Source organism: Cyprinus carpio, chromosome B4 (assembly GCF_018340385.1).
Source record: "Cyprinus carpio isolate SPL01 chromosome B4, ASM1834038v1, whole genome shotgun sequence".
Classification (NCBI taxonomy): Eukaryota; Metazoa; Chordata; class Actinopteri; order Cypriniformes; family Cyprinidae; genus Cyprinus; species Cyprinus carpio.
In genome coordinates this window covers 2872143-3000657 of record NC_056600.1, presented here as the reverse complement: position 1 = coordinate 3000657, position 128515 = coordinate 2872143, and the positions used below count along the sequence as shown (strand labels likewise).

The 128515-nt window shown below is 33.9% G+C and overlaps 4 protein-coding genes across 11 annotated transcripts in view; 3 read left to right on the top strand and 1 right to left on the bottom strand.

Moving 5' to 3' along the window:
* Window positions 1-3994: 3994 nt before the first annotated feature.
* Window positions 3995-10556, top strand: LOC109077148 (cysteine and glycine-rich protein 2-like). Its single transcript, XM_042721621.1, has 7 exons — window positions 3995-4647; window positions 4733-4853; window positions 5139-5150; window positions 6011-6167; window positions 7330-7459; window positions 9018-9111; window positions 10376-10556. The coding sequence occupies exons 2-7, from the start codon at window positions 4742-4744 to the stop codon at window positions 10450-10452; spliced, it is 582 nt and encodes a 193-aa protein (XP_042577555.1). The 5' UTR covers window positions 3995-4647; window positions 4733-4741; the 3' UTR covers window positions 10453-10556.
* Window positions 10557-12904: 2348 nt separating this feature from the next.
* On the bottom strand, window positions 12905-35633 carry zdhhc17 (zinc finger DHHC-type palmitoyltransferase 17). Its single transcript, XM_042721620.1, has 17 exons — window positions 35492-35633; window positions 26720-26823; window positions 25305-25427; window positions 24925-25002; window positions 23328-23472; window positions 22947-23011; window positions 22707-22869; window positions 21514-21639; window positions 21291-21433; window positions 21099-21199; window positions 18459-18583; window positions 17582-17628; window positions 17324-17430; window positions 17017-17100; window positions 16157-16314; window positions 15916-16010; window positions 12905-14389 (listed from the first exon to the last, which is right to left on the bottom strand). The coding sequence occupies exons 1-17, from the start codon at window positions 35552-35554 to the stop codon at window positions 14251-14253; spliced, it is 1866 nt and encodes a 621-aa protein (XP_042577554.1). The 5' UTR covers window positions 35555-35633; the 3' UTR covers window positions 12905-14250.
* An 883-nt stretch (window positions 35634-36516) lies between these two features.
* osbpl8 (oxysterol binding protein-like 8) lies at window positions 36517-109394 on the top strand. 6 transcript variants are annotated; one of them, XM_042721615.1, is made up of 24 exons: window positions 36517-36847; window positions 52785-52875; window positions 69509-69545; window positions 73169-73297; window positions 90573-90643; window positions 92103-92183; window positions 92301-92402; window positions 92783-92986; window positions 93979-94063; window positions 94150-94309; window positions 95452-95677; window positions 95930-96114; window positions 97267-97348; window positions 97433-97531; window positions 97612-97708; window positions 97788-97886; window positions 99498-99595; window positions 99789-99878; window positions 100115-100251; window positions 101300-101485; window positions 104107-104194; window positions 105710-105812; window positions 105879-105984; window positions 107323-109394. In XM_042721615.1, the coding sequence occupies exons 2-24, from the start codon at window positions 52825-52827 to the stop codon at window positions 107453-107455; spliced, it is 2649 nt and encodes an 882-aa protein (XP_042577549.1). In that variant the 5' UTR covers window positions 36517-36847; window positions 52785-52824; the 3' UTR covers window positions 107456-109394. The 6 variants fall into 6 exon arrangements, with proteins under 6 accessions (XP_042577549.1, XP_042577551.1, XP_042577552.1 ...); XM_042721617.1 differs by lacking the exon at window positions 69509-69545; XM_042721618.1 differs by lacking the exons at window positions 36517-36847; window positions 52785-52875 and adding an exon at window positions 61418-61440.
* A 14180-nt stretch (window positions 109395-123574) lies between these two features.
* The window catches only part of nap1l1 (nucleosome assembly protein 1-like 1), a 14029-nt gene continuing 9088 nt past the window's right edge, over window positions 123575-128515 (top strand). For 2 of the 3 annotated variants that reach the window (XM_019089180.2, XM_042721613.1), the window contains exons 1-3: window positions 123575-123717; window positions 126202-126239; window positions 126984-127069. In XM_019089180.2, the coding sequence (XP_018944725.2) occupies window positions 126223-126239; window positions 126984-127069 (103 nt within the window). In that variant the 5' untranslated portion in view covers window positions 123575-123717; window positions 126202-126222. The remainder of the gene's footprint in view (window positions 123718-126201; window positions 126240-126983; window positions 127070-128515) is intronic. The other variant, XM_019089181.2, reaches the window with a different exon arrangement.

The following is a 128515-nucleotide window of genomic DNA, read 5'->3' as shown; positions in this document are numbered from 1 at the left end:
TGTGCCATTTTTTTTTTTTTGTTTTGGGGGTTTTTGGCATTTAAGACCTATGTTTAACCAGAATTATACTGAAATTCCTATGGTTAAAAAGTTTATTCAAATTACTGAGTGTGAGCATTAATAACAGTGAGCAGGCCTCAGCGAAGCCACCTAATTAGAAGTGTGTGTGTGGTCTGTATTATAGTTTTGTATAATTATCTAATCTAGATCAACACAGTATAACGCTTGGCGGCATGTCAATGTTCATTAATGCTGTTTACACACAAATACACCTGGCAACCCATTTTATAATCACAATAAACCCTTCATGAATGGCAATAACCTGCATTTTGCCATTTAACAGACCAGTAAACCTCAGAAAAGACTATTGAGTTCTCAAAAATAATCATGTCTGAAACAAAAATATGACATGAAATCAACAAAACACTGATAGATAAATACTGTAGACTGTGTAAATGTGGCACAAGACAGACTGAATGAGCTGTCAAAACAGCTGATGACATTCCAGAAGCTCTGTCATGGGTGAAAGAGCGCACATCAGAAACAGACACATGCACGGAAACCTAAATAAGCAAATCTTATGTTTTAATTTCTCAACACGCGTGCCATTCCTGACCCTGAGTCCAGTTTTACCATAAAAGGAGGACGGACAGAAGGCTACATCTGTTTTTCATTCCCTCTTTCTTTCCAATCTTGTGCCGTTCACTATAAAATCCTTCTTTTGGTGTTATGTGCATTCCAGATGAAGGCCTGGATACTGGAAGAAATGACAGCGTACTTCTGCGCTGCTGTATTATTCACATAAAACAGCAAAATGTGTTTTTAAAATATGAAATTATGCAATGTGCACAGTACTTTTTTAACCTAACAAAGTTCTTTTTCAGAAATGTTCTGCTTGAAAAGCGTGCAGATTAACATTTGACTTAGTGTTCTACGTGTACACAGTGACATTCAATGTCCAAATACTTTCTGGGGTCAATGTTGGTCAGTTTTATTGATGTCAAAGTGTATCAGCTCCCAAGTGATGCATGCTGGGTAATTACAGGAGCTGATTTCTGAATGGCTTTTAATGAGTCATTCATCATCTCTCCCACACACATTCTTTTACCACCACACCTCACACACCGCAGAATCAACTTGTCCTCGATGCTCAGTTAATTATTATAATTAATGAGGCCTGTGTGTGTGTTATGGCGGAACCGTCAACATTATTCATATCAATTGTGCACTGGGTGCAATATATTCTATGAACGTTTTAATTACATTTCTAGTGAGTTATGAAAACATTATTTCTGAATGTTTTCTGAACTTCCATAACCTCCAGTTTTTAAAATGTGTTAAAAAATGTGTTATTCTTGCGTCGCATATACAAACATTAAGGGAACATTCCATTTTATCAGTTTGCAAACATTGTGGGAATGTTACATTTGAAAGTTCTCCGAACATTCTAAACGTTGTAACATTTGAAAAAAATTGGAACGCCCAGTTAAAATGTTGCAGAAAACGTTCCATGGATGATGTATAAATAACATGTTTGTGTTAACGTTTTAAAAGCATTATTAAGAACCAGATAACTTTGAAAGAACGTTTGACAGACGTGTTCTTGGCCAAAGAACCTCTTGATGAAATGATTCTTAGCACATCTATTTAAAATGGCAAGCGTTTTGGCTAATTAATCTTTTTATGAAATGATTACAGCTCATAATTATTCTTTAGGTGTGTGTGATATCAAGTTTTAATTTATAAAATATTAAAAGAGGGTCGTTTTAAAAGGGTTTAATATAAGAAGTATCTTAGTGTTTTGCACTGCTCAAAGAAATTATATGACTGATCACTTACATACATATCAATAAATCATTTAAGACTTTAAAAGTTCAAGTGAAGCATAAATTTATGAATCAGCCCATGAAGTCGTGTGTGTGTGTGTGTGTGTGTGTGTGTGTGTGTGTGTGTGTGTTTTAAAACACTCCTCCTCTGTAATCTGGTGATGATATTGCAGCCTGCTCTCTGAAGCTCGCACACACCGGAGCACTTTGGGAATCTTCTGGAAAACACGTGAAAACTCAGGTAAGGAGCGTTTTAAACAACATCGTGTGTTAAAGAGAGAAACTGATTTTGATTATTGAGACCAAAATACGTTTTATATTGAATCGAGTTCATTCTGCTTTTGATCTCATTCTCAACAGTTGGATTAAAAGGCAGAAAACTCCGCTAAATATTAATAAGAAGATACGTTTGGAGTGTGTAAAAGTGTTTTCAGATTCGATGCCAATTCTACAAATACTTAAAATTAATAAATTCATTCTTTGTAATAGGCTACTTAAAATGGACAATATGATATAACCTCTGAAAGGAAGCACCTTATTTTAGTCTATATATTTTCTGCTTATTTAATAGTTTAATATGTATCTGTTTAGTACTTATCTATTTGATATTTACGGGTTCGATACATAATATTTACATGTGAGTTAAAATGTGCATGAATAAACATGCAGATGCAACAAATGTTCCTCATCGATAAATATGCAATTTGCATGATTGAAACAATTAATTTTCTCAAACTATTTGATGCACTTATAGAGATTGCTGGTGTTTGTTTATCATGTCGTTTTCTTTGTTGTAAGCATTAATTATATCAAACTATTTGAGCACAAACATAACGCGCCATACTTCTATGCATGGGGGAAGAACGCTATAAACTGGAATAGAAGTGGCGTAAAGCATAAGAACGGAATATCCTTTTATCGTTTTCCAGCGTGGAAAAATAATAGTACAAGCCATGTTTCAGAGGTGACAAATAGTTGACGAAATGGCATGGATAGCAGCAGTAAGGAGCCCAAGATTACCTTCGATAACACTCCACCAAACACACATGGTGTGTTCAAAGCATTTTCACAAAGGTAAGTTACAATTAACTCTCTGTAAATGTTATGTTTGTGGCAAAAACCAGCGTGTTTTGTTTGACTTAACCAGACCATTAGCTTAAGTTACCAACGTACTAAAGCGTAACGTTAATCAGTTTTAAATGTTGTACATCTGCGCTACATAGCAATTTATTTGGTGACTCTGTTTGCAGGCAAACCTGCCTATGAAATGTTGGAGTGTGATCCTGACTGGACCCCTTCTCTGTACCTCGGCCATACTGAGGTCAAAGCTACGAACACAGACCGGTTCAAGCCTTTTTGGAGAATTATATTCCCATGCTCACATCTAATATGTTAATGTTTATTGTTTTCCAAAAGATTTTGTAATGTCTCTTCTCACATGTAATGATTTTTGCACATGTCTGTAAATAAAATACACAAAGACCGCGATGAAATTCTGCCTCCTTTATCTGTATTAAGGAAGAATTGTGCAAAATCAGTGTTCTTTGGTTGCCAACCAATTACATGAACTTAAATAGTAGTAACAAATCCAACTTTAATTTCAGTTTCTTACATATTTAAACATGTTAACACATTTAGATGAATACATTTACATTATTAAAAAGTCCATAGGAAAACTTCGTGTGTGTGTATGCACTAACACTTAGTATCATGTAGTTGTAAATATATGGGTGCTGGAAGTTGGGCAACAGTTTGACGTCCCTTGACCAGGTCGCTCTGCTCGTAAGGATCACAGTCTTTTGATTCCCTTTTTTTCTCGTCATATCTCGTCTTTGCATTAGGATTTAGTTTTAGGCGGTATGGTACGACAATGTTTTCTTTAGTGCTGCATTTTGTACATTATATTCTGTTTTTTTCCGCGCTAAGTTTTTCATTATTTTCATGCCAGAACACTAGCCTGTTACGCCAACCCATGTAAACTGGCCAAACATACCCATAATTCTTTGCGTTCTGATGACGTTGCCGCCCAGTTGGTCACATGTCTTAGCAATCTCTATACACACGTACACAAAAAAGTCAGATTCAGGTTCATATTATTTAGTGTGTTACTGATCTATAGATCGTGATATTTGTTCTCCATTATGTTAGTGTTCAAAATATTAGTATTATCACGCATCTATTGTACTTTTCTCATGTCCTCAGATGTAGCTACTGCTCTTTAACAGTGGAGGTATTATTAATATTAGACGCATATGCATGCATTCACACATGGATTCTGATGCTGGTTTGAAGAAACCCTGAGGCTTTGAGATGCTTGATTGTCCTGCCTCATGTCTGGACGTGTTCAGCCTGTGATCACTCTTTTCATGCTTCATTCATTTATATTCTGAGTTATGATCTCATTTTACAGAGAACAGCTCATGTTTTCCTGGAGAGAAGTTTATGAGCACTTAGCCATTTTATTTGAATATTGTTGAATATTGCTGGAGAGGTCTGATATCATTTTATTTGACTAGAACAACTGAGCAAATTGAAATGACCCTTTGAAAGTCTGACTGCTGTTTTATTCCTATGCTTGTTTTGCCTTTTACTTCCAGGCATTGTCCTTTTAACAAAAGGCTCATTGGCTCTGTTTGACTCTCCATTGTGCTGTAGCTCCTGGTGGTCCCGGTGTGGGTCTCCAGACGTCTACAGGGTGTTTACCGTATGTAGTTAGTCTTTTATTAGTCCAGACAGATGAAGTGGGTTTTTATGGAAATTTCTAGTGAAACCGTTCACAACACGCCTGCAGACGTCCAGCACACCTGGACCATTTCCTGAGGTTGATCTCTGAACTTTGCAGGATGGATTTATTTCATTTTAAAGGTGTGCTAATCTCGAGTTAATTGCATTTTCTCTCTTCACAGTTTCTCATCATGCCAAACTGGGGTGGAGGAAACAAATGTGGCGCCTGCCGCGGGACGGTGTACCACGCTGAAGAGGTCCAGTGTGACGGGGGCAGTTTTCACAAGTGCTGCTTCCTCTGCAGTAAGTCAAAGAGAAAAAACACTTAACTGTTCAGATAAATCTCATGATAATGGGTCCAGGCCACATTTCACCCCAAAATCAAAGGAAAAAATAAAGCAATTGTGTTTTGCATTGCATAAACAGAGCCTTTATTTTTATGACAATTAAGCATGTTTTTCCTCAAAAATGTTTTCCAATATTACTGCAATAAATAAATAAACTAGTTAAATAAATTTTAAGATCAGCAAATGTATAATTAAGGGTTTTAAAAAAAAATACAAAGATTTATATAAATTATTATATAAGGCTGTTGCAAAAGTGCAATGCTTAAAATCCTTAAAATGCGCTTCGTTTTATTAAGACAAAATATTTATTTTGGGGAATTTTTAGTTACATTTGAACTGGACAGATTTTGTGATGGCAATTTTTTTTATTAAAATTAAAATAAACTAAAATTAAAATATAAAAATTTTTTTTTATTCATTATTATTCAGTAATTTTTTTGTGTTTATTTTTTATTGAGTTGAGGTTCAAACACCAGTGCTGTGTTCATGAACGTTGTTTAGTGAGATCTCACTATGGCTGAGTGCACATGCTTCAGATTGGCACTTTGCTACCAAAACGACAAAAACAATGCGGCCCACATGAGTGGTGTTTATTTTCCATGGGCCACAAAAGCCATTGTGTTCAGAACGAGATGATGATGAGTTAATGAGTGCTGAAACCATCTCCTCTATGCCTGAAGTTTGTAATCGACTGGCTGTTTGCAGGAGTTTGCTGGTCAAATATGAACAGGATTTATAATGAGAATGATGGAGTTCAGGGATGTTTCGTTCAGCTGAATGAATAGTAAAGGGTGTCACTAAGCACTAAGCCAAAGTCTGCTGACAAAACAGAGTCTAAGTCACATGAGGTTGCATTATAGCCTCTAATCCTGGGGTTAAAATGATAGATTATTAGTGGTGGCATGACTATTATTATTATTATTATTATTACTCGTACTTTGAGTTAAAGGTTTGTTGAAGTCTCTAACTCCTAGAGATACGTGTAATTTCTTTTTGTAAGCTGCATAACAACATACTAAACTCCATTTGAAACCTGTTGCATTGCAGCAATGAGTTTTTTTTGGTGGGGAAGCAGAAAATGATTGGTTTTTTCTCTTCTAGTGTTGTGTGTAGAAGGGTTAGACAGCACCACACTGGCCATCCATGACCAGGAAATCTACTGCAAGTCCTGCTACGGTAAAAAGTACGGCCCGAAAGGATACGGCTACGGTCAGGGAGCAGGAACGCTCAACATGGACCGCGGTGAGAGACTGGGCATCAAACCAGAAGAGTGAGCGTTTGTGGTTTTCATTGTTTTTCAACAAGAAGTTCATATGGTGAATATACTAGATAGTTATAGTGTACAGTATTTTAATGTAGTCAGTGTTAAATAATGAATGGTATGCACATAACTTATTGCATATGTGTCATAGTGGTTTGGTACATGCATATGCTACTTAGAAAATGTTTGGATTATTATTATTATTATTATTAATTCTCTTATTTTTATCAAAGCAGCATTTATTTGGTCAAAAAAACAGAAATTTTCGAAATATTTTTATTTGAAATAAATTTTCTAATTGAATGTCTGTTAAAATGTCATTTATTTCTGTGATGCGCAGCTGAATTTTCAGCATCATTACTCTTCAGTGTTCAGTGTCACCTGATCTTCAGAAATCTGATTTGCTTATCAAGAAACATTTCTCATTATTATCAATGTTGAAAACAGCTTCATTTTTTTTTGGGTGGAATGATTGATTTTTTTTTTTTTTTTTTTTGTTGAATGTTAAGTTAAAAAGATTTTATTTTCTTTTCTTTTTTTAAAATATAAATCTTTTGTAACCTTAAATATATTTTCTGTCACTTTTGATCAGTATAATGTGTCTTAAAAGTATTATTTTCTTCTTTATTTCCTTAGTCTTACTGACCCCAAACTTTTGAATGGTAGTGTATCACAGGATCAGTATAATGTTTGATGATAATCAGAAATGTTTCAAAAGAATCAGATTAGAATAATTCCTGAAGGATCATGAGACACTTGGAGTAATGATGCTTTTTTCATCACAAATATGAAAGAGACACTGAAGACTGGAGTAATGTTGCTGAAAAGTCAGCTTTTCATCACAGGAATAAATTACATTTTAACAATTTTATGTTGGTTTGCTGTTCTTTTGAATTTTCTTTCAAAAACATTTTTAAAAATCACAATCATTCCTTTTGGCCAGTAGTGTATTATTGTAAGATTTCTAGAGGATTTTGTAAAGTCATTTTGTTCTGGAATCAAATCCGTCCTCTGGTCAGGTGACTGTTATGAAAGAATCTATTATGTAAGCAGAGCTCCTGTACAGACCCAGAAGCCCTCTTCATACTCGCCCGACACAAAGCAGCTCATTCAGGGCCCCTCGTTAGGCTGCGCTCCAGAAAACACCATCTGACCTCTCTGTCTCCTTCAGAACCCAGACTCACCGGCCCAGCACCAACACAAACCCGTCCAAGTTTGCGCAGAAGTTCGGCGGCTCGGAGAAGTGTGCACGCTGTGGAGAGTCTGTGTACGCTGCTGAGAAAGTGATGAGCGCTGGGAAGGCAAGAATCAGACCCAGACATTATACACATTTATATCCACATCAGTGTTTACTTCATGCACACACAAGTAACATCAGTGCATGTTAATGTAGTACAATAAAAACAAACCGTTTCCAATCACACAGACACTCGAAGAAATGATTTCAAAGATTTAGAGAATTAAGAAACATGTTTATTAAGGTTTCTTGATATTTGTTGATCTTGATCAGTGGTTTCAACCACAGGCCCAGGGATTTAATATAATTGATCTAATATAATAATAATAATAATAATAATAATAATAATAATAATAATAAAAACTTAATTAAAATGCTTAAAAGCCTTCTGGAATCACATGAACTGTAGTTAATGTATCTATATCATCACTCCCAGATTTTGTTAATAATATATTAAAGTATATATAATACAATTATCTTATTCTATTAACATTTACCTATATATATAAATACATTATATATTATTAATAAAAATAGAAAGAAAAAAAATCAGCTTGTGGCCAAGGAAATGTTTCCCATTTTTGTTTAGATTAACTATTAAAATAACTAAATAAAACAATATAAAATATAAAAAATAAACTCTCTCTCTCTCTCTCTCTGTGTGTGTGTGTGTATATATGGTAAAATACATAACATTTTGATTTGGGGTAAATTTAAATATAACAAATTATATAATGCAATTATGTATAAGTTAACATCAATGGTTATGTCGTGTTTATATTTTCAAGTTTTATAAACATTTTAATATTGTTAATTTCAATTTGTGTATTTTGTATCAAATAATGGATTTTGTCAAATGTTAATAGTTAATAATAATAATAATAATAATAATAATAATATTGATATTCAACAAATAAATATTATTACGTGTGCATAACTGATCAGATGGGAATCATAAAAAAAAAAAAACTATTTTTTTTTTAAATTTAATTTCAGTTTGTTGCCACGGAAATTATCAATTTTGTTTGGTTTAAGGTATTGATAATTTTTGTTTATAAAAAAAAAAAATAGATATAAACGATCTCTCTATATAAAAAATTCTCTCTCTCTCTCTCTCTATATATATATCTATATATATATATAATATATATATATGATATAGATATATATACTTTATTCCATTTTTATAAATATTTTTAGATTTTTAAATTTCTTTTTCTTTTTTTTTGCATTTTGTTTAAAAAAAATAAAATAAAAATGGTTTTAGTAGATGATGATAACCCTAACACACATTTAACTAATAAATATAATATTAAATGTGTTCTGCATAGCTGATCAGATTGGGATCATGATTTCTCACACAGTGACATCACCTGTGTTCTTCAGTCTGAAGTCATTGGGTCAGAAGTTTAACACATTTATACAGAGGGTTTGCAGATGCTTGTACAGATCTACTGCCATAAAATCTCTTCAGCAGATCCGAGCACGAAGCGTTTCGTCCAGTTTCTGTGTTTCTCAGTTTAATCACCAGGAAGTAACTGATGATGTCAGCGTGGTTTACTCTTCTCTTCTTGATCTGAGCTTCATGACAGCATGGTTTTCTTCTCGTGTCTGTCTTCCAGCCGTGGCATAAGAACTGCTTTCGCTGTGCCAAATGTGGAAAGAGTTTGGAGTCCACCACTCAGACGGAGAAAGATGGAGAAATCTACTGCAAAGGTCAGATTTCTGTACTTTAACTGGGTTTGACAATCCTGATCTAAATGGTCAGTGCTAATATACAACAATGAAGTGATAGTCCACCCAAAAATTAAAATTTGCTGTTAACTTACCCTCAGGCTATCCAAGATGTAGATTACTTTTTTTTTTCTTTAGTAGAACAGTAAAGAAGATTTTTAGGTGAAACCGATTGCTAATTCATACATTGCAAGTTAATGGCTACCGGCACTTTGAGAGTCAAAAAACACATACAGGCAACACAAGATTAAACCCTGTGGCTCCTGATGATATATACTGAAGTCTTATGAAGCGAGATTGCTATTTTTAAGAAATTTAAAGTTTTTTTAAGTGTTATTAAGTGTCTCGGTTTAGGGAGACTGTTTGGGGTGATGTACGGTTCATGAATGAATGATTCTTTTGATCCGGTTCTTTTTGGTGAACTAGTTAAACCAGTTCACCAGATCTGACTGAAGCTGAACTGATTTATTAAGTTTATTCACTTTAGACATGTAAAACATCATTATTGGGTGCTTTAATAACACAACTGCATATACATTACATCATTGCGTAATTACATAAACAAGCCACTGAATTGAAACCAACTGTTCAAAAGAACCAGTTCACAGAGAAGAATCGGATTTCCTTGTTGCCTGATTCTCTGGATTACAGGTAGTAATGTTGTAAAAAATGTTCAGTTTCTTGCAGAGAGCGATTGATTCGCTTCATAAGACCTCAAAATATCATCAAGAGCCACAGGGATTAATTTTATGCTGTATTGTATGTGCTTTTTTGACTCTCAAAGTGCCGGTAGCCATTGACTCGCATTATATAAATCACCAAAGACCACCACAGTTTCAGCTTAAATCTTCTTTATTGTTCTACTGAAGGAAAAAAAAAAAAAAAGTCACCAGCTTCTTGGATGACCTGAGGGTGATAAATTAAAAACAAATGTTAATTTTTGGGAGGAAAAATGTCCCTATAAATTAAAAAATAAACTGGAATATTCCATAAAGCTCTCAAGCTGGTGGTTTTGAGGCTACAGCGTTCGTTTGTTTACAGGTCGCTTCTCTGATAACAGGGAGCAACATCAAAACCACCAGCTGAATAACTAGATTAACCAGAAACTCTGGAATGATTACGATCAAGAGTTAACGTTTAATCTGCGGCGATGACGCAACATCTGAACTTTCTCAACTCTTTGAACAACGATCGTGAAAGCATCATCTCATCTGTGCTTAATGACGTCTTTCTTTCTGGTTTTCAGCATGCTATGCAAAGAACTTCGGACCCAAAGGATTTGGATACGGTCAGGGAGCAGGAGCTCTGGTTCACGCTCAATGATAGACAGGACTTTGTACATTTCTTTACTATTGTAACACTACTTTCAAAAGAAGAAAAAGACAATTGAGTGTTATTTTCATGACAATTAAACAATTAATCTCCAATTCTCATTTCTCAAGTACTGGAGATGTCTCAATCCAATTTTCCAAAAAAAAAAAAAAAAAAGGTAATTGTATACATATATAAACAATGGCTCTGAGAAATAAGGTTAATTATCTTTATGCAAAATATTGTTAATTATTCATAGAGGACCAGTCATATTTTCATTGCAATTAGGAACATACCCTCCCAAATTCTCACTACCATATGTAAATAATAGATTTTTAAATTGTTTATAATAAATAATGTGATATTTAATATAATTTAATTTTATATATTGCTACAGTTTTTATGAAACAACACAGCTACTGCATTACAGTAATGAGAATTTAGGAAAATGTCCCAATCCTTTATTTCCAAAAAAAAAAAAATTGGGTAAATTATTCTTTTTTTTTTTTTAATTTTTTTTTTAAATTTTTAGAGTGTTTTTTTTTTTTATAGAGAACATTTAATTTTTTTTTTTTTTTAATTTTGAGCATTTTTCATTTTTATTTTTAATAATGTAAAAAAACATTTTACAGTAAATTTAGATTAAATAATAAAATTAAGTATTTGATAAATTATATAAATTTCATAAAGTAGTTTTTTTAAATGTAAAATACTGTATTACAGTAATGAGAATTTGGGAAAATGTCACTATCATAATCAAATAATGGTCCTAAAAATCAAGATTAATTTTCTTTATGCAAAATGTTAGTTTTTGAACCCTCTGCTGGCGTTAATAGTTCATAGAGTAGTCTTTGTATGAACATCTACATTTAGGAAACAAAAATGTTCAATATAAAATAAACCTTTGTTTCAGTGCACTTTGCTTCTGCAGTGCGGTGATATTGAAAACTAACGCACAGGCCTTTCACCTTCAAATGTTTTATTAATAAAGCCATTAAAACTGATCCATGCCCAATAAGTTACATCTGAAGCAGAGTAGGGTGACGTCCTGATCTCAGCTGAGGCACTGGAGATGAGCATGTGCTTTTCACATGGTGGGAAAACAGCCGGCAGAGGAACAACAGAGTGAATATATTCTCTAAAAACAGTGTCACATGAATGAATGAATGAATGAATGACCGTCACTGTGCCTGATCAGAATATTACAGCGTCTGCTCACGTCTACTTCTCTGGCATTTACAGTTTGTACATCCAGTGGTACAACGAACCCAGCAATGAAACATACAAAAGAATCCCTTTAGGCTGAATATTAATCAACGAGAATGGGACGTTCAGATATAATACATCTGCAGAGCTCCGATTGGCTGCAGAGCATGAGGGACACGCGAGAACGATACACACATCGGGTTTAAAATGTAAAAAAAAAAAAAAAAAAACTGGTTGTAAATACTGAACATTCATTATTTACAGATGGGGCGTCTTTCGGGTGATAAGGTGAGCACTATGTCCAGGCTTTACACATGCAGTGGAGACTTGCAAGGTCAAAGGTCTATACACAGCAGTGCCAGACGCCACTAAAAGCTACAGTCATACACTTTGAGAAGTCGATTTTTTTGTTTTTTCACTTTTTGGTAAGATAAAAAAAAAAAATAGGAGCAGCTTCAACTAACAGACAAAAATAAAAAACCAACGAAAGTCACTCACAGAATAATGAATCTAGTTTGTTTATGTACAGATGCACATTCTTTACATCAGTTCAGATCAGCTGCTGCCGCTGCCACAACAACGCCACACCAACAGGAAGAGGAAATGGAGGAGAGCAAAAGAAGGGGGAGGAGCTTCCTCTTTTTACGTAAACATGAAGATCCCTCGGCGACGCTGGGGAGAGGAGCTCGCTTCTTCAGTAACGACGAACAAAACGAAAAAATAAAATAAAAAATCAGTGCATTGTTGTCGGCAGACAAATAATGTCGCTGCCACAAAAAAAAAAAAAAAAAAAAAAAAAAAAAAGACCGAAGGAGCCCTTGTGTGTTGTTATGCTTCTTGTTTTTTTTTCTTACAGCTATCAGGTCCACTCAGTGGCTTTTCAACAGCATTTCAACTTCAAATCTATACACTTCCTAAAACTACTCCCAGATAATAAATATAGAGGTTCACATACGAGCGTCTTATTCCTTGTAAATGCAGAGGAACCTGGATTAATCTCATAATCACATCAAGAGCTTGTCCGTCTTATTTTTTATATATGGAGATTTACGTACTTGTATATTTGTCGTGCGAGCGTCTTATTCCTTGTAAATGCAGAGGAACCTGGATTAATCTCATAATCACATCAAGAGCTTGTAAATGGGCTGGTTTTATGTCAGAATGTTTTAAATAAACCTGGCTTATTTGGTAAACTTGTTTTATGAAACAGGTCCCAGGTCACATTTCAACCTAAAATGTAAAAAAAAAAGTGTGTGCATACATGTGTATGTGTGTGTATGTGTATATATATATATATATATATATATTTTTTTTTTTTTGAAAGTGAAGACTGTTCTGCATTATTGTACTGTTATAATGATGTAAATTCAGCACATTTCTCTCTCCCAGTGCTCATTACTATAATGCGTTCAGCCGCTTTTTTTGTAATTCTCATTGCAATACAGTATTTTTTCTGTTTTGCATTAAACAATGGCTATAATACAATGATTTAAAAAATAGCATAATTTAAAGGCAGTATCAAATAAAGTAATGAGGAGGTTTTTGTGCATGATGGTAATGAGAATTATGGAGAAAATGTATTTAATTTTCATGAAAACAATAATAAAATGCAAAAACAGGCTTCATTTTCTCTAAACAAAATATAATCTGATCATTTTTTCTTTTTGATTTTTGGGTGAAATGTGACCCGGCTTCATCTTCTTGACACGTTTTGTCGGATTCACCGCACCTAAACTATTAAACATGCTGCAAATCTCGAAATGGAGACATGTAAAATGACCTCATGATACCATAATTACTCTTCGAAAAATACTACATAAATAGGTTAAAATAAAGGTTAAGTCACATTATTTAAACTGGGCATCTCTCTAGTCATATTGATGGGTGTCAATAGGATGCCTGTTTAGATCTGATTCATAACCAGACGAATCAAGGCAGCTTAGAGGAATCGTTCACCTACCGCTATTTACTAATCATCATGTCGATCCAAACATATGCGTATTACTTTCTACTTATATGGAAAAGAGCAGCCTGAGCATTCTGCTAAATATCTCTTTTTACGTTCCACGTAAGAAAGTCAGTCACATAGGTTTGATGGGACACGAGGATGAATAAATAATAATAAAAGTCTAATTTTGGCCAGAACAGTTACTTAAAACCACAATCGCTATAGCGGCTGATGCTTTTGCTATGCTCATTCTGATTCCTACACAAAGTTCCAGGCTGAACCAGGACGACGAAGATCCGATATCACTTTAAAACCAACAATAAAGGGGTCACAGGAAGAAAACCAAGGTAAAACGAAAACAAGTCGATGTGCGAAACAAAACACAAAGGTCTCAGCTGACCAGCTGAGGAGAGCCGGTTGTACTGCATCCGCCTCTGATGTCATTAAACTCCTCCTCTTCCTGTTCCTCGTGTCCCTGCGTCTCGGGTGGAGTTGGTGACGGTAACCAATGACAGCATGCGTTATCCTGACTGGGTGAGGTTTGCAGTCTCGGTGAAGGAGATGGTCCCGGCTGAGCAGCACTTCAGGAAAACCTCTCCTCTCCTCTCCTCCCTCTCGCTCCGTCTTCTCTCTCGCTCTGTCGCTCCTTCACCGCGCTACACCAGCTGGTATCCTGAGCCGGACGTCTGGTCATACTCTATTGTGTACTGGGAGGTCCAGTCTACCACCACGGGCCGCAGCAGACCGCAGCAGCGCAGCTCGAAGAAATCTATGAGGTTCCTTATACAGCCGTGACTGAAAACAGAGGAGCAACTTAAAAACAACCGATTCCAATTCTCTCATAGTTCTGACTAAACTGAACAATTTAAGTCACATTTTTAGTCATTTTGTTAGATGGTTTTGTCATTTTTATTGTTGTTTTTTTAATTCATTTTATAATTTTTATTACTTATTATTCATATATTTCTAAATAGTTTTATTTTGTTTTAATTTTTAATTTTAGTTAGTAATTTTAGTAGTTCAACTTCTTATCTGAAAGTGTTATTGCCATTTTGAATTAGCTTTTAATTAGTGTTTTAGAATTGTTATTTACAGTATATTTATATTTATGTATAATATATGTGTTTTCTGTGTATGTTTGTTATTGTTTTTTTGTGTTTGTGACATGTGTGTGTGTGTTATGTGTATATTTACATGTATATATATTTATATTCTTATATTTTACATTATATATATGTGTGCACTGTGTATATTTATTATGCATATATAAATATACACTCATATATATATATATAAATATATATATTTTATTTATATATATATATATAATATATATATATATATATATATAATCATAATTAGTGTACACAGTATACACTCATATATTATGTAAACAAATCTTTTATTTTGGATGCAATTAATCGCGATTTATCATTTGACAGCACTATAAATTTTTTGAACAGCATTTATTTATAATATTCTGTTTAAATTAATTTTTTGTGCATTATTCATTTTGAAAATTGTATTAGTCATTGTTCAAATATTTGAGTAATTTTAATTAGTTTTACTCAAGTTTTAGTTTGTTTTATATTAAGTAATCTTAGTATTTACATTTATTATTAATGTAAACTTATTATCTGAAACAATACTTTGAACTAGCTTTTCAATAGATTTGAGCAGCACTTATTTTTATATTTTCAGTTAAATTTTTTTGTTCATTATTAATTTTGTATTTTTTATTATTCATCATTCAAACACTTGAAAATAGTTTGGATTTGTTTTTATTTCAGTTTTAGTTTTAATATAAGTACTTCAACTAAGTTTTTCAGTTAATATTTATATTTCAAGTTTTTTTTTTTATGATAACGTCAACAACATGCCAACATTCTTTTATTTTATTATTATTATTTTTTAAAGTAAATAGCTTATAAGCACTGAAACAACCAAACAACCGAGTGATTTGCCATCACTAAATTATATTATATATCAGTACTACACCAACCATCAGCCGACCTTCTTCTACAGATATTAGTATTATCATAATGGGGGACTTTATGAATTAAAACATTCATTAGAGGTAATTCACTTAATCGAATTGGCTCTTTCTATAAATTGTTGTGTCCAGACAAGCACTAGTAGGTACATTTTCGAACAGTAAGTATATATAGATTATATTCTACAGACTGAACTGATGATTAATATACAAAGCACACCTCTATAAAACTGATTTATGGTCACGGAAACATGACAAACAAACCATCCTCCTCCAGATATAGATAAGCTGTTCCCAGCTCAGCCTGAAACGAGTTTAAAGGACTCACTTGAAAGGGCTTTCGATGGACGTGGCTGTAACTTTAAAGTGCTTATATCTTCTGGCGTTCATGCGTTCGTTTGTAGTGATGCCCAGAACGGCGATCTATGGAGGATACATCAAACCACAAAAACACATCAAATCTGTTCCAAACCCATTTCTACAGGTTAACATGCAGACGGAAACGGATTCTCAAGACCTAAACAAATGTAGCCTAGGTAGGCAGCTTTCTGGACTTGAGTGTGTCTTACCTGATAGAGCTGGCACATGATGAGCACAGCGACCCACATGAAGTGAAACACACTGTTGATGAACATCCAGAACATCCACGGCGAGCAGGTGGCGATCTGGGTGATGTAGATCCAAAAGCCATCTTTAGTGTAGCTGGTGGCACAGTGAATCCTCCAGTCTGCAGAAATACACCACAATCACGTTTTGTTCATCAATATTATACATACGTATGCTACTAATGCAAAAAAACAAAACAAAACAAACAAACAAAAAAAAACTGTAAAAATAAGGTCTCATTTGTTAATACTAATTAAAGGGATAGTTCACCCAAAAATGAAAATTGTCATCATTTACTCACCATCAAGTCATTTCAAACCTATATGAGCTTATTTCTTCTGTTGAACATGAAAGAAGATATTTTGAAGAATGTTAGTAACCAAACAGTTGACGGTACCCATTGACTTCCACAGTATTATTTTTCCATACTATAGAAGTCAATGGCTACCGGTTACACGCATTCTTCAAAATATCTTCTTTTACAGGTTTGGAACATCTTAAGGGTGAGTAAATGATGACAAGACCCTCATATTTGGGTGAACTATCCCTTAAACGCATTCTTTAACAATGAACTATATTTTTACAGCACTTATTAACCCTATTTAATGTTAGTTCCCAGTGCATTAATGTTAACAGATACAACTTTGATTTTAATGATTAGTAAATGCTGAATCTAAATGCTGTCTAAAAAGTATTGTTCATGCTAACGAATGAAACCTGTTTGTAAAGTGTTACAAAAGTTAATACTATTTTCTTCTGAAATTGATCTGTATGTATTTATCTCATTGATCGTATATAACTATGCAAACCCAAGTGTACTTACAGCAAATGCATCCGTATATCATCCAACAGATCATACACAACAGGAAGAACAAGTAGCCCATAAAGTAACGGTGGTTTCCACTTCCTGTCCGCAAACAATGAGGAGAAAAACAGAGACAAATGAGAGGAACTGAGTACTATCTGCCTTTGGCTCAAAGAAGTTAAACTGGGATGCTTAATGGGCTTTCTTCACAATAGTGAATGATATCCTGGCCAATCTTTGTCTTTTCATGTTAATGTCAGGTGGAAAAGATTGTGAGGTGGATGGTTGGTGGGAATTAATGTAGGTATATGACTGGAAAACTCACCTACGCAGTTGCCGACCCACGGGCAGTGGTGATCAAACTTGGCGATGCATCGATTGCAAACAGCGCAGTGTTTCGATCTGATTGGCTTCCGTATCTGTGGAGAACAGGCCGTTAAAGTGAGTGTTTTATGCATGGGCACCTCGATGGAAATTGCAAATGCAAATCAGACTTTTGAGTTATCAGCTTGCCAACACTGAGTTTGCTCAAGCAGCGGTGTGCAGAATAGAAAAGAGCCATCGTAAAGAGAGTCATATGATTAATATGCTGGTGTTCAGAGAGCCTGTTTCTGCCAATTCAACTATAGTCTGAAGAGAGAAGAAGAGAAAACAGCAGAGCATTTTTACAGTTTCTGAAGAAAATAAAAGTAGTGCTTTCCTGTGCATAAAGCATCAGTGTTCTGGATGGTTGCTTACTGGCAAGTTAAAAAGCCCTGAATCATACCACTTGAAGATTTGGAGAAATGTAGCATTCCATCACTTGCTCACCACTGGATGCTCTGCAGTGAATGGGTGCCGTCAGAATGAGAGTCCAAACAGCTGATAAAAACATCACAATAATATACACCACTCCAGAACATCGGTTAACATCTTGTGAAGCCAAAAGCTGAATGTTTGTAAGAAAAACAAATCCATCAAGGCATTTTAAGAAAAAATGGTCACTTCTGGCCAAAATATACATCCATAATAAAGTGAAAAAGTTGATTCTCTTTTGTCCTCTCACATCAAAATCCACCCACATATTTATTTTGGACTGTTTTGGCTTGTAAACAGTGCTTGATCAATGCAAATTTCTCAAATGATTCAGATGAGACAACATTTTTGTTGGAGAAAGAAATATGTATTATGGACTCGTATTTTGGCCAGAAGCAACATCATCATGATTGATTTGTTTCTTACAAACACGCAGCTTTTGGCTTCATAAGAGGTTTACTGATGTTCTGGAGTGGTGTGGATTATTGTGATGTTTTATCAGCTGTTTGGACTCTCATTCTGACGGCACCCATTCACTGCAGAGCATCCACTGGTGAACAAGTGATGGAATGCTACATTTCTCCAAATCTGATGAAGAAACAAACACATCTGCATCTTGGATGACTTGTGGGTGAGTAAATTTTATCTGCAGATTGAGATTTTACCTTTTTCTTATGCTCCTCGGATGCTTTGATGATCCCAGGGTCGGACTTCCATGACTTGCCAAAGTTGTAGAAGAGAGCCAGACTGTTGAGCAGGAAGGGCAGGTGGATGGTGACGAAAGGGAGATGTGTGGAGAGTTAAGGAAGGAAGTTATGTTTAATATGGCACAGCAAAAGAATCAACAGGGTTAATACTTTTTTGGACCAATTAACTGAATGTATCATTTGAGACCCACTGAATTAGTGAAAAGAACCCATTTCAAAGAATGATTTAATCACAAATCTTACGACAAAAAATAATAACTGAACTAGTAGTCAATCAATTTGTGATCCTCTTAAGACATGCAAACTCAAAGTCCTATTAAAAATCTATGAGAATTATTAATTTATTAATCTTTGTACTTAAATTTACTTTATATGTACTTTCTCTCACTCCATTTAAATGGAACATACAGACTGAAAGTTCCGTGGAATTCTGAGCTGAGACATTTTTTAATGAATTATTATTATTTTTTTTTTAAATGTAACATTTCCTGTTTGACTTGTGGCTTTGACGTCTGCATGTAACATGAGCGCCTCCATCAACCAGAGGCAAACTATGTCCAAAAAGACTGATAAATGCAGAAAATCTGTTTCTCCTGTAAGTGGGTCGGTGGTTTTGTTGAGCAGAGCTGCTTACAGGCAACAATTACAGCAGGGAAAAAAACAAGAGCTCAATCCTCAGAGGAGATGCTCTATTGTTGGATGATAAAGGCGAGAGGGAAACAGATCCACCCAGAGCTCTGGATCTGATTTCATTGATTTCAGCTGCAGGGTTTGAGCGCATCGTTTCTATTCCTGAAGCACCTGGACACACAGCGGTTCTGAGCACACTAAACATCACTCCACAACCTCCAATTACAGCCACACGAACCACATTTCAGCAGCTTCATTCGAGATGCAGATCCAGACACGAGTCACGTCTTGACTGTTTTGCTCAGGAGAGAAGAGAATGCTTCAGCTTTGGGAAGAAATCCTATTTTACCACTAATGTTTGACAGCACCTTGACCACAGAAATGCAACATTATTGTCATTACCAGACAAGAACTCACCTTTCTTGTGTTTGTACTTACTTTCTCTCACACCTAATGGTGGGCGTCATGAACAGAATCTTATATCAACGTATGAGTAATTATTTATCACAATCATCATTTATAGCACAATATAGTTAACAAAAAACTGTTTTTATATATTAAATAACTACAGAGGAATGTCAAATGTTGGATAATCCAGAAAAATAAATAGATCACACATGAACAGTGCTCCATCTTATTTGATTATTTGTTCTTGATAAAATTGATGGATCAGATTATTCATAACAAAAGACTGCTTAATAACAAAGACCCCCCACAAGAATAATTCACACGAAAATGTAAATCTACTGACATTTTACTGACCCTCCGGCTATCTGAGTTGTAGATGATATTGTTTGTTTATAGAAACAGATTTGGAAACATTTATTATTCCATCACTTGCTCACTAATGGATCCTCTGGAGCGAATGGGTGCCGTCAGAATGAGAGTCCAAACAGCTGATAAAAACATAAATAATCCAGATGTTAACTGATGTTCTGGAGTGGTGTGGATTATTGTGATGCTTTTATCAGCTGTTTGGACTCTCATTCTGACGGCACCCATTCACTCCAGAGGATCCACTGCTGAGTAAATGATAGAATGCTACATTTCTCCAAATCTGTTCCCAATTGCATTTATTATTTTGCAAAACCTCATTTTGTGTCTATCTCTCCTGTAAATAATGTAAAGCTTCACTCCACACCAATAAGCTTGTGGAAATATCTACCTGTATTTGACACATTTCTACCATTGCACAATACATACTGTCAAGCCGCCCAGCCCTCCTCTCACCCACACGATATCACTTGAGGTGTCAAATTCACTATAAATTCACATTTATTGTGCGGGTCACTCCTGATAAAAATTTCCAGGGAAAATTAGACACATCTATGTCAAGCCTGTCAAAGATGATGCATCTGCCTAGAGTTCTACACTTCAACAACTTGAAACAAATTATCTCCAGAAAAAGCCACTAACTCAAGTTGGCGTCAGTAAACCGTGGGTGAAAGAGGGATATTTTATAAGTTTATATGCTAAACTTCATATTTCTTATATCTTCCCCATAAGAATTTCTTTCCGTCCATCACAACGAGTTAACGTTTAAACAAAAACGCTTCTCTACCAGATCTTCTTCGGATCTTTCAACACTGAAAAATTAGACATTGCCATATAAATTGGGTCACTTCAGCAACCCAGTTTTATGTTTCACATCGAGAAAACAACAAAGACAGAAACAGAAGACATTTTCAAAGGAAGATATTAAATTCTTTAGCTCTTGGATAAAAAAGCTGACCTGGTTTCCTGCTGTCAGCGTTCTTGTGCGCATGTTCATGAGTCACCCAATATATAAATGGAGGCTTATGTGAATCACAAAGGCAAATGCTGGATTTGCTTTTGCTGATAAATGATATCGTGTCATAAGAACTACAGAATATGATATTCTGATTAAGTAGGTTGAATCAGCCTAATTAAGTTGCATCAGTTTCTTATTATGATCATAAAAACGGTTGGAGCAACTAAAAAGGATATCATTCCAGAACCAATAAAACCAAGTGATGTACATCCAGAACTTGGTGGCCAGATAGATGCCCAGAGGAAGAGCACTATGCATGGAGTGATCGAAGAAAGACCTAGAAGCAGAGATCAAATATCAGCGACGATGCTTTGCATTGACATCAGAATGCATTTAAAGGCTGAGTAGCACCGCAGATGACTGCATACTTGGACAGAAACTGCACGACGAGCCACACCGCTGCATACATCCCACCCTTGATGAGCCAGGAGTCAATGTCCAGATCGGCGATAAATCCCACCAGCCAGATCACCAGGAACGGAGTTCCCAGCATCACCTTCTGCCTGAACTCCTGCAGACGGACAGAGAAACGTCTGAGTGCATGCAATACATTTTGATTTCTCCTTAATGGTAACTGATCGGTTGCTCTACCTTGTCCATTTTGAGCCGTTTCAGGTATGAGGGACTGTCGTAACCTTTGGCTTGTCTGGCCTCCTGCAGATGATTTATCATCCACACATTTTTCCTCTGTTTGGCCAAATCCAGTGGCGTCTCCCCCTGTAACCAACAAATATTATTAGATGTCATGTCATCAACTCTTATACATTTATCTGTTCATATGAAATAAAATATAATAAAAAACTAAACAATTTGAAAAAGTTTAAGTTCAACTTTTAAAATTACTAACTGAAATAAAACTAAAGGTAAAACCAAAAAAAATTGAAAAACTGAAAAAAAAATAAAAATAAATGAAAACTATTTAGAATATATTAAAAAAAAATCATAAACACGTCAAAAACATTACAAAACTATTTAAAATGAAAAAAATACAAAAATTAATAAAAACTATAATAGTATATAAATAACACTACAATAACACTAAGCAGAAATTACACAATTTAAAGATATACTTAAATTACTGCAATGGAATTTATTAATTTTAAATAATATTTACTAAAATAATTAGAAATAAATAATTTGAAAATTTATTATTTTCAAAAAAAAAATATTTGAACTTGCTGATAAATAAGTCAAATATACTGATTTATACTTTGGATAGCAACTTCTGATTCTGTAATCTATTATATTATTAGATTACACTATTTACACTATTATACTATTTTTTACAAATCAAGTAGTTTGAAAATACCAAATAAAAGGAAGTAAAAAATATAAGTGAGTGTACGAAATACTATAACTTGGAAGTTCTGCACTGTGATTTGGGAAGCCTTATTGTCTCTAATAAAGACCATATAACACTAATTTTACATACAGCTTACTAATAAATTCCTTATATAAATAATTTTACATACAGCACACATTTCCCTCACTCTGGAATAGTGGAGTTAGCTAGGTTTGTGCCCTTAAATATTTATTAAATATTAAAATACTTATTTAAAATGCGTATTTGCTGAATGAGTTGTTACAGAGTTTGATGAGTAAAGTAAACATTAAAAGGATAGAGATGGAAAATGGGTGTCAAAATAAAAGTTGTGCATTCAACACTTAGTGGCCAAAAATAAATCTTTCTGGTTGATGCGGAAAATAATGATAATTTTAAAATAAATGTACCACCACTCTACACACTTGATTTCAGTATGCTAGTGTAGGCGTCTGGACTTTACCTTGATGTTCTGTGCGTCGACATTAGCATTGGCCTCCAACAGCAGGCTGATGACGGTAGTGTTTCCAGCTAGAACCGCCCAGTGCAGAGCCGTGTTCTTATGATACTTATCACCCAGATTCACTGACACGTTAAACGTCAGCAACAGCCGTGTCGGGTCAACACTGCAGAAATCCCATCTAATTAGCTTTACATCTGGCAATGGCAAATAAATACATGTCCTCTCACAATACACACGCACCTGTGCATACGATAAGCAGCCCACATCAAAGGGGTCATGCCATTCTGATCCATCATATCCACATCCTGGAAAATACCACACAGAGAAGACTTAAAACAAAGATCAGACTGAGATCAAACACAGTCTCATTTTTCCTAGAGGTCAAACTTCCACGGATGGAAACGTCATAAATGCCCCCTGCAGGCTGAAAATGGACTGAGCACAACAAAATGCATGATAAATCCACTCTTTAGCATGTTAATAAAAAGTATTGAGTAACTTGAGTAACACAGTAAAATCTCATTGGCTCAAAATCGCAATCAAAATATTCTGATTGGCTGTGACTTCACCAGCTCTTGTTTTGATTAGATCAGCGCCCCACAGAGTCTTAAACAAATGTACCTGTCCTTTGGCAATGAGATACGCCACAATGGAGGTGTGTCCAAACTGAGTGGCCAGATGCACACAACTGCATCCCTCGCCATCGATGAGAGAAGGATCAGCCCCGTACTTCATTAACTGCACCACCATAGAGAGATGGCCCTGTCTGAATGAGAGAGAGAGCAGACGAGAGGTGTGTGCATTAATAAAACATCATGCGTGCACTAAACCTACATGCAGTGCTGGCATACCTGCACTAATATTGCAGTATGCACGTTTTTGTATGCATTAAATAACTGGATAACTTATCACATCTCACAAACTACACCGGGAACACAATGCATCCCACAATGTAATGCACTACTATTTTACTACAGTCAGGGTTCCTCAAGTCTTGCCCTGAAGAGCCAATGCGCTGCACAGTTTATCTCCAACCCTGATCAAACTGACCTACCTGTAATAATGATTAGCATGCTCAGGTGTGTTTGATCAGGTTTAGAGCCAAACACTGCAGGAAAGTGGATCTCTTGGGCCAGATTTGAGGATTCCTGTTGTAGTATAATATACAGATATGTACTATTATCATATTTATGATTTGTTAAAAGTTCAGTTCTCATTTTAAATTCATCTTATTTTTAGTTGAAATTTTAGTACTTTTTTTTTTTTTAGTAGTTTTTTGTCATTTTTATTTGGTTTTGCTTTCTATGTATATTTCATTAACTTAATACTTTAGTTTTTGCAATTTTAGTAGTATGTCAAATTCAAATTATTTCAGCTAATTTTCTTTTTCCCTCTTCTAATATTTATATTTCATTTCAGCTTTATTTTAATGAACTAAGAATGGATTTAAGTTGCAGTAATATTGTTTTATATTGTCAATTTTATTAGTTTAATTTCTATTTAGCTTTAATTGACTTATTTCAGTTTTAAATTTCAGACCTTTAAACATATTTTATTTCAGATAAGTTTCCCTTTTCACAAATTTCGCCGGTTTTTCCATCTAATATTTACATTTAATTTCAGCTTAACTTCAATTACTCAAAGATGGTTTAATTTTAGTTTGAGCAATTTCTGTTTTGTTTGTTATTTTATCAGTTTTACAGTTATTTAAAATCTACTTAAACTTACTTCAGTTTTAGTTTTTGTAATTCAACTTCTTATTTTAGATAATTTATCTATTATTTATATTTAATTTCAGCTTCATTTCAATTACCCCCCAAAATTTTTAATTATAATTTAAGTTTTACAAATTTTGTGCTCGTTATTTGTTTGTTTGTATTTCTACTTTAACTTGTTTCAGCTTTAAGTATTTTAATTTTAGTTCTTCAACTTAAACTTAAAGCTAATTTTAAGTTTTTCATCATTTATGTTTTTTAGTATTCATTTATTTTCAGCTTTATTTCAATTACCCTTCCATCTCCAGCAAGACGAACAAACCAGAAAATTCAAGTAAGATTTTTCTCTTCTTGACTCAAAAATCAGATCTATTTTTTCACAGATTAACTCTATGAGGTCATGAAACCACATTTCTTCATACTAATTAATTAAATAGCAAGCAGTGTATATACTAGGTGGTCTGCAATAAGCAGTATGCTGGTGTTGCATTTCGAACACACACCTTGTAGCCCAGTGCAGTGGTGTAGAGTTGAGATCTCCTCCCAGCTGGTCGACTACAGAACCTTTAGATATGTAGTACCTAAAAAAAAAAAAAAAGTGAATCGACAGACAGCATTCAGGAAACGAGACGTCTAGGCTTTATCTTACAGTTGCAAAAGAGAGCAGCATAAAATGAATGACTGCACCAGAGCAGGTGCTTATTAAGGAGGAGGATATGCACACACAGCCTCATAATAGGAATTTCAACGCTGACAGAGTAATAACTCTATCCATTCCTCTGTGTGTGTGTGTGTGTGTATGTGTGTGCTGTCTTAATAACGTGAAGAAAAAATCCAGGAGAGAGTGGAGAATGTGTATAAAATGAATACGAGAGAGACGTACTTGACCAGGTCTATGCGGTTGTTGATTGCCGCCCAGTGCAGGAGTGTGACATTTTCTTTATCCGGCTGACGCACGTCATATCCAGCCTCCACCAGCTCACGGCAACGCTCGAATATCCCATACCTGAGCACAAATACACCATAAAACATCCCTGAACAGCAGCTTTTATCCATTTTGCCAACATTGGTGTTTGCGTTGTCAGGTGTTTTTTTAATTGGTCTTAGTCCTGTGTCAAATGTCCTTTTCATTTGTTATCATATTTAGTCAATCTGTCCTGTTTTTGTTTAGTTAGGTTTCAGTTGACTAAAAGTCCTGGAATTTTAGTCTAATTTTAATCAGTAAATAAACAAACACTCTACATTGAATACTGGTCGAACTCAAAAGCATCTCTCAAAAGAAAAAACAGAGACTTTCCTAGAATTAATTCCAATCATTCTGAATTATATTCATGTCTTTCTATCAAAACATAAAAGTCTTTGTATTGTGGCGCATAGGTTGTGTAAGAGCAACCTCAATCATAAACAAGGTTGTGTAGCACTTCGTTTGCCAAAAAAATGAAATAATTTGTTTAATATTCATATGATTAAAAGATTCATTAATTGAATGTTTTATGCCTTTGTTTGATTACCAGTAGAATTAAAATACACAGATTAAAAACATAAAAAAATCATAGGGCCTAATTATTGTAAAATAAATAAATTAATTAATTAACTTTATATAAATACATTTCTATGAATTAACTTGACATGCTCTTTCGATTATTAAAATTTTATTAAACCATTAAAATGGAATCCAGAAAAATTCAAATGCAAAACACACAATTTTGTAAATATAAAACGGAACACATTTCATAGGGTCCTTTTTTTTATATAAATTATTGTTGTTTAATGATTTCCCATTTTTAAACATGACTTCTGTTTACTAACATTAATCCAGTAAAAAAAAAAGTAAAAATTAAAAGAAGAGAAGTCCATAAAAATTAAAATAGCAATTTTTTTTTTATAAATAATTAAATAAAAAAAATATATAGATTTTGGGGAAAAAAATAAGAGATTTCATAGGTCTCTATAATGGGGGATTTATACTCTTGACATCTGGCAACCTCAAACACGAAAACTCTTAGAGATCTAGATTTTATCTACTCTTTTATGTTGAAGGCAATAAAGAGAAATTTTGGATATACTGAGTTTTTATTAGTCATGGAAAAAAAGGAATTTTTTTGTTAAAGTTTCTGTTAAATTTAATACTGGCCAACAAACAAAAAAAAAAAAGCGTAAAAAAAGACTCATGCAGCTCATACAAAGTGGTTTTGATGACATGTTCATGATCATCATCTAGTTGTTTCTGGGTGGGGGATATTTGTGTAGACGGTCGTTCCAGTGCGTGTGTCGGTGTGTGTGTGTGTGTAGACTCACTGGGTGGCTTTGACGATGTCCCAAGTGCTGTAGTCGTCCACGTGGCTCTTGCGGCTGACGCTCTCGCTGTAGTCATGGTTATAGTGACTCTGGGGTTTAATTTCCTGCGGGAGAGAATCACAGTCAGTTCATCTCTATAGAGCCATCAGATAGACAGATGAGTGATGAATGACACTGAGGATCCTGGACACAACGTGCCATACGTACGGTCAGTCTCCATGGTGATGACGAGCTTAAAAACACACACACACACACATACACTGAAAGAGGCGCCATATCATGGAAAAACTGGATTTTCTTGCTCTTTGATGCAACTAAATGTTTATATATATATAAAAAATGCGCGATTAATCATATTTCAACCATGATCACAATTTCTGCTTGTCTCGATTATTTAAGCATAATCATCTGTGATATTTGCGATACTTCCAAACATGAATCTCGACTACATTTTTTTTAGAAGAATTTTTGTAATATATTACGAATTTCACTGTTTTAGCTCCAGAGAGACGCTTCTTAAGGTCTTACCAGTTTTCATTACAGTTTTTTTTTTTAAATATAAATTAGAAATATATTAAATCAGGAAACTAGTCAAATAAATTCTGATTATGAATTGACATTTTCCTTCGCTGTGCTTATATGAAAGTGCAATAATGCTAATTAAATATATAAAAAAAAATATTTCTCAAATCCAAACAATCATGATTAAAATCTGTTATATTTTAGAGGAAAATAATTGTGATTATTAGTGATTACTTTTTCCAGAAAATCAGTATATATTAATTTTATTTAGTTATTTATTTAGGCTATTTTTATTTGATATTTTATAATTTAATTATCATTTGATTTTAGATTTTATTTATAATGTTTCATTTTTATTTTATTTAAATTTATTTTATATATTATATTTTATTTTAACCACCACTCAAAAATCTGCCCCCATCTATGTATATATTTAATATCTTTTGCTATTTTAGAGATTCATTATCATTCAGCCCAAGAAACTTTGTCTGTCATTTTTTATATTATTTTGAGTAATAAAGCTGTTCAAGAAACTTTGTCTAACATTAATTAAACTATTTAGAAAGTGTGTTGACTGCATGTGCTCACTGTGTGTGTGATGACCAGCAGATGTCCAGAAGCTTCAGCTCTATTGATTAGTGGGGAAGGTCTCTGTCCATTGTGTTAAAAAGCCAACCTCCTGAAGCTGTACCTTGTACATCAAACCCTTTCCAGTAACATTTTTATTCCAGAAAACCTGTAATTGTGTTTTTTATTTAATTGTATTTTTATTTTATTTTAGAATTTAATTTAATATAATTTTTATTTTGTTTTATTTGATTTAAATTTGATTATTTTATACAGTTTATTTTATAATAACTACTGAAGGACCACTCAAAACTCCACTGCAAAAATATCTTTATGATTTTTAAATGTATAAAATATTCATTGTAAAAATAAAAAGGGTTAAACTAAATATTATTATATATCTTATATTGTAATATTAGGCTACAAACATTATTACCACCGTAAGTTATTTAAACAACACATATTTAAAATAGATGTTTAAAAAGACTGTAAAATAAGACACCTTCAAGCAAAAGCTTGAAACAGATGCAAAGGGCAAACAGAAAACACCCACAGGACACAAGGGAATCCTGCCAAACACACCGAGCTCCCTTTGTGTGTGTGTGTGTAATGCCAGACCAGCAGAGACGTGAGACACACACACACACACACACACACCAGTCACAGAGATTCACAAATAAAGATGATAAACTGGAAAACACTGTAAACAAGAATGCTGATTTATAATCAGTGGCATTTCAAATAATCCTTAAAAATGTTACGAACTCATTAGTGAAGAGTAAACGGCAGGGACAGAGTAACACGGGTCAGTAATAACCAAGAACCTGCACACTTGCAACCAAAACCACTAAAAACAAAGCCCTGTGACTCTTGTTGTTGTTACCTTCACAAACCCACCGCATACTGATCCGTCTAGACAGATTATACATATTATCAACACAAAGAATGATCCAGCAGCCATACGTCCAGAGAAAAGCCTAGCGAGATCATCCCAATCCACAATTACCCTACAGCAAAGCATCCCTTATGAGAATCTGTGTGAAGAGGATATACAAATGGACAGTGCAGTCAAATCTTTATTTCTTAAAGGCTCTTCTAGAGGTCAGAGGTCAGTCCAACAGCAAGTACATTAATGGGGTCATCCATCAAAAGTTAATGATCCAGCACAATAACACAACATACAGCCAGAACCATGCTGAAAATGATCTAGCTGGCTGAACTATGACCTCTGAAATCAAGACAAAAATCTGTTTGGTCAAAAATATATGAGATGTATAATGGCCTGCGATTTGGATATGGATATGGTAAATATTGTCTTTAACTTTAAACATACTTAACACATGAATGTTCAACAATTTAACAGGAAGCAATATCAATCGTGATTTTTAAAAGTTCTTCAACTCACAATTATAAATAAATCAATAAATCAATATAAAATTTCCATGATGATAACTGGACGATATAAAACATATATACATAATATTACAATTCTTCATTTAAATAAAAGTTGATGCGATGAAATTTAGATTTTTCACGTATTTACTAAATTAAAAAGAAGAAAACAAAAATAACGACTTTATTCAACAATTCCTTTGTCAACAGTCTCCTCTGTGTCTCTCCATATCACCGTATGCTGGTATGCTCTTCTGTGTCATTTGCGCCACAAGGATGCACTGTTTTCTTTCAAATCAAAGCTAAATACACGTAGAAACAGCGCATCCTTGTGGCGCGGATGACACAAAAGAGCATAGAGTGATATGGAGAGACACAGAGGAGACTGTTGACAAAGGAATGGTTGAATAAAGTCAATATTTTTGTTTTCTTCGCTTACAAAAAGTGTTCCCGTCTCTTCATATAACCCAGATTGCACGTCTGATTGCCAGTCTATGGGACAGTCACATGCCTCCCAGTTTTCATCCAAAATATCTTAATACGAACGGAGCTTTTACGGGTTTGGAACGACATGGGGGTAAGTGAATAATGACAAAATTTTCATTTTGGGGTGGAGTATCCCTTTAAGACATAACCGACTGTGTTTACGAGAAGACTTGCCTTCAGAAGCAAGGATACGTGAAAGAGGAATCAATTATATTTATTATACATATTTTATATTTATTATACATATTTAACAAGTAGCCTACAGAATACTAGTATTCCAGAAAACATGAAATACTAGCAAACCGAGAATCATATTTTCTCAAATAAAGACCGGGTAAGGCTAATTTTACATACAGTGCCATGACAAAATACATGAATATGACATTGTCAAACTGGATAAAGCGCATCACTTTCAAAATAAAAGCTGCTTATCAGAAAAACTTGTAAAATATCGGCCGATATACAGTACAGACCAAAAGTTTGGAAACATTACTATTTTTAATGTTTTTGAAAGAAGTTTCTTCTGCTCATCAAGCCTGCATTTATTTGATCAAAAATACAGAAAAAACAGTAATATTGTGAAATATTATTACAACTTAAAATAATAGTTTCTATTTGAATATACTTTAAAAAAATAATTTATTCCTGTGATGCAAAGCTGAATTTTCAGCATCATTACTCCAACCTTCAGTGTCACATGTAACATCCAGTCTATCACATGATCATTTAGAAATCATTCTAATATTCTGATTTATTATGAGTGTTGGAAACAGTTCTGCTGTCTAATATATTTGATGAATAAAAGGTTAAAAAGAACTGCATTTATTCAAAATAAAATAAAAAATTCTAATAATATATATTCTAATAATTATTTTCTTTACTATCACTTTTAATCAATTTAACACATCCTAGCTGAATAAAAGTATTGATTTTATTTAAAAAATAGAAAGAAAAAAATTACTGACCCCAAATTACTGACCAGTAGTGTATATTGTTATTACAAAATATTTATATTTTAAAAACATAGCTTTTTTTTTTTTTTACTTTTTATTCATCAAAGTATACTAAAAAAGTATCACATGTTCTGAAAAAATATTAAGCAGCAGAACTGTTTCCAACTTTGATAATGAATCATCATATTAGAATGATTTCTAAAGGATCATGTGATAATGATCCTAAAAATTCAGCTTTGCATCACAGAAATAAATGATAATTTAAAGTATAATAAATTTAAAAACAATTATTTTAAGTTGTAATAATATTTCACAATATTACATTTTTTCTGTATTTTTGATCAAATAAATGCAGGCTTGATGAGCAGAAGAAACTTCTTTCAAAAACATTAAAAATAGTAATGTTTCCAAACTTTTGGTCTGTACTGTATATCGATCGACAACTGTTCATATTATACATCATAGCTATATTTGGACACTACGCTAGTATTCCATTAGAAAACATGGTAAATGTAGCATAAAAGCAGGGTAGACGAAACCGAGGAGCTCTCTGCTAGAAGATGTGCACTTAATCCAAATGTATAAGTCATACGCATGGCATTAATGCTAATGCAGGTTATTATATACAATTTCAACGATCAGAGAAACATATCAGTCCAGACCGTCAGACAGAACTGATAAAACGAGCAGCAGGGAGATTCAGCATCACCGGCAGGCCTTTATAAATGTTTTTGGGCCTGGTATCAGAGCAGTTGGTCTAATTCAATACGGGCCTAATGTTCCTCCCGCTGTGAGGAAACGAGTGGTTACAGCATCTGTGGGACCATGTGACACACACACTGGCTTCCTATTAAAACAGGAAGGCATTAGCATTCAGAGAGCATGTTAATTATGTCAGCCATTTATATCTTTAGCTCTTGTCAACATCCGTAATGACATGTCTGGACTGACCGTCAACAGCCATCGAGAAATTATATTCACACTGTCAATGCAATGCCACAGATATGCATCACAGTAACTCGAAATTACATTTCTTATCTCAGAACAAACATTATTTTTCCATTACTAAACTCATCATTTGTAGTCAGATTTCTCATTTCTTTGTCTGTTTTTACATATAAAGCCACAAAAGGAGAAGTGCAAAAGTAATCACACCCACAGGCCACTATGTAGAAATACAGCAAAAAAAAGTTCAAAGCCACAAAGCTAAATTTGTTGCACGCAAACAGTGGCTTTTCCTCCAACAGGATGGACATCTCGTCTCATCGACACACTTTTCAAAAGTCACAACCGCAGACAGAGCATCAGCTTTGCAGGAAACCTCAGGTCTGATCTGATGGGTGATGGTAAAGAACAGATGGCTGGCTCTTCACTATATGACTGTGTGACCCCAAAGCCACCCACTCAGGTGACAAATGGCCAAAGCATCTGAAGGGAACGAGTTCCTGTAGACTTTCCTCTAGTTAACAGCATTGGTTAACTAAAGACAAATGCACTTGTGTCTTTCATATTCTGCTCTGGTGGGATTTTTGCAGCAAAATCAATGTTTTTTGGTATTATTGTGTCATATAATAGTTTGTATTTCTATTTTGAATTACTTTTTATTGATCTCTTTTCTATTTTTTTATTTTATTTAAAGTTTTAGTAATTTTGTTATTTTTTAACTAACATATCATTAGTGTTATATTAGTATCATTGCAATACAAATACAATATATTGCATTTTTAATAGTTAAATATTTTTGGGTTTTTCCATTTTTTGTTTTTGTTATTTTTAGTATCAAGTATAATAGTTTTTATTTATTTTTTTCTACTTTTCTATTATCTATTTTTTTTATTTTCACTTTTATTTTAGTTAAAGTTTTAGCAGTTTTGGTGTGTGTCTTTGTCATTTTTATTCCTTTATTTTTACCACCAACAAGACATCAGTGTTATTCTAGTATAATTATGATACTGTATATATGTATACTTAAACTATACTTTAAAATCTATGGCTATATTAAAATTTTTTTTTTTTTTTTCATTTTTATTAGTTACTCTCTTTTTAAATATGTCTTTTTTTAACTAATCTTTATTTAAGTTTATTAACTTTTTACAACATCAAGTTAATTTCTGAATTAAGTTTACAAATGCTGCTTCCAATATGAATGTATCTTCTTTCAGTTTTACTTCGAGACCCACATTTTTTCCACAATCAGCAAAAGAGCAACTGGAACACAAACCAAATGATGAGGACAGCTGAACTATTCATCTCAAACGTCCACATGCAAAACACCATCTCTATCATGATTCAAGGTTTCATAGCCTCTAAACCAACCAGCCCATCCCGCGGAAAACCAGGACACACACAAGTCATTTACAAAACATAACACTGTCTTCAGCAAATTTTAAGCAAATATCGTGCAATATAAGCATTCGCTTCTGTTATTAAATTGTATTAAGCCAGCCTTTGCCACCATGCTCTGCAGATATCAGTATAAGCATTGGTCATTTAAAGAGGTCATATGATGCTGCTAAAAAGAACATTATTTTGTGTATTTGGGGTAATGAAATGTGTTTATGTGGTTTAAGGTAAAAAAAAACATTTTCCACATACTGTACATTATTGTTTTTCCTCTATTCCCCGCCTTCGGAAACTATCGATTTTCACAAGGCTCATCTCTTTGAAAAGCGAGGTGTGCTGTGATTGGCCAGCTATACAGCGCGTTGTGATTGGCCGAATGCCTCAAGCGTGAGACGGAAATGTTACGCCTCTTAACATATTGTGAAGCCTTATCCGGCCGGAGCGATGGTTGGGAGATTAACATAAAACCCATTATAAACGTGATATAAACATGATATCTAGTCGTGTTTTCTTTTGGAAGGCAAAAACAAAGTAGTTTCGCTTTCACAGTGAAACACACAGTGTCTACACGACACGGCAGCGGCGACAACAATACTACAACGAGAATAAAAGGTACGCCTACTTTCTTTGTGTGAACATCTGGGCGTTGTTATGCAAATCTTCCCACATAGTGACGTAGATATGTGGGGGCGTGTTAGAACGAGCCGTTTCAGGGGGTTGTGGACGAGTCTCAACTTTTATAAAGAATTAGGGCTGTGCAAAAAATCGAATGTGACTTTCATGCGCATCTCCTCAGTAAAGGCGCTCCTGTGATTAGTAGTATATCTCCAGCACGTGCGTTCAGATCAGGGTTGCCATGTTTTCAAAACAAAACCTGCCCAATTGCTTCTCAAAACTAGTCCAATCGCGTTTCGTTCCGGGTGATAAAAATACACGGTTTTGGCAGGGTTGCCTTGGTAATATTCACATTTTAGGGGCTAAATATCATGTTATTGGTATTGGGGTCGCTTCAACCCGCGAACGTGAAAACCAGCCACAGACTTGGCAACACTGGTTGGCATTTACTACACAGAGCCGTAATTCACTGACAATCTACACAAAATCGATTTTAAAATCGCAGGCGATTCTTTGTCGATTTTGAAAGCGATTTTGTGTAGCTTGTCGGTGGACTACGGCTCTATGTAGTAAACGCTGCTCCACCTGAACCAGTGTTGCCAAGTCTGCGGTTGTTTTTCATGTCCGCGGGTTGAAGCGACTCCAAAACCAATAACGTGATATTTAGCCCCTAAAATGTGAATTTTACCAAGGCAACCCTGCCAAAAAAACTTATATTTTAACCCCGGGATGCAATTTTTATCGGGGAACCTTGTGGAAACGCGATTGGGCTAGTGTTGGACTAGTTTTGAGAAGCAACTGGGCAGGATTTATTGTGAAAACCTGGCAACCCTGATCTTAACGCACATGCTTGTAACACTCCAAAGAGAAAGGAACATTTGAAATCGCATCATATGACCCCTTTAAAAAAAAATAAACATATTGGTTGAATTGTTTGTAAATATGTTTGATATTTTTTGTAATAGGTGTTCTGAGGTGTTCTTTTTTTTAGTACAGGGTGGGCGTGTGTTAGTCTGACCGCAAGCCAACGCTGACGTTTTCATTCACTCAGACTGCACGTGTGTGAGCATGAATAATTCACAGCAGGAGGTCCCATATGAGCAAGCTGTCTCGGAGCTCGCAATAAAGAAGAGTGAAAATGAATGCAATTAATTTTTAACTGAATGCATTTTTGAGGTGTCATGTTATAAGTTAGTAATAACCTCCGAGGAGATCTCCCGTATATTTATCATCTACTGCACACATTAAACTATAGCTCTGCAAGAAGTAAACGTTTCATGAAAAACGTCCCTACATCAACACATCCTGAAATGAGTCGGGAATATGTAAATCACCCATTGCAGCACTGGTAATAACATTTATCTATTAATATATATTAGTGAAAATATACCAGAAACCGATCTGACATTATATTAATTCCACCTAAATGCAATCAAACGCACTCGGACAGACTTCTATAGTGTACTAAAGCATATTAATAAAACAAAACAGCACAATCACTGTTGAAATCTGAGGGTAAATGAATGCAAATGATGGTGGTGTTTGTGAATGGTGTCTGTCATTAAAACGCAAACGCAGCACAACACACTGGATACTTGCACAAATACGCTAATGTCACGTTTGTCACTGCACAATATGGAATAAAAACACACCTCTGCTTTACAATACGAGATTAGACATGGGATAAAACGACATCTAAACATATAATCTATGAATATGAAAGGCTAGCGTTAGCAGCGATGCTATTACGCAGCAGTGGGGGGGAGGATTTAGCCCCTCTCCTTCATTGTGAGAAGTTCGCGGGAGAAATAACGGTTTTACCGGCCGTTAAGACACTCCGGCTTCGTTTGGGATCGCTGCCGCGATGCAGCTGGATAACGGCGGTAGTTTTTACCTCAGGATGGAGGATCGGGACGCATCCAGTTTCTTTCTTAAATTCATCCAGAGCGTCCGCCATCTTGCTGCTCGAGCACGCGGAGCATCACGGGAAAAAAACATTTATTAGGGGGCGATAAACAGTAGAGAAGCGCGCGTGCACGAGGAAGCAGGGCGCTCGTGCACGCTAGATTTGACCTATACAAATGGACCACAAAACCAGTCATAACGGTCAATTTTTTTTATTTATTTATTTTTTTTGAAATTGAGATTCATAAATAAGCTTTCCATTGATGTATGGTTTATTAGGACAGTATGTAAAAATTTACAAAATATCTTCATGGAACACGATCTTTACTTAAAATCATCGATCTACATTATTACTTTTTTCTTTTCTTTTATTATTATTATTTAGAAATAAATACAGGTGTGAACAAGTGCGCGTTCAACTTTAAGCAGGTCCTTGTCAAATTTTACCTAAACCGTAAAAAGAGTTTACTTTCGTTTTTTCTCCTTCTCTAAATATTTTGCTCATTCGTGGAATGCTATGCGGTTATGTAACGATCATCAAACGCTTTATTTCGCTGTTTTGACGCTCACTAACACGCGGTGGCAGTCTTGGATTGCTTATATTTTTCTTGTCTTTTCCAGTTTATTTAGTATGCTGTTAACCAAAATAAAAGTTACGTGATAGAAAATGTCAAATCAGGTCCAAACAAAGAGTAAACTGGTAATATAAGTGTAAAATATTTTGTGATACTGTACAAACCGTTTTTGTTTTCTTTACTTATTAATATGTTTCAAAAAGAAATAAACACAAACCCCTTCATATACGTGATTATTTTGTGGTTTCACAACCCGTTAGACTTTTAATGTGATTTTTAAAGACCCTCCGCGTATGTGACAGACCCCGCCGTCAACAGCTGTTCTGAGATCTGTCCGAATATTTAAATGAAACCCACGTGATCCGGCATTCCATCTCAGAGAACTGATCCTAGACCCGCTCCTTTCGCGTCACAATCGAACGTCGATCCCTCGAGCGCGGCAGTCAGAACTCAACGATCGCAGATAAACAGTCTCTCAGAGGAAGGAAGATAGACGAGCGAACGATTACGTGCGGCTCTATCGCAATTCAACGCTTGTATATCGCATCAAAACGCGTTTAATGTTATCAGTTAAAACTTTTAAGACCCCCGCTTCCCGATCACCTGTCAATCAGCGCCAAAACACGCCTGAGAAGTTTTAACCCATTTACTGATGCACTGACAGACGGATTCTCCTCAGACGACGCAATCTAAACAAATCACATTTTACCTCGTTCTCTCAAACAAAAGCCTCTGTTTTCCCTCAGGAGGACTTCGAGTGGACAATTAAGGTTAGTGTTTATGTTTTGTAATTCTGTATTTACACACATATGACCTGCTCTCCGTGGGCTGTGTCCCAAAACCTAGTGAGCTCCCTATCTAGACAGCATATTTCAGCATCATAAGCTCTTGAGGGGGTTTTGGGCGGGTGTCATCGATTCACGCAACATATTTGAGCTTTAAAGACTGTTTCAAAACACAGCAAGCTGCTGATCTAGACTGTATTTCAGTCGAATTCACCTTTACTATATAAATAAATCAAGGAAAATCATACTAGTGCAGTGTTTTGGACACGTCCAGTGTTATTGTAGTACAAGGTATTCCTTAAGTACCTAAAATGAAACTGATGTGTGGTCTAGTTAGGCAGCCCACTAGGTTTTAAAACGCAGGCTGCATGTTGCAGATCTTGTTGATACACATATGCTCCTATGGATCATCCTCCTTCATTTAGATCATTTATTAATGAGCATTTTGCACCTAAAAGTCTCGAAATCCTCATGAAGCTGGTTGAGTTCAGAGGTTTAGTGTAGTGAGCATGTGTGTTATGTAAGCTGAGCTGATGTGACACACTCCGGCTGCTTTTGTAGTTAACCTAAACAATGATATTTATGCATGCAGATATCATTCATAAATATTTACAAGGGTTCACAGCAATATACCATTGTTATGAAAGTGCAATCATAATAAATACATGTGGGGTCTTATTCCAGCAGTTCTGTGCCTTTTCAAAAAGTACCATGGTATGACTGCACAGCATCACATTTTTAATAAAATCACATTTTATGAGATCTCTTATAAAAATATGAACATTAAATAATATGGTACTCAGGCTGTGTGTATAGAAGTAGCATGGTGTTATTGTAAACCATACAGTATTTTTTTTTTATTGTACAGGAACAGTTTTATTATACTATTTTAATAGATTTCTTATAGTATCTTTATTATAAACTGTAACAAATAATTTTCTGAAGTTGTAAATAAAACAAAGATTATTAATGTTTTACAAGAAAATAAAATTTTTACATTTCATTCAATGTGTTGCCGTTTCTTTGTAATTTTTTGTGAAATTTACTAGTGATTTATTTTTTGTAACGTTGTATAGTAGAATTTATGATAATTTGGAGGAAATTTCTGTCATTTGTCTTTAATACTCAAATATATCCGGTGCAAAGTGGACCAAAACATGTTAGTTAGTTGTTTTATTTAACCTAGACCTATATTTACCTCGTCCCGTTAATGTTTTCATTGTTGTAAATCTCTAATTACCATGAGAGCATTCTAATAATAATTTGGATAACATGCTGAATTATTATAGTAATAATAACAGTAACTATATATCATTAGTTAATTAGGCTTTAATTACATGAATTTGACCAGAAGACATACTCTGAGTGACACTGTTTAGCCTGTATTGTTGTTTCAGGCTCTGATGTCTCAGATTAGACGAGAACCGATACACACACGCACCAAAATCTTGTGTTTCTGTGTGTGTCTTTGACCTTTGCGTAAAGGTTCATGTTTCCACTTTCCCTTTTAGAGGTGGACTGGTGTTCAGAAACCCGAGAGTGCACTTCCACGCAGCTCTCTGTGTCGCTTTGTTGAAGTGAGGATGTGAAATGTTTTGTGTAGCACCTGTAAGGGTTTTCTTAACAATGCATGTGTGTTATATTTAGCTGTAGCAACTGCTATCTAAACGTGTAATCCTAAACCCGTTGTAAATATTGTTAGTGTGTTGTACAACCCTGATGTCAAACACTGACGTTTGAGTCTGATGTAGAACTGTGTTCAAGGTCGAAGTGCGTGATATTTATGTCCTTGTCGCTGCAGTATTCATCGTAATTTCAAAAGATTGTTTGGTTCGTATGAAAGCGAGCACGTGTACAACTCTAACAAAACATTATAAGAGACAGTGATCGTCATTTGCCTGTCAAATAGAGTTTCCATTCCTGCGTTGTTGTGTGTTACTGGCGCTGCTGGTGAGTTTGGCGTCTTATTTTGCATAGTGTTACCAGCTGAGGACACAATCCAGCTTGTTTCTATTATTTCTATACATGCAACTGCAAAAAAAAATCTTTTTTTTTTTCCTTTTTTTTAATACAATCAATCAGTGTTGGGTTTAATGCATTTCTAAGTAACTGTAATTTAATTAGTTTTTTCTAAAAAGTAAAGTAGGAGATTACTCCTAATTTAAGTACAGTTACTTCTGATGTAATTGCATTATGTACTGTATGATTCTGTGTAAAACAATAATGGATTTGACATCAAATAGTGGATTTAACATCTAACCTTAATATTTATGTTTTCAATTCTAACCGCCCTTAATTGCTTTTAGTTCAGGAATAATTTATGCAGTTTTATAGTGTTTATATGAAAGAATTCATGTCTATCTTTGTAATGTTCAAGACAAGTGGCTGAGACTGGATTATTGTTAATTACACTGTTGAAGATGTAATTAAATACTTTTTAGAGTGACCCACCCAACACTGCAACCGCTTATCCTTTGACTAAAAGATCTTAATTATTGAGAATTATTTTTATAATGTCAGTAATGCTGCAGTTGCATTTTTTTTTATAAATAATATATTTTTAATATATTAAATATTTTTTATAATTAAATAATATTGTTATCAATTAATTTATTAAATAATATAATATGTATTTATTTGAAATTATTTATAAAATAATAATAACTTCATTCTTATATAAATAGAATACTAAATTATATATATTATTTTATTTTATTTTATTTTAAGTTTTTTTTTTTTTTCCAAGCATTAATTATATATATATATATAAATTAATATGTTTTGTTTTTTTTTTTTATTTAATTAGAGTTAATAGTTGGACATCAGTGCACTGCCACTTTTTAATATTCCTTCATGTAGCTCTGCGACACTCTACAATGACATTTTAGACACTGCTCTACCCTAATAATCTTATATTAGTACCTCAGGACTACTTATAACTCTTAACACTGTCTACCCTTATTGTATCTGTTACTGCCATTTATTTGTACTGTATGTAATGCTCTGTCTGTGTCTGTTGTTCTGCCTATGGTCACTGAAGTCACTCAAAATCTCAGTGCCCTCCACGTACGTCTATGTCTGTTTATGTCCTGTTGTTGTCACTGTATGTCTGAGCCTCGTCACAAGCATTTCAGTGCCCAGTTTTCTCCAGTGTTAACTATGCAAATGATAAATAAAAACCTCTTGACTCTTGACTCTTGATCAGTGTATCCTGATTCACAACAAGTGACTCTTGTTGTGAATCATTCAAAGATTCTTTGTTAATATTTAACAATTTAATCTTAATTGTAAAGGCCCAGCGTACAAATTCACAGTTTTTTTCCTCCGCCTGGTCACGAAGCATGTGCTCAGGTGCAAACCCTCTGCACCCCGACAGAGTCGTGACACTTCATTTATATTAATGACCTTCCCGCTGACTTGGACGCCTTTAAGGCTGTGGCTGTAATCTCTCAAAACCGCCTTTATTTTTGCCTGAATACCAGTTCAAATGGAGTTTTAATCTTCATTAAATCCATCACCTTCATTATGGTTTCTCTTGTGTCCTTCACAAGGCTCTGAATGTCAAAGCTGTGAGGGGTGTTTGATATCCAAAGCATGCGCTTCTTGATTTGGGAGGGTGACCGGAGTGTAAAACCAGCCTCTGTACCTTGAGAAATGTATAAATCAATGATCTGCTTTGTGAGAAGGAAGGGCAAATTCATAAACATAATGTGACATGTGACAGATGAAACCGAGGTCAGGTGAGAACAGTAACTGTTTCTCGTGTGATTGTGTGTCATGTTGATATCGAAACTCTTAAAACAGGAAATGCACAACATCTGATTAAAACACTTCTGAGATGAAGGGTTTAATGTTATGGAAACATTCTGATTTATACTGTAAGTAGATTTTTCTGTATAAAATTTGAGTGCCACGTGGCACTAGGATTTGATGTGTACCGGGGTATTTCTGTTTTTCATTAAGCACCATCTAATGTCAGGGAGTGATTTTTTTCACTCGGCTCATCACCAGCGAAAATCGCATGGGTATGAACACAAAAGACACGTCGAAAATCATTGGCGATAAGCGCGCTTGATAATCATCACGGTGTGTACGAGGCTTCATATGCTGGTTTATTATCAGTGCTGGAAACTGTTATGCTGCTTAATATTTTTTTGGAACCTGTGATACTTTTTTTCAGGATTCTTTGATGGATAAAAAGTTAAAAAGAAAAGCATTTATTTAAAATATATTCTTTTCTAACAATATGCACTACAGTTCAAAAGGTTTCTTTTATTCTTTCTTTTTTTGAAAGAAATTAAAACTTTTATTCAGCATGGATGTGTTAAATGGATAAGAAGTGATAGCAAAGATTTATATTGTTAGAAAAGATTTATATTTTTATATTTTATATGTATGTTAAGTTTTCTCTTTATTGTTATCATTGGCATATTGTCAAAGAGTCTAATTTTAACGTTCATTTTAACGCGATTTCTCGATTTCTAAAAAATAAATTCAATTCGAATTAAACGATAAAATCTGAAAAATCGAGTAGCCCTACTCTCTTACCTTGTTATCAATAAATTGCCAATAAATGACCTGCATGATAAATTATTCCAAACAAAACACAAAGAGTTTCCTTTGCCAGTGTCTGTGTGCCAGTGGTCGTGCCCTGACTGGTTCATCTGTGCGTCTGAGAGAGACATGTTGCTGCAATGCATTTTTAATTCTCTTTGTTAAATATATCGTCATTGAGGGCTCGGCTGAGAGGCTTGAAAGAAGAAAAAATACTCCATAAAAAAAAGGTAAAAAAATTTTTTTGGCTGTTAAAAGTAGTCTAAAGTACATGGGATGAATGTCAGTGTTAGCGTGCCTGAGGCTCGCGCTGATGACTTGGTCCTCATGTTAATGAGGTTTGGTTTGGACTGAAGGAATCCTGCACTCCCTTATGACACAGATTCCCAGCTGAGAGCTGTTGTTAGGGGCTCCTGGACGTGTTCTTTGGGCTGAACTAAATATAGCTCTCTCTCAGAGGTGAACGGTAGGGAATGCGGCCGACTGTTAGGAGACACACACAGAGAGGAGGTGCATGCTCAAAAATAAACCATTGATGGTTCCGTGGAGATCCTTTAAAAATTGTAATTCCACAAAAGGTTCTTTAGAGTTTAAAAATGTTCTTCATTTAAAAAAAAAAGTTTAATACGAAGAGCCATAAATCAAACTTGACTGAGAGTCATGGGCCGAAAGTAAATGTTGTATTTTATACAGTAGAGCTAACATATCGATCTCTCCATTTTAATCAGTTCTCGCTTTTATGAACTGATATTGAGCCGCAAATACCACGAATCGATCTTTGCTGTTTTCAGTCGAAGAATAAATACTGTTTTGACGCCCTTTAATGTGTTGTGACAGATCACTGTAGCGCCTCAGTTCAAGAGGCACTGAACCGATCATCTCTTTCTCTTTACTACTAGTTATAGCAAGAAATAAAGATGAATGAACATCAGAAATGGTTAAAGTAAGCAGAACAACTAACTAAAATGTTTCCTGTTCGATGTAATCGCTCAATCAATGTTTCAACCACGGAAAGACAACCATAAAACAGCTTGTGAGCAATTTCAAGTAACCCTTCATTCACCTCAAAAAATCCATTCAATTTGCTAAATAAATGCACTATATTAAAAATTAATTTTGTTTTCTTAACCTGTACTTAATTATTTAATGTATTGAATAAATGTCATAAAATTTTTAAATGACATTAAAAAAAAGATGACATCCAGTGTTTAAATGTTTATAGTTTGACAACAAACTGGAGTAGAAATGTAATTATATCATTAAGAAATTATCATAATGAAGTTTATTCTAAAATAAATTCTAAAAACTGCCTTATGTGCATATAATTTACATTTAAACTTTAATATTATAGTACTGTACTTAGAGATTTTTTCTTTGAGATCAATTGATGTGCTATACCTGATTGCCTGTATATCCAAATGAATCAATATCGAATCAAATTAAATCAAATAATGATGAATCAAAATCAAATTTTGAAAATGGTCTCTATACCCATCAAACTATATTAAACAAAAATAAATAAATAAATAAATAGAAATAAAAACTATAAACTAAAAATTTTTTTTTAAAGTTTTTTTTTAATCAAATTCACATTTCAATGCAAAAATAAAACAAAAAACATACATTAGAAATAAGGATATGTTTTAATGGCACTTTTTTCTCTTTCTTTGGTTTAACCCTACTTATGTGATATTGCATGGAAGGCCAAATCAAAGGTCATTATTAGGCTGGTTTGTGCAACTCTCTTCTATGGCATCGCTGAAAACCATCCTTTTTTGTAAAGAAAAGACCTGCAAAGTGGGCTCAATCTCAACTTTTGGTTCCACCAGAATTTTTTACAACATAACAGGACAGAAAATGCAAAACTGTGCACAGTTGCATTAATAATAGACCACGGTGCAGATGTTTTATGGAGCAATGAGACGGATGGTGCCTCTGAATGCATTACTTTGGGTGCGACTCTCTCTCTTTGATGCAGAGTCGGTATGACTGCTATTCTACACCCTCTTCCTCCCCTTCAGCGCTGAATAATAGAGTTTTATGTAGCTTTTTTAAGACACCAATGACACATAGACACAGAGGGTTGTCTGTCTTTGTTTGGTGTATTTGCGAGGTTATTGCTTCGCCTCGAGCGGAGGTTTAAAATCTCTTTAATTGAAAACTCGCTCAGGCCACTTTAAGACACATTGATGTGTGAATCTTCACTAATTGAATATCAAATGATGAAGAGGCTGTTGTTGAGAAGCAAGTCTTCGTAAGTATTTGCAGCTGGTGCCCTGAGGTGCTGGATGTTCGGCTTTTGTGTGGCTCTTATTACATAATTCAATTTCCTGGCTCCGTTATTAAATGAAGTCAACCTTTTGTGGCTGCTCATAAAAGTGTCACATGGTGCTGTCACAAGACGTCTTTCTGTCTGTCAGGGTGGGTGATTTGTGTTATCTGTGTTCATCTGGTTTTGTTTGTGAAGTTTTGTGGGAATGATAGTGATATTTTTACTTTACTAGTGTGAAGAACCCAGTCTTTAATTGCTGTTGTGGTGACTTAAACTTTTAAAAAGCTGTTTCTCTCACTTCCGGCTAAATAATTTTTTGTTGTGTGCCCTTTCCTAGTTCCTCTTTTTCTCTTTTGTCTTATAATTCATTTTTAGTTAAGTATGGCTGCACTCTCAGAAAATAAAGTACATAATTGTACCTTTAGGGGTACAATGGCTTGTCACTGGGGCTTTTGTACCCTTGTGATTTGTACCTTAAGAGACCAGTTTTGTACCTGTGGTGTCAATTTTGTACCTTAATTTAACAGTTGGCTTTGACAGGGTACAATCATTGACTATAATGAGATATATATTTTACACACACACACACACACACACACGCTGAATTAAAATCAGAATTATTAAATCCTTTTAAATTTCATTTTAAACACAATGTCTAACTGTGACATAAAAAACGATCATCAACTGAGTAAGTGTCATTTGCCTGAAAGTCCATTTCATCTCGACGTCGGTTACTTCTATGCCTGCTTCTGATATTTTTTGAAGGACCTCCTCAGTTGAAAGGCCTGTAAGAACCATGAGTAACCGTGCTATGTCTTCGTCTCCGCCAAAAGAAAGACCACGAACTGGACGTTCTTTTAAATTGAGATTCAAGCAGCCAATCAGGGCTGGCTCTACATATTAGACACATGGCTTAGCAGAGGCTGTCTCTTGATATTGTACCTTAACCTTTAAAAGAAACGGTACATATGCTTGGGAACATATATGTACCTTTTTGACCCTCTAAAAGGTACATACATTTATCTTGAGGTCCAATAATAAGCCCTATGGGGTACGTTAGTGTAGATTGTACCTTGGGGGACAGAAATGGACTCCTACTGTACCCCTATTTCTGACAGTGTGGGCATTTTTTTCTGATTTTATTGGAATGTAGCATTTCATCACTTGCTCACCAGTGGATGCTCTGCAGTGAATGGGTGCCGTCAGAATGAGAGTCCAAATAGCTGATAAAAACATCTTAATAATCCACACCACTCCAGAACATCAGTTAATGTCTTGTGAAGCCTAAAGTTGTGTGTTTGTAAGAAATAAATCCATTGTTAAGACGTTTTTAACGTCAAACTATCAATTCTGGACAAAATAAGAGTCCATAATCTATAATAACACTTCCTCCACTGAAAAAGTCCATCTCCTGTTCTCCTCTCACATCAAAAACCACCCACATAGAGCTGTTTTGACTTGAAAAGGGAGCTTGATCTGTGCAGATTTCTCTCCTGATTCAGACCACTGGAGGAAGCAATATTATGGATATGAGGACTCCTACTTTAACCAGAAGCTATTGTTTGATGTTAAAAACATCTTAATGATTTGTTTCTTACAAACACAAAGCTTTTGGCTTCACAAGATGTTAACTGATGTTCTGGAGTGGTGTGGATTATTGTGATGTTTTTATCAGCTGTTTGGACTCTCATTCTGACGGCACCCATTCACTGCAGAGCATCCATTGGTGAACAAGTCATGTAATGCTACATTTCTCCAAATCTGATGAAGTAACAAACTCATCTACCTCTTGGATGGTCTGATGGTGAGGACATTATGAGGAATATTTTCAATTTCACATGAACTGTTCCTTTAAGCTGAACTGTTCCCCATTTTCTTCCATTTTTGTGATCACTACAAAATTAGTTGCAGCAGTTTTGGTACAAATCTTGATCTTTGGGACAAATGACTCCTCTTTGTCTCTCAGGACAAAATCACTAGAAGATCTTGGAAGTTAAGCCACTTAAAGTCATAAAACAGTTGTCTAGTGGTACGTGTCCCTCCCTTATAAGATTTAGATTTAGATTGACACTTGTTTATCCCTTGGCTTAGCTGTTTTGTCTGCTCTATAAATGCTTCAGCGGTGGGACACTGTAATACGGTAGTTTTTGAAGAACAATTCACGATAAACAATCAGGGTGTGTAAGTGAGGTTACGTCATGGAAACCCGCTCGGATGTGGGCAGAGATTTCTCCCTAGTAACACCGATCTGACCCTCTAATCTGTCTAAGCCTTGTGCTGAATAGAGAAGGAGAGTGAGAAAGAAGGAGAGAGTGACGGTGGCGTGCTGACAGGCCGCAGCGGCCTCGAATCATCAGCTCTGTGGAGCGAGCGCCGGCTCACACTGAGAGGTTGGAGGTTCAAGGGTTTATGCATGGACCATCAGCACTGGGGGCTTGAGAAAGATGTGATGTTGCTGTGGATCACTATAAATAAAACTGAAACGAAAAATAAAATAAAGAAATAAATGTATTTTGTAATTGTACCGTGTTGTTTTTTCGTAAAACAAAAATTCTACATTTTTGTAATGAATGATATTTTTATATTTAAATAATCTTTATAAATATATAATTCTGTTTTAAAAGAATAAATAAAGATATGTATTTATTTTAGTTTAGTAATATATTATATATAATATATATATATATATATATATATATATATATATATATATATATATATATAAAACAAATTTTATACATGTAATTCTATATGTAACAGATTTAAATTTAAAAAGTAAATATATAATATTTCATATAAAATGATATTTCATGATTTTAAATAAGAATTATACATATAATTCTATATATATATATATATATATATATATATATATATATATACACACACACACAAATATGTATATATAATATTTAAGGGATATAGAATAAAAGAAATAACATTATGCATTTATAGATTTATATTATATTAATGCTAAGATAAATGAAATAAAACTACATAATTCATGTATAATAAATTTAATTAAAAAGTTTTATTTTATTTTAGCCTTAATTATATATTATATATAATTGATTTGAGTAAAAATGGTGCTTAATAATGCTGTAAAAGAAAGGAAATACAATATATATAAGATTTAATTATAAAAACAAGCATGTGTATATAAAATATATACAATTTAATCATATAAAAAGGAAAAAAAATAAATACATAAAACACACACGCCATGGTTATGAGGTCATAGTCATGAGCTCATTAACATATGACTGATTCTATTTACATATCAGTACCTATTCTGAATTTAGAAACTTATAGCGAGAATGTTGTTACTAATTTTTTTTAAAGAGGTTAAGTTTCTTAGACATTTGAAGTGGTCTTCAGGGGTGTGATGCTGCAGAAGTGACTCATGAAGCGTGTTGTCAGACTGTGGTCTGTGTGAGCGTGTGTGTGATGATACGAGCCGGTTTGTTCAGTGTCTCAGTGGGGTAAATGAGTCGCTCGAGCTCACAGAGGCAGTCTGTGTAGAGACGCGTGAAAAGAAGATATTTTTACTGAAAAACACACCATTTATCTACCGCTGCCACCTGGAACAGACAAACGCTCACTCTGAGAGGAACAGCACAACAGTGGATTGTAGAGATGAGAGAATTATTAAAATGTCTGTCACTGAAATAATCAAGCGCTCAAATGAATCACAGCTTCTTTGTATGGTGGCTTATTTAGAGGGGTGTTTTGTCAGCTAAACTCCTTAAACGTAAAATATATTTTTGAGTATACCCAATGAAAATTCTAAGTTCATATTTTAACAATTTAACAATATTAGCATGAGTTTTCTGATGCTTGTTAATGGTCACATAGCATGCAAGTAAACATAAAATGTTATTTAGAATTTTAAAATTTTGCAATATTTTATTTCTTCATGCCTAAAAATTATATTGCAATTATTTTTTCATATATTGTAATATGAACTGTAGTATGACTTTCATCTCAGATGAAAACTATACCTCTATATCAGGGTTGTTATAGTTAACTTAAGCTGAAAATAAAATATAAAAAAACATTAAAAAACATTGTTTGATACTTGAATGCAACAAAAGTAGTCAATGTAATTGTTTGATACTTGAATGCAACAAAAGTTTTAATTGTAATGGAATATTTTAAATAAACTTAAATTTTTATATTTAAAATTGATTAAAAAAGGTATTAGTATATCTAGATACCAACAAATCTTAAAAGATAAATATAAATTATATACTGATTTCTGTTTTATTTAAATGTATTGTGCAAAAACACAAACTGCTAAACATGAAATGTACAACAAAATGACTAAAACTTGAAAATAAAAAGAGAGAGTCTAAAAATAAACACTGATTATATTATTAAAAACAATAATATTGTCTCCAAAATACTAAAATAATATCTAAATATAAATTATATTGAAATATCAGTTATTTTTCAATTTATCATGCAGCCACATTTTTAATTTAAATTTTTACATTTATTTTTTTAAGAGTTGTTGTGGGTTTTAGTCCGTATCTGTTAACTTTAAAGCCATCCATGTTGTAATGTACTCCTAAAAATTCTGAGCAGATGATTCATCTCGCGCTTTAAGGCGTATGCCTATTTTTATCCAGTAAATGCTGTAGAATATGAATATAATTATATGTTTTTTTCCCCTATACGTCTGAAAATCCAATTTCAAGCATTTAGGCTTCTGGAGATCATGATAAACGTGAATGCGCTGAAGTGTAGAGTGTAAACCGAACTCGGTCTCTGAAACTAAAGCATAACCGTCCTGTTAGAGACCAGAGCCTCCAGCTGCAGAGAAACTGGGTCATGCAGATTGAATCAAATTAGACCGGCTACCTGAATGTGTTTTTGTTCTCCGCGCCGTGGCGGAGGGCTGGACAGATTCTCTCCCAGATTTGACGTGTCTCATGAGTTTGTCACGTATGTTCTCACAGATTGAATGTTAGCGTGTAGGTGGCAGTGTTGACGGTCACAGGCTGACGCCTAGATTTGCACTACAGCCGCTCGTGTGAAACTTACAAAAGGCTTTTAGCTTTTTGCTTTATTATTCACTGTGAAATCACAAAGATAATTCAGGAATTGGTTTGATGCTGCTCTTCTGGTTTATTTGTCCCATTGTGGATTTTACTTCTACAAACAGATTGTCCATTTCCAGTTTTAGTACCTTGATTCCCTTTCTTCCTCTTTTGTGGTTTGATTAATTAATTTATTGTGTTTTTAAAGCCTTGTTCACATAAACCAGTGGAAACCAACCTAACGAGTCGAATCAGGTGTGTTTAATAAGGGAAGCATACAAAATGTGCAGAGACAGAGGTGATCTAGAACCGCTGACCTAAACCAGCTAATCCTTCATGTGTAATGATGTTATTTCTACACTGACAGAGTGTCAATACCTCAAATCAAGACTAAATGTCCTTGAAAAATTGCTTTGATGGATCAATAGGAAGAAACAGCCTCCTGGGACGCTTTCGTTGTCTACCAGGTGCTTCAGATAGCTATTTATAGTTAAAAAAGAGCTCAAAATTATAATGTGGTGTGACTTATTTTAAGAGTTTCTCTAATATAACTCCGATATGGTTTGGGAAGTTTAATTCATTTTCATGAATCAGTTAATTTTGATCTGTTTCAGTGAATCTGTTCAAAATATTCATCGTGATTTTTTTTTTTGCGTTATCACAAAAAAATGTTCACAAAGGTCTGTGGCGTTTTACAGTTATATATGATTATAGAGCTAAATTTTATTGTTTATTGCCATACACTATTATATTGATACATTTAAATAAATTTATTAAATATCTTCCTTCAGTTCGTTTTATGCAAACTGGTGTGGAAACATGCCTTGATTATTTTTAACTACATTTTACTGTATTTAACATTTCAGTGACAGTTGCTTTTAATTATATATATATATATTTACAAAATATATTAAATTTTAAATATATTCTAAATTAAAACAAAAATATTTAAAATAAAAAAGGGATTATATGATTTATTTATTTATGTATTATTATAATAAAAATTTTAATGGTTATTATATATATATATATATATATAATATATATATATATACATACATACATACATATATATATATATATATATTATATATATTATATATATATAAGATATATATATATATATATATATATAATTAATATATACTGTATATAAAATTCTATATGTATAATATAAAATAAAAATAGTTTTATAAAATGCCTTGATTATTTTTAACTACCTGCCACATGCATAAAAAAAAATCTGAAGTCTACTTTTCTGTGACTTAGCATGTTAAACGAGCAGAATAGGTGTTAAATAAACAGAGGGGCGTTTAGAGAGCTAAATATTCCTCTCCGCTCCTTTTGTCCGGACCGCCTGCGGCTTCAGTCGCTGTTCCCAGACCAGCACAACCCTCCACAGCCTTTCACCTGCACCGGCTTTGTGTTTCAATGAACGCATTGAAGTGTCCTTTGATGTCGCGCCTGCAACTCTTTCCATTCCCTTTGGTCTGCAGTGTGTGTGTTTTTGTGTGTTTGCGGACCTTTATCTCTGGTGGATGTGATATTTGTGTGATATCCCGAGCCTGCAGTTGTGTGTCAGATTCAACAGGTTTGAATGTAGTTTTAGAAGCATGTCACAGTTGTGTGCCTCTGGTTGTTGTTTGCGTGACAAGGCCACTCCAGAAGTCACACACACAGTGTGTTGTCTAGTCAGTAAGCTGTGAGTCTCAAACAATTTCACATGGTCTGAGACAGGAAATGGCCTATAGAACAGTGTTATTTTAGTATTCATATACTGTTATAGTTAACATTCATATTTTTTTAAATTGGCATGTATTTTTATATTTTTTTAGCACTTTGCATTTTATTTTTTGTAAAAAGTTAAGCTTAGTTTTTAAAATGTTAGTTTGGGTTATTTTCACGTTTTTGGAAATTATTTGAATGGCTTTTATATTTACCCTTTAATACTATTAATTTAAATTTTACATTTTTAATAATTTTAGTTTTTTTAAGTTTTATGTTTATTTTATTTTAGTAATATTTTGAATTGGCTTTTATTTTTTATTCATTTTTAAATATTTTTCATTTAAATTTTTGTTAAATTTGTAGTCGTTTTTAGGAATTTATTTAAGTTTTCGCAAATTTTCATTTTTATTTTATTTATCATTTATTGTTTTAGTTTTTATTTATTTTATTTATTAACATCTTGAACTGGCTTTTATTTTTATAATCTTATACTTTTCATTTTAAGTTTGGTAACTTGTCATTTTAGTAATTTATAAAATGTTTAATTTATTTTAGTATTGTTTTTATTTAAGTAATTATTTATTTAATTTTGTAGTAGTAATTTTAGCGCATGTAAAATTAGAAGCTAACAGCTAACTGAAATAAATTTAAGTTGTTCATCTTATATTTTGATTTACAATATATGTTTATTTCTGTTTTGTTTCAGTCAGCAAAAATGTTTTAATAATATTAGTTTTAGGCAACAATAGTAACCCTCTATAAAAAAAAAAAAACCAATAACATTTGTTTATTTTATTATTTTTTTTATTTTTTTTTTTTTTTATTACATTTTTTTTTTTTTAACTATATATATATATATATATATATATATATACTATTTGTACATACACACACACAATAAAAAGGCAAGAAGAGCTCAGGTCAGTTAAAGGGTGTAAATCAAGCCTTGTCACGCTTGTCACACTCTCACTCGTTTTCTTCCCCTCAATGACCTACTTTGCTAATTAAAGATCAGAAGTTTCCGCCAATGAAAGTTTGGTCTGAACAGTTGACAGGCCATGCGTTGAATCCGGGTCTGTGCTTTTGGTCTTTTTTTTTTGCGTGTGTATGTGTGTGTGTGTGTGTGTGTGTGTGTGTGTGGGCCGCTTTATTGACTGCGTCATGGTCGGATAAGGAAAACCGTTTTAACCAAGAAGAAGAGCAAATTATCTGAAGCACCTGTGTGACGAGTGCCATCGATGTTTGCTCTTCAAATAAGAGGCGTCAGAGTCAGATATTGTCAAGAAATGTGCTGGAAAAATGATGGGAGTTGTTAAGACATGGAGGGACATTTAGCAAAACAAACTGCAGTTGGTTGCTTTAAATGCCGGTCTTAAGGTCTCGTTCTGTGTCCAGTTTTCTAACAGCAAATGTTGAGTGAATTTTTTTTTTGAGTGTGTTATTCCTTTAATTATGATTAAGATGTTTGGATAATCTTAAATCATAAAAATCTGAAAAATACTTAGTCCTATATTTAATATTTATATCTTTTAATTTCATATAAAAGTTTTAACCATATGTTTTAAAAAAGTAAATTAATAAACTAATATAATCCATATTTGTCAGTTACACATAAATGAACAGGTAATATTTCTCTAATAATACTAATAAACTGAATGTTTTAAAAAGCACAACTGGTCATCAGTATCATCAATAAATCCAATATTTTAACCGTATTTTTAACTAATTAAATGTAATTGTTTTCACAATGAATAGATTAGATTTATGATGATTATAAACTATTTGCATACATGCATATTTGAAATAAACATCAACTGAAATAAAAAAAAGTTTAAGGTTTTTATATATTTTATTTTATTTCATTTAGTTTCATTTTCTTATTTTTATTTAGTTTTACCTGATGTATTAAGATAATTAACACTAAAACATCAATAAAAATTAATAAAACCTTTATGGGCAATATTAATGACTAATAAAAATGCCAAAAACATACAGAAAAATTAACAAAACTTTAACTAAAATTAAAAAAGGAAAATATATATATTTTTTAATTTAAAAAAGGAAAATACAAAAATAGAAACTAATTTAAAATGTTAATAAAAACTATAATAGTGTATAAGTGATACGTAAAATAATCCCTGTGCCATAATCTTACCTGTTTCTGCTGTGTATGACTGCCAGAAATGCATCACATTATGTTTATTAGTTTATGTTAAAATTGTGTAATCCAAATGGAATGAAGTTTTACATGCAATTCAAATTCATAAATCCTAGTGCGTGCAGCGTGACTCAGTTGTTTGAAGTAAATATGTTTGTGTCTCTGCAGAGATGCAGAGCTCTGAACAGCGTTGACCGGCGGCGTCTGGATGAACATGGAGCCTTGTGCCGAGTCTCAGGGAGACCCTGAGAGAGCTCAGGTGAGCAATCTCACACACACACACACACACACACACACAAATGAGGATAAATGCACACACACACACACACACACACACGTTCATGTGAATATAATGAGCCATTAGAGCTCACACAGACCTGAACCAGCCTTCACAATGACGAGAACAAAGCTCACGCTGCTGACACCAAACACACTTTAAAATCACCTCGCTCACACACTTTCTGTCCCATTAGCGACTACAAAAGACAGAAACACACCTCAGCTGTCAGAGCCTGTGAATAATGAACAGTACAAAGCACTACTGCATGCTGGGATACTTCTCATTGTCACAAAACAATATTATTAATAAAATGAAAGAAGAATAAGCATGTTTTTTCACATTGTGATGTCAGTTTTATGATGTTTACGACATTTTTTAAGCACCTGTTTTTGTTTTTTATTACTGTTAAAAACTTATTGCGTAAAAAAACTAATACTTATTGGGAAAGAATTATTGATAGAATTCTAGATAATAATTAAATGAAATATCAATGTATGTAAGATTATTTATTTATGTAAATATATTAATTTAAAATTATAATAAATTTTAATAATAAATAATATTCATGTATATTTATTTAAATAATAAAATTGATATTTAATATAATTTAAATTAAGAAATGATGGTACAATTTGTGGCACTGTCTTTAATATATAAATAATATATAAATATAATATATTTAATATATAAATATAAAGCAAAAAATACTATTATAAGAATGTAATAATATACCGCTGATATTAAAGGGGGAAAAAATTAAACAGTTCATCAAACAATTTTTGGTATTATAGTAATCAGACTTTGGGGGTAAAATGTGCTTAATTGTTATGAAAATAATGTCACAGTGCAAAAAAAAAAAAAAGTAACGATACAATAACAGTGCAGAAAAATACGGATGAAAATAGAAGCACATTAAATGTTGTCTGTTGAAGACTTGTGTTTGTGTTGCATTTCTGGTTATGTGAATCATTTCACACACAAGCCTCAGGTGTTACCCAGCATGCACCTGTGAGCCGCGCTCTCTCTCTTTCATTAACCTAACTGTTTGTTGAGCAGGAGTTGTGTAGGTGTTGACAAGCATTTGCTTTATTCACGAGTCCTTGAAGCCATTGCAGGATCGAGAGCTGTGAGGGCTTTGTTTGTGTTTACTGCTCTGTTTATTCCAGTAAAATGCGGATCATATTCCTCCGGCTCCAAATGCTTCACACGTGTCAGAAAACATAATGTATTTGCTATATGAAAGCTTTAGTTTCCACGCTGAGATCAGATCAGAAGGATGTCAGTGTGCCAGACAGTTTTGCTTTAGGTTCCCTGTAAGTGGATTGTAATCGTACCATTGCACACCATTCATTCATAGAAGCATCTGCATCGGGTCATTAGCTAATTATAGCATCTAATTAACTGAACGCTTCTTAGTAAGTGTTTCAGTGGATCCTCCCACATCTGTACTAAGAATACACTTTGGGTTTTATTTACAAAGAAATGCACCATTCATAATTAATATCTATTATTAATAATGATATTATTATACGTAATCACTGTTTTGCACAAAGAAAAAATAATAAGAAATGGCGTACAGTAAACGCGCGTGAGTCCGTTATATTAATGCATGTATGAGTGCTCTTGATGCATTGATCGCACATTGTATTTACTGTATGCACAGCACAGACATTTCCGTACTTTCACGTTGTTTCCTCACAGATTCACGATAATGAATGGATCTGTCTACAGTAGTAGATATATGCAGTCAGCAGGCAGCTGGTTTAGGTTTAGGGTTTTTTTTTTTTTTTTTTTGGCATCTCCATGTAGTCTTGTTTGTTATTGCAACTTAACTTCTCTTAAATATAAAAATGCTCTTTGCTGTTGCACTGTACACATGATATAAAATTCTGATTTTTTTTCTTTCATATGTGCTTATATGGGCTCCTTTGTGTCCTTTTGGAGTTTCTAAGTGTCCTTTTTTGGAAAGACATCTAAATTTATCTTGAAAAAAGTTTGCAGAAAGTACAGATTTTTGAAAATCACCCTTTAATTTTTTGGTTTACTTTGCTGGATATAGCAAATGATGACAAAATAAACATATGAAACCAGATAAATGGTCTCTGCTTAATTCCATGAAGTGTGCGATTAATCATGATTAAACACAGGAAAAGGGTGTGATTAATTAGATAAAAACATTTAATCGATTGACAGCCCTAAATATAAATAAAATATATTCCAGTTTCTTGAATTTTGGGAGAAAATGTGCTTAACTGTCATAAATAATGTCACAGAAATGGTAAAGATCGTAGTAATAGTCTTCATTTTTTTATATTTTAATTTAAAAAATATATATAATAATTATTAATATACTATTTATTAATATTAAATTATTAATCCATTATATTAATATATTATTATAATAGCATAATATAATATGATATAATATTGTAGGAATAATAATGAGATTTTTTCACATTATGGTGGTATAAATTTGTAGAGAAAATTTGATTTGATCAATTCCCATAAATGTCAAAAACAGTAATGATCCTAGAAATAGTCTTTATTTTTGTCTAGATTTTAATATATATATTATTTACATAATATAATATAATATAAAAAGTATGTATGATATTGCAATATAGATAATGAGATTGTTTTCATATTAATTTTTTTTTATTCTAAAATGTAATTTCTAAATTTCTTCATTTGAAATTTTTGGGGTAAAAAATAAGCAGTTTTTAATTTTATTTCCGAGAATCAACCTTATTCTGTAAGTGAATGTAATTTAAATTTTTTTTTACTTTTCGCTTGTATTGTCGTTCCAGTCCTCGATTCTCTTCGGTCTGCTGTTCTTTACTGTTAGTGGGCACACAGTGAAACAGTAATTGATCAGCCATGATTCTTAAATTGGTTTGAAAATAAGAATCGACTGGCGCTCTTACTCCACTGCTCTGAGTTATAAAGCTCACACCCTTCCTCTCTGAATCATCTGAGCAGAGAGACGGGATGAGCTGATATAAAAATACTGCAAGTTTATGACTCTACAGGATAAATCACTAACCCTTGACCTGAGAGCCAGACCTTCATTACAGGATCGTTTCTCAAACATTTGCTCAGAGCCAAACGCACAATGAATTCACAGCGTCTTGACATTCAAAAGCATGTGAAATCCAATCAGATACTTTTAAAATAAATCAAATGATCCTGCATGCATTTCACTAGTCTTCAGTTTCATCAAACTGACCCTGTGACCTCTGTTATTATTCAAAAGCTTGTGCTTTGATTTCACTAGTCTTTTTTTTTTTTTTTTTTTTTTTGTGACCTCTGATGTGTTAAAGATTTTTTTTATCCTCTTTTTTTCCCCAACAAAACGTAATGAATTATTTAAATATGACCAACACAATATTAGATGCATTTAGTGTGAAATGTTCTTTCCCATAGGCTGGGCCTATTTGTTATAATTAAATTAAAACATGTATGACTTGAAATAAATGACATTTTTATTGAACTGCTCGTTGCAGAAACATCTATGGCTTTGCCACTGTGCATTTCAATAATTTAAACAAAGGTATGCGCACTTTGTAAACACTGTGTGCAAAATTTACAGTCTGAAGAAAAAAATAATTAAAAATAATAATTATCTTACTGCTCCAAAGTCAGTAACATTTCACACAACTGCAACAGCATTTGCTTTGAAAATATTTAGTAAAATCAAAATAAATAAAGTTATAAATAAAAAAATGGAGAAATGCACTTTTAAATTAGACAAAAACTATTTGAATATTATAATTTGGAATAGATCAACCTCACTTATCAAGTACACAACAATAACACACCACACAGACTAAAGTTCACTACGAGTATGGCACTGCCAGCTATAATGATCCAACAGTTTTGTTCTCAGTGGCTCACAGGTTTTTTGCTAAGAAAACCAGAATATTGACTTTTGCTGGCTTCAAGGATGAGCGAGTGCAAGTCACAATATTCCCTCCTGTGCTAAAAAGACGCTCTGAGGGAGCGCTTGTGGCAGGTACACAAAGATACTTGCGGGCCATGATGCACAACTGTGGGGTAGCTGATCTTGTGCACCCTCCACCCAAGCCAAGGGATCATCTTCTCCATCAATGGTAGGAGTCATCAGGTAATTGTTTAACTCTGCCTCTGCGACATCTTCAACAGGCAAAGAAGGAGAGGCTGCACTGGTCTTGAAAAAACTGCCAAGAGACCTCTTCGCCTTTTCCCCCAAGGGCTGTGCACTTTGAGGCATCTGAACAGTTTCAGTACGAGACCTCTTCTCCTATTAGATAAAAAAACAACAGCCATTAGTTTTCCAGTTAGATTTTACAGAAAGAAAAATTGTGTTTTTGTGAAATACATAATTATCATTTACCCGATGATATGTACGCTGTGATAAGTCTACCATCTCTGTCTTCAGTCGGGTCTTGATAGCAGGGATGTTGTCAGTACTGATGTACTGTATTTTGAACCTAGGGTCCAGGAAACAGGCAACATCCAAAAGCTCCTGGATGTTTGGGTCTCCATATTTATTATTGAGGTATGCTAGGACTTTGGTTTTTATTGATTTAGTCAGGTCAGTGTCCTCAGCATCTTCAGCCAGGACTGATGTGGCAAAAAGGTGAAGAACTGGCTTGAGGTAGGAGATGCTCACATACTCCTCTCCAGAAAGAGCATCAGTAAATTCCAGTAGAGGATGCAGTGCCTTGTGAATCGACTCCAACACATCAATATCTTGCCAGGTTGGGATGAGGGAGCGTGCATATCGATCTCCAGACAATACCTGAGAAATGGCTTTGGCCTGTTCAAGCACTCTAGCAATCATCATTTCTTTAGATCCCCATCTTGTTGGGCACTCCGTTATGAGGTTGTGCTCAGGGAGTTTGAGCTCCCTCTGTGCCTCCATCAGTGCTGCCTTCTTCTTCCAACTGTGGGAAAAGTGTCCCACCAGCTTCCTGCACAGTGCTGTTGCCCTTGACACTCTGTCATGTTTGAGTGCATTTTCTGAAAGAAATAGAAAGTAGTGTATTACACACAATTAAATTTGAGTTTTGTGATTCAAGGCTATCACTATTACACACTCACATTCTCTGTCATTCTAAAATGCACACATCCACACCCCTGTCCTCTCTCTCTCTCTCTCTCTCTCTCACACACACACACACACACACACACACACACACTTTTTGTGTTTATTTAGAACATGTAAAAAAACAAAAACAAACAAAAAAACAAAAATGCAGGTGGCCATTCCACAACAGACATAAAATCAAAACATAATATTTCAATTTACATATTAGAAAAGGAGTGGGAGGAAATATTAATTTAATGAATCCCCAACTACACATAATTTATATATTTGTATCCAGCTTATTACTAATCGACGCATCTCTCTCTTTTGCGCGCACACACACACACACACACACACCACACACACACACACACACACACGCGACATAACTTACACCAATGGCAAGATGTAATCTGTGCCCAAAACACTGGAGCCTCGTCCATTCATTAAGCCGCGCAGCCAGAACCATATTTGACGCGTTGTCCGTCGTGATGCAGACGTGATTCTCCTCGTGGAGATCCCAGTTGGCAAGCCCTTCTCTCAGGCCGGCTGCAATATTTTCCCCTGTGTGGTCGTCTGGGAAGTAGGTAGTTTGTAGGCAGCGAGCTCTGAGGTTGAAATCTTCATCAATAAAATGGACTGTAAGACTCTGGTAAGGCTCAGCTGTGCGGCTTGACCACATATCTGTAGTGCTAGCAAAAAACTCCACCGTTTTAAACTCCGCGGCGACTTTCTCTTTACACTTTTTGTACAGCTCCGGTATGGCAGTCTGACTGAAGTATGTACGGGAGGGTATATTGTACCGTTTATCAAGCGTATTGTCAATGCCACGAATCCAGGCTTGGTCACCGTGCTGAGAGGCATCATATCTTTGGCTATGAACTCGGTTATTGCCCGAGTGATTTCCCCGTGCCGTTTTGAATTACGTTCATACGGAGAGACACTTTCGAACATTTCGGTCAGTGATCCCTGTCTTGAGGTATTTGGCCTGTCTGGCGCACTGGTGCTCGGCATTTGGGTCATACAACTGTCATACATTGTTTTGTGGTATTTTTTTAAGTGCTGAAACAAGTTTGTAGTGTTACCCCGTGAAGTCGCAACGGGAGCACGGCATGCTCTGCATAACACCTGAAGCTGTGCAGCATCTTCTTTTTTGAAACCAAAATAGTTCCACACCACCGACGTGCTGTTCCTCTTTGAGATTAAAGTCGCAGCTGTGTCAGTTACTGACTGTTCCGTCGAGGCAGAGGCCATTGCGCTACAGGTTAAAGATGAACTGACAGGATGAAAAGTTGTTGCAGCCGAGTTCTCCGCTCTTTCGCTCGCGCGTCACGTGCCCACCTCAAATCGCGCACGTTGCGATTAGAAAATCGCATTTTCTCATATCGCGATATTATCGCAAATGCAATTAATCGTTCAGCCTATGCAATTAATCGTTCAGCCTTACTCTGCTGCTCATTTCCTGTATTTGGTTTAGCAGAGAGAATAAGACGTTCACTCATCGTGACCTGCTGCAAACGCTCTTCAAAAAGTCTCACATTTATGTAAATTCATTTGTTTTTCCATTGGCATATTGTGTGTAATTACAGCTACTGAAGTTTAGGGTCTTTAGAGACCACCATCGATGCACTTCTGCTACTTATAGTCTGTCAGTATCTCCGTATTGTTTCACTAATGAGTGCTGATATAAAGTGAAGCCACATTGTGAATTAGTTCAGATCGTATGTGTATATTTAGTGCACAGTTATTTATGCTCTGTATTTTCTGTAATGGCCTCATGAAGTGGTTTATAGCAAATAGTTTGTTTTCGAATGGTTGAATGACGAATTGTTAATACATAGATGATGGAAACTGGAAATGAGTCATGATGGGTTGGTATAATTATCCATTCAGGGTGGTTTATAAATATGGAAGCGTTTTATTAATAAAGAAGCATTTTATGAAAGGTTGAGTGCAGTCTAAATAAATGCAGTCAAGAACATATTTTGTTTTATAATTAGCTGTTTCAGATCACCTTTGTGTGTCATGTCAAATGTAGTTTGGCTTTGTGGTAGGAAGTACACAGCAATGTCATAACTGAACTATTCATGAACATCGGTTCAAAAGTAATTTATTTTATTTTAAAAAATCCAATAAAAACAGTGAAATTGTGAAATATTATTGCAATTTAAAACAGATGTTTTATATGTGATTATATAGTCAAATGTAATTTATTCCTGTGATGCGCAGCTGAATTTTCAGCATCATTCAGTCTTCAGTGTCACATGATATTCAGAAATCATTCTAATATGCTGATTTGCTTCTCAAGAAACATTTCTGATTATTATCAGTGTTGAAAACAGTTGTGCTGCTGAATATTTTTGTGGAAACAGTGATACATTTTATTTTTCATGATTCTTTGATGAATAGAAAGTTCAAAAGAACTGCATTTATTTAATGATCTGTAACATTATGAATGTCTTTACTGTCACTTTTGATCAGTTTAATTAATTGATCTTTTTGCAACGTACTGCAAATAGCCTAGATTTGAACATTTTGAGATGAAAAGCTAATATGCAACGTACTGCAAATAGCCTAGCAAAACCATTTATGCGATATTTTAAGATGGAACAAAAAAATTAAAATTAAATTACACACACACACATATATATATATAATATATATATTATATATATAAATATATATATATATATATATATATAGATATATATATATAAATGTAATGTAAATTTTAATTTTTTTTTTTACTTGCATGTCATCTAACCAATAAAGGGTTACTCCATCCCAAAATGAAAATTTTGTCATTAATCACTTACCCCCATGTCGTTCCAAACCCGTAAAAGCTTCGTTCTTCTGTGGAACACAATTTAAGATATTTTGGATGAAAACCGGGAGGCTTGTGACCGTCCCATAGACTGCCAAATAACTAACAGTGTCAAGGTCCAGAAAAGTATGAAAGCATCGTAAGAATAGTCCAATAGACTATTCAAGTGAATAATGACAAAATTTTCATTTTTGTCTGATGTGAATGTGTTAAGAAATATGAACTTAAAATCTCTTTGAGGAAATATTTCATGTCAAAGAGGTCTGGCTGACAAAAAGAAAAAAAAGGAGGAAAAAAAGCTTAGTCATATAGTCAATATGTCCCCAATGATAAAAGAGTTTTTACATTGATTTAATAATTCTTTCAAAAATTTTCATTTAACTAGTAACTTTATACTAAATCTCAAGGGTGTTGTATGTGATTTATTTAAGATAGCTAGGTAAAGGGGTGTGTGTGTGTGTGTGTGTCAAGTTCACTGACTGACCAGCTGTGAGAAACACTGAGCAAACAAACGATCATCTAATGATCAACAGACGGAAGAGAAGCAGGGAGGAGCGGCGTGTGAAACGGAGGAGCATGTGGGAGAGCCGAGAGATTTGTGTGTGTGTGTGTGTGATCTCTGCGTCCACTCAGATGCTCCGGCTCGCTCACGGTAGGCTAGCGCTCCGTGTCTCTCTGTTACTCATGATAAACCCAGACGGCTGATGGACGGCTGGGTGTAGACGGCATTCAGAGTTGATATATGAGTGTCTTATGGGATCTTGTGTGATTTGTCGGCGTGCAGACGGGAGTGTCGTGTGATTTGTGATGAACAGTTACCGAACTCTGATCAGTTGTGGGCTGCGGTAATGTTGCAACTTTAGATACTGGAGTTTTACTATAGTGACAGCATTTGCATAGAGTGAGTGTGTGTGTGTGTGTGTGTGTGTGTGTGTGTGTGTGTGTGTGTGTGTGTGTGTGTGTGAGTCAGTGTGTGTTGTGACTGCTGGACATGAGACAGCTGTTGGCTAATCTGTGCCAGTGGTTTATCAGCGGATGTTCAGTCAAAGCATTATCAAACTGTTCAGAAAGCAGGCCTCTGTCAGTTTACAGCTCTCTCTCTCTCTCTCTGTGTGTGTGTGTGTGTGTGTGTGTGCGTGTGTGTGTGTGTGTGTTTATCAGGACATCTTTACTATGGAAAGTCCCGTCTCATGCCATTGTGACCCAGTCTCACGGCCTGTGTGTAAATACAACAACAGAAGACAAAATTTCTTCATGTTCTGATGGAAATGTCAGCAGGGTTTGCCATGATGACATGATTCCCCTGAAATCTGAGTGATAAAAATAGTGTTGTGCTGAAGACATGTAAATATGTACTTCTCAGATTTATTTTCCACTCCAACTTAACAAATAATTAGTAATAATATATCATTTTAATTATTGATATATCATTTTAATATTTTAATTTATCATTTAAATATTTTTGTAATTGACCTTTTTGTGTAACATTGAAATAAAATATTAATAAAAGCCTTTGGCATGAGTTGCAGAAGGCATGGGAAGTTCTCAGGAGATATATTGACACTGTGTCAGAGAGATGTGCTGCTGTAATTGCTGCAAAAGATAAACATACTAAATTTTAAAGATGAAAGTGGATAAAAATTGTACGACTCATTATATCTGATATTTGTTGTGATCAGAGAAACCATCTGCATGTTTCATGAACATTATGAAATGAAATCATGTTTTGGAGAGCAAAAATGTCAACATTTTCAGATCTGTCAGGTGTTCTAATAATTTTTGCCACCACTGTTTACATAAATATTGTTAGGTTTTTTTTACATTTGAGAATTATTTTTTTCTATAGTTGTCATTTTAATAAAACTATATTTTTATATAGTTTAGATATGTTGATAATATTTTACATTTCCTTAAGGCGGGCGTACACGGTGCGATTTTTTGTGTTTTTTGTGTTCTATTTTTTTTTTTTTTTCATTTTAATAAAACTATATTTTTATAGGAAAATCGTGTATGCTCGTATGGTCGCGCGGCTGTATCATGTGCGAGGGAATTAGTCCGAGCCGAGCAGAGTGCCTTACGAGCACTTCCCGACCTCACGATCATTTTTAAACATGTTTAAAAAGTTTGTGAGCTATCGGTTTGAATTCATGACATGTGTGCGGTTGTTTTTGAACAGCTGATTTTTTTTGATCATCTGAAGTTGACCAATCACGAAACTAGCGAACTAGGAAAACCACAGAAGAAAGACGAAGACGGCAGTGCCACAGCGAATGTGGAGTATTGACCAAGAGGATAACCTCGCTGAACTCTCTCTCTCTCTCTCTCTCTCTCACACACACACACACGGGTCTTATGTAGTTTAGACGAATGGTTTTCTATACTGTAAAAACTGTATATTCTATCCCCATACCTCTATCCCATCATGGAAAATGCATGCATGTTTAAAAATTTTTTAATTAAACATCGTTTGTTTGTTTTTTTTTTTAAGCCAAACGACGGCATGGAAGTGTCCTCATAACCATGTTTACGTTGAATACCCATGTGTCATTATAGACATTTGTGTCCCCATAAACCTATTGGAGAAACCCACAGAACACACACACACACACTAGGGTGACCAGACGTCCCGGTTTCGCTGAAAAAGAACCTGAACCTGTCACGGCTCGTATCAATATTTTATATGTAGTTATGAAAGAGGGGGGGGGGTTGTTTTATGTTTTTTTTACTTGTTGGAGGAGCTGTGCAGAGTGATGATTACTGTATGGAATTAAAGGTTTAAGTTTGAAGGGGAGTGTCAAGTTAGTGGTTTTGCTTCGGAAATTGGCAGGGTCGTTAATTTCGTGGTCGTTCTACACACCTCGTCCGTACGATTTTTAGATAAACTCACTCATGACGTGTGCGTGGACATACGATCTTCCGACCATCCGAATTCGCACCGTGTACGCCCTCCTTTATTTGAGAGTTTGGTGTCTGATATTTGTTAATAATTGAGGATTCAGTATATCATAAGCATGTGAGCACTGTTTCTAGCCTTCTCTCTCTCTCTCAGGTCACTGGCTAATGTTAATGCAAAACTGGATTTGTTTATTTTCCATCGTTATTTGTCCTGCTGCCTTCTGTGTGTTTTCATAGCTCTGTTTCTTTGCTAGTAAAACTTCACCTTTCCTTCATCCCTCTTCTTCTGCATTGTCACCTCCACCTCTTCCTCGTCAGCTGCATGTGATGCTAAACGTCTGTCGTTAGTAAGTGATTGCTGACTCCTCCAACACCAGCTGACAGACGTCATTCGCCTCCCCAGACTTCACTGACATTTTCACACTCCTGAAGAGGATGGAAAGTGGTTCGGTGACATTACCTTCCCGTCGCCTCTGCAATGTTCTCTCAAACAGAACACAATTTCAGGGAGATTTAGGCTAAAAAGTGGTCTTCCACACCATCTGAAACGACCCGGTGGTATATTAATGCTGAGCGGAGATCAGCGAGACCACCGCAGAGGTAATAGGATCCACCCCAGGACCAGAACAGCCCGTTACCAGCCAATGAAGTGCGTCTGAAAGCATCCCAGTGATGGATTGAGACTCTATACAGCAGCTTTAGCTTCCTCTCACCCTCTGTTTTCTTTCTCCCATCACTTCTTCCCTTTCTGTTTTAGCATTCTTGTTACAAAAAACACTTATTTGCTTATGTAACATGAGAGTTTTTGACTGTGAAAGAGTCACACATAACACCCAGTTTCTCTGCAGATTATTTTCAGCATAATCTACAGCATTTGTGTCATGCTGGCAGTTCATTTAGAAAATAATTGTAGTGCATCTCTCAATTTGTTTGACATGATTATTAGAATATTGACATCTAATGAACAGGAAATGCATTTATAAGTAAGCAAGCAGAATCATGAATAAAGATTAAAAGTTCATAAATAGAAATATATATATGTGTATATGCATGCATATATGCATTGGTCTGCTGAGGAGATAAATATAAAATATAAATATATCTTAAGTAAATAAATAAATATAAAATATCTGCAAGTCTGAGTTTTGTACATATATATTTGAGAATTTGAGTTTTATATATATATATATAGTGAGAAATCAATATATTTTATATATTTGTTAGATTTTTTATAGATTATTTAGAATGTTTTTTTTTAATATTATATATGTATATTTATGTTTAATATATAATAATATATATTAAAGTAAATGAATATAAATTCAAAATAAATAGATCTGTACATTTCTAAAAGTAGGCATCTGTGAGTCTGATTTTTGTAATTAAGTGTTTTTATAATTAACAGTACACATCAATGATACCAACATATAGTAAGATAAATAAATAAATAAATAAAATACTTTTAATAATATAAAAAATATATTTTTTTCTGGCAGCAAAAGCTGACAGGTTAAAAAGCTGTCTGGCATATATATTAAGACCTAGAATTAATGATAATAAGGCAATTCTGATACCAAACCAAACATGCAACTAAATTCGACCATGACTTTAGATCAGTATACTTTACATGTGACAGTCCCATAAACACTGTACCTTGCATTGTGCCTTGTATTATGTGTAATGGTTATATGGTCAAATTTGATTAATTTTTTGTCTTTATTTTTTGTATTTTTCTTTCCACAATGGTTTTGTTTTTAATATTGTGTCCTGTTACAAGTAGTCCTTTTAAAAAGCTATTTTTGAATGCATATCTTAGGCAGACAACCTAATTGTCTGCATAAGATATGAACACTGCGACTCTTTCTAGGTGTTTTCTAAAGCTTCAGCTCTGGCTGTCGATGCTTCTGTGAATTTCCCGGCCTTTTTCTGTTGTATTGTGACATGGTGTTAAAGTCATAACAGTGCTGATCCGGCAGAAACGCCGTGCTGTCAAGTACCGGCCCGTCGACTGTGTGTTTGTGCTCGAGCGGACGCCGAATGCTCTTGAGTGTTTTGCATTAATCTCCCATGTGGATTTGCTGGAAAACACCCGAACGCCGAGGCTTTAAAACATCAGCTGTCGTCTTTGTTCCGCAGGCTGCTCGACTCATCTGAATTCACTCCAGAAGAGATGCTTGAACGGGCTGCAAATCAAGGTTTCATAAAATATTGGCAGCCGAATGTTAAACAAAACCACTGAGCTGAGTCTCAACAGCACTTTGTGGCACTTTAGGTTAATCAGTGAGAAAAAGTGCATTTGTATTATTCATTAGTCGGTCACATGCATCTTGATTTGCATAATAAATATACAAGGTTGCAGCATTTGTTGCATGCATACGCATCTGTTTATGTCAATCATTATGCATAATGTGTGTGTGTGTATATTGACTTTGAAGCTCAGCAGAAACCATGCTGATGCAAGGCACCATGGGATTGATTGCATTGATGCTATTTGAAAGATCATTTAAATTTGCTTGCATGTCCATTTATTTTATATTTTAGTTTATTTGATCATGTTTCCAGCTCTGTTTGACCACATACAAATTCATTCTGTAGAATTATGTTGATTTTCTCTGACATTTAGTGCTGCAAAGTGAATTAACAGACTCTGTGTGTGGCTGCTGATGAGCAATTCTATTGATTTGTACTTCCAGACAGAACCGTCTGTCATCACCATAATTTAGCATCAGACCAGCGCCGCAGAACTAAATCTGTCCTGGAGAGATCTAGAAAATGTCTGTGTTGCTTTATTATGTAGTTTGACTACAAACACTATCATTTAAATGTTTGAGGCCAGTGAATGTTTTTGAAAGAAGTGTATTTTTTTTGCTTTATTATGTAGTTTGACTACTAACAAACACAAGTGTCTTATGCCAACCAAGGCTGGCTTTATTTACAAAAAAAACATGTTATTTGATAGTAAAATCTAATTTATTCCTGTGATTTTCAGCATCATTTCTCCAGTCTTCAGTGTCACATGGTCCTTCAGAAATCATTCTGATATTCTGATTTGCTGCTCAAGAAACATTTCTGATTATTATCAATATTGAAAACGGTTGTGCTGCTTAATATCAGGATTTTATGATGAATAGAAAGTTCAAAAGACCAGCATTTATTTGAAATAGAAATATTATATAACATTATAAATGTCTTTACTGTCACTTTGGATCAGTTTAATGCGTCCTTGCTGAATAAAAGTATTAATTTCTTTCAAAGAGAAAAAATTAAATGTTTCATTCTAGCCGCATGGGTGCCAACATCGCATGACCAGCTGAATAACTTCTGACCCTCCTATTATCATATACGCTTATTACTCACTGAATAAATGAATAAAGGCTGGCATTGAATCGTGCATTTCTACAGAGGCATTTAGAGCCAGAAGCGGTTGCTTTTGCATGACGAGTCTCCACTCATAACTGAGTGCAACTTTTACTGCGTCAAACGTATAAAATGGAAATATTCATAATTAGCCAATGTCTTAAAAAAGCTTTCAGTTTGTGATAATATTTCTATAGCAGATTCCCTGTAGAAGATGAGCTAGAGGAAATAGCCATGGTTTGGTTAAATAGATGATCAACACAGTATCTGAGAGCTTTTGAGGCCTTCGGAGGGAAGTTGTTGTGTTTCAGTTTTATCACTCTCTTTTTGGAAAGCTGAAAGGAAAGCGAATATACGAACAGGAGCAGTAACATTAACACGGATGCTGGAGGAAACGGATCAGACGTGGAGTTGTTTAAGGATTATCAAACAGATGCTTTCCAGGCTGCGCTATGAAAACATGCCATCCTCCGTGACAGAAACAACCAGAGATTTGCTTTGTTTTAAACCGTACAGTATTTTTGGCTGAGCTGGAGAATAGCATACTATCATCTAGTATGTGTGTTGTTTATTAAAGCTTTCACATTTTATGTTCACATTAAATTGCCAGAAGGCCTACTGCATTTGCTAAAATGTGCGGTACAGAATTTGGGACACATATACAGCATATCCCACAGTCTTTGTATTATCTATATACTATTATAATATTTCATAATATTTTGAATTAGCTTTTGTTTTTTATATTTTCAGTTTTCACTTGAATTTAAAGTTGAGTCATTTTGTTCTTTTGCCATTTTTAGTAGTTTTTGTTTATAATATAATATATATACATATTTTGCCTTACAACATCAAACTAAAAGAAAAGGGCAAGTTCTGAAAATTATAGAAAAAACCTTGAATAACAGGTTTGGAAAAGTCATCAGTCTCCTGATTTAATACTTTGTACAGCCAGCTTTTGCTTTAATTACAGCCGGTAATCTTTTATTAGTTTGTTGAAAGGCAAAATTTGCAAATAAAGCTCGATTTTTTTATTTTTATTTATTTATTAAATTGTATGACATATAAAGTAACTCTTTGAAATTTGGTTTTCTATAAGCACTGTATTGTTACATTTCAAATATTTAAATACATTTTACATTTTCTTTCAAATTTTAAGTAATTTTATGTATACCTTTGTCATTTTTTTAAAATCTTTGTAATGATTATTAGATTTTTTTTATTCATTTTAATTTCAGTTATAGGTTTAGTTATTTAGTGCTTTTTGTAATTTTTAGTAGTTTTCTTTTTATAATTCTATTTATCTTTATTTTCCAAGTAGCTTTCATATTTTCATTTTAATTTTAGGTATAGGTTTAGTGATTTTATGATTTTTTTTGCCTTTTAGTTTAGTAGTAGTTAGTAGTTTTTTTTATTTCTATTTAGCCTTATTTTATTTCAGTTTTATTCATTTTAGTACTTCAACTTATTTCAGCTCTTTTTCGAGTAATAAAAATCTTTTTTAACCATTTCAGTTTTGGTTCACAATAACAACACTGCCCACAATGCAATGCAAAGTGAAAGAGGCTTTTGGATAGATTCAGTGGATTTTTTGTACTTAATCCCAGTAATGCTGAAAACAGCTTTATTACAGTCATAAGTGGTCAAACATCACAAATCCTTGAGCTTCTCTATCCGCTCTGACTGTCATTACATTATATTTGAACAGATTAGATTCGCTGGTTTATCGTACACTCAGACAGACTGACATGATTAGGCTAGTTAGTTTTATGTGCAATACACTCCTTTTTATTATACAAGCAAATGAACAGCAATCCACATGATTTGAGGTGATGCACGATGCTTTACAAACACAGCTAATAATGTTTAAGAGAACTGGCATTAATTGTTCAACATTGTATAAACCGGTCACACACATTTCTGTATAGATTTAATTCAAATACAGCCGTCCGTAGAGGCTATAAAAGCCTTCTTAATCCATCAATAACCTACAAGACCTCAAACCGGCTTCATTTAATTAAACGGGACTCAATGTGGGTGCCAATTACTCGTGTATTTGTTGTACTGTTTGATTGACAGATGTGTCGACCAATCAGAATCCCAGAGCTTTGTATTGTCGTGGCTTTGATCTCTGTTCACTATAATCTTTGCTAATCCACATTGTCCAGACTGTGTTATGAGTGTGTGTGTGTTTGGCTTGTGTAACCCGCCCTGATTTTGTTCTGCTTAGTTTTTCTTGCTCTGTTCAGTTGGATTTTGCTGCCAGTGTCTTGTGTGTCATTATGTGTTTGTCATTTTTAACTAATGCTGCTTTCTTTTTTTCCCTGTTCGTCTTTTTTTCATGCCGTCTGTCTGTCTGCTGCCAACGTGTCCCAACGCACAAAATCCCACCAACACCAAAACCAACACTGTCTGGCGGACCCTCGCTGTGTGTGTGTCTGTCTGTGACGTACGTGTGTGTGTGTGTTCAGCATCATGCAGAGAGCAGAGAAAACCCTGTCACCCCAGGTAAGAGGCTAACATTCATCTGTGTGTGTGTGTGTGTGTGTGTGTGTGTGTGTTATCCATGCTTCTGCGTGTCAAAGTCTGCATAGGCACTATGTTCATGAATGAGATACTTAATGTTATATTCTGTATACAGCGTGGTGTTTTAATAATATGTGGAACAGAATCAACAATAAACGTTTTCTTCTTTCAAAACTGTATTGTTTTTTGTTTTATAGTCACATGAACTTGCTATACAATACATATTTTACAATTCATAGTTTAATTCAGTGAGTGGTGTCCAGATATCATCTTGTCATTTTGAATTATTAAATATATTCAAATTAAATAAAAATTAAATAAATAAATGAGACAAAAACTGACAGCATGATTGGAAGTAAAACGGCATTTTCTGAAAGTAAATTTACATAAAATTTATAAAGGTATATATCATTTATTATACACATTTTCATCAATATACATTTTTGTGATATTTTATATATGACGGCATGATTGGAAATGAAAGATAATATTTTTGGAAATAAATTTATATTAAATGTATACATTTATATAGAATTTATTTGACATAATTTTATCAGTATATGTTTTTATAATGTTTATATGTGGCAGCAAGATTGGAAATGAAACAAAATTTTTGGAAATATATATATAAATATTTTTTTAATATATATATTAACATACAATGTGCTAAAAATATATATTGATGAATTTTTGTTTGTAATTATGTGTGTTAAATTGTGTGTTAATTTTTTTATTTTTTTTTATTTATATACTTTGTGTTTATATAATATATTTATTAAACACACACACACATATATATAATTTATAAATTCTGCAATATATCCTATATATACAAATATATATTATATTTTATATTTATGATATGTACTTAAAATTTCATTAAAATAAAATAAATTAAAATAAATAAAATAAAGTAAAATGTTAAGTTAAATTAATTTATTAAATTAAATTAAATTAAATTAAATTAAATTAAATTAAATTAAATTAAATTAAATTACATTACATTACATTACATTACATTACATTACATTACATACTCTCTATATATGTGTGTAGACAATATCAGATTGCTCCAGTTTATACTTCCAGTCTAGAATATTACCTTTCTGTCTATAAAAAGTGTTTTCCAATGAGAAGCTCGAGTGATTTTATTACAAGGGCTCAGAACATTCGGTGTGTCTCTGATGTGCAGCAAACACACAACAAACAGTTAAACATGCTCAGATCCTTTAAAGTCTGACACTGACATTCAGTTTCCTGCATGGTTCTTGTATCAATGTTTGATGCAGTTCCACAGAAATTCAGAAGTTAACACGTCTAAGGGACATTTGTGTGAACACAGCGGAAGTGTAGCTTAATGTGAAGCAGAGAACAGAGATCGCGATAACTCACAATTTGAGATTTCTAACAGGCCTATTTGGTTAATTGGCTCATTAGTAATTAGTTTCTTCACAGCATCAGTGATGGGGATGAAATATTCATATTGCATCTCAAATGAGCTTCTAGAATGATTAGCATAAAGTGATTCAGCTCTATCGCTTCAGCTTCTCCTTTTTTTGCTTTTGAATCACATTAAGTGGCCGACCTGTCTGTGTGTGTGTGTGTGTGTGTGTGTACGTGTTGTTATACACGTGTAGCAACACAAGCACGCACCCACATGCATATATTCACCAGAAGTGTGTGTTATGACACCCAAATTTTATGCTGCGTCATTGTGCAGATTTTCTCATGCATTACATTTCCTCAGCTGCACACACACACACACACACACACACACACACACACACACACACAAACACACACACACACACATAGACAATCAATAATGATTTTTGTAATCCTGTTGCAGTGCTGTAAGGTTGTGTGTGATGATGAAGAGACTAGAATTGAAACAGTCGTGTTAAACACTCACTTTAATCTGCTTTAAGAACAGCACCATCAGATGGAGAAAATAAAGATAAACAGTAGTATTACAGATAACAGTTTTTGCACAATACCATGCAATCATCTTATCTGATTTTATTTCTCGTGTTGGCCACTACAGGGGGCACTTTACAACAATATGTGCATCAGTTAAACTATGGTGGAAGCTCATGAGTTTGTTCAGGTGTATCGGACTCAAATGAAATCAATAGAAATCCAGTGTTTATAAACCCAATCTAAAGCACATCCTTATGTGGTTTAAAATCCGAGGCGAACAGGCTAAAAAAAAAATAATAATAATAAAATATCACCATACTTCCCCAGCTGATTGATTTTATTAAGACTTGCAAATATTTTTTGTATTAAAAGTTTTGATTTTATTAAGACTTGCAAATTTTTATATATATATGTAATATATATGCATATAGCATATATATTAAAGTTGATTGATTTTATTAAGACTTGCAAATATTTTTTGTATTAAAAGTTTTCTGAAATGTTATGTGCAATAAGCAAATTTTTTTCATACATTAGAATGTGTCTTTTATAAAAAAAAAAATTTTTTTTTTTTTTTTTTTTGAGCAAAACAATAGTTTATATACCGAAAAATCTGTCAGGCATCTTCAGAACAAGATTCATTAGATGACATTACACGACTCTTAAGGATCACATTGCAGCTCCACAAAATAATAATAAATTGTCATTTTAAATCTTCAAAAATATTTGCATCATTATCATTCAAACCACTATAAGTTTCACCCATTTGTCATCAAGATGTTTTTAATCTAATTTAAAATATATAAAAAATTTAGTATGGTCACTTATTTTTTTGTATATTATTTTAATAAGTATAGGTCAGAATAAGTATGTTGTTAAATTTTACATGACTATTTCTGTTATGCTGAATGAGGATGGAACATTATTTCACCCTTATGACATTTTATTTTCACAAACGTTGTGTGAAACATTAAAGTAGATATTTTACTTGCATTTAATATGCCTTCTATGTATATAAAGTAAAATTTAATCTAGTGTGGGCACCAAAATATAACGTCTCGTCTTTGACACATATACTAATTTCCAGAAAATTAATCTGAACATTGCATAAAGCCACGTTCATAATTCTTGTTTCATTTTGTTGACATATTAAAGTTTTATAGAAGGGATATTTTATATTTTGTATTTTTATATTATTACATAATAAAATGTTGTAAAAAATCAAATAAAAGCAAAGACCCTTGTTCAATCCATGAATGTTTCTCTGAGTTAATGCATGCGGTCTCACAGTCTGAAGCATCTGTCACAGCAAATCAGCATGCTGCTGTGAATAATAAAGCGAAGGACAAGAACACGCAGTCTCATGAATAATTTAATAGACACAGATGTGTCATCGATGTACTATAGTCCTTTGCCACATCACAGATTGTGACGTCAACACGATTTTAAACCCGGAAGATGAAAATAATGCAAAAAAAAAAACATAAAGTTAACCAGTTTTCTCCAACAGTTCAAATGATCAGATGCTAACATTGCCTTCAGTGATGTGCAACACAAACAGCTCTGCTAAAATCTCAGAAAAAGTAGTCTGGGGTATCGTGACCCTTTAAAACCAGATTTCAAACAATCAGATTCAGTACCCATTGTTTATGAATGCATCGTCTGTCTTTGTTATTGTTCCACAGCTGCCTTAATGCCTGGTGATGATGCAGCGCTTCTGACCCCGGGAAGGATGAGTCAGCGTGGGAAGGAGGCGGGGCTTCACACGCCCAGTAAAGACCTGCTCACAAGCCCCTCCCTCAGCTACAGCCACGGTAAGAGAACAGCAGCAGATTCCCCACAAGCCTCTATTGCATGAAGGATGTGTGGCCGGAACGCTTTAAAACCCAAATCTGCAAGAAGGTGAAATCTGATCCCAGCAGAAATGTTATTAGATTGAGCTGGAAGGTTTCGAAAACAACACTCTTGTCTTTAAATAATAATTCAGGAGCAAAAAAAAAAAGTCCTGTATAATATAACTTGTGTTTGTTTGTTTTCTGGTATTGTTATACTTATCCCATGAAAATAGCCTAAGATGCTGACATGGCATTAAATAAAAATATACTACTACTACTAAATCAGGTGCAATGTGATCAGAAGCATTTATTTATTGCTGATTTTGAGTTCAGTGTTGAAACAGTGACCAGTTTTCCCCTCGTTAGTGTTGGTTTTCACCACTAGAGGACGCTGAAGTTACACGAAATCAGACCAGAACAGAGTTAGTCCACGATTATGTGCAATCTTTCATAGTTTTGCTTCTAGTTAACGAGAATGCGACTGCCCTGGGCTCCCACAAACATGGAAGACTATCAAGCAGTCTTAAAAGTTTCTGTGGTGAATCATCTTTCTTTGAATTATTATAAATTAGATATTGCTTTTTGAGTATTACACTCATTGCCCACATTAAAGTCAGCAGACTTTTTTATATTATGTTAATCTATTAATTACAGTGACTGAAACTGGCATACAAATAAAAACTGACCCAAGAAATCTCTATAATCAAGCGTAAAATACTATATTATTTTAATTATTTTAACTGTTGATTATCAATAATTATATAGACATAATTAAATAATAACTATGTATTTATAATTATCAATAATTATCCATTATTACTTTAATAATTGTTTATTATCAATAATTATGTATCAGTAGAGTTAATAATGTGTGTGTGTGTGTGTATATATACACACATACAAATATAAATATTCTTTAATATATAATGTAATTGATCATTTTTTTTGATTGTTAATTGTTGATAATTATGTTATATATATTTTGTATATATATGTATATATATATATATATATATATATATATTATTTCCCAATAATTAATTATTTGTAATTATGTATTGGTATATTTTTAATTATATCTATATACATAATTATTTTAACTGTTTTTATAAATAATGAATTGTGTGTTATCAATAATTCTATATAAATATATAGAATTTTAATAATAGTTAATTTTCAATAATTTTGCATTGATACAGTTTTTTCAAACATAATTTTAAACCTCATCCAAAGTCAAAAGGTGCCTGAACCCTGACACTCATGTGCAGTCAAAGTTCAATATTGTGATGTTATGTAAAGTGTCCATGTGATCGTCATAATCCCTGTGTTGTCATATTTACAACGAGTCAGCGACCTCTGATATACACACACACCAGGCTCACATCTCTACACCGCAGTTATTAAAGTTGTCAGAGGGTTTGGCTTTTATAATGATGATTTTAATCTGATTAAATGCACCATGTTGCTGTTTTTAGAGCTCGTCGTGGTCCCTGATTTAATGGCTCATGTTTTGAGCGTCATACGTGTGGCGTGAGACTTGTTTACAGTTGCGCTGACACACGTGATCTCCTCTGCACAAAACCGCTGCTAGTCAAAACCTTTCAAAGCCATCGGACCCCTCGCATCTTGTCAGGTCTCCATAGCAACAGTAATTTCCCGTCGCCATCGCTTTGAAAGCACATTCACCCTTTCTTTTTATTCTGGGATGAATCACTCCGTTTGGGCGTGTTCTGATGCTCAGAGATGTACAATAGAAAGTTTCTTTGCGAGTTCATCTCGCAGATGTGGGCCATGTTTCACTCAATTATTCAGTGCCAGCAGCGGCAACCCGACACGAGACGCGCCGCAGCTTTCTCCCGGTGAGAACACAACCGGAATAGCATCAGTACGGCAACCGATATGCACACAAATCCTCTTTCCTGGCCTCCTCGCTCAGTGTGAGACGAGAGCAGGTGTGGGTGGCCTGGATTTAATGGATTACATACAGCAAATGAGATTAAAATGCACAGCGTGCAGCTCAGCCAATCAGAAGCTGCTTAACCTACACGTTCCGTCAAACCAGCCAATCAGATGCAGGGTCATTTGCATATGGGAGGACGTGTGTGAGCATGCCTTTCACATATCGTCAGCTGTTTGGGAATATCATGGTGGTTTTGTGGGCTAATAAAAGTTTGATTGAGAATGGAGAAGGTTGGACTTAAAACTTCTGAATGCAAGAGTGTGTCGGTTAATTGATTAATTAATCTTCCTCCACACAAGGCAAGTACTTAGACTAGTGCTCTAATGTTTAGTTAGTGTGTATTTAGTATAATGTATCGTTTTTATAGTTGTGTCTGCCTCCGTTTGCAATAGCACCTGGTGAGAACAGAATTCAAGCGTAGTTTGATTAGTACATTGGTAAATCTGCTTGTTAAAGTGGAAAATTGTGGCTGTTTTGTGTGAAATCGTATCATTACAAGTGGTTTCCTAAAGGCCTAGTGGGGTATTCACTGTAGAAGGTGACTTGAGATGGGTTTCTTGAGGATACTGGTTGTTTGGGTGGTTTGTTTAGTAGCGTTAAATGTGCTCTGACTCATTTAAACTCATTCGTTAGGCTGCTTATCCAGGCTCATAGCCAGGTTGCATAAGGTTTCCGGTGGCTTCCAAAGCCCACCTTAAGTGCGTCGACCAGGTCTCGAGCGCATTGTGTCTGAAAGCATCTTATGGCTTATTTTATCACTCACTTTAAGTCTTATATTTCAGCTTCTTCAGCCAACTTCATGTGGTGCATCCTGGGATGCTTGTTAAACAGTATTCACATGTTTTCTGGATGCTTGTTATCTGCAATTTTGTTTTTGGAAATAAATTCATAATAAGCCACAGTTTATATTTGTTTTAGCAATGCACAATATATCTTTTCCATTGAGCTGATATTAGAGAAAGTTTTTTTGATATTTTATAAATCAGCTGATTTAACATAACTGTGCCTGATTTTGTTTTTTATTTATGTGTTTAGATAACCTTGGGAACACTTCAGAATAGGAAACACGTATTCACTATAAGAATCACTGCAAGTATTCATAAGTATTAATACAAAGCCAATATGCTAGAAATATGCATGCTAATAAGCAGCTAGTTAATAGTGAGAACTGGTCCTTAAATTGAAGTGTTACCATAACCTTTGCTGTCATCTAAAGTGAATTTTTAACACTAAACACTAAAAATATAATAACATTATTAGATGTAATCTATAGCAAATTTCAAATGTAATTAATTTTTTTATGCTGTACATTATAATATTGTGATGACTAACATTACTTATAGTATTTAAAATGATTAATTGTAGTTTATAGTGTTTTGGTTTTTAATTATGCAGATAAAATCGTATAGAATTTTAATATGGTTTAATATAACATGCCAGTTCTTTGTGATTACTTGTGAAATTTGCTAGCATTTTCTGAGCATTTTTTTTCCCCAGTGTAGTCAACCACTAGTTACAGAATCATCTCTGTGAACAGTACAGTGGTTTACAGAATCATCTCTGTGAACAGTACAGTGGTCTGGATCATTAACCACTCTAGTTCAGTTTAGCTTTTTGTTTTTGGAGATCTAACTGGAGCTGCTTAGGTTACTACAAACACACTCTGTGGTATTGTTGATTAAGTTCTATAGTTGTTTTTAACCTTATGCTGATATGTTATTGTAGTTTTGTTTAGTTTGATACAGTTCAAACCGTAAACGGACAGTGTGAGATACTGTTGCAAAGGATGAAGCACAGAAAACTGAGCAAGTGAACAGTGAACACTTGTTAATGAGAAGCAAACAAAGGATACATAATGAGTGTTTATATGAGGATGAATATCAGAATTGTTTATATGGGTGAAGCTCAGTTTAAGAATGATGGGAGAAAAAGGCTTTATAACAACTGTTTATGTGAGTGAAGGTCTTAATTTGAGAAAAAGGCTTTAATAGTTTGGGTTTTTATGGTTAACTTTTTTCCACATAGTTTGTGTGTGTTAGGGTTGTGCCGATAGACGATGGTATCGTGTATTGACGATAGTCAGAGATATCGACGATAGCAGATAGTCAAGACGATATTAGGCCCCTTCTCCTATTAATGTATTAAATAATAATAATAATTATTATTATTATTATTATTATTATTTGGCAGCCTATTATAATTCGGCTATCAAATTGCCTCGCTATTTCACACACACACGCGCGCAAATGAGGATTAGAGCTGGTGAAGGAGTCTCCAAGCTCAAACAGACGTAGCCTACATCGTCTGCAGATGTAAGGTATTTCATTGCACTTTAACAAGTAATCTGAACGCCCTATATATGTGCAATATTTTAAACGAGCCCTCACTAACTGAGATTAATGCCACAGTTATGTTAGAATGCATCTCATTCTTGTTTCTATGGCGGTGCGTCGGGCTCGTCAGTTCAATTTAACTTAACTCCAAATATATGAACTTACCTGTTTTAAATACTTTATATTTAACATGTTCGTTTATGTCCAATATTTAGTGTTAAACTGTTGGTCTTTAAATGAAATCTACTATCGATTTTCACCATTGACTGATTTTGCAGAACATTTAGACTGATAACTTCCGTGCGCAAATGCAGCAAATTTGTCACAGGATGCGCGATATGACAGTTGCGTCCGACTATATATGAACTAGCTGTTTTAAATACAGTATTTTTATATTTAACGTTAGTTTATCAGTATGTTTGAAAGTATATATTTTCGATTATTGGTGATTCCGTAGGCTCTCTCTGGCGCACCTGCGCGGTTTAAGACACCAAATAGTTATGCTATGACAAGAACAAAGAGTCTCTCTCTTGCTTCACCCATGCATGATAATATCGTGTATCGTCGATCTCACGGGCTGACGGTATAACGATTTGAAAAATGACCATATCGCCCAACACTAGTGTGTGTGTCCGTCCAGAGCAGATAAACAGACCCCCATCTCCAGATCTGTGACTGCCGTCTTCAGCGCAGAGCTTGCGGCTCACAGCTAAAGTGGGCATGTTTCCACCCATCTTGGGCTACAGGAACGTGGCATGTTCCGTGTCTGCTTGTGCTGTATTAAGGTCGTATGTTGTGTTTGAGTGTTATAGTTGGCTTTTTTGCACCCCGCTGAAAATGGCACTTTTCATTCAGCCACGGTGGCTTTACAGATTACCAGCAGTGACACCCGCTGAAAATCACTTCATTCAGAGACACAATCAGACTGATAGATAGACAGACAGATATAGGTGTGGTTTTGCACTCTTTTGTTTGGGGTGTAAGGTTGTTAAGTGATTCATAGGATGAGGCATTGCTTTCATTGATGACAGGATAATGAGCAGTAGCTTTGAATTACACATCCACCAGAGCATCTTAATTAGTTATGTAAATCAGAGCATCATTCTCAGCCATCCTGCAGTCTCATCCGCTCGCTGCTTTTTGGTGAGGCTGTTGCCTAGCAACTTCAGAGTGACATCAGCAGAGTCCGGGAGGAACGCTCCGATTGGTCACGACAGCCGGCGTGAATTCCGATTGGATGGAGGAAAGAGGAATCTGGAATGTTTAAAAGCTGCTTGAACTTCTTTAACCTTTCATTTGACTCCTCTGGAGCTCTTCTCCAGTTCATTGAACAAAAACAGGCTGAATTTACAGCACAAGCCGTACCGAGAAACAGGCAGCGCTTCACTGGAAGTCCCAGCGCTCTGCACGGCCTCCTCCTGTGAGTTTCTTGTTGACATTTCACTCCAAACAAACAGCTTCTAAAGTGACTTGAAGGAAATCAGTTTTCATTTTGGATCCTACTGCGACTAAATGCTCTCTTGGAGATGCATTGCTTGTTAGTGCTGTTTAGCTTACTGCTTTTTTCTATTACAAGCATTCATAGTTAAGTTGAAAGATTCAAACAAATTCCCAGTACTGCGGTTTCCATTGCATCACTGAATGCATTATGCAGATTTTGGCCATTATGCATATGTGTATTTAATTAGTGCTGTTTTCTTTACGCAAGCTTAAACTTCAGCATGTGATGTTTCTTGTCTGTTATTTTAAGTCAGTGCTCTTAGTTTTGGCTTTGTATCAAACCTGGTTACTGAGAGTGTCTTTCCAGCTTCTCCCAGAAGCCTTTGCAGTGTCAGATTGGACAGTTCATAGTGTGATCAGGTTGGATGTGTGTCTGTATCTAGAGATGCCGATGGCTTGATTCTGTTTTCACCAGCGCTGTAAGAGAAGCAGGTGTGTGTGTGTGTGTGTTTTAGAAATTCAGTGTCCTTCATAAAGCATTCTCTGTGAGCGAGCTGAGAGACAGAGACAGAAAGGGAAAATCAGATCTGAGTCATGGAAACATAAAATGATTCACAAACAGTCATAAAGGGAATCTGACAAAACCTTATTCATGTTTTTATGAATACGTCATAGTTCAAAGTGTATTTTGCATAAAGCATCAATATTTTTTTGTGTGTCATTTAACACATTAAGAACAATTTTCATTTGCATAATGCATACAACTCTTATTCTTATTACTGTAATGGGAAACGTATTAAAGTATTTATACATCATGGTAGTATTTATTTTATTGTCATCTAATTTATGCTGATTTCTAAAACATTATGATAGTACTATTGAGATATAATAATAATAATAATAATCATATTAATATAATTAATAATTTATTCATATTCATGTTGTCATCTATGATATACATTTTTTATTTATAATATGTACCTTATTATTATTACTGAATTATTTTTGTTATTTAAAAATACATCAATATATAAATAATACTAATTGTATATATATTTATATACTCTGTGTGTGTGTGTGTATTTTAGGGATGTTCATTTCGGTTATTTCTCCTAACCGACAACTGACACTCGTTAACAGACAAGATTATTTTAAATTAGAATTGAATTAAATTAGAAAGGATAAGTGTCTGTGACCCATTAAAAATACTAACGTTTGTTTTCCAGGAATTAATTGAACATGAAGATTCACATGATCACATCACGCACTTGCAGCGCTTCAGCGAGCAGAGAGAAACATAATAAAGCTAGGCTATATATAACAAATAAATAGACCTATACAAGAAATATATTTTTACTTAATAAATGAACAAATCGAAAGAAAAAAATGTGCATCAATTAGGCTAGTCTAGTGTGCAGAGTTTGGGTTCATGCATTGTTGTGGTGTATGCGTGAAAGGAAACCAAGGCGGCAGAAAGCGGCATCTTATTTTTCTTTATTTTATAAAAGCACAAAGATTTGATTGTATTGTGAATGTACACAAATAAAAGCAGCCTTTTACACTTTCAATTATCTGGATGACTAGAATGAGTAGTTGTTTCCATTGTTAGAAGGAAAAAATTCAAGTGAGCACTCACAATGCAGCCTTTTCATTATCATAACAAAATACAGTCAGTCAAACAAATGGAAAACACACTGCTCTGTTTAAATATGTAGTAAAGTCTATGCACACATTTTGTTTTACATGACATTGAAACGTGAGTGAAAACCAGGTTTACATAAATAATAGTTTGGCATTCAAGTACATTGCAAATACGGAAACATTTGGATTTGTGTCGAATGAGAGACACAACGTTGGTTTCAGTTTTGTTTTAGCCTAAATTAATTCGTTTTGGCTTGTCCTATATACTGTAGCTATACAGTAGCTTCTTTCATTTTTAATTCTTGTTCATTTCTGAATACTGTTTATACTGTGTGTGTATATATATATATATATATATAGCGCTATTGAGAATAGTAATAAAAGCCATGCATCATTTTGCTTACATAAATGCTATATATAAATATTATTTATTTTGTTCATATTATTTATTATTTAAATTATTCATAGTCTATGTATTATTAAATGTTATGTATAACTGTTATTATTATTTATAAAGAATTTTTTATTTTTATTTTATATTATATTTTCAATGAAACACACACACACACATAAATATGATTTTATAAATAAAAAACTAAATATATATATATATATATTTATATATAATATATAAAAATATATATATATATAATATATATATATATATATATATATATATTTATATAAAAATTTTTTATTTTAAATAATTACAAATTATGAGATAATAAGTTACTTTTATTAGCATTTTTATTTTTATATCATTATCATATATATGCTCTGAATTCTATATAATATATATATATATATATATATATATATATATATATATATATATATATATATATATATATATATATTTAAAGTAATTCAACTGAAATAAATAAAACAAAAATAAATGTTTTCGTTTTTTTTTTTTTTTTTTTACTTTTTGAGATGAATGATAATCCAGACACATTTTGTTTTTGTCAGATTCACCACAAACATCATGCAATCAGATCAGAATAAAACTGGAAAAAATAACAACAACATGAGTTACAGGTGTCCAGTGACGTCACAGCTCAAAGCTTTTTTTTTTGTTCTTCTGGTGGTCAGTGCTGTTCAAGAATGTGAGCTGTGGCTCTCTCTCTCTCTCTCTCTCTCTCTCTCACACACACACACACAGCGGCTGTAGAGCGAGAGGGAGGAGCTGCAGTGAGTAACAGAGAGCGAGCGTGAGTGTATCTTCAGAGCGCTCGGTCAGCTGTAGTACTAGCAGCAGTGGAGTATGTGTGTAGAGCAGAGCTGAATGTGTGTGTGTGGTGACCGCCGAATTACCGCCGCAGCCCCTCAGCCTCGCCCTCTTCAGGGTGAGGCCGCCCTCATGATGAAGCAAGACGGGATCCTGGGCCGCCGCCGGTTCTCCACCTGTGGAGGAACCATCTCGGGCCGCCCGGCTCATCCCGACGGACGCAAACTCATACGCAACGCCTCGTTTGGGGGCTACAACGAGCTGTCCGTCTGCTCGCCAGGTGGGTCCATCTCGGGAAACTTTTACGTGTTTTATTTGTTTGGCAGGTAATGTGCCAGGATGGGTAACTGTCGCAGCAGGCTTTTAAGTTTGATTGTTTTGGCAGCTTGCTGTCGACTGAACGTGTGTGTGTTTGACTCTGGACGGCTCTCCAAACTAAAGTGCTTCCATTAACTGAGCTGTTATTCATTGCATCACTGTGCTTTGATGCATTATGTTCATTTCAACCTTCAGTAAAACTTCTTGCTATTAAATGCACATTTTTTCAGTATTTATTTGAATGGGAATTGTAAGGAATTGAACTATCACGATTTTGATTTAAAAAATATAGTCAGCAATATAGCAAACAAAAAGGTTACCCATTTTTTTTTTTTACTTATTTTGTTATGTGTATTGTTGAGTATATAGTTACAATAAATTAGTTGCTAATTATAAAAAGAATAATGAAAACATTAATGCAAAGCCAAAATTGTAATAGTATGTATTATTTATAAAAACAAACCAAAAATGTTTTTTATTAACAGTAATTTAATTTTAGTAACCTGTTTTTTGATTAATAAAAAATATATAAAATTTGTTAAATGAATACTGGTTTTATGTTTTTATTAAAAATATAATATTGTATGAATATGTATTATTATTAATAATAAATCTATAAACATTTTAAACAATATTTTAATTAATAATATTAATAAAAGTATAAACAATTTATTACATTTATAGTGGTTTTGTGGGTTTTATTCATAATATTTAAATATTATTATAGTAATATTTACTGTTATTAATAATATATCTGTATGATTACAATTTTGGTTTCAGGTAAGGTCTTTATTAATATTTAAATAATTAATTAATAAATTATCCTAAATATATATCAACAACAAACTAGAAAAACCAATAAAAAATGTTTTAAAATATGTTTTTAATATCTAATAAATATATTTTTTATAATTTAATTATTTAATATTATATGTTTAATAATAAAACATTTTATTTAATTATATTTTATTTCATGTTTTATCATTTTTTGTAATAATTTGGGTCACTAATTGCACTGCATTGAATCGGGTAATCAAGTATTATAATTAAGTAATGTACACTTGTACAGGTTCTGTTTATTTGAACTTGAACAGGACCGATTCAACCAGCCTGAATTAGTCTGAGACTGATATTTGTCTATAAATATAAATTGACTTTATATTTAGAGTATTTTACTACTGTGTTTTATCTACATTATCAGAAGAATGACATTCAAGAACCAAATCATTCAGTTCCAGTGTTTTTTTTAAAAAAAAGAAATGGTTCCGAAAAAGAACCGGTTCTCAGTTCCGTAGTTCTCTGGACCCTCATTTGATGGGAATCATAAGGGTGGAAATATCATATATCAGGACTGTCTTTGCTTTGTCATCTGCTCAAGGTCAGTAGATCAAGCTTTTGAACAGGACGCAGATGTTTCTGCTGCAGATATCGAGCAGTTTCAGCTCTCACAGTGAATCTGACTCATGTCAGCGCGCCCTGCGCTCCATTTATCCCTCATGATTATGATTGGAAGAAGAGAGGGATGCATTAAATGCTCTTATTTTCGCACACAGGCCCCGCTCGCTGCACTCTGGATTTACCCGACATGCATTCTTCAGAGAGAGTGTTTTTATTTTAAAACTCACGTCTGTACGATTACCAAGCATTTTCTTTATCATTATCCTAATCCTTCTTTATTTTTTAATGGAGTTCAATGAGCAGAGATTAGCTAATGGACCCAGAGTGCATTGCATTGGGGCAAATCTTATGTGTGCGCGTCACGTTCACCTGTGTGAAAATCAGCAGGGTTCGCTCACAGGGTAATGGCTTTGATTTAATACTGAATCTCTTCATTATAGTGGATAAAGATGAAGAGCTCGGAAGCAAACGCTCACTTTTTTCATTTTTGATTCATTTTCCCATAAGCCTAACTAAACTGACTGGTTCAGAAATAAATCGCAATTTCTTTTGAAGTAAAACATTTTAAAATTTATAATCTTGTAAGGATTTAAGATGATTCAGTCTGGGGTTTGGTGTTCTTATTGTACTGAAAATTAATTATTTAGGCCTAAATGTAAGATTTTGTATTTGGATTGCATAAAAAAAATTATATCCTTTTGAATTATAATCAAAAATAATAAACTTAATGTAATGCACATTTGTCAGTCATAAATGAAACCTTTTACTAAAAAAAGAATATATATTTTAAATACACATTAACAAGGTTTATATTTTTATCATCAATATATTTTTTGTTTTAAGCTCATAAATTTTGACTAACTGAATAATTATTGTTCGACAACTAACTGTTTTAACCATGTTTGTGCTTTTCCACTGAGTAACTGTAATTGTTTTCACAATTGATTTATGCTGATTTTATTAAATTTTTATACATTTATTAATTTAAATAATGCATTTTTAATTTAACAAAAATATGTGTATTTTATTATTATTATTATTATTTATTTTATTTTAATTTTTTAATTTTTTGCAAAAAGCTTACCTATTTCTTAGCTGATTCTTAAATGTTTCTTAAATGTGTGCCTATTTTATTTTATTTTTTTTTGAACAGCTACATTACGTTAGAAGATCTTTGTAACTTTCGTAATGTTTTTCCCGAGTGAAAAGTGTTGGGCAGGGCTTCATTGTTATCCACTGCAATTTGATTGGATGATGAAAAGTGTCCTTGATGACATCATCTGACAAGGAAAGTTGTTTCATATGTGGAGCAAGTAATTATATGCTGTTGAAAGTTTTTTTTTCTTTTATAGCATGCACAGTAACACCAGAAATATGTTTTTTTAATATATATATTCACTTCAAATAACTTCTTTCTCCTACATAACCAATAAACAATTTTGTTTAATGAAGTTCAATTAAGTGGAAAGAAGCATATGTCATTGCTAAACCTCAAAGTCCCAAAAAAATACAATAATTATTTATTCTGTTTTTTGGGGTAGTTGTTATACCCTGTGTTAACAAAGTCAGTAGGTTTCAGTCCAATGTGATGACATTAACAAGCTTTTTGAAGAAATGAAAATCCTCTCCGGGTCAAAATGACCCGAACACAGCGGTTTAAGTCTGTAGAATCACTCACATGTGGCACGTCTGTCATATGAAGTGTTAAACAGATAGTTTGTCAGTGTTTCTAGACGATGCTCTTCAGATGGACTGAAGTTGGTGAGGGCGACCGGGTGGAATTACACCCGTCTCTGCTGGTTTGTCGTAGTCAAGGACGCTGCAGGAGTGTGGAAATATCCCACACGTCACCGTCTCACCGCAGACAAACACAGATACATGCGTTCATCCTCAATACTTTCATGTGTTTAAAGGGTTCAGGCTTCATGTCGGGGTCCTGATCTCCCCGTCAGGGTTGTTTTGTTTGCATTACTCAGATATAATGCAGACATACAGGAGTCAGAGTCAGTGATAGTTTTATCTTGGAGCTTGGACTCTCTGTCTGTCCGTCTGTAGGCACGTGTGCTGAATGTTTGATAAGCAGGTGAATGTCTGCAGTGCTGCTGTCTGACAGAGATCTGGCAGTGCTTTTCAGTCCCAGGCAATATTTAGTTTTAGATTTTCTATGTATATCCAGTTCAAGCTCTCTCTCTCTCTCTCTCTCTCTCTCTCTCTCTCTCTCTCTCTCTCTCTGGCTAATGATCAGTCTGTCTGTGAGCTCCTGCTTTATGTGTGGATTATTACTCACCCAGCATCATTATTAAACACACACACACACACACACACACACACACACACACACACACACACAGAGATGTCTCCTTTCGCTCCTCATGGAGTGAGCCGTTGTATTGCTGTGTTCAGATGATCTAGACTCTAGATGTGTTAGAGGATGTCAGTCTAATATGCAGAAAATCCCAGTATGCAGAGACATATATATAGATAGACAGATAGCTCCTATGTTTGGGTTCAGTAATTTTACTCTAATGTATAAGTGCTTTTCTATGCAATTAAAGTGAAATAACTGAACATAAATATAGGAGTCTGATAAAAATGGTCATTCTAGAAGAAAATTTCAGACGGCATCTGAACTCTTCATATATAGATGCATGTATTTGTATCTATAGATGTATATATTTATATCTGACTGATAATTTAAAAATATTGTGTAATTCTAATAGTATTATTATTATTCGTAGTAATAACATTACATTTTCATAATGTAATCATGTTTTTGTTTAACGATTTTAATATTATAATATATTTATTTATTATAAACCAAATATTTTTGTCAATGAAAACACAACAATAATAAATGTATTATACAACAACTAAAAAAAAAACATTGTTAATGTTATTATTAAATATTCATAACACAAGTTTATTTTTTTGAAGTCTAATGTTTTTTTTAAATTGCTATATTTTTAATTTAATGAAATAATTGTCTTATTATTATTATTATTATAAATAATTACAACTAACTAATATGAATATCATTATATTAAATATTGAAAGTATAAAAATTGTTTTGGTAGTCTAATGATTTTTATAGTCATTTGAAAAAGTGTAATAAAACTAATTATTGATCCGTTCTTCATATCTGTTATCAGAACAATTACAAATAATTTGCTCTGGTAAAAAAAAATATATTTTAGACGTCCATCAGAAGTGCAGTTCTGCATTTTTAAATGCTTTGTAAATGTATTGAGTTTCAGAGATGTGTTTTATGAATAAATCTAAAATGACAGGAAGGAGGAATTTAAAGGTCGCTCTTGCTTATTGTTTTTTTTTTTAAGGACAGTCTTGAAGTCAGAGACTAGATATCCAGTGACTGAATAATTACTCTTAAAGTGTGTGTGTGTGTGTGATTTTTAGTTAGTTGTTTATTTTTTTTGGTTCCAGTCAGATTGTGAAGTGAATCTACTTCCTGACACACTTGAGCCTGTTGTTAAATGAAAGCGTGGTTAATGCAGATTTATGCGGCGCAGAATAGGTCGCTAATATGCTAATAGACGAGTTATGTTGATGCTCCCATCTGGTTGAGGACGTGTGGATTTTTCTGCGTATGATTAACATGTTGAAGAGCTCTTGAAGTGGCTTGTTTTTCTGAGATGAACACAATGCTTGGCCCGGTTTGTGGAGGAGAAACGGGAAACAATAGACTTGATTACATGATCGATGGGTCGTCATTTACATCCGCAGTTCGCTTGATCCAATAACATCAGGTGAGACTGTAATGCTATGATCTTGAGACTTAATGAAGACGTTTGAAAACAGTCCCATTCTGTCAGTAAAAGGCACAGTTTTCCTTTATTAAAGCCTCTTACGTGACTCATACAGTAGGAAAGAGTCGCCTGCTGTTATTAAACTGGGCTGAAAGTCTTAAGTTGTCAGTGGGTGTTGCTTTGAGATCATCTGTACAATAAATTACGTCTGAAAAATTATAAACTTTTTAGCAGATGTACTAAAACATAAATTGCTGTAAAATTTACTTTAAAGCAATTTTAGCTCAGAAATTGCTAGTGGATTTCAATTTAATTTTCACTTTAAAGTAAACGGCCCTAAATAATATTTACTTATAAAACATACTCCAACTTTGTTATATTTGCATCTTCGGAAAAATTTTTTTACAGCATAGGCGCATTTAAAATGTTGCAATCTTTCTCTTCAGAGGAAAACACACTGATGTTTTTACATATTCTGCAGGGGCGTATGCACAGTTGTTTTCAATAAAACCGCTTTCTGGACCGAGAATGTCTTTATATAACAAATAGCACTTTATAAAAAGGTTTGTGATTCATCCCGCCCATCTTAGAAAAGTCAAAATGTCAGTAGACCAACATAGAGAACTGCATTTATTAAGCTGCTTTACGGGGTCTTAAATCAAGAATCAAGACAATGAGTCTGTGGAGTAGAGATGTTATATAAAGTGACAGTTGTCTGAGAATCTCACTAGTCTTGACAGAGTGACATTGACGGATCGTCCTGAGCCTTGTCTAACGAAACTCTTAGTTTTTTGCTAATGATGAAGTGTTCTACTTTCCTCAAGGCCTTAGATATGAGACACGTCCGTTCTCCCATCACCATCACAACTCAGTGAGTTATTAAAACACATAAAACACATATACTTGAAATAGACACAAACTGGAAAAAGTATAAAACTAGATATATTTCAGCTAGTTGCCAAGGCAACATTTCTCATTTTCGTTTAGTCTAATTTGAAGAACAAAATTACTAAAACTGACCTAAAATGATGCGGTTTTTAGCAGAGAAATCTTTTAAGGACTTATTTTGTAAGATGAACACAGAAAAACTTATACAGTTTTACCGCAAGTACACAATTGTTTTTATAATGTTTAATCTGCCATGTAAAATGGCAATACGTTTTAACACAACCAACTAAAACCTGACTTAAAACTTTATAAAAACTATATAGACTTATTTTTAATAAATAAATAAATAAATAAGAAATATCAAACACAACCAAATTACTAAAAATTTAACTAAAGTTAATACAATAAAAACAAAAACTAATTCAAAATAGAAAGAAAAAAATATATAATAGTATACTAAAATAACATTGCCACACACACTTGTGCACTAAGTAGTAAAAAACTCTAGAACACATCAGTTCTAGCCCAATTAATGCACATTGAATATATAAATTTATATAGTGTGTGTGTGTGTGTGTGTATGTGTGTGTGAGAGAGTGTGTGTGTGATTGTGCGAGTGTGCACGTGTGCATGAGTGTGTGCGTGTGTGTGTGTGTGTGTGTGTGTGTGTGTGTGTGTGTGTGTGCGCGTGTGTGTGTGTGTGTGTGTGTGTGTGTGTGTGTTTTTTTTTTGTGTTTTTTTTTTTTTTTTTTTGTGCGTGTGTGTGTGTTTGTGTGTGTGTGTGTGTGTGTGTGTGTGTGTGTGTGTGTGTGTGTGTGTGTGTGTGTGTGTGTGTGTGTTTTCCTCCAGCTGCTGTGAATCTCTGACTCACGGCACTCAGATGTGTTGATACAGCCGTCACACAGATATTTTCTCAGGGTCGCGGGACTGAAATAATCCCAGATTCTGCTCCATCTGAAATCAGCCTCGACTCTGAATGCAGCTCTGGGATCAGATTTTATCCCTGAATGCAGATTTAGTTTTTACGATACAGGTTTTCTGGTGACAGACCAGAGTTGATGAATATGGAGCAGGTGTAGCTGTTAAAAAAGTGTCTCTGAAAGTACCACTACTTACCAAACAAAATATATTGTTGTTATTTTTATGTATTTATTTTTGTTTTGTTTCTTTGTTTTTGCTGGTAAAGATAATATTGTTAAATTATTGTATATGTTTATGTTTATATACAGTACAGACCAAAAGTTTGGAAACATTACTATTTTTAATGTTTTTGAAAGAAGTTTCTTCTGCTCATCAAGCCTGCATTTATTTGATCAAAATACAGAAAAAACAGTAATATTTGTGAAATATTATTACAACTTAAAATAATTGTTTTTAAATTTATTATACTTTAAATTATCATTTATTTCTGTGATGCAAAGCTGAATTTTTAGGATCATTATCACATGATCCTTTAGAAATCATTCTAATATGATGATTCATTATCAAAGTTGGAAACAGTTCTGCTGCTTAATATTTTTTCAGAACATGTGATACTTTTTTAGGATACTTTGATGAATAAAAAGTAAAATAAAAAAGAAGCTATGTTTTTAAAATATAAATATTTTGTAATAACAATATACACTATTGGTCAGTAATTTGGGGTCAGTAATTTTTTTTTCTTTCTTTTTTTTTTCAATAAAATCAATACTTTTATTCAGCAAGGATGTGTTAAATTGATAACAAGTGATAGTAAAAGAAAATATATTATTAGAATATATATTATTAGAATTTTTTTTTTTTTTTTTTTGAATAAATGCAGTTCTTTTTAACCTTTTATTCATCAATATATGAGACAGCAGAACTGTTTCCAACACTCATAATAAATCAGAATATTAGAATGATTTCTAAATGCTCATGTGATAGACTGGATGTTACATGTGACACTGAAGGCTGGAGTAATGATGCTGAAAATTCAGCTTTGCATCACAGGAATAAATTATTTTTTTAAAAGTATAATTTCAAATAGAAAACTTATTATTTTAAGTTGTAATAATATATCACAATATTACAGTTTTTTTTTTTTCTGTATTTTTTGATCAAATAAATGCAGGCTTGATGAGCAGAGGAGACTTCTTTCAAAAACATTAAAAATAGTAATGTTTCCAAACTTTTGGTCTGTACTGTATATATTATATTTTTTTATATATATTTAGGGTTGTTTTGGTGTAGAGTTTTTATTTTTATATTTTTCTGATTATGATAATTATCGTTGTAGTTGAATCATAATGTCTTGTTTTTGCAGGTTTTGATCGTGGCAAAGAGGAAATCCTGCCTCTGAAAGAAGACTCCTCACACTCCATATCCAAGAGCAAGGTAAACTCACACTCCTGTTTATCCTCCCTACCCATGATCCTCTGGGGCTGGAATTGGATCGATACGAGTCTCCAGGTTGTCCAGCAGTCATCAGCCTGTGTTTATTAATTATACATAGTCAAGAGCGTCGCAGGGGGGTGAGTGCGGATTAGGAGTGCCTCAGAAATAACCCAGTTAGCATCCCACACTCGTTAATGTGATCAAATGCATCGCAGCATTGATATGGCTAGTCTGTGCCAGATAAAGCCGGATTCGTGATCGCACATAAACGCTAAATCCCAGTCTGTCTGTCACCAAGTCTCATTGCGTCACAGGTTTGCGTGAGTCACTCTGGGGGTTTTTGGACATCGTAGACGTGCCGTTAATCCAGACAGACCATTAGAAGAAGCACTCGAAATCCAGAATAAATCCCAAATCACAGAGCCGTCAAACACAAGCGTCAGACGCTTTCAGAAGGCTAATTAACCCACCTTCACATAGAGATATTTCACTTTATCGTATTTGGATTTGTGAGTGTGGTTGGGGTTAAATTTAAAAGTTAAGAAGTTCATGGAAGCCTGGAAGGTGAACTGAGAAAATGTTCAGACTGTAAATGCTTCTTGTTAGTTATGACTGTATTTTAACTGTATATATACAGTATATACTGTACTATAACATGTCTGCATCATTTCTATTAATTGTTAATTCAGTTTTACTAAAAGTAAAAAATGATAAATATTGTGGCTGAATATAGCTGAAATTTTTTTTTTAATAAATATATAGTATTAATAATGTTTAATATTTAATTGAATTATTATATAGATTTTTTTCTTTAATTTAATATGTGTATATCTGTAATAAAAGTTAATGTTTATTTTATTTCAAGTAACAGAAATGTATTTTTTGTTCTGGTTTTAATTTTATTTTCAGTTTTAACATTAATAACCCTGATGTATGTATGTATGTACATTTTATTTATTTATTTGTTTATTAACTTAAAGTTTTAGTAATTTTGTTGTTTTGTCATTTATATTAGTGTTTTTTTAAATATGTCTACATTGTTTTTTATTAATTTTTAATTCAGTTTTATGAAAACTAAAAAGGAATTTAAAAATGTTTTAGTTGAATGCTAATAATGTTTAATATTTTATTCTATTTCAGGTAATGTTTATTTTTTGTTAAATTCATATATTTATTTTATTTCAGGTAATGTTTAATTTATACACACACACACACCATTTAATATTTGTACAATATAAAATAACTTTTCTGTGTGAATATTTTTAATCAATTAATTTTTTATCTATTTATTTATTTATTTTTATTTTTTTGTGTATGTGTGTGTGTGTGTGTATGTATAAATAATTTATGTATATGTATGGATTAAGCCGCTTTAATTTAGCCCAACCTAAGGCATAGCTCATAATATCATAATGTGCATGATGCTGAGTGTATTACTAACTCTTATGTTGGTTTGCAGTCAGAAACCAAGCTCTATAATGGCTCAGATAAAGACGTCTCGGCGTCTGGAAACAAACTTACTAAGAAGGAATCACTCAAGGTACAGCCACACTCATTAATTGATCAATGCATGCTTTCAGTGCATCTCTTATAAATGCATTCTGATTACTAAAGATAATAACTAATAATGTGACGTTGTGCATGCATGTCGGTTCAGGTGCAAAAGAAGAACTACAGAGAAGAGAAGAAACGCGCCACTAAAGAGCTGCTCAGCACCATCACTGATCCGTCTGTCATCGTCATGGCCGACTGGCTCAAGGTTTGCCATTAAATACAGAACACACTTTTTTATGGTGCAAAATCTTGTTTTAATAATGCATGCTTTATAATGCATGTCCATTTAATGCATAAATGGTCTCAAAATTGTATATATATTTTATATTCTGTTGTAGTGCATCCAGAGCTGACCGATGCATTAAGTTTTGGTAGTAAATCCAAAGAGACGAAAGCATGATTAAAAAGTGAACAGCGCTTGTCAGTCTTTCTGTCGCTGTAGGGGTAAACAGCTCGTGCTAATAATCACAGTAATACTCACATTGATGATAACATGTGAAAAAAGAGCTGCAGGGTCTGGAGGAAAGGAGGTTAAATCGATCTTAGCTTTCGATCAGCCCTCATGAGTCGCTCTTTCTCTTTCAGATCCGAGGCACGCTGAAGAGCTGGACCAAGCTGTGGTGTGTGCTGAAGCCAGGAGTCCTGCTCATCTATAAAACCAATAAGAACGGCCAGTGGGTCGGGACTGTCCTGCTCAACGCCTGCGAGCTCATCGAGAGACCCTCCAAGAAGGACGGCTTCTGCTTCAAGCTCTTCCACCCGCTAGAACAGTCCATCTGGGCCGTCAAGGTACAGAGAAAACTCAGCGGGAAAACTTAATATTTGGCCGAGATACAACTATTTGAAAATCTGGAATCTGAGGGTGCGTGAAAATATAATTTATGTGATGAGAAAATTTAATTTTGTTTTGTTAAAGTTTATTTTCTTTGCATTTTATTTTTATGTTTTGTTTTGTTTTATGTAGGAAATGTACAAAATATTTTCATGGAACATGATCTTTATTTAATATCCTAATGATTTTTGAAATAAAAGAAAAATCAATAATTCTGACCCATACATGTATTTTTGGCTGTTGCTACAAATATACCCCAGAGACTTCAGACTGGTTTTGTGCTCCAGGGTCACATATTATGTGTATATTTAATACATAATAAAAATGTAAACATTAATATTGAATATAATATAAAAAATAAAATAGAAATATAAAACATTAAATATTTTTAAGGATTCTATTAAAAGAATTGAATAAAATGTTTAAATATATATGTATATTTTAATATTAGTATTTTATTATTGAAACTTTTAAAATGTTTTTATGCTTTTAATATAATTTTATATGAAAATTTTTTATTATAATAAAAAAAAATGTAATTTTTTTATATTTAATTTTTATATTAAAATGTTTTTATTATAATATATTATGATTTGTTTTTAGAAAAAAAAATATTTACAGGATTCTTCAGAAAGAATTTAATAATTTATTTATTTATGGAATCTTTGGAACATTATAAATGTCTTTAGTGTCACTTTTGATCAATTTAATTCATCCTCACTGAATAAAATTATTAATTTATTTATTAAAACATATATTAAACTGTGTGTATTAAATAAAATTAAATAAATATATATTTTTAAATAAAATAATAATAATAATAATAATAAAAAAAAAAAGATAAGAGTATGTACAATATGGGCTTTTTAATATTCATCAAGTTTTTAATATTAATTGTATTCGTTTTTATGTGTGGTTGAAGTGTTGATGATGTTTATGTTTGTTTCAGGGTCCTAAAGGAGAAGCCGTGGGCTCCATCACTCAGCCGTTACCCAGCAGCCACCTGATCTTCAGAGCAGCTTCAGAATCAGACGGTGAGACACGAACACACAGACTCACAGAAGGAGCGCTGTATGTTACTGCAGCAGCAGTCTTTATAAACCCGGTGTCCTGTGTGCAGGCCGCTGTTGGATGGACGCTCTTGAACTGGCTCTGAAATGCTCGAGTTTGCTGAAGCGAACGATGATCCGAGAGGGCAAAGAGGAGACGACGCAGACCGCAGAGCACTCGCACATCAACTTCTACAGTCTGCTGAGGGCACACAACATGCAGGGCTTTCAGTGAGACGCACACTTTAACACAGCCAGCTGTCATCTTACTGGCTCTCTAGATTAATATTTTATTCAGCGCTGATAGAAAGTGACACTCGCGTATTCATTTTTAATGTTGGACGTTCAGCAGCGGAGTGCCTTGACTTTCACTTTAAATCTTAAGTGAGAGTTCAGTCGTGGCTAAGACCGTAGTTCTTTGTATTTTATGGCATGTGACCAATATTAGAAATGACTTTGTTTAAATGCAGATTTAAAATAAAGTGCATTAACGTCCACTTTTGCGGCAAAATTGATTCCGGAAGTGTTTTTTTCCCATTTATTTTCCCATAGAGATTAAAAAAAAAAAAACATCTTCATAAACATTATAAACCATGAACCAAACCAGGCAGCTACGAGTTTAATCACAACATTACAAACTTTGATTTCAAGCAGAAATTATTTGAAAAAAAAAAATATATATTATATATATATATATATATATATTGTGTTCCCTGCAAGCTGTTTTGATGCCTAGACTCTCTAATTGGTGGAATTTCCTGTACAGCATCATGGGTAATGTAGTTTTTCACCAGGAATTCAGGTCTTAAATGTGATTTTAAAAATAAGTTGAAATAATGCGATCAGGTGGTTTAAAAAAAAAAAAAAGCATATAGCGTTACAAATCATTTCATTAAAAATCAATCTTCCAGAGATTTTATATTTATATAAGTATATTTATTTATGTCAATATATATATATATATAGCGTTCTATATATATATATATATATATTATATTGGAATTTTATATTTATATAAATATATTTATTAATGTAAATATATATACATTTTCTATTTATATATTTATTTTTAATTGTAAAATAATAATAATAGTTAAGAATTAAAAATGAAGTTAACCAAACATGGTAAAATCACTGTAACGAAATAAATTAAAACATTATAATTTATTGTTATTTATTTAAAATAAGAATAATTCACAATTTGTCCACATAAAGCTCTGAGAGTAAAAGCACATTTGTTTTATTACATGAGCTGACTGTTTCACTCTGTGTGCACATATTGACTGAAACTGAAGTAGTTAAAGCATCACTGGTCATCGATTAATGCAAGTCCTGTGTTTGCATACTAACTCAGAGTTTGCGTGATCCGTCAGGTTTAACGACAGCGACCAGTTTAAGGATCCGGACCTGTACTCGGATAAGTCGGACCGTGAGAACGAGCAGGAGCAGGAGGAGTGGGACAACGAGGTGATGGAGAAAAGTGAAGAGAGCGACAGCGACACGTCAGAGCGACAGGACGACTCGTACCTCGACCTGGATCCCAACGAGGCGCTGCGGGAAACGTCGTACATCGAGCAGAGCCACGAGGAGCTGGGAGAGGTGCGTGAGCGACGCTGTGCCTCATCTAGAAACACTGTCAATTATGACATTATCATCATGAATTATTGAGGTCCTCACATGTGTTTAGCTGGAGTGGAGTGTTATTGACGCACACATGCTAACACAGTATTCAGACAGATATTTTTACAGCAGACAGCTGGGAGATGAACAGTAAGTCTGTGGTGGATATGACACAATCTGTTCATTCAAGCTGAGTGTGTGTGTGTGTGTGTGTGTGTGTGTGTGTTTCAGGCAGGCGAAGAGTCTCAAACAGAAACGGTATCAGAGGAGAATAAATCTCTGATCTGGACTCTCCTGAAGCAGGTTCGGCCCGGCATGGACCTGTCCAAAGTGGTGCTGCCCACCTTCATCCTGGAACCACGGTCCTTCCTGGACAAACTGTCCGATTACTACTATCACGCTGACTTCCTGTCCGAGTAAGAGAGTAACACACAGACGCTCCGCTCAGAGTATTCAGATGCTCCTCTATATTCACAGATAACCAAACGAAAACTAATAGATAATCACGATTGAGAATAAAGCTGAAAAACATTTTAGATGAAAATCTTACAATAGAAAACAAAATGAAAATTAGAAATTACAAAAAAATTCAATTGAAGTACTAGTATTAGTAAAACTGAAAAAAAAAAATTAGCTTAATATAAATTCTAAAATGACCAAAATAAAAATGACAAAAGAACATAAAATTGTTAAAACAAACTAAAAATGAAAATTTAAAAGTAAAAGCGAACTACTATAATAGTATATAAATAATTAATAAAATGACTTTCGAAAGCAGCATACATGGAATTGCTTTCTATCTAGTGTTCCAAATTAGTCTCTTATTAGGGATAATAAATTGTGTAAAAAACATAATAGATAAAAATAATAAAATGATTGAAAAATTATTTTATTTTTGGTTTATTATGGTAAACCATGTATATTTAGTTTATTTGTTTTTGGTTTATTATTTATGGTTAATTTATTTAAATTTAGTTCATTTATTTTAATTATTTATATGTAATTGATATTAAAATAATTTTAGCATAGTTATGGATTAAAAATGAAGTGGACCAAACATGGTAAAATCACACTAAATAATGTTAAATTAAATAAACTACATTTCTAATAATAATAAACAATAATAAAAATAATTTAAACTCACTAACTCACAAAAATAAACAATTTTTCCACATATAGTTTTCAATGTAAAGGCAAAAAAAAATGTCAAAGCAAATGTTATTTTGGTATTGTTGAAATGCTATTATAGTTTTTTGTAGTATTTATTTGTAGTAATGTTTTCATATTCATTTTAGTTCAAGGTTTATTGATTTTGTTGTTTGCCTTTTTAATGTCTAAATAATATTATAATTCATTTTAATTTATTTAGTTTTAGTAATTTTAGCACCAAACAAAAATGTGATTTTATTTTTTTTTTCCACTTTGTTTTATTTTAAGAAACGGAAATGTTTTTTTTTTATGGTTTTAGTGTTAGTTTACAATAATAACCCTGGTAAGGCATCAAATCAGATTTTCAGTCATTTTATTACAATAACTTTACTGTAATTGTGTTTTGTTGAACTCATCAGAGCGGCGGTGGAGGAAAACGCTTATAACCGAATGAAGAAAGTGGTCAAATGGTACATTTCTGGGTTCTACAAGAAGCCAAAGGTGAAGACACATTCACTAACAGCGCTTCAGACATCTGGAATCTGTCGTTTTCCGTCATATTTCCATCGTTTTTGTCACTGACAGGGCTTGAAGAAACCGTACAACCCCATAATTGGAGAAACATTTCGCTGTTTGTGGCTCCACACCAAGACCAACAGCAAAACCTTCTACATCGCAGAGCAGGTCAAGCAGCAAAGTCCACTTTAATTCAGATCAGTTTCTACTGAGCTTCACACCAACACAACGTGTCTGTCCTCCTCCAGATATCCCATCATCCTCCGGTTTCAGCCTTTTACGTCAGCAACAGGAAGGATGGCTTTTGTCTCAGCGGCAGCATCCTGGCCAAGTCCAAGTTTTACGGTAAGAAGATACGTTGATAAATCACGTCATTTTGTGCAACACGCGTGTCTGATTGCGAGTTCGTTGGCGTGTTTCTCAGGAAACTCTCTGTCGGCCATCTTGGACGGTGAAGCCAGGCTGTCATTTCTGAACAGAGGAGAGGATTACGTGATGAACATGCCCTACGCACACTGCAAAGGTCTGTCTACACACACACACACTCTGTATCTGAATACAGCGCTCATACTGCACCACTGACACCTGTGCCCTTCTGTAGGGACACATCTAGGTATGTTTACATGTCGAGTAACTCGTTTGCACTCGTTTAGATACGTGTGCAGAATACAGTCTAGAGTTTTACATTTAGTTAATATATGAGAGTTTGGTAACACTTTATCTTTCAATAATAACAATATAAACATTATTGCATTATGTAACACTTAACAGATGATTAGATCATGTGCATTTAAATTGATAAATAAATTGATAAACAAATATTATTTTTAGCATATATATATATATATATATATATATATATATATATATATATATATATATATATATATTTATACATATATAATATATATTATTGTAAGTAATTGTAATGTAATTATATTTAGAATGTTATAAAGAAATTATATTATAAAATAAATGAAATATATAAATTAAATTAGATTTGAAATTTAAATGTGTTTTATTACAAGTGTGTGTACATATATAAATATATGTATATATCTATATATACACACATATGTATGTATATGTGTTGCACATTTAATACGTGCACTGTTTTATATAATGAATATTTATAAATATTTATATAACATCTATATAATTCAGAACTAAAAATTATTTTTATGATTTCTTTAAATATATATATATATATATATATGTATGTGTACTGTGTTTAAATACACACACATACAGTATATATATTTTTAAAATATTTACATTTTTATATTTATATTATTATATTTTATGTTGTATATAAAGATATTTCATATAAAAACATAACAAATTTTTCTTTAATATATACATGCATGTGTATTTATATATATATATATATATAATAAATAAGTAAACAGTACACACACATATATTATGTAAACAAAAACCTTTATTTTGGATGTGATTAATCCTGATTAATCATTTGACAGCACTAATATTTATAATTAGTAATACAATTGTTACTACTAATTAGTAACTGAAACATATTTATATTTATAATTTTTATATATTATTGTTTTGAATTATATGTGTTTTCTTATTAAGTACTAAGATAATTATTTATTTATTATTATTATTATATATCCTATATTTACAAATATAAAAATATGTAATTATATAAATATTTAGGAATATATTTCATAATTATAACTAACATTTGAATGACACATTTAATTAAATATATATTAAGAATTATTAATAGTAATTATTATAATATATAGAAATAAATGTATAATTGTTAAAGTGTGTGTATGTATATACACACACACATATATATATAATTAAAATACATATTTAATAGTTTTTTCTCCATCTGTTAATCTTGTTAATGTCTTATTGTTAATATGAAGTGTTACCAAAGACCCATCTCTTGAAGACTAAGGTCTAGTTTAGAGAGTGTCGTGTTTTTCCGTCTGTCTGTCCAGTGATTTGTGCGTTATTGTAAGACAATTTTATAAGAGAGCAAGTGAAAATAAAATAACTCTTGCACACACACATACAAGTGTATTCACTAACAGTCAGATACACCACAGATTAACACACATGCTCTGTGTGTGTGTGTGTGTGTGTGTGTGTGTGTCAGGGATCCTGTACGGGACGATGACTCTGGAGTTGGGCGGTCAGGTGTCCATCGCCTGTGAGAAGACGGGCTACAGCGCTCAGCTGGAGTTCAGACTCAAGGTGTGTGTGTTTATACGCGCGTTTTCAAGCTTTTGTGACATTTAGAAGAACAGTGGGGCGCAGACAGAAAGGCCACACACATCACATCCATATCAAACCAACTGCCACACCAATAACGGCACAACATCCACAAATGAGCGATGCTTGGTGTGACTGGATTCAGTGGCGTGACTGATATTTCTCTGTCCATCAGCCGTTCCTCGGCAGCAGTGATAGCGTGAATCAGATCAGCGGGAAGATCAAGCTCGGGAAGGAGGTGCTGGCGACACTTGAGGGGCACTGGGTGAGTATAACAGTCAGAAACCAGACCCTCTGCACATAAAAATCACTAGAAATCAGCGGTAGATGTTACACAGAAATCCGAAAATGTGTTTGGTCACCTTACATGTCAATCAAATCGTCTAAGTGGGCGGGTCTTAGTGACCAATCTGGCCATGCAAGACTATTTTTAAGCAGATCTAATTGTATTTGGACCTGACTTTTAGAGGTCAGATGTCATTGTGTGTGTGTGTTGTACAGGACAGTGAAGTCTTCATCAATGATAAGAAGACGGGTGAGATGGAGACGTTCTGGAACCCGACGCCGGAGCTGAGACAGAACCGTCTGATCCGCTGCACCGTCCCTCCTGAAGAACAGAGCGAGTTTGAGTCCGAGAGGTAACCATACTCTTCACCTCGTTTACACAGTGCAGAAAACCTCAAATGTCATGGGAATTGGGCCATTTTTTATGAATAAATCAAAAGTAGGGCTGTGTAATAAACCAAATGGTGAAATGGACTTGTGTCTGTGAATATTAATCCACAAAAAGACTATTAAACTGCAAAAATACTACTACTAAAAATAATTATAATATTATTCAAACTTATTTTTTTCATTTATGCTTTAATTAAAAAAATAATAATTTGAGAAAAAAAAATTATTAATTAAATTATTAATGGTTTTATGCATTCAGTTTTTATTACATTTGAATTAAATCAAAAATCCAGGAAAAAATAATACGGACAACACAGAATCTCTGAATACATTTCATAGGGCCCTATTATTGTCAAAGTTTTAATAAATTATTAAATTATTTGAAATCACTTTGATTTTTGATTATTAATATTTTATTAAACCATTAAAATGGTTTAATAAAATCCAGAAAAATAAAAAGGAAGACACAGAGTTGGGGAAAAATTAAATCAATTAGATGTGCTTTTTAAATACGAACGTTTCATATAACCCTTAAAAAGCAATCTAGAAATATGATTTTATTTTTTTTTAAAATATAATTAAACTGTAATTCTGAAAAATGAAAACAGAAAACAATGGAATAGAAATGGAAATCCAGAAACATTAAACATTTAAAAAAACAAAATGCTAAAAAATGATTTTAATATTTTTTAATGATTAAATCTTTAATTGTTGTTTTAAATTAATAAATGTATTATTATCTAATTACATCAAAAATGGACTCCAGAAAAAAATAAAACTGAAAAAAGGTATCGTGAAAATGTATTTTATGTTTAAAAAAAATAAGTTTAAATCAAATCTACTAAAACTAAAACAGATTAAAAAAATTATTTAAAAAAACTGAAACAGAATTTGAAAAAACGAAGGGATTTAATAGGTCTCTGCGTGATCACTAACGCTCAGGAACATGAGAAATAAAACCTAATTAGGAAAATGAACACATTTTCGTAAGTGTTTCCGTGTCATCTTCAGACTGTGGCAACATGTGACACGGGCCATCAATAACAAGGACCAGACGGAGGCGACCAATGAGAAGTTCATCCTGGAGGAGGCTCAGAGGAAGGCGGCACGCGAGCGCAAGGCCAAGTGTGAGGAGTGGATGCCCGCTCTGTTCGAGCAGGACCCGGCCACCGGAGAGTGGCATTACCGCTACGCAGAGTAAGTCACAGCTGCCTGCTCGTTTCACAATACTCCGTCTGCAGAGCGTATGCAGTCTGTGTGCAGCTGTTTGCCACAAACACAACCTTTTTGACCCTGGAGCACAAAAGCAGTCATAAGTAGCTCAGGGATATTTGTAGCAATAGCCAACAATACATTGTATGGGTTAAAATTAGCAATTTTTCTTTTATGCCAAAAATCATTTAGTAAATGAATATACACTCCTGAACAAAATCTTAAGACCAGGGGATGCATCACAAGTTTTTACACATTTCGCACTAGTGGATCATAACCGGGTTGTAAGTGGTGCTTCAAAATGCCAAAGAAGAAACAGGAGCAAGAGACAAAAAATAGAGAGTAGGCAATTTATTGAAAACTGCATATAAAGTTTCAACAGGCTGTTCATCAGCTGATCAAAAGTTTAAGACCATAGCCATAAAAAGGTAAAATCTGCACAAAAAATATGGCTTTCCTGTCATTGTTCTTCAAGCAGTCATACTGTCAAGATCTCCTGATAGCAAAGGCAAAAAAGCTTTCTCTCTTTGAACGTGGCAGGATTGTTGACCTGCACAAACAAGGTCTCACACAACGTGCCATCGCTGCCGAGGTTGGACGCAGTAAGACAGTCATTTTACATTTCTTAAAAAATCCTGAGAGTTATGGGACAAAAAAAAGTCAAGTGGTAGACCCAAAAAGATTTCACCTGCACTGAGCCGCAAGATCCAACGGGTCCTTGAAGACACAGGTCGATCCTCGACCCAAATTAAGGCCCTTACTGATGCTGACTGCAGCCCAATAACGATAAGACGTCATCATGCTAGAAAGGGCTTCAAGAACAAAAAACATCTTCAAAGGCCACGTCTCGTCCCACGACACAAACTTGCCTGTTTGGAATTTGCAAGGGAGCACCAAACATGGGACATTGAAAGGTGAAAGAAAGTTTTATTCTCTGACGAGAAAAAATTTAACCTGGATGGTCCTGATGACTTCCAACGTTACTGGCATGACAAGGAGATCCCACCTGAGATGTTTTCTATGCGGCACAGTGGAGGAGGCTCCATCATGATCTGGTAGGTTTTTTTTTCCTTCAATGGCAAAATGGAGCTTCAGGTTCTGCAGGGCCGTCAAACGGCGACTGGCTATGTGGATCTGTTGCAGCGGGCATCCCTCTTGACCGAGGGCCCCAGTCTGTGCGGTAATGACTGGGTCTTTCAACAGGACAACACTGCAATTCACAACGCCCTCCTGACGAAGGACTTTTTCCCAAGAGAATAACGTTGCAGTTTTGGACCATCCGGCGTGTTCCCCTGATCTAAATCCCATTGAGAACATTGGGGATAGAGGCAAAGGAAGTTTATAAAAAACGGACCGTCAGTTCCAGACCGTGGATGCCCTTCGTGAAGCCATCTTCACCACATGGAGCAACATTCCCCCAGCCTCCTGGAAACAGTCGCATCAAGCATGCCACAAACGAGTGTTTGAAGTGATCAACAAGAACAGTGGGGCTACTCACTACTGAGTCCTTTTTTGACACTTTTAGTTCTGTTATGAGTTTATTTTTGGGATATGGTCTTAAACTTTTGATCAGTCTGATGAACAGCCTGTTTGACTTTAAATGCAGTTTTCAATAAATTGCCTACTCTCTATTTTTTGTCTCTTGCTCCTGGCCTTCTTTTGGCATTTTGGAGCCACCACTTACAACCCGGTTTTATGATCAACTAGTGCGAAATGTGTAAAACTTGCGATGCATCCCATGGTCTTAAGATTTTGTTCAGGAGTGTATTTAGTAAATTTCCTACCATAAATATATCAAAACTTAATTTTTGATTAGTAATTTGCATTGCCAACAACTTCATTTGGACAACTTTAAAGGTGATTTTCTCAGTATTTAAATTTTTTGCACCCTCGGATTCCAGATTTTCAACCATACATCAATGGAAAGCTTATTTATATATGATGTATAAATCTCAATTTCACAAAATTCACCCTTATGACTGGTTTTGTGGTCCATGGTCACATTTATCCATTATTTCAATTTAAAATCCAAACGTTGTTACTGAAAATACTTCTTCAGCATTGTGATTCTGTTTTTACACCGTACAGAAATACACTCTTTCATAGCTTCGTTCACGTTTAAGTGCAATATCTATAAGCAATGTTTTATTCAATGCGCTTTACTTCCATTTATATATGAAGTTGCTCAAGCAAGTGTCAAAAAAACCCCCCAAAAAACAAATTGATATTTAAAGTGTGAATAAAGTCTACTTTACTTTTGTTTAGAATTAGTTGTATTTTCAAAAAATGTTAAATTAAAACTTGCCACTGACACAAACAGTCACATGTTCGTGTCTTTTCTTTTGCATTTAAATCTTCAATAAAAGCAATTCTGCGGTTCATTCATAACTTTGTTTTTCTTGTTTTTAAACCTAGCCAAAAAAACAAATGTGTTGACTGTGAAACATAGTAGGCTTTATTTACTTTTAATAATCTGTTAACATGGGTGCGGGGAAAAAAAATGCACCGCAGATGGAGTATGTGTGAAATAGGCTTAACACCTGCTGCCCCCTGCTGGACAGGAAGTGCATTGTTTACTGTGAGGACGGTGTGTTTCTGTGTCCTAGCACTCGTCCGTGGGATCCGCTCAACGATCTGATTCAGTTCGAGAAAGACGGCTGTATTCAGACCAAAGTGCGGCACAGGACGCCTATGGTACGTTCAGCCAGTGTAGTTAGTCTCAGTACCCAGTCCAACGGAGGGACCCATGGAGGCAGGTATGTAAAAAAAGCCAGGACAATGTGACCCCAATACCCCTTCTTTGTCCTTTCATCCACCGGCCCCTCTTGCGTTCTACTTCAACCACCCAATTCACCTGTCTTGCACTGCATAACACAATCATCTGCCGAAACCTGACCTGGTCAATGACCCTGTATCGTTTTCTCTGCTTTGTGTCTTTATCATTTGACGGTGACCAAAGCATCCCCCCCCCGTGTGTCACATTCTTTGTTTCGTGACAAACCTAAAAGTCAACCAATCGGCTGCTGCAAACTAGGATCCTGAACAATTGTTTGGAATCTTTGTACATGACCGCTGGACGTTTTCAGCATTTTTAGTGGCTGGTTTTTGGCTTTTTTACTTTTTCTTTGTGTTGTTTTTAGTTTTTGTGTTTTTTTTTTGTTTTTTTTTTTTTTTTGTGGTTTTTGTCTTTTGTGGTTGAATTTTGGATGTATGTTTTTGTGATTTTGTTTTTTGGAAGAATCTTTGTATTTGGAAACGCTGCTTTATTTACAATATTTTTTGTGTTATTCTGAAAGATTTAAATAAATTATGAATTATATTTGCCTTTCAATAACAAATGTAAAAAATAAATTTTTTGTATTTGGTTTATTTGCTTTATTTTTAGTGGTATTCTGAAAATTAATGCGTAAACAAAATTAAATGTGCATCTTAAACATGAAATAACTACTGTAATGCAAAATGCAATATTGTAGTTTTTAAATAATTACATAAAATCATTAAAAAATCAATAAAAATATCTTATATAAAAAGCATTAAAAAATGTCAATTAAATATATTAAATAATAAAAATGGAAATTAAATATGCAGTTAAAAAATGTAAACATTGTAATTGTTAGGATTTAGATTTTGATTTTAAATTTAAATAAATATATAAAGTTTATATAAATTAGTGGATATTAAATTTGCTTGTGATATAACAAATTTAAAAATAAATAAATATTAATTTGAATATTAATTTTTTGAATTAATTGTTATAAAATAAATAGCAAATAAAAATAATTTGAAATTATTTTTTTTGTTTTTTATATAAATAAATGTAATAACAGAAATAACAAAAAAAATATTTGTTTTTTATTTAAATAATTTGGTATTAAATTTGCAATTTAGATGAAAACATAGCTAGTGACAAAAATATACAAGAGGAAAAACTGCTCAATAATCCCATTATTATAGGGATAATAGTATCTTTTTTAACCCAATATACAGCTCCATGGCCAGTATTTCATATCTATGTAATAGTATCTTTTTTAACCCAATATACAGCTCCATGGCCAGTGGCAGATGTGAAAAAAAGTTCATTTTGGACCCTGTTTGAAGCCTTTCAAAATGCCTGCGAAACACATACACAATTCAGACTGTCTTAACAATAACACAAAGACCGAAACATGTGAACGTCCTGCTCTTGTCTGCGTGTGTGTGTTCGATCAGGTGACGGGACCAAAGCGGAAACATAAGAGTGACAAACCTAAAAGTCCAGAAAGTGGCTGCTCGTCTCCGGAGCCGGACCGCCAGGACTCTTCAGGCAGCGAGAGTACGTCAAACACACACATACACGTGCCAGTAACACTCCACAAGCTCATCGTGATCTTTCATTCAGGGCACAAGAGCAAACACAGCAGCCGCCTCAGAAAGAAAGGAACAGACCTGAGTGAAATCCAAAGTGCCATTGAGTCGATCAGACAAACCCAGGAAGACATCAACAGGTGAAACACTCAATGAATGTATTGTTTTCAGGGATGTAATGATATTATCAATACCCTGATAGTCTTGATATTATCGTGAGCACATGACAATATGAAACGATAGGTCTTCTGGGCAAAAAGTGTAGTTTTTAAAATACATTAACTTCTTATTGCTACATAAAAGGTCTTTAAAGTTGTGTTTTGGGCTATTATGCTTTGGCATCTGTGTTGTTTTTTGTGATTTTATGCTTTGGTATGGTTTCAAAATTAACGTCTATAAATTGTGAGCGTTTTATGGATTCGAAATCACGTCATCAAGTCTGCGCGTTTAAAAGCGAAATGTTTGACAGAATACCACAAAAGTTTTTTTAGTTAAGCTCATGGGTTGGAGCTCTTAATTTTGCTCTCTTAAAGTGCATTAGATATAATAATCTAACTTTAAAATGTACACAATTCAATTTTTTTCCTATCCTCCATTTGTCTTTTTTTAAATATCATGATAAATAAAATTTCGTGGACTTCGTATCGCAATATTATCGTATTTTGAGATTTTGATTTCATTGCATCCCTGATTTTTGTATCAAAAATGTATCAATAAATACTTGAAAAAGGACAATATTTTGTTTTATCGCGATAAATACCATTTCGTGGACTTCGTATCGCAATATTATCGTATTTTGAGATTTTGATTTCATTGCATCCCTGATTTTTGTATCAAAAATGTATCAATAAATACTTGAAAAAGGACAATATTAACTTTGTTTTGTTTTTTGTTTTATCGCGATATTTAGTGTTTTTTGTATTTCGTTTTTAAATGTATTTTGAGATTTTGATTTCATTGCATCCCTGATTTTTATATCAAAAATGTATCAATAAATACTTGAAAAAGGACAATATTAACTTTGTTTTATTTTATCGTGATAAATACCATTTCGTGGACTTCGTATCGCAATATTATCGTATTTTGAGATTTTGATTTCATTGCATCCCTGATTTTTATATCAAAAATGTATCAATAAATACTTGAAAAAGGACAATATTAACTTTGTTTTGTTTTATCGCGATAAATACCATTTCGTGGACTTCGTATCGCAATATTATCGTATTTTGAGATTTTGATTTCATTGCATCCCTGATTTTTATATCAAAAATGTATCAATAAATACTTGAAAAAGGACAAAATTAACTTTGTTTTATTTTATCGTGATAAATACCATTTCGTGGACTTCGTATCGCAATATTATTGTATTTTGAGATTTTGATTTCATTGCATCCCTGATTTTTATATCAAAAATGTATCAATAAATACTTGAAAAAGGACAATATTAACTTTGTTTTGTCTGGTCACGGGGCGTCCAGGAGCGTCAACGCTTTGAGGAGTCGAGTGGCGAGTCAGTCGTCGACAGAAAGCTCATTCCTGACACACAGAGACGTGGCCATCATCCTCTTCCTCATCTTCCTCCAGGTCCTTCTCAACTTCATCTTTAAGTAACGGTCGAGAATGACCCAGAAACCTCACTCCATCCCTTCAGTCGATATCAACGGTTTCGTTTTTTATGGATTTGTTGCAATCGCTGCGAAAGGACGGCCAATATTTGACTGAAGTGCATCGTGGGATGTTTTAAAAATGACTGTTTACTTTTATTCTTCACAAAGAGAAGATCTCAGCAGCCTCGTAACCATTTAGGCCATTGTTTTAATTGATTTTAATGACATTTTTACCCTTCACCAGCGCCCCCTGCTGTGGCGGAGGACGTAAGTTGATTACAAACTAAATATTATAAAATCTAGGTCAACTTTCCCTACCTAAAATGATGAAAAATATATTTTAAAAAAACCCTTTGGTTTGTATTTGTTTAATTTTTATGAATTCGTTTTTGCGATTGTTGCAAAAGGACGGCCAATATGGGGCTGAAGTGCATTGTGGGATGTTTTAGAAATGACTGTTTACTTTTATTCTTCAAAACAGGGAATCTCATCAGCCTCTTAACCATTTAAACCGTTGTTTTATGTATTTGTATCCTCCATCAGCGCCCCCTGCTGTAGCGGAGGACACCTGACGATATACAAACGGATTATTATCAAATCTGAGTCATTTTTCCCCCTTAAAATTAGGAAAAATATGTATTTTACCGAACAAAAAACCTGTTCTACATATTTTACATTGTGATGATATTTTCATGACACACATGAAGCACATTTCACCCCAGATTCTCATGACTAAAGTGCAAAAAAAAAACTTTCTCATTACTGTTATCCAAAAAAACACGATGAATTTGTATTAGTATTTGTACGTAATAGTATTTATTGTACTGCCTAATTGAAATACAGTTTTCCCGACACGTTACAGTAATGAGAATATGGAAATGCTGTCCTAAAACGAAAATATTTTGACTTCTTTCACATATTTAAGAAACACAACCTGGACATTTTTCCCCCAAGTTTCACTCACACGTAAAACTTAAAAGGGTTCAATATTTCTGATGTTACTTGTATTTTATGACTATTTTATTAAACGAATGAAGGATGTTGGAGTTGAGGTCAAATTTTGTATTATTTAAAACTCTTTCCGGGAACAATTTCACTATGAATCTTGATTCGAACAGCACAGTATGTGGATCCTGCATTTCATACGTGTTTGAAGGTAATAATGTGTAATTTATTTGAACGATGCCGAAGCGTGTACAGTATAGCGAGCGTCACATTTAATATTACTCCGAGGAAGGCGTAGATGTAGGCGTAGTAAACCTGTAGCAGGAAATACGTACTTTTGTAGTTGCTTGACTCTGGTCTGCCACTGTTACATCAGACTAGATGTACGATTAACGAGCCAAATAGTCTGAGAGTAGATTAGTGTGTAAACGTCACTTCTGTATAAAGTTAAGAAACTAATTCCTTTTGTACTTCTAGAGAAACGCCGTCACCCATAGCCTACGTGTCTTTGTTCTGCGAGCGTTCGTTCGCTCACACAGCGTCCAATCAGATGTTTGAATGTGCTCACGTCGACAGTAACTACTTTAAAAACCACGTGCCTTTCTGAGCGGGTCTTGCAGCCGGAGTTTGAGGGATTTTGAGCCTGACTGTTGCATTCCTACCATGCTTTGTCTTTCTTTCTCACTTGGAGTGAATGTGCCATATTCAGACGTTTTCGATTCGTCCCGGAGCTCGACGCTGCCATAGAGCTGCGTGTCTTTAGCCATGCGTCTGCCTCCGAACCAGGGATCAAACTCCTCATGCATCGCGTTCAGTGTTCGTCTTCATGCTTCATGCTTTTTAAAGCGTTTTTACTTTGTTGGTTTTGTTTTTGTTTTCGGATTATTTCCTGCAGTTGTCTCTTTGTACAGATGATGCTTTATTTGTAATACAGAAATAACTTCCTGTAAGTTTGTTGTCACCTGTGACATATCACCAAATAAATGAAGAAGACCGAACTCCTGCTTCTCCTTTCTTTGCACGTGTCAGTATTTATTTATGTTATTGTAGCAGGGTTATTCTAGTAATGACTTTTTAATTTAGTTTTATTTTTATGTTTTTAATTTTTTTTTTTTTAGTTTCTTTTTTTTTTTTTTTTTGTTTTTTGTTTATTGTTTTTTTTTTTTTTTTTTTTTTTTTGTTTTTTTTTTTTTTACTTTTTTTTTTATTTTTTTTTTATTTAATTTTATTGTTATTTTGGTTACTTTAAGGCTTATGAATTTAAATTTTATTTATTTTTTATTTTCAGTTTATTCCTTTTGTTAATAATTTTTTCAGAGTATTATTTTATTTTGTTTATTTTTTATTTCACTTTTATTATTATTAATAATAATTTTTAATATTTATTTCATAGTTGATGTGCTAACTAGTATCATCTAAACGTTTACAAATATTAAAATTTTGTTAAATATCTTAGCACAGACTAATAATTGTGTACAGTTGTAAAGTTTTGAGTTTTATAACAATTTATTAAAAACTACAATTGTGTGCCTTTTAAGTTACAGAGACATAAAATACTTTAATGATATATTTTCTATATTAATTTATTGAAAACAGTTCGTGGTGCTTTTAGGTTACAAAGCCATAAAAAATACTTTAATATCTTTTTTCTACTATAAAAGATCTTTTATTTTGCACCTTTTAAGTTGGAATCATAGATTTTAAGTTTTTTATGTTTTATATATTTTAAGGTTTTTACATGTTTTTATTAAAATAGACCACATATCAAAACAATTTAATTTGTGGCCATTTCAAGTTAGTGTGAGAGTCATTAAAATATTTTCATGATTATTATTATTATTTTTATTTTTATTTTTTTACCTAAAAGCCTTCATTAATGATACCGTTTTGTGTAACTGATATTGACAGATGTGTTCACTCTTTCTGTGTGGTGCTGATTTCAGGAATGTGCTAGAACATTCCTCCCATCTGTGATTTCAGATGCATTTACTCTGAGAACCAGCAGAGGGCGCTCATAGACTTCACTAGCATTATGAAAACATTTAAATTGCTTACGTCAGACGACAATTTTGGAGTAAATATTTAGTAGTAACAAATCAAATACAACTATTTTTGTGTAAATATTTAGTTTTATTAAGTCAGATGAAAATTTTGTATTATAAATAATAATATTAATTTATAAATATATAATATTAATTTATAAATATATATCATATAAAATATCTAGTAAATCCAGACATCATCAGACCAAGATGATCCTAGTAAATCCAGACATCATCAGACCAAGATGATCAGAACAATCTAATTTAACTTCAAATATGTAAAGTGATATTTTAAAATCCTTTAGTTTAGGCTACAAACATGACCATAAACACAGTCACACTGACGCTGGGGTGGTTTAAAAGTGTTGCTACTATTGATGTGGTGTTAGGCCTATAGTTTCGGGTGATATTTTGAATTCAGGTTTTTTTTTTTTTCACTTTAAGTTTGGTTAAAGTTTTAGTAACCGTGTTGTGTGTTTGTAATTTAAAAAAATACGTCTTTAGTTTTTATTACCAACTTTTTGTTTATTAGTTTTAGCTCTTGTATTGCTTATTTCTCTCACAGGATAAAAGAGATTTAAAAAAAAATACTAATAGTTTATTTGCAAAACCAGATAACTCAAAAATCGATTATTATTATTATTTTTTTTTTTTACCTGCATTCCAATTAATATCAGTCAAACTGCAGTTGGGTTGTTTTGATTAAATAATAATAACTAAAATAAAATGCAGCGAACTAACACAATAAAAAACATGATTTATAAAAACGGAGTAATCTGTTTTTGCAAATAAACTCTTCATATATTTCAGGTCACTTTTATTTTGAGCTATATCCACCTTATTTTCCCGCGTCCGTTTGTCAATTTGATGGGTCTGGCTTCCGGTCTCCATCCGCGTCCAACTATTTTTAGTTGGCTATTCCAGCTATTTTTAGCTTGATATTGCAAATTGCTATATCTTACCATATTATTTTAATGTATTAGCCTAATTATGAACACACACTGGTTTGTAGTGCAAACAGTATTAACATTTACTGCACCTTGACACTCTTTTCATTATTTCGCTATAGCTGCTAATGAACCGGAAGTCTCACTCATAAGCCCACTTCTGCTTTGAAGAATAAGGTGTGTGTTTATATATAGATATATATATATATATATATAATATTATATATATTATATATAGTATATACTATTATATACAGTACAGGTCAAAAGTTTGGAAACATTACTATTTTAAAATGTTTTTGAAAGAAGTTTTCTTCTGCTCATCAAGCCCTGCATTTATTGTGATCAAAAATACAGAATAAAAATGTAATATTTTTGAGCCTGAATATATTATTACACTTAAAATAATTGTTTTTAAATGTATTATACTTTGAAATTATCATTTCTTTCTGTGATGCAAAGCTGAATTAGTTTTAGGATCATTATCACATGATCCTTTAGAAAATCATCTAATATGATGATTCCATTATCAAAGTTGGAAACAGTTCTGCTGCTTAATATTTTTTCTCAGAACATGTGCATACTTTTTTAGGATACTTGATGAATAAAAATTTTTAAAAAAAAAAAGAAAAAAAAAAAGAAGCTATGTTTTTAAAATATAAATATTTTGTAATAACAATTATACACTACTGGTCAGTATTGGGGTCAGTAAATTTTTTTTTCTTTTTCTTCTTTTAAAATAAAATCAATACTTTTATTCAGCAGGATGTGTAAATTGATAAAAAGTGATAGTAAGAAAATATATTATTAGAATATAATATAGATAGAATTTATTTTTTTTTTAATAAATGCCATTTTCTTTTTAACCTTTTATTCATCAAATATATTAGACAGCAGAACTGTTTTCCACCTCACTCATAACGTAAATCAGAATATTGGGGTGGTTAAAAATGATTTCTAAATGATCATGTGATAGACTGGATTTACATTTGTGACACTGAGGTGGAGTAATGATGCTGAAAATTCAGCTCTTGCATCACAGGGAATAAAATTATTTTTTTAAAGTATTTGCGTTCAAATAGAAAGACTATTTAATTTTAAGTTGTAATAATATTTCAGAATAGTTACTGTTTTTCTGTATTTTTGATCAAATAAAGTGCAGCTTGATGAGCAGAAGAAACTTCTTTCAAAAACATTAAAAATAGTAATGTTTCCAAACTTTTGGTCTGTACTGTATATATATATATATGATCAAAAGGATGGTTAGAAGATGTTGTGAAGTGTGTAAGTGTTGTTTTGATAATGTGTGCGGAGAGAGTGAATCACTCATGGTTCATTCTGACCGTGTTGTTTATGCGAGGACTGTCAGGTGATTGTCTAAAACGTTAGTCTGAATTTGACAACTTTGGGTAGACATTTGAAATTTGAAGGGTATTTGGCCTTGCCAGGTGGTTGCTAGGGTTCCCTAAATGGTTGCTACGGTGTTGTTAGGTGTACTTGTACAACACTGATGAACATTCATTTTTATTTGAATTATAAGTCAGTCTGATATTTTAGCATGTATTACTTTGGAAGGCGTTAGTCTTTAAAACACATTAAAATGCACTAATTGACAGCTTTTGCATCTGATCCTCTGTCACCTAATGCATTTTTATTTGCTGAGATTTTAAAGTAAATATTTTAATAATAAAGTATCCCATTTGAATTTTCACGGTTCCCTGATGTTGGATACGGTCACATGGCATGCAGGTAAACAAATAAAATATTTCATTTTTTCAGTAAGAGTTTTATTTTGAGTATTTCAAAATTTAACTCATAAACCCCCTGCAGTTCCTTCACAAACCCAGTTTGGGAAACCTTGACATAATAAACATAATGCATAATATGCATTATTTAATGCACTTCATGTTGTTGATAACAACAAACAGAATATTTTCTCACTCTTTATATCAATGTGGTACAAAATTATCATCATTTGAATCAATGTGATAAACAAGTTAGGTCAAAACTAATCTAAAAGTAGTCTGACTTTATTACCTAAAATGTGTAATGTTACTAACTACAATTTTTGTCATGTAATTTGGAATCAGTAACTAGATGTCTAGATCACATTGATACAGTGCAGTCAGAACAGTTATTAATAGCAAGGCGAGAGACGGTGGATCTCTGGATCTAATGCTAAAGTCGAATAAGTGGGTTTCCTTCAGGTCCGGTGTTTTCTAGCGTTGCTAAGAAACCGTCTCCGCCAGCATCTCAAGACGTTGGGGCTTTTGTCTGATCCTGCAGGACATACGGAGACACGAAACACGAAATCCACACGAAATAGAGCCAAGCGTGCTGAGGAGAGCGATGTTATTACATAATCACATCATCATCATCATGTGCTTTACATAACAGAGCAAAATACACCAGCAGTAATTTGAGTTTCTTTGGAACACAGAAAGGCTTAGCTTGATCATCTCATTTGGGATTTAAATAGACATTTTATGCATATAAAAGCATCTCATTGCTCTGATATCAAAGTCTACTTCTTAAGTCTACTTCAGAATATTTGATACACATCTTTCTGAGAAAAACCATGATCTACTGCATGCCTTCTTTCGTCTGATTGATAGTTTAGAGGCTTTTTTTTTCATAAAGTAAAAGGTCTTTTAGGATAATTTTACAAACATCCTTCAGCTGGTGCTTCACGTGTCTTTTTGCTGTCAAATCTGATTTTTATAAAGTAAACGTCAGAATAACTGCAGTAATATTTCCAGATGAACACTTACTGGACTGAAGCAGCTCGGCTTCACTCATTTTTTTTTAAATCAGTGTGTCTCAATTCTGATCATCGGGATCTTTTGAGGAGTGTTTGTTTCCAGAAGCTTTACATTCACTCTTCCTCAGTGGAGGAATGATCTTCACAAGCCTCCAGAACATCTCACATCTTCTGAGGAGCGTTTATTTCTTCATCTCTCAATCAGCATTTCATTACATGTTTAGATCATTTCAATCTCATCTCACTAAGACATTGGAGATACAGAGTGACCACCGATATTCATATCATTTTATGTAAGTATCTGCTGTACTTTTATAAAGATCTCATTGATTTTCATTACAAGCATCAGAATTTTCATCACTTTTTGTCCATGTTAATATTAGCATCAGCCCCAAATTGCATAGTTTTGCTCAGTTAGGGCCTCTGAATAAAATTAAGCTGTTTCTTCCTCCATTTTCTCACTATATCAGACTATTAATTATTTTTTTATTTTTATATTTTATTTAAATTAAATTTTAGAATACATTTGTTTTCTATTTCATTATTTTTTTGTTATTATTTTTAATTATTATTATTTTTTAAAATATTTTATTTATTTTTTGTCTAAAGGTTCAATAAGATGTTTTTTTCTGACTATTACTTAATATGTCATGCCTTTACAGGGTAAATATATATATATTTTTTCTCGCTGACATTTCTCTTACAGTCTGCGCCAGTGGAGGTTCAGGTCATCGGGTTTGACCTCTTCTGTTTCTTCTCTTTTTTATCTGACACTGAACACACTTTAGCAGGGATTCTCCCTCCCTGAACACACACACACACACACACACACGTCTCTTTATTTAAAGAGCAGGAATGGCCCCGGCCGTCATGAGAGCGCTGCCTCAGCAGAGGCTTTATCCTGGCTGGAATCGCAGCAGATAAAAGAAGTGCTGTGGCCGAGCTCTCTTTCAGCTCAGGGATTTACAGACGTCTGGCACAATAGCACACGTTTGAGCTTCAGCCTCTGATTATCAAACATATATTCAGACTGTTTGCTTTCACAGCGCTGGGCTCTTGTGATGGTTATAAATAGCGGATGAGTTGCTAAATGAGGTCATTATTAGCTGCCGACTGCGCTTTCCTACTCTCTGTGGCCCGAGTGGAAACGAGCAGGATGTGCTTCCGTCGTCCATTTGCTGCGTTTAATAGTATGTGTAGGTGACTAAAGCATTTGGATTCAGTCGTCCTGATTCACGCTCCGCTGAAGTGCTCCAGCATCACTGTATATCTCTGATTCAAACACCTCAGTTAACAGAGCATTCTGAGAACTTTGGCTCATGAAAGTTATGAACATACATTCTTCTTCTAACATCAGTAGAACGTTTTTTCAAAGTTATCTGGCCTTTAATAATGTTCTCAAAACAAGAGCGCAAAAACATTGTTTATATAGTTTTTTCTGAAATGTTTTAGTCGATTGTTCATCTTACCTTTTTTTATGTAAATATTTCAGATCATTCAGAGAACATTTAAAAGTAACATCTCATAATGTTTGCAAAAGCATAAAATGTAATATTCTCATTAACATTTGTATGGAGGTTGTTTGGAGGTTTTAAGCATTCAGAGAACGTTCAGAAACAGTGTTTTCATTACTTCAGTTCTTCTAACACAGCTAACAGGGAACAATCTCAGTAACCTTTATAACAAGTTATGAACAATAATGTTAATATAATATTAGTTCCAAGTTATCTCCCAAAAATATTTTACTAACGTTCACATTAAGTTATAGACGTTCAAACCTTCCAGATTTTTAAATGTTTTAAAAAATGTTTTGTTTTGTTTTTGTTTTTTTGATTATGCGAATGTTTAGGGGAAACTCCATTTTATAATTTTTGCAAACATTATACAAACGTTAGTTCTGAATGTTCTCAGAACATTTTTCGTGAACATAGTTAAATTTAAGTAAAATTAACATTTAACATTTAAAAATGTTTAGTCCAACTAAAAAATTTCCGAAATAAAATGTTCCATTTATGGTGAATGTTTAGGATATAGCTGATAACGCTGAACAAACATTTATTTTTAAATTTGTTGGCATTGCGTTATGGTTATGTTTTTATTTTTATTCTCAAAACTTTAGCACAATAATGTTGTCATTATAAAATGTTTTTTTTTTCTAAAATGTTTTAGTTGGACATTCATCTAATGTTTTTTAAATTTTACTACTTGTTGCAGAATGTTCAGATAACATTCAAAAGTAATGTTCTTATAATGTTTGAAAAATTCTAAAATGGAATGTTCATGTAGCATTCACATAACCAAGAAAAAGCATTTGAAAAAAACTGGAAGTTTTGACAATGGTTCTGAAATAACTTAATGGGAATGTTAGCAAAATGTTCCAAATTTTTGTTAGCTGGGAAGAATTAAACTTTTTAAAGAAAACCCCCTTTTCAAAGGAGATCTGAGTGATATCTATGGAGCCCAAAACATCATATAAACCACCCAAGAACTGCTGTGCGAGCGTCACTCATGTGTTCACATTTACACTTCAGCATGACGAAAAACTACTCAAGTCATCTTTCGGATCCAAAAAAAGACCAATGATTATTCTTTCCTGGTCTTGTGAATGAGTCACGTTGCTCATCTCTCTCTCTCTCTCTTCGAGTTGCATGCTGGGCTTATTTGTGAGTGTATTAGTGTGGTTTGTTCATTTCTCTGCCGGACAGTGACTCTTCTAAGGACACGCAGGCAGGCGAAGGAGAGCGAAGCGTTCTCCAGTGTCACTTCACATTTGTCTTTCCCCCGCCTTCTGCTTAGGAATAGAGAGAGAGTGGGAGAGCCAGAAAGACTGAAAGAAATAAAGAGGAATCTTCAGAAGAGCCAGATTCTGGCTGGCACAGACAAGATGGCAAGAGAAACCGAATCTCCACGGGCAACTCGGATGAAACGCACAATATTGCACATTCTGCCCACCTAAAACCAAAAAAGAAACTCTGAATGTGAATACATTTATTCTTCAGCATGTTCAAGCTCTTACGGCCTTAAAGCAGATCTCTGGAAGACCTCATGATATCAAAATGGGCGTTTTGTGGCATTTAATATATTTGAGCTCATATATATATGCTATAGTGTCAACGTTTTTAATATAGGCCTATGTTTTAGACTTTTATTTTATAGGTTTTTTTAGCATTTGGTTTAGTTTTTTTTTTTTCTTCTTCTTCTTCTCAATTTTATGGCCTATGCGCCGCTCCATTCTTTTGCTCAAAATGCCCATTAATACCTCAGATTTAAGTCACAAATGACTTACAGTCAACCTAAACATGATTTTCATTCACAATAAACAATAGGCCTACAAAAAAATTGATGTTAGTAACTTACTTTTAGCTCCATTAATCAAATCGTCCGGTTTCTCAGCTTGAGTCAAACCAAACCAATTCAATGACTCTGAATGAACCACTGAATCAGTAAGCTGTTGACTTGATAACATCTGCACTCTCAAATGAACCGTTGTGTGAACCGATCCAACAGGTTGTCAAAAAAGAATTGGTAAAACACGGTAGTCTCACTAAACACAGCCAGTTATTTCTTAAGTGAACATAAACAGGTTGAAAAGTAACTGAATGTCAGTATATTAAATCTGCTGTCTGTCATCTTCAAACAACAAAAGAAAAGGAGACAAGTATTCATGCTCTTATAATGTTATGAATCAGTTTATATGGTGAGGTCTGCAGTGCTTTATTTGTACATTTGATTACTTTAATACATTTTTTAATAAAAAAAAGTCACTGAGTCGCAATTTCTCCAGTTGAAAATAACGAAAAAATGATTTTTAAAAATGTAAAAAGTAGTTTTATTAAATATAAAAAGTATTTTTATTAAATGTAAAAAGTACATGATTATGCTTTGAAAAGTAGTAAAGAGTAAAAGCAAAAGGCCTACTGAAAATATCACATCATCTTCAAAACCAGAAACATCACCCAAGCAATAAAAGACAGGCTATTAATAAACTGCTTGTTTTTAAGATGATTTTTGTCTGATGGTTTGAAAAGAATCTGGTATGTTTGTGTTGCCATTTGATGGTCTAACCTAAAAACTTGTTTCTGAAGCAAAACCAGCTGAGATCCTTTGAATCATATGACAGCTGTTCTTCACCAGCCATCCAGTACATTGTGACATTAACATGCTGTGCAGAAAAGGACTATTTGTCGTTTAATTAGTCCATAATTAACACCACAGAAATGTGTTGATTCATGTGGCATACGGACTTTACAGACTCCAAGTTAAATGAATTATTCATGGCGAACAGAAAACACTCCGGTGTGAAGGACTCTTTGAATGCTGATGCTGACAGCTGTTTTCAGTCCAGGGTTCACTTCATCAGACAGATCTGTGTTTGTCACGCATATTTAGTTCTATATACAGAGGAAGGAAGGAGGTCAGTTTCTAGATGCGACTCCTACCTGCAGCCGGAGAGAGAAGCGTGCAAGAGTGCAAAAACCAAATCTGCATGAATAAGTCATGAGGTGCTGGCCGGTGACATCTACAGGGGAAACACCTTCTGATCCAGCAGAAATACCACCAGAAATAACAACACCCACCCCGAACCCTCATCTGTGCTGCTCACCCACACTACTAACATGTTTCTGCTCAAGCCCACACTGAGCTCCAGCAGCCAGAGACTGTTTACTAAACACTGAAGCTCATTTATCCACTTGAGAAAGCTAAGGAGTGAAGGTCTGGCTGGAGCCCTTAAATCACCGCTGGCCAATGTCATAGCTATACCACCGGACTGCAATGTATAATAACATTTCTTTTTATTCCAAGCAACATACTGAAATATTTCATTATGTTTTTATTTTGTTTGTTTTGCCTTGCTTTGCTTTGCTTTGCTTTGCTTTGTTTTGTTTTGTTTTGTTTTTTGTTTTAATTTATGTTAGCACTTGAAAGCTCATTACATATTTTTTACTTAATCTTATTTTAATTTTATTTATTATATCACTTGTTTTTTCTTATTTATTTTCTTATTTTATTTTATTTTGGTCTAGCTAATTCCCATGTGTTCTCAGTTAACTTATGCGTGAATGCTCACCATTTCATTTTTAACTTAATTATTATTTTTTAAAATTTAATTTAATTTAATTTAATTTAATTTAATTTAATTTATTTAATTTAATTTAATTTAATTTAATTTTTTTTCAATTATGTTTTTTTTTTTCTTTAAGAATTCTTATAATTTAGATAAATATGTAATTTAATTTAATTTAATTTAATTTAATTTAATTTAATTTAATTTAATTTAAGTTTGGCCCAGCTAATGCCAATGTGTGTTCTCAGGTAACTTATGCTTGAATGCACATTCAAAATTTTATTTTGTTTTGTTTTATTTTTTAAAAGTCTAACTCGACTAATGTCCATGTTTGCATGCTCGTGTCAATAAAGACCATTGCACTCTTTGTATTTTTGCAACACATCCACAGACAAAATGCCGCACTGTGCAAGTTATATTTTGGCTGTGTATCCAAAAGGAAAAATACTTTGAACTGCCATCTCCTGCTCTTGAGTCAGTAGTGAGTTGCAGTTTAGAACAGCTGCTGCTATACTCACACTGATGATGCAAACACAATACAATTATATGCAAATAACACAATGGGAAAGGAAACCGGCGCAGACATTAGAACGAAGATGCATTTCACATGCAAAAGATTTGATCTCTCAAAATAACAATATTTTAGCCTCACTGATTGGCTCTCATAAGCTCCTGAAACAGTGATGTCATATTTCCTCATCTCGGCCGGGCGTGTTGCCATGGGGACGGTGCAGTATCACTCCGCCAGTCCTCCAAATGCTCTAAGATTATCCCATCATCCCGTCTGGTGGGGGAATCCTGTTTACACTCTTTGGAGGGCCGTCGATATTTGAACACATGCCATCTTCCTCATTCTGCTTCTCTGCAGACGTGCAGATACACAAAGGTGTGATGTTTCCACACCTCCCACCTGCAGAGCATTAAAATCCCCTGGAAGTGCTTCAGGAGGGGGTGGATGTTGTGTTTGTGCAGTGGGCGCTCTGTGAATGTCCTGTGCTGCTGGATTATGTTGCACTGAGGGCTGTGTAACACTGACAAATCAAACACAAGCTTCTGCTGAGTCTGTTATTATTGGACCTCATCTGCTCCATCCTGACAAACACCTTGTGGTCAAATCTTTGAGCCACAAACAGATCATGTGCACATGCATCATCATATCCAGTGAAGAACACAGGGGTCATGTTGGGTCGTAGATACTCCAACAGACATCAGTGGTATAAAGAGAATAGTACTTCTACTTGTTTATGTAATGTATAATATATCTTGTTTGTACAATATGCATGCATGCATTCCTTTCATTATTTTAATTTATGCATTTTTATTTTTATTTTATATTATTTTTATTCTCAGATAACTTATGCTTGCATGTTCATTATTATATTTTATATTATATTTATTGTTATTTTTTGTAAAGCTGTTTGCATAATATATTATGCATGCATTCTGATCATTTTTATTTCATTTTAATTCATGCTAACAATATTTTTACATTTTCTGAAAAAAAAAACATGAGTGGCGTCTGAAATTGCAACATGCTACAGTGTTGCTGAGTGGTTTGAATTCAGTTTTATTTTTTCTATTTTGAGTGTTTATTAAATTTTTGTTTTGTTTTAGTAAAGTTTTTGTCATTTCTTTTTTTTATCATGTCTATACTGTTTTCATTCATTTGTATTTCAGTTTTAGTTCTATTTATTTTTCTACATCAGGTTAACGTTTGAAAATCTTAATTTTTCTTTTTGCAACTAGATTAAATAAAATAAGAATTTCTAAAATGTACATAAAATTATTTTATTATTATTTTATTGTATTAATATTTACATTAATATTTTATTAATGATTTATGAATATTTTATTATGTCAGTTAATCTTTAAGTAACAGTAACCTGAAGCATGAGCCTCAGTAATTAGATCTGAATCACGAAGGCCTGTTTTGTTCACATTGATGAGGTGTTTTGTATCTGTTTCTATGTGTTTGGGTGAACACCTGTCCTCGTCTCTTATGTAACCCTGTGTGAGTGTGTGTGAGTGTTACACAGATGCAGGCGCTGACGGGTTAACTGTGTCTCTGTCACTGCATTAATTTTTAAAATCTGTGGGCATCTATATGTCAGCTCCTCTTACTGTCAGCAGGATATCAAGTGGGCAGGGTTGAAGTCTCAGCGCTAGATGATAGTTACAGAGGAACACTAAAGGGTGAGAGGGCGACACGGGCTTTCATTCCCCGAGTCACAGATGCTATTAGCTGAAATATTCCGTTTAAATAAGAGTTGTCATCATTAACTCACTCAAATACAGCGCAGAAGTCATATTGACTACTTTAAGGGTGCTTGAATGGAATGCCTGAATCCCATCTGATTTTATTTGAGAAATTCATTTAAAGGGATAGTTTACCAAAAAATGAATATTCCGTCATTTACTCACCCTGAAGTTGTTTCAAACCTATATGAGTTTCTTCTTCTGTTGAACACAAAAGAAGATGTTTTAAAGAATGCAGGTGATGGTAGCCATTGATTTTTTTTTCTATACAATGGAAGTCAATGGCTACCGTCAACTGTTTGATCAGCAGAAGAAAGAAACACAGGTTTTAAACCACTTCAGGGCGAGTTAATGATGACAGAATTCTCATTTTGGGGTGAACTATCCCTTTGAGAGCTAGATTTTGCTAACAGAGGAGGTTTTTAGAACGTTCTGGCAAGGTTTTCTCAAAGTTATGAACAAACATTCTTTTAGTAACTTTAATAGAATCTTCATTCAAAGTTGTCCGGTCTTTGATAATGTTCTAAAAAAAGTATTTATCACATCATTCATGGGACGTTTTTCACGTTGTATGTATGTTTTTTTAGAATATGTTCAAAATTATCACATGGAATGCTCTTATGAGACAAAATATTTTTAAAACATTCAAAATTTTGGACATTTTGAACATTTCAGAGAACATTCAAAAATAATGTTTTCATAACTCGCATATAGCTAAGTGTTCTTAGAACATATTTTTGTTGGCTGGGAGTCAGTCTTCTACCTGTGTCTGCAGTAAACTGGATGCTGAATAAAAAGGTCATGCGTATGGTTATTAAATATCAGCTGTCTCACCATGAACACATTCACCATGAACGTCCTCTCTTGAAGTAATGAAACAGCCTGATTTTCTCCCCAGCTAACAAAAATATGTTCTAAGAAGGTTAACAGTATTTTTGAACGTTGATATCTCTGCATTTGTATTATATTAAGAATACTTAGTTATGCAATCATATGTCTTAATGAAAGATATCATGCACGTCTCTTCAGGTTTAATTAATAATTTCTAAGCCGCAATATTTATGCATTTGTCTTTGATCTAAGATTCTAGGCTCATTTGCATATCATAAGCTGATTAAAAGGCTGACGAAAATGTGCTAAATAAATAAAACATTACAAGTAAATAAAAAATAGGTGTGCCGTGACGTCATCTCTCCTGATCTTTAATATCTTCTTCTGTTGCATGCTGGTTTTTTGGTGTGAGGCTCTTTCCTCAGAGCAATTCTAATACTTAGAGATGCTTATAAACTCAACATTTCTCTCTGTGGCCTGGTTTCTGGTTTTTTCTTTTCCAGTTTCACGCCTCTTATAAAGAGAGCAACAATAGATGATTGTCAGAAACCGCTGCGGCTCAATGAGGACAAGTCAGAGGTCTTCAGGGTTTATAGAAACTCAAAACCAAAACCTTCTAATAAACTGCTATTTGAAAAGATCAAGGCTTATTAATATTCAGTTTAATACTGCGCTTTCTGCCATGTATTTTTAGTTTTTCTAAGTAAAATCAGTGCCATTAAGTGCAAAACAACCTTAATTTCTAAGATGAGTAGTTTTTGCTCCAGGTTTCTTGCATTCCAGTCGTGTTTCTTCTAAGCACACGGAACAATAACTCTATTTAATATCTTACAAATTTGATATATTGCCTACCAAGAAGAAGTGTTATCAAAATTTCACAGAATTAGTTTCAACAAAATGTTTCCACGTTTATTTTGTCAGACTAGATAGATAGATAGATAGATAGATAGATAGATAGATAGATAGATATTTTAGTTTTATAATATTTCGTGGCAAACGCTTTGGCGGGAACCTCCACCCCAGCCCGCTCTGGAACAATGGCTTTTCCCCCTAAACCATTTCCGGCAGCCCCTCCCTTCGCGCTCGCCGCTGTCCTAGTAGCATATTTCCAAATCCTACTATGGCCAAGGCTATGCTCATGAATATTAATTAGCTAACGTGCGAGACTCTTGCGTGCCAACGTCCAATGAGAATAGCGCTAGAGCCCGAACATCACGGTACGTAATTAATATTCATGAGTCTCACCTTCGCCGTAGTGGGATTAGTAAAAGCGCGAACTGTGTTACGTGGTGACGCCAGATGTATATGAGCGCACGCGGCGGGATCTCTTTCCCTTTTAGCGCCATCAGAGCGGGAGTCTCGCGCTGTTCACTGCGCAGCAGCACCGCCTCAGACAGACCTCTGCACATCGGGCTCTCGGTAAGAGCACATACCGCCGAGGGACCGCTCATAAACCTCTTTTTGTTCATTCTAGAAGATAAATTAGTACTCGAGTCGCGGTTTAACACGAATCGAGATGTTTACGTTAGCTCGCGACCTAGGCGCGAAGTCCGTCAGTCAGCAGCCATTGAGACGGACTCCTCCATGATGGAGATGAAAATGGCTGTTCGTCTTTTAAATATCGAATAAATTCAGGTTTAACCGTTAAACGGACAAACCAAACTGGGGTTTTAATGTTTAAATGTTTGTTTTGCTCGGTTACAGTAGTAGGAAATGTTGTCTTGAGCGTATTTTCTCATGTTGGGAGGATGATGATGATGATGATAAGTTGGTCTGATCGGGCGGGTAAGTGATTTTTTTTTTTTTTAATTTTATTTATTTATTTTATTTTTTTGGGGAGGAGGGGGTGGTCTGATCACCTTGTCTGAAAATGGAAATATCCGGTTTATTTGACTAATTAATCTATTTATTTTAATGAGAATTGGACGTGGGGATGTAAATATGGCACATGCTCGTCATTATTAGGATGAAATGAGCTGATGTCTGTAACGTTAGTTGGTCATGCTAGTTTAAAATCTGACGTTTTTCTAATAAGCTTCGATCCGTGGCGCTTTGGTGAGTTAGCGTTATCAGTCTTCTCTAGTTGAGATGGGTTGGTTATAAAGATGCTGTGTTGCTAGCAGCTTTAGCCGGTGGAGGAAACACGTGGTGATGTGGCCTGGTGGGAACTGACCACTGCACTGACCCGTGGATTAAACCCAAGATCATTAACCCAGTTTAAGAGTTAGTAGCTTCAGGAATGCCAGACAGAGTTGGTTAGTTTAGTTCGTCACATCTGTATGAAATGTGGCTGGTGGTGGGTTGCCAGAGGCTCTTAATGAGTAGAATAATGCTGTGTAATTGAAGTCAGTCAGTATCACCATATTTTATCTAATATTTATTTTACTGTATATTTCTGACTGCCTTATTTTTGTGAGTCTTGTGTTTCTATTGTTGATTGTTTTTTCTTTTTAAGATGGGGTGATATTTTTTTTTTTTGCATTTATTATTAATAAGATTGTAAATGTGTAAAATAGTCATGTAAATAATAAACACAAAATCTATGTATATTTAAAAGGACATAAATTATTTACCTGATAACGCAATAATAATAATAATAATTATTATTATTTATTATGATAAGTAGTAAATATATTATTATATTAGTAATTTTGTTGAAAAATTTTCACCCCTTCCAGTCATTTCTGTGACGGAAAGGCATAATTTAAAACATTGTGTTTTATCACAGAGATATTGTTATTTTTTCCCAGGGTTGAAATTGAGAAAGATTGAAATTGAAAAATGTAAATATCTGAAAAATATCAATCAAACAGATTTTATATCAATCTCTAGTTTTTGTTTTTATTCACTTCTGCTTCCTTTTAAGATTGTGCATGAATTTGTAACAAGATGGGCTTCTCACGGTCCTGAAAAACCAATGAATTTGTAAAGTTGTGGTTTTTAGGTGTGAAAGTCGTGCGTTTCTAGTCCACATCGTAGACCTGAAATTGCTATTGAGTGCGAGCTAAGTCACGACTGACTGGAGTGGATCATGGCGGAGTCTTGGAAATGTGTTGGTCATACGGTTTGGGAAGCCTAAAGAGGTTTTAACAAGTGCGTTGAACCTTTGCTCTCAGGTTGGCTAGATTTTGTAAGGTTTAAAGACTTGCTTTCAGTGCTGAAGAATGGGAGTGTGGAGGAAATGTGCCAGGAACTTTGTCCCGGTGTTGTGACGTCTTGTTGTGAAGTAAGGTGATCCGTTGCTGCCGTGGTTTGGGAAACTCTCTTATGTGTCTGTACTGACAGGTTTCAGCTGTCTGATCTTGACACAGACAGAAAGAGGAAGAGATTAAGCTTCAAATCTGTCAAGAATGGATGCTGCCAGGGTGGTGTCAGGTCTTCATGTTATTGATCTTCTACAGGCGAAGAGCAGAGTAGGCTGAGAACATTCTGTCTGTAGCAATCAGCTCACGAATGAATGAAGTTGCTCGCTCTTGCCGCTGGAGGTATGGATGTAGGCGTCTGAGCCCGTGTTTGATCCGACTGTGCGTTGGAGTTGGCTCATATGCAGGTCGGGCCCTGACAAATGGATCCAGTCAGATTCAGAGCCGAAGATAGTGGTTCACACCTTTGATGTTTAGAGCTAATCTATCCCATAAACCCCCAGGGGTTGAATCTCTACCACTGAAGTTTTCCATCACGAGGATGGCAGCGTGCATTCGTTTCAATACATTTGCACCACCATTGGACATTTTGATGCATCTGGATGCTTCCATTATGCATCTAAATAGTTAAAGTTGTGCATATTGGCTGCCTGAGTCATCCTAATACAGTCTACAAGGCCATCAGCGACCGAATTTAGCTTGAGGCTGTTGAACATAATGGACAGCATTAACATTTTTCCTTTGTGTTTCTTCCCTCTAGGAAACAAAACGGTGAAACAACATGGCAGATCTTGACAAGTAAGTGTTTGTTTGCCTATTAAAGAGCTTTTATTTCTTACTCTGTCATCTCATTTCCCAGTTTGAAAGCTTATTGTATTGACGGCCCTTCACATTCCCAGCTTAAATCCCTTTATGCCTGTTGTTTGTGTGGGAAATGGTGCATAAACACCTCTCTTTTGGTGATTTTTGATTAGCTCTCACACATCTAAACCCCATCCAGTCTTAACCTCGTCCCTGCCTGTTGGAGACTGTCTAGGGCCAGCAACACATTGTCTGCATGCTTTCACGCTTTGCGTGGTACTCCAAGCGTCTATGCTATGCCAAACACGTGTTTGCAACTCTACAACCTGGGGTTCACTCACTCGACACTTCTGTGACGTGAGCAATACACCTGTTGCTCACCACAGGAACTTCCTGTGTGCCGTAGATGTGATGCTATTTCACACGCACCTGCATGTTGATTTCAGCCAAGATATGACTATTGGATTTGCTCAGTGCTTCAGATCCTGCTTAAATTTTAATGCTGAAGATAAACGTTTAAATGCATGCTGATAAACATACTCTAAGAGAAAATGCTGTGCAAATTTTCTATGCAGAGCTCTTATCTTCAAGTAGGAAATGGTGATTGCTCACGATAGGACCTCTCTTAGTCGCTTTAGCTCTCTCAGGTCTCTTAGTCACATTAACATTGATGGAACGGAAACGTAAGACCCACAAAGCTAGTTGGGTAAATGTTTAATCCCTGATCGTGTGTTTTTACAGTAAAGACCAGGCTGAAATGGACCCAGCAGATATGGAGGATGTTGAAGAGGTGGAGGAAGAGGAAACTGGGGAAGACAACAGTAAAGGTATGACCTTTGGCTATTTCATGCATCCCCCCCCCCCACTTCATATCCTGTGTGAACAAGAGGTTGACCAGTAGTTGGTTTTGCTGATACTAAAATCAGAAAATATGGCTGCTAGCGAATAGCCAAAATATAAATGAAAACCTTCCATTTAATGTGAAATAGTGATGAACTTTAACACTAATGACTTAATCATGAGAATACTTTGTAGTTTGAATAAATTAAAAAACAAAAATGAACTAAGCTTCATCAATATACTTTTTTTATTTATTTTTTTTGGACAATCAACTCACTGTCTCTTAAGAATGTCTACTGTGCTCACAATCTAGATGTGTATGTATTTTAGCTAGCTTAAATTTCTTTTGCACATAACTACTTCATAAATGTTATTTGTAGGAACACAGAAACATTTGAAAAACTATAAAACAAGGTATCCTGCGTTAGCTGTGCTTGCGTATCACTGAGTAATGAAAAACTATTGCTGTCGATTTTTACAATAAGTGATAGTTCAGCAAAGCAACTATTTGTGCTGATTAACTGGTAATAATGTGTGTAAACCACTGCTTATTGCTCCTATTCGAGAGGATGGGTTGATCAGTCAACTTTTGCTATTTGCATTGCAAATCATCACAACCACCCCAGGTTTGTGTCATAAGTTGCAGTGACTTCTGATACTTGGAACTATAAGCTCCCAATGGCATAAATGAATCAGATTTCCCATCACTCCCTCCATAGTGTGTTTTTATCATCTGGAGTCCCTTTGTTCTGGTTTTCTTTGCTAGGCTGCTGTGGAGGAAGAGTAAATGGCGTCTGTCAGGGATTCTTATTGCTGACATTCATGAGGAAAAGGCCATGCACACGTTTGCGCTGGCATTTTTCGTGTTGGGTAACATGATATCAGTCTGTAACCTCAGTGACCTTGGCTGTGTTTAGCAATTGGACCGAACCATTGGGCAAGACCATGAGTATTAGAAGGTTTGATACTAAATAATACATGCATTGGATGCACGCTCACTCATTAAACACAGCTTCAGTCCCGCTGACCTCGTCTCTGTTTGCTACTGTTTATTTTTGGGATGAAAAGAGCATCTTTTTTTGACCCTTGGTGAAGAAGGTGCCCTAGATCTGAGAGACATATTACAGGGTTGTGGAAGTTTTTTTTTTTTAATAGATTTAATATTTATTTTTTTTTTCCAATTAATTTTTACATTGTTTTTTTTTTTTTTTTTCTTTTTTTTTTATTTATTTTCACATTTTTCTTTTCTTTTTTTGATTTCTTTTATTAATTGGCACCTAATTTTCTTTTTTTTATTACATTGGATATTTATTTTTCAGATACACTATTTTAAGGTGTCATTGTTAGTTTTTTTTACATTAAAAAGTACTGAGTAATATTAATTAACTACATGTACTTTCTATATGGTTAGGGTTCGGCTTAGGGTTACTTGC

What these genes read in the sequence shown, in the direction of transcription:
- zdhhc17 (XM_042721620.1), bottom strand. Translation starts at nt 35,554, where the DNA reads ATGGCGGACGCTCTGGATGAATTTAAGAAAGAAACTGGATGCGTCCCG. An exon ending in GTTTTATTGGTTCTGGAATG is followed by an intron (nt 18,584 to 21,098) that starts ATATCCTTTTTA and finishes AACTCTCCACAC; the next exon opens with ATCTCCCTTTCGTCACCATC. An exon ending in GTGGGTCGGCAACTGCGTAG is followed by an intron (nt 17,101 to 17,323) that starts GTGAGTTTTCCA and finishes GTTTGCGGACAG; the next exon opens with GAAGTGGAAACCACCGTTAC.
- osbpl8 (XM_042721614.1), top strand. Translation starts at nt 81,978, where the DNA reads ATGTGTGTGTGTGGTGACCGCCGAATTACCGCCGCAGCCCCTCAGCCT. An exon ending in CTAAGAAGGAATCACTCAAG is followed by an intron (nt 92,184 to 92,300) that starts GTACAGCCACAC and finishes ATGTCGGTTCAG; the next exon opens with GTGCAAAAGAAGAACTACAG. An exon ending in TGCGGCACAGGACGCCTATG is followed by an intron (nt 104,195 to 105,709) that starts GTACGTTCAGCC and finishes GTGTTCGATCAG; the next exon opens with GTGACGGGACCAAAGCGGAA.
- LOC109077148 (XM_042721621.1), top strand. Translation starts at nt 4,742, where the DNA reads ATGCCAAACTGGGGTGGAGGAAACAAATGTGGCGCCTGCCGCGGGACG. An exon ending in CTGGGCATCAAACCAGAAGA is followed by an intron (nt 6,168 to 7,329) that starts GTGAGCGTTTGT and finishes TGTCTCCTTCAG; the next exon opens with AACCCAGACTCACCGGCCCA. An exon ending in TGGAGAAATCTACTGCAAAG is followed by an intron (nt 9,112 to 10,375) that starts GTCAGATTTCTG and finishes TCTGGTTTTCAG; the next exon opens with CATGCTATGCAAAGAACTTC.